General features: G+C 46.0%; 1 protein-coding gene across 1 annotated transcript; it reads right to left on the reverse strand.

Annotated features, from left to right (window-relative positions):
* Positions 1-38,181: 38,181 nt before the first annotated feature.
* LOC8040017 (retinal guanylyl cyclase 1) lies at positions 38,182-102,124 on the reverse strand. The gene is made up of 11 exons (XM_042288182.1): positions 101,968-102,124; positions 100,521-100,670; positions 78,801-78,972; positions 64,601-64,741; positions 63,218-63,410; positions 56,868-57,039; positions 53,799-53,897; positions 53,140-53,231; positions 50,145-50,227; positions 50,003-50,017; positions 38,182-38,773 (listed from the first exon to the last, which is right to left on the reverse strand). Exons 1-11 carry the CDS (start codon positions 102,122-102,124, stop codon positions 38,182-38,184), a joined length of 1,866 nt encoding a protein of 621 aa, XP_042144116.1.
* Between the last annotated feature and the right edge of the window lie 28,734 nt (positions 102,125-130,858).

The following is a 130,858-nucleotide window of genomic DNA, read 5'->3' on the forward strand; positions in this document are numbered from 1 at the left end:
CACTCTTGAATCTGGCAGTCCAAGGAAGCTTCAACAACCAGAAGTTCGGACGCTGTGACGACAACTACACTCGCATTCGCTTGTGATTTTCGTCAGCATTTCTGCGACCAACCGCCAGGATCGCGACATGAAACAGGATGACACTCCGGCTTCTGTGACGTCATTTGTTGCCATTTCAGGGCCACTTTTGCTATATGGGCAGAAGAGGACGCTAAAAACTCCAGTTGAAGACGCGCTCCAGGCACACGAGTTTTACCGAGGGCTTAGAGAGAAACAGGAGACAAGTAACGGGACGACAGCACACGCGCGGCGTGTCGCCGCACTATCTCTTCTCTGCTCCGCAAGCCGCCTCACAGCCTCCGTTCTTCTGGAGAAGCGATGGTCGCTTTCCGCAGCGCAGCCTTGGATTCAACCTGGCCGCCCTGGAGGCACCATAGCGATACTCTGCTCCTCAGGCGGAGCATATCCATGCTACTGTAAGTTACTGTGATGTATCGCGAGTAAGACCCAGTTGCAGCCGTTAGTCGCTCGACTCGTTCGTTTTAATCATGGCTCCCGACTGACCGAGACCCGTGCTCTTTCAAACCGCGCGCTTCCAGCACGCGGGGACCGCGCGCTTCCCAACATGTCCCGCCATCTGCTATAGCATAAGCAGATACATCACATCTTCCCCTCACTTGGCTGTGATCCCGTATCTTGTGGGCGGTCTTTGCTCCCGCGTTCCTGTCCGGATGGGCATAACCACAGGTTCGGACAGTTCGTGGCCTTCTGCACTTATCGCGTCAGCTGGTACCTCTTCGGCCTGAACGTCCAAGCCCCAGGCTGCTGAGGGTGTATCACTCGACCGACGCGCAGCTAATAGCCTTGGTCGTATGTGGTCCATGTGCCGTCGAACTAGTCCGTCTTCTGTCTGGATTATCCATGACCGCGAACCCAAGCGCTCTGTGATGACCCCCGACATCCAAGGTCGTCCACTTGGGAACTTCAGAACCCATACGGATTGTCCCACCATAAACTGGCGTGGATTTTTGGTTGTCGCTTGTACATCGTTCTTGGATACGCGTATCAGTCTCTCGAGTGGAGATGGCAACTCTCGTCCAAACATCATCCACGCTGGTGTCTTGCCTGTCACCGTGTGCACTGTGGTATGTTGCTTGTAGAGGAACTGTGGTAGAAAACACTTCAATTCCTCCCTTTCTCTTTTAGCGAGTGCCTGCTTCAGCTGCTGCACCATCCGTTCCGCTTGACCGTTTGTTGCGGGGTGGTACGGCGCACTTGTGACCGGCAAAACTTCATTTAGGCGGTAAAATGTCTTTATCTCATTGGAAACAAAAGCCGACCCATTATCCGATACCACTTTTCGTGGTACACCAAATGTCGCAAAAACGTTGCGTAACTCGCAGATAACGGATGCTGAGGTCATACTCCAAATAGCACGTACTTCAAGCCATTTAGTGAACGCATCCACAATGACCAGGAACACTTTTCCGTCCACCGGTCCCGCAAAGTCTACATGAAGGGTGTCCCACGGAGTCGACGGTCTTTCCCATGTTGGGCTGCTTCCTTTCGGTATCACCTTCTGGTGTCGCTGACACGTGTCGCACTTGGCCACACAGGACTCAATCTCCTTGTCGATCCCCGGCCACCAGAGGTAACTTCAGGCGCAAGCCTTCATGGCGACCACTCCCCTGTGTCCTGCATTTACCAAGGCTATTAGCTGCGCGATCGTAATTCCCACTTCTCATAGAAGTGGGAATTACGATGCGCGATCCCCAGATTAGGCAACCTCGGTGTATTGATAGTTCCGCGGACTTCATCTTGTAGGCTGTGAAACGCTCGCCAGCTAGCTTCTTGACATCTCCACTCTTGACTGCTTGTAGAACTTCAGAAAGCGTGGGGTCCACAGCAGTCTGGTCTGCAAGGTCTTTAGCTGTCATGGGAGGCTTAGTCAGTGCTTCCAGCATAAGAACGTCCCCTGGCGGTCGCGGTTCATCTTCACTTTCTGTTAATGGTAGTCTGCTCAACGCGTCTGCCTTTTGGTTGTGCTTTCCTGCTCTGTAGACGAGTTCGTAGTCGTATGCAGCTAATTTGACACACCATCGTGTCATGGGCGGTGACAGAACCGCTGGCACTGGAGCTTTCGGACCCATAATCCCAAGCAAGGGCTGTCGGTGGTTACCGTCACGTGACGTCCAGCAAGATATCGGTGGAAACGTTGCATGGCAAACACAATCACCAGTCCTTCTCGATCCAATTGCGAATAGTTCTTTTCCGATCTCCCAAGGTTCTCGAGGTAAACATGATGGGAGCGTCGTTTCCGTCTTTGTCTAGCTGCGCTAAACCCGCTCCAACGCCATACGGTGACGCGTCGCATGATACCACCAAGTCTTTCTGCTCGTCATAATGTGCTAACACCGTTTCCTGGGTAATGGCTTCTTTCAATTGTTGAAAAGCTTCCCGGTGCCTTTTGTCCCACCTCCAGGGAGCGTCTTTTTCGAGGAGAGCGTAGAGCTCCTTTTCAGTGGTTGCCCGATTTTCTACAAATCGGTCATAGAATGCCAACAGGCCGAGAAACGACTGCAAAGTTGTGCAATTCGTTGGCTCAGGCATCTCCTTGATGGCTTTGAGCTTATCGTCGGTAGCATGAATGCCTGCCGCATCAATGATGTGTCCGAGGTACCGCACTCGATCAACTGCGAAACGACACTTTTCCCTTTTGAGACGAAGGCCTGCTTGGGAAAGTCGTGGTAGTACCATATTGAGCCTTTCCAGATGTAGCGATGATGTTGATCCGCTGATAATTACGTCATCTAAGTATATTCCGATTCCAGGAATCCCTGCTAGCACTGTCTCCATAAATGGTTGAAAAATCGCAGGAGCTGCTGAAGTACCGAAAGGCGTCCTCTTGACCCTAAAGAGTCCCTTCGTGGTGTTGATGGTCAACACGTTTGCAGTCTCAGCAGTCAGGCTCAGTTGTTGATAGGCCTGAGTGAGATCCAGTGTTGAAAACACTGATCCGCCCTGGAGATTCGCTAGTATCTCGGAAATCGTAGGCATTGGGTACACTGCTGTCCTTGCTTCTTTATTGACTGTGCTACGGTAATCTCCACACAATCTGATAGTGCCATCTTTTTTCCGTACGACTACGACTGGCGTGGCCCACTCCGAGTGTTGAGTTGGTTCGAGGATGCCCTGATTTTGGAGAATCTGAATTTCAGCCTCCACTGCTGTCCGCATCGCGAACGGCACCGGTCGTGCCTTGAGAAAATGTGGCTTGGCATCTTCTTTTAACTCCAGGGGCACAGGTGGGCCATTGTGTCCGGTGATCTTTGGAGTCGAAAACTTTGTCGTGTGTGCTTAGAACCCTTGCAACGTTGTCGTTGGCACCCACGTTGTGTATTCCGCTCACTCGGAATCTTAGTGCGTTGGACCAGTTCCTTCCTAGCAGGTTGCAGCCCCTTCCTCGCGTCACTAACAGAGGTAGTACGTAGTCCTTGGACTTGTGTCGTACCTGGACATCGGCTGTGCCGAGCACTTCCACTCCTTCACCTGACCAGGTGTGTAGGGTCACATCTTCTTGGTCTAGCCTCGGAGGGTGTTTTGGCCACATCTGACAATATGTTTCTTCGCTGTTGATGGTGCAGGCCGCTCCCGAGTCCACCTCAAAATTCATGACTCGATTTTCAATTTTGAGCTTGATCATGAACTTGGGCGATGCACTTGATGCTCGCACAGCATTAAGCTCGTATATACCTGCCGAAGTTCCAGGGGAATCATCCTCGGTTTCAGATGCATGATCTTCTTTTTCGATGATATCTGTGGAGTGTTTAAGTGTTGTCTTCTCTTTCTGGATTTCGTGAATTTCGGACTTCTCTGCTTTCAAATCCTTTTGATGCTGTGCGGCGCTCTCTGTCCGCAGCGCCATGTCGTGCGCCTTCTGAAAGGTCAGGCTTACTCCTGCAAACAGTCGCTGTTGTAAATGTTCGTCGCGCAGGCCGCACACAAAACGATCCCTCAACATTACCTCGAGAGGCAGCAACGTTGGGTTCAGCTCTGGCTGTCGAGCAGGAGATTGTGCTTCGCCTGCGGAACCTGCGTTGCTGGTGCTAGCTGTGACCGCCGCTGGGGTTGCCGTCAGAACTCCGAAATTGCAGTCGGCAGAAAGCTTCTTTAAAGCTGCGACATAGCTCGATATCGACTCGCCCACCTGCTGGTCTCTTCGCTGAAGCCTCGTCCTGTTGAAAAGCTCCGACGGCCGCGGGTCGTAGTGTTTCTTCAATGTCGCCATGAGCTCGTCGAAGCTGACCTTACCAGGAGTCTTTGGTGCCACGAGCGCTCGTACAACTTCGTAGGTTTTTGCTCCGCAAAGGGTCAGCAGTAAAGCCCTCTTCTTTGTAGGCTCCAGCACTCCGTTTGCTTCGCAGTAGAATCCAAGTCGCTCTGCCCAAGAAGGCCACGCTGTTCCATTAAATTCTTCCAGCTTGCCCTGGGTAGCCATCGTTCACTCGCCCTTGTGGTGCCCATTCACCGACCTCGTCGCCAAAAGTGTGATGTACCGCGAGTAAGACCCAGCTGCAGCCGTTAGTCGCTCGACTCGTTCGTTTTAATCATGGCTCCCGACTGACCGAGACCCGTGCTCTTTCAAACCGCGCGCTTCCCAACACGTCCCGCCATCTGCTATTAGCGGCGAGATGTTTCGGTGGCGCACTCGTTTGGTTACCTTTCGTGACGTCATCACCTTGTGAACAACAAGTACGATGGTGTTTGTAATAGGCATGGTAGAAGCCTGAAATCATTGCGCTCTCAAAGCAACACTGCCAGCACCGTCAAAATTGAAGTTCTTGCATTACCCTTATTTCCGTCGATCAAACATCCGTTCCTGACGTCATAGTCAGCATTCGGCCAATTGTGGTGGGCCGACCACAGCGACGCTTTCGATCGCTCACGTCGCCAATAGCATAAGCAGATACATCACAGTTACCCTAGAAGTGGGTCAGCGCCACCATACGGGCAACCGGGCGGCGCTGCTCCTCGCCCTTTTCCGGCGGCCGCGCGTCCATGAGCTCGTAGCGGCTCCCAGCGAAGCGCGAAAGAAGTGAAAGAAGTGCCCGCGCGATCACGGCCTCTCTCGGCGCTCGAGACAAGACAGACATCTAGCAACAGCAGCACCCACAAGATCGGCTCGTCACGTCTCAGATTTAACATAATGTAATTAGTGTGAATAAGTTAGTTGAAGCTCAGTACGCTTCAAATTTCCAAATAATCGGTGGTACCAGCACCACCTGTTGGTATCATCGCGGTTTGCGCTGGGCCGACGTCCTCGATATGTGTGTGGAGAGGATGGTCGTAAAGGACGGGCACGTAGGTCTCGCAAATTCTTCGCAGAGCTGCGTACTATCAAAGGCACTATCGTTAAATTCTACTTTACAACCCCTCAAAATGGCTGATCCATGGGAAAACCTTTTAAAGGAATTCCCAGTGCTAACGCAGCCATGCAACACCGAGGCACCAGTCAAACACAACATCACACATTGCATCGACACCAAAGGCCAAGCCACGCCGCCTCGCCCCGGACAGGCTAAAAATCGCTAAAAATGAATTCTAACACATGCTGGAACTCGGATTCATTCGTCCATCGTCCAGCGCGTGGTCTAGCGCCCTGCACATGACACAAAAAAAATCTGGTGACTGGCGACCATGCGGGGAATATAGAGCCCTCAACAAAATCACGGTGCCGGATCGATAGCCCATTCCCCACATCCAAGATTTTGCTGGGGCACTACACGGTGCGACGTCCACTATAGCGTCCCTATGACGGACCCTATGCAGTGCTGCAACGAACTGACAAAACATTCACGCTTTCAGTCAACGGCCGAATAGAAGTAATTTCAATTGACCGCATTAAGCCTGCACATCTCGCAAACAATGAGCTACAAGAAATTGATGCAACTTCGTTCACAAGCACATCACACACATCGCTCGTATTACCCACAACCTCGCTAGGGGGGGAACCATGTAGCGGCTCCCAGCGAAGCGCGAAAGAAGTGAAAGAAGTGCCCGCGCGATCACGGCCTCTCTCGGCGCTCGAGACAAGAGAGACATTGAGGAACAACGGCACCCACAAGATCGGCTCGTCACGTCCCAGATTTAACATAATGTAAATAGTGTAAATAAATTAGTTGATGCTCAGTACGCTTCAAGCTCTTTCGTGAAATCCCTATACTTCGTTTCAGCTTCGGTCCGAGCGCGGCCGATGTTGTGAGCCGAAGGGCCAATCGAAGAGCACTAAAAGCGCAACGTCATGGCGTGCTCTCTGCGCTGGATAGGACTAGCCGGCAGAAGAGCGCGCACAGAGAGACGGCGAATACCAGCTGGTCCTATCACCTGCAGAGAGCACGCCATGACGTTGTGCCTCTTTCGCTGTTTGATTGGCCCTTCGGCACATAACATAAACGGCGCTCGGACCGAAGCTGAAACGAAATATAGGGAGTATTCACTGGCGGCCATAGCTGTGTGCGCGAATGCTGAGCGCGTGCTGATGGCGAGCTTCCACAGTTCTTTTGCAACGTGCATTCCGCACCATTAAGAGTGCCGGTTTTAGCAGCCTATTGATGTGAGCTCGTTCTGAGCATGCGCTCTAAGCAGCACCCACAAATATGGCGTCCAGTGAATACCACCTATAGACCGTTTTACTGAAAGAGGGCGAGAGAAAAGGGGAAAGGGCTACCGGCGCTTTCCCCCTTTCTGATTGTGCAGAAAGAGTGAAAGTCCCGGATGAGAGGCTTGGCCGGTGTTGGGTGTCTGCTGTGCCCCAACTTCGTTCGCGCTTTCTTTTCTGTTTTGAACTCGCAAACTTAATTAGAGTAACGGACTTCGATGGCAACAGTTCTCCGGTCATCGGGACACCATTGCTCGGTCATAGGGTGCACAAATAACGACAGAAAGCGTCGAATACTGTCCGAGGACCTATGTAGCTGGCAATGAATCTGGCAAGGCGAGAGCGGCTGCAATGTCTTTGAGCTCCATCGCTTTCCAAATGACCCCGGTCTTGGCGGCAGTGGATTGCGTTCGTAAACCGCAAAGACATTTCTTCAACACCATCTTCTCGACTGTGCTCCGAACAGCTTGTGAATGGAGCGCGCACCGAACGCTGTACCGCCGATGAACATGGGGTACGCTTGCAAGGTGCGTCCCAGTTTTCCCGTGATAATTGCTGTTTAAGCTTGTAAAATTTTGTAACTGAATTTATCTTAATATTGATAATTCGCAGTGGTGACTGACTCGATTTCATCATTTACAATACTTAGTTGAAGGCTCATTTCCGCCGCCGGGTGAGGCTAGAAATTGTTGAAAAGGTACTTCTATCGGTTTTCCTGAATAGCGATCCCCTGTGCGATACCAGAGAGCCGACGAAAGCGCTCCTTGGAGTGCCGCGGGTGGGTTGTTTGGGTTGTTTCCGTTGATTGGGCGCTTTGAAGCACTGGATAGTCGCGCCAGGGTAAGGCTCGTGTGCTGCGATCTGCGTCTTCGAGCCCAGTGTGTACGTTTCTTTGTTGGAGTCATGGCATCCGCCAGTGCGGCAACGGGCGGAACAGCGGCAGCGAACGTGTCAGTGATAGAAATTGAAGGTTAGTACTCAAAATATTGCATCAAAAAGTAAAATAATTCGTGGCTGCTTTGACGCTTTCTGCGGTTCGATATAAGCACATCTAGAACGTCTTCGTCGTTCACCCACAATGAAATATGAGAACACGGACACGCAAGCTAAAAGCAGCGCAGCAAAACGATATGTAGCAGCTTCGAGTGTTTACAAAAGTTAATTGAGGTTCCCGTTTCGTGTATCGCTTGTTCATTACTAAAAACGGCTGCGTTGAGATGGGCCTATTGCAAGCAAAAATTTATGAATGGTTCATTATTTCCAGTCATGCGGAAAGCGGTGGAGCTTCAAAACATTGCAGCCGCACGTTCCTTGCCGAATTCCATGCTAGCTACGAGGTCCTTGGGCGGTGTTCGATGCTTTCTGTCGTTATTCGTGCACCCTATGACCGAGCAATGGTGTCCCGATGACCGGGGGACTGTTGCCATCGAAGCCCGTGGCTCTAATTAAGTTTGCGAGTCTAAAACAGAAAAGAAAGCGCGAAAGAAGTTGGGGCACAGCAGACACCCAACACCGGCCAAGCCTCTCATCCGAGACCTTTACTCTTTCTACACAATCAGAAAGGGGGAAAGCGCCGGTAGTCCTTTCCCCTTTTCTCTCTCGCTCTCAAAATGGCGCTACCCACGATAAAACGGTCTATAGGTTTTCTAGAATAAAGAGGGCCATGCACCGACTTTTTCTTCGAGGTGGGCCCTTCTCGCATAAATAGCTGGCCTTGTTTTCCAAAAAAAAAAAAAAAATGGCAAGCCCCCCCTTGCCCCCCTCCTCGCACGACACACTCGTGTACTCCCCGCGATTACCCTAATTACCGAGATAATTCCTAAAATGCATCCAGAAACCGTAGCGTTATGGGATCACGTGGGGAGCGATGCTTTATTAGGGAGTTTTCGTAGAACGCTTTCCCCAACCCACTACGATACCCGGAACTCAACAGTCAAGGCCATCGGTGCGCAGGCGAAGTAGCGGAGGCCTTAGCGGAGGGGGAAACGCAGTCTACGAAAACTCCCTATTATTCGGTGGGTCAGCTGTGTAAACTTCGAAATTTTGACACAACAAATTTTGACAGCACGAAATTTTTCCACAACGAAATGTGTTTCGCTGAATGACTGCTGCCGTGGTTTGGCGCTATGTGCTAAGATACCCGTTTACCGCTCACTCCCCCTCTCTCTCCTACGTTGGGTGGTTAATCTACAGGCCCCAAGTGTCATGCCTTCTCCGCAAGGAAGTAGTGTGTAAATAGGAAGTTTTCGTCGACCGCGTTTCCCCCTCCGCTAAGCCCTCCGCAACGAGGCAGCCGCTACTGCGCCGGCGCGCCGATGGCATTGACTGCAGAGTCCCGGCTAGCGTAGCCGGTTGCGGAGAGCGTTGCGGGACAACGGAAACGATTTACGAAAACTTCATGATAAAACTCAATTTGTGTCCCCCTCCCCACACACACACACCCATACACACATCCCGCTCACCTGCCGTGGTAGAGCGTCTTGAAGCGGTCGGCGATCTGGTCAAAGTCTGGCCTCATGTCCGCGTACTCCGCCCAGCACTGGCGCATGATATGCAGCGCCTCCGGCGGAGCCGTCTGCTTGGACACCGACGGCCGGATCAGCGGCGGCGGGTGCTTCAGCTTCTCGATGATTTCTGCACAAGCGGCGTGCGCCGTGACCCCCACTTACACAATGATAGATTGGTTCCCGACGCTTCAAGACAGCGTTCAGCTTGAAGAGAAGAAGCGACATTGCCGCGGTCTGCCACAGATGTGTAATGTATTGCAATGCGTGGCAAACTGTAGCGTCCAGCCTATATTGATAAGACCACGTCAATTGCTTGAGCCGAGTTAGAGCCTCTAATATAAGCTTTTACAGGAGGCTCTTGCCGAGTCACATGTCCTTCCCGGGATCAAATAACAAACCTGCAGGTTTGTTATTTGAACCCGGTGGTGTATGGATTAATTCCAAAATAATTCTATAACGTTTGGGGGTATTAGGACTGAATTCTTTAGTGCTTGATGAGCTCAAAAATAAGGCATGCTTTATTTTTGAGCTCATCAAGCACTAAAGAATTCAGTCCCAATACCCCCAAACGTTATAGAATTATTTTGGAATTAATCTACACACCAAATAAAATAAAAAGAATGACACAGGGAGAAGTGGAAGAAATACGCATACACAGCGCTGACTCTCGAATGTCGTTTTCTTTTACAAAAAATTACATGAGCATAAAAAAAGATAAATAAAACATGGAGGGGAAACAAGATAGGGCACCGTTCCGTCAAACAATACCGTGAAACACCGTCAAAGAAATGTGCCATACTGACTAATAGGCGAAAATTTACCGTAGGAAAGAGTTACTGACTCAATACTGATAAAAGCAGTTACAATGCCGAATAATAAAAAATAAAACCTTCGTAAGTTTTTTTAGCGATTCTTTGGTATGTTTGGCCAATATTTAAATATGATTAAATTACGGAGTATAGAGCTACATTTATTGCGGCTGTGCTCGCTTAACTATACATCATGCTATATCCTTAAAAACTAAAGGTATTTCAAATAGGGATGCCGCGAACTTTTTTCGAATCGAAGTTTCGATGATCGAATCGAGCGGTTCGAAAGGTTCGAAAGATTTCGATTTTTCGATTTGTCTAGATCGTAAAATTCGACGGAGGTCGAATTTTCGAACTTGTTAAGCTAAGAAGTTCGACGCTTTTCGAACCGTCGAACTTATTACGCTAAAAAATTCGATCTTTTTCGAACTTTCGAACTTATTGCGCTGCAAGGTTCGATGCTTGTCGAACTTTCGAACTTGACTGACCAAAAAATTCGATAAATTTCGAACTTTCGAACTTATTTATCAAGAAAATTCGAAAAGTTTCGAACTTTCGAATTCTGAAAAGTCAGAAGTTCGACGAACTTCGAACTTTTAGGGTAAAAGTTCGACGTTCGTCGAACTTCGAAAGACCGGCGGACGGTTTCATTTGATTTCAAGTAGTGGGGCCGGTACATTCGTAATTTTTTTTCTGGAACTTTTACACGCGGTGCTGTGTTCCTTACGAAAGACAATGTCATTTATTTCAATGTTCTGGCATGCTTAGGTTTAAAGAAATAAATCCCCGAAGGGGCGAGGACGGACGACGGGTTTTTCACGATTATCGTTTGTGCCAGATTTGAAGCACGGTGCAGCCAGAGCTATTTATGGTAGATATGTTATACTTTTTTTTAAGAATGATCTATGTATAGCGTAGGTAAGTGCCGTCTTAAGATGTGATTATTGTTATTCAACGTGAGTTTCGAAGAAATGTCCAAACATGTATCTGCATGCAATTATGACCTAAACTTGATATTTATTTTCGTCTAAGTTGTTTGAGGTATCGCATTTAAATTAACACCACAGACAGTACATATCATTGCCATCTGCAGAATACAAAATAATATATTTATTGTTTTTTCACGTTAAGGAATAAATTAACTCATGGCAGAAGATTTCTAGTAGTGTTCAAGTTCAGCACGTCATTAAAAGAAAACTTTTTTTTTTTTCGCTTGACGTTCCTGGGACGTATTTCTTTTAGCCTGTACACATTTTGGTAAAAGAAACTTGTTTCGAAGTTCTGAACCTCTGAATATGCAAGAATAGAACACTTCCGACGAATTCTTGATAGTTTTTTTTTTTCTCCTGCTTTTTATTCCCGCATTTATTCTTTTTTTTTTTTTTTTTTTTGTTACTATCGGCACAGGTGTTTAGGTCGAAAAGACAGCTTTGAACTTCCGAACCACTAAGCATGTGACGAGCAGTGCCTTCTGACAACGAGTTTCTAACAATGACCATCTACGCAACCTTTTATGCAGTGAAGAGCGACAGTAGCTATACATATGCATAAATAATTTTAGATTAAAATAAGCTCGACCACGCCCTCTTTACCCGTATTGTTTTCTTTAACAGTCCGAAATACCTGCAAGGGGGAGAAGGAGGCTAAAGCCCCCTCCCCCCCCCCCCCCCCCCCCGCTACCCTCTTTCCCCCCGTTTTTCCTCTTCCGACGCCACTTGTATGGTAGAACGCTCCTCGACCTTGAGTTGTGTCGGCTTTTGTGCTTTTTGCGAGGCGATTCCTCCGTCCCAGAAAATAAACCTCCAGTACAATTATAAACTTCACCGGATCGGATTACTACCAGCGTGCAAGGGGTGGCGAGCTAGTTTGCCAGGTCGCTTCAAGGTTTCTCTGAGCCTCAACCTCCTGCTCGCCCCTGGCCGTTTCGAACTGGATGAGTCTCGTAAAACAGTGTGTTCGTGCAATCACTACTGCGTGATAAAGACCCCCCCCCCCCCCCCCCCGGGGTCTGGCAGTCACAATTCTGCACTGGCAAATATTCTAGCACGTCCGGGACACTCGTCGTCTCATTTAATTGCCTTACCAACTTCGCAGAATCTAAATATCACACCCTAACTTTTCTAAACTTGATTTTGTGAAAACAAGTGAGTCGTGAAAACGTTATTTGAAACTGAAACTGTAGAAAAACTTGAAAATCGGACTTCAAACTTTGAAAACTTGGATTAAAAAAAATTCAAAATCTTCAAAGTTTCTTTTTTTTTTTTTTTTGAATTTAGCGTTAAAAGAGAATCGAAACTTTCGAACTTTTCGAACCTTATGCCAAAAGAAATTCGAAATATTCGAATTGTTCGAACTTCATGTCTATAAAAATTCGAAGCGTTCGAAGTTTTCGAATTTTTTTTACAAAGAATTTCGAAATCTTCGAATTTATCGAACCTGTAGTAAAAAAATATTCGAAATATTCGAATTCGAAATTTTAGAAACCGTGAAAGCTTCGAAATTTTCGATTTCGAAACTCCGCTGTGGACAAAAGTTGCGAATTTTTCGAAATCGAACCTCGGTCGGTACGAAAATATCGAAATTTTTCGAAATCGAACTTCAGTTCGCTTCGCAAATATCGAAACCTTTCGAAATCGAACCTAGGGTGGTTCGCGACATCCCTAATTTCAAACCACTAGATTAAAAAAACAAAAAAAAAACAAAACGTAAATACTTGTAACTCTGCCGACTGAGCTATTTCAAGGCTCCGTTATTTCTAAATCTAACAAACCTAAAAAAAATTCCTCCTATAACAAAAATGTTCCTGGGAATTTATACGTAAATACAACTTCAAAGATCCGTTCACTTTAAACAACGCAGTGTTGTCACTTGGCCCTCCAAGGTATATTTTTATGAATCAAGCTTGTTTCATCGTACTAACCTTCCTTGATATACTGTTGTCCTGGCGTCGAAATAAATACAAAATAATAACTTTTCATCGATTATCGCTATTACCCTAACTTCACACATCTTTCCGAGGAAGTCTGGCACCCCTTTTATTAGGAAGACGCATGCCATACAACCATAAACTGGTATACTTCAATGTGTAAAAAAAGCTATCCAGATATACATAAAAAATAATACACTACGACATTTTACAGTGAAGCTGCTTATGGCAAGGGATCTGTGTATTTTTCGTGTGCGTCGACAAAAACTTAGGTCCTGAATTTGGTTCAAAATTGCTTCATTCTAAGCAAAAGCTTATACATCTCATCACGTGGATATGCATTTTCAGTAGATTAGTTATAGATAGGCTCCATTTTCAAGATGAGTAGTTTCTCAGGTAGATAATAAAGGTTTCTTAAAGATTTGCCGCTGTGCGACCCGTGTCGGCAGCGTATAGGCAAACCATATCCCGTACAGCACCTGGCCACGCCCCCTTGTCACGTGACATGACGTCACTTCCGCCAAGGCAATTTGTCATGTCACGTGACCTGACGTCACTTCCGCTCCAAACCGAAACCAGTTGTTTTATTGGTTAGCGAATTGTCACGTGACATGACGTCACTCGCGCCGCTGTGGCAAGGTAAGCATGGCGCCCGCCGCCGCCTGAAGCACGAATCGTACGCGGTCGATCATCGGTGCAGTCGCGGCTGAAGCCAGAAACGCTTGAGACGGGAAGCCTACGTGATCGACGCAGTCGCGGCTGAGACGCTGTGAACGCGGTGACGCGAGGGACTCAACACTTGGTGACGCAACTACGCGACGCCCGCAGTATGCGACGTCTCGCATCGTGCTTCTGCACAGGAGTGCGTAAAAGGCGCAAGTACTTCTCTTAGCGTTCTCAACTCGTCGCTTGATAAGAGCGAAGCAAGGTTACTACCAACGCCTACCGCTGGTTTCCGAAGTCGAGCCTTCGGTTTCCAACGTCGGGTCTCGATGTCGCCGCTATTCTTGCCGCGCAGGTTCGTCGCCGACGCGGCGGATGTGAACCATGTCATGCATGAACGCTTGCCTTTTTCGATACGAAAATATGCTCTGTCGTCACGAACGCTTACGCCGACCCACAAGCTGAATTTGAAGTATTGTCAGCATTTTTATTTCGCCTGTACGTTGTCATCGCATCACCGTTACTCGCGGCGACGCAGATCTTCGTGCTTGCCTTCTAGCGGTGCCGCGGCTCTCCCGACCCAAAATAAAAAAAGCTGCTCTACGCTCGAACCGCAAATTGGGGAAGTGGTAAAGAAATTAGCTTAGTACCGTCAGAAACACTCGTATGACGATAGGCATGCCCAGTGGAACTATGAAGAGAAAAAACAAGAGTGCATACTTTGAACTCGAAAAGTTTTTATTTCACCACATTAAATATATTGTTGCAATGCAGTGCTGGTTTCAAAGAATGCTATTTCCTCAGTCCCTTGCAAAATGGCAAGTTCACACTGAAAAGCAACAGTTTACGTGTACAAAAAGAAGTTCACAAATGGTAATAATAGTTTCTCTCGAGACCTAGGGTAAAGCAAACGGGCATGTCGCCTCAAACGCACATGAAAGCTGTAACTTTGGAAGCTACTACAGCTTATTCATATAAAAGCAGCTTCACACACTTGCAACAGCTTATGACCAGTGGCTGACCAGTCAGTCACAAGAGGCTTAAATCGGTATGAAGTCATTCCCTTCGTAAGCAGTTTGCAGGTGAGTGAAATAGCCTTAAAGTGTGACACCTTTCGCTGTAAACACCAATTGTAAACAATGAATAAACCTCTTCTGTTCTTACTTAATTTGCACCATGTCGGAATTTTACATCACACTTGTGTGCCTGTGAAATTGTGTGTGCATGTGACAAAATGTGAAATTGAGCCCGAAACTGACACGGCTGCAAAATAATCAGTTTTAAGAACTCGTGTCGGATTCAAAATTGCACTCAAAAATCCTGGACACGGAGCAGACGTTTGATTGTATCTGTTCGGATGAGCAGCTGTGTTTTTCCTTTCATTAATCCAGACAGTTCGAATGGATGTAACCTCTGCTTTTGTACATAACATGTGGATATGAGCCTAAACAACAGGGGAGGCACCCAGCATTAGCATCAGAAGAATGAAAACAGGTTAGAGAGCAGCTGGACTTAATTCTACTTGTTGGCTGATGAGTTCGTGGACGACATGAAGCGTGGAGTCTTCTGCCGCGCATGTCAACCCTCTGTGTACGCCCCTCTTTCAATCTCTTTTTTTTTTTTTGTCTCCGCTTTTGAGGAGATTTGGGGCTAAGGACGTAGGCAATAGGTCACCGGTTCACACTCGACAAGTGCTTCTGGGGAGTCTGTGCCCAACTACATTGCCGTGCTGCGTCGTGTCGCTCAGCACTGCGAGTAGACATAATTTTCGTACAAGTTTTGTGACCGGTTAGTTTGTAGAGTGTGTGAGGAAGCCATTTAGCGACACGTTCTCGCCACACCAGATCTCGCTTTTGCTAGGGCTCAACAACTTGTGATTGCTGTGGAGTGTGCCACAAACGGAAAACCCCACATTTCCGGACTCCAGAGATGGCAGAGGTTCGCCACATGGACAAACACCACCTACACAAGGCATGAAACGGTTCATCAATGCCAAGCCACAGCACTGGCGCACGGAAGACATCTCCGAGTACAGCTAGAAAATGTTGCGCACGGTGCAAGTAGCTATAATTCTGAACACGCCATTTCTGTGGTGGAAAGGGACACATCATACATGCATGCCGTCAGTAGTTGGCCGAATCCCAGCACCAAGCTCCGGAAGTGGAATCCAGTCATCATCTGGATCATTGAACCAAGGCAGAAATCTTCGAAGTTCAAGTAAATGAAATCTTCATCTGCATAGATGGTGAGGCTTGGTCAACAATTGTTCTAAAGAGATAGTGTCGGCTTGGAACGGCAGCATAGACTTAAACCTAAACAGCTCTCCGGACGTATTCACAATGTAAGTTGGTGGTTCTGGGAAATATCAATTTTTCCATGCGGTCTAAGGGAAAGGAGCGTGAGCCATTGTTGCTGACCGTGAAAAGACGTGGAGCAAGCCTGCTTGAAAGAAACCGGTTTGAAGTATTCGAAAAGCTACGTGATGCGTGAGCAACAGACCTTTCCAGAAACATGTGGTACCCCCAGCGTCTACTTTATGCACTGCGACGTCCAGATGTATGGCACGAGGAATTGTCCCAGAAGCGAAGACGGAGTTGATGATTGTTTAACAGTTTGTGATTTCAGAACACGGAGGGGGCAGAGGGAGAGCAAAACAGAGGGTGTGATAACTTTTTTTTACCACTCACTCAATTTTTAGCATTTTCTGAGCTCCTAATGATAAGAAAGACTGAATCGTACTACTTCTACGATATACAAAGTGTTCGAGCCGGCACGAGCGTACATCCGAAGAGCCCCACAATTTCCCCGGTTGCAAGGTCTCTTGGGATTTTCCGGAAAGGTCTATTGCGCATTCAGAAAGGGAGAGAGGGGAGGGGTCCAAGAAGATGACAAATTAAAACACTCTTTGTCGAGGCTTGAGAAAGGATGGTCTTGCTCTTGTCTACCGCCTAACACAACACAAAGCACTACTATTTAAGGTGTCCTTCAATTAGCCGAGCCACTCCCACAGACTCAAGGACTGCCAAAAGAATTTCCAAGGGTCTTCGAGTAAGGACTTGGCGGACCCACATACATTCACACTAAATCTAAACTTCAAACCCAAGTACCACAAGCCTCGACTTGTTCCTTTGGCCCATGAGTCAAAGGAGTAGTACACCATCACGCAACTCGTGCAACAAGGAATTTTGCCTTGGTGCGGAAATCTGCATGGGCTACGCCAGTTGTACCTGTGGGGAAGTCAAACGGCGTGATATGGCTATGTGAATGTTATAAACGCATCATTAATCCAGTCTTGAAACAGAAGTCGTACCCACTGCCAACAGCACAGCAAATGTTGACTCAACTAGTAGCATAGTCCTTTATTACGCTTTTGGTCACAAAACTTCTCTGCAACGCTATAGAAGGGCTTGGTATGCGACTACGTGTGACACTGGGGTTGACAAGGAGCCTGAAAGATGCAAATCTAGCCAGCACCACTGGGAACTGGGCTATTGTAGTTCCGAACCCACTCTGAATGAGCCACCTTTAGATCACGGTGATGCATCAATGCACTGAGAGCATTTCTGACAAGTCTAAGTGTCTTTGGCTCTGTACGCTGAGTCAACTGATCAAACTTTAAAACCTTGATTGCAGGTGCTATTTGTAAACAGTGTGATAGCCGCGTCCCACTAGAGCGACAAACAGCAACAAACGACAGCGACACACGACAACGAACGACAGACTACACCGACAGACAGCCTGTTTGTCGGAGTCCGCCGTCCCACCTGGGTGGACACGACGCAGAACACGGGGGCAAGGAAACTTGTTTCCTAGTGGGACTGGAGTTGTCAACAAAACACTTCAAAATACACAGACAAACAAAGTCTGGTGACGCGGTTTTCGTGTTTTGCTCTTTGGGCATAAAACGCGCCGACAAACACGGTGAAAGGCGCGACGATTACTTTATTTCTTGATTAAATCTTCAGCTTCTCATCGTTTGCTGTTGGCGACTTTCCGTAAACAGTGCTGACAATCGACACCAAACTTTTTCCAAACTAGAAATACCTGAATCGTTCCTTTTGTGGGCCGTTCGAGGCATTCTAGGTGAGCGCCACGGAGTTTCACGCTGATTTTGAGGATGTTTATAACTTTATATTCGAATGATCGAGGGAAAGTGCTCCTTTGTGGACAATACGGCATCCCGATTATCACAGAACGTGATGACAAGTCTCTTGTCTGCCGGAGTGGCTTGCTGCGGAACGTCGTGTCCTACTTCAAGGATAAGCGGTCTTACTTTGGTCGGTCCTCGCACATGGGTGTATCCATCCTGATGCAAGGGCGTAGACTTCGGCGTCTTGAAGCACCACCTTGCACACCAAGTTTTCACGAGCAAAACCAGCCAGAGCAAATTCGCTTTTGCAACACGACCGCCCGGCACCAGCCAGCAAGCCTCGCCCGTGACTACTACATGCAACCGAGGGACCGGAACTGCGGGGCCGGGAACGAGGAGTGGCAGTGGCCACCAAGGGCTTCTCGTTCCGGGAGGAAGGGTAGAAAGGTGGGAAGGGAGAAAACAAAAGGCATAAACGGGCGAGGAGGATAGGTTTGTCTCCGAGAGATGTTCCTCAGTGGGACTGCTTGCTGCACTTCAAGTCCAACGACAGACAAGAACTCGTCCGTCGTCAATCGTTTGTCGGCGATTGTCGGCGACACAGAACTTTGTGGTGTCGTCGGACAAAAACCGGTGTTTGTCGCTCTAGTGGGACGAGGCTATGAATGTTATATTCGGCGGCAACACTTATAAGAACACCGTGCAGAGTCCAAGTAACGTCGCTCTCACGGTCCCCCTCGCTCGGATCAAGTATTGTCAGCGCCAGGAAGCCACGAACATAGATCAGACTCTCTCAACAAACGTCGCAGCATCCTGTTCATTGCACCGTCCTTTTAACAAAAATTCATCAATGAAACGCATTTGATCGCAGTATGCGTTCAATTAACGACGGGGAAGTTTCTGGACCCCCGAGGATGGACGACTCGGCTCATCACGGATGAATTATAAAGCTTTCTCCTGGTAAAAACTGAAGTTAGTAGTTGGAATGCCTCGAATCCTACTTCGAGGCTAAGAACATCACAAGCTCCGCAAAGTAGCAAGCCGTCTTCCTGGCGTTCTGCATGAATAAACCTATGACACCGTACAAGCCCTGCTTGCACCGAAAAAGCTTTCAGATCGAGGTTGAGTTTGAGATCATCAAGCGCCTCAATGAACACCACGACCCCAAGGCAACGTTTCAGCATATCAGGACGTGTTTGGTGTAAACATCATATTTGGTTGATGTAAAACACCGAAGCTTGCCCGCTGAGAACGCATGATTTATTAGAAAACAAGTTACCATATACGATCGAGGCATTATTTTATTCCCCAAGTATATAAATCTGGTAAACTGAAAGAAAAAAAAATACGCTGGCACATCATTCGTGGTATCCGCACATCATTCCTGGTATCACAACTTTTTTGTTTACTCAAAAGCTACGCCCAGTTGAACGTCCGATGCCTTGCCCCCAACAAGCGGCTTCTCTTAGTGTATCGGTGCTCGGTGGCACCCGAAAGAAATGCGACTGACTGCGTGTCATGGCAAACCAAAAAGAATGTTTATTCCCTCGTGCCCCTGCACAAGTCACGGGCCCCACGGCACGCGCGTGCGTGCCTCGCTTATAGAAAGCGGGAAGTTCAAAAGGGACTCACGCCACACTTAGTGCGCAGACAGTCGTACAAAATCCCTTTTTCTAAATTTGTTTCGCTGAATAGAGCCAATTCCAAGTCATGGTCAAAAAGATCGAGCGCCATTGTTGTGGGAAAGCTCGTCTGCTTCTTAGCAGACGAACATTTTAGAACTTCGCTGTGCAGGGGCGACACGCCGTAATACGTCAGGTTTTGTATTACGGAAGCGCATTCATTCCAGTAAAAAAACGAGACGAACTATAAGTAGGTATACTATATTTTTGGTTCTCTATATAATTAGGGTGCGATATTTATTTACTTAAGTTTCTGCGATTTGTACAAACACACGCAAATTTGTCTTTTCTCGATGAGGCAGATGCAGGTTCCGTTGCCAGGGGGCGCGACCTGTACCGATTGTCTGCTATTGTCTGCAAATACGGTTCCCCCAAAGCCGTTTCAGGGCACACGATCGGTCCACACGCCCGATCCAAGGTATCGATCGTTTTTGTTTATCGATCGTATTTTGTTCCGGTTCCCTAAAACTCTCTATTGATACGATGCATGCCCAGAGCTGCCAGTGGAGTATCGGGTTTCGTCATCGGGGTTATCGGAACGATCTAATAAAACTCCTATAACGAAACGTAAGCAAGCGGTACTGTGTAAACATGCCTTTCGTTTCGCTAATATGAATTGCCCCTTGAATAAGTTAACTCTTCCAAATAGGAGCTAGTTTTTATTTAATCGATAAAACACGCAGTCGGAAGTTTAGTGTATGTTTAATAAGATACTGCTGAAAATCCCAGGAAACCCGTTTTAACTTATTCTATGTTTGCCTTGCTGCATGTCAAACCGATAGAAACAACACGATGCCGGTAGTTAAGCAGACGATAAAATAAATTGGCTTCACGGTAGGCGGGCAACTAGAAGAATTAATTATATATTGAAGTAAAAAAAATACAAGTAAAAAAAAAACTTCGACGTAGAGTACGCCTGTATAAATGGAAAAATTTAGGTAAAATTTTACCGTAATATAAGCTATAGGGAAAAGGTTTGTAACTTCAGGCAAGTGCAGAAGGTCGCACGTGCTCTGGTTACTTCAAGGCTGTGCGCGTGTCCGTTTAGCGCAACAATGACTATTCTAAACAATGAAAGGAGGTCTCTGCCGGAGAATGTTAACGGACCTCTTTGGCTCAGGCAGCTGAAGTAATAGTCTGTGAGTTTGAGTGTCCTTGAACGGTTCTCAACTACATATAGAGATTGATAGCCATAATCAAAAATGTATATTGCGCGTTTTATCACATATCCAGCAAAGGCAAAACAAAATGTAATTTTGATCTACTGAAATGAGTGATAAGGCGCAGACGAGCTGGTTTACGTTTATGATTTAAGACAACCCTGAGACTGGAGAAAACAAGAAGGACAAACACGGCGAAATCTTAATTTAAAATTATAATGCGCAGAAATGAACGAGACCGGTTAATCGATTCATTTATCGATTAAATGGCGTCAATTTGTCGAGCTAAGCAATTTAATCGATGCCCGGCCCTACATTCTAAGAAATGCCTGCGCACCTACTTACCCACAAAACACTCAAAAAGCCAATCTCTGTGATCTACAAAATCAGCCCAGCGACGGATGAAGCGGAACATCTGTTTTGACCTAAAAATGAAGTCTGCGCTGTGGCATTACGCAACGAAAAGCGTCATGCTTGCAATGCGTAATTCCACAGCGCAGACTTAATTTCGAGGTCTAAACCGATGTCCCGCCTAATCATTCGCTGGACTGATATCGTACATCTCAGATATTGGCCCTTCGAATGTTTTGCAGGAAAGCAGACGCGCAGACATTTCTTAGAGCGTAGCAGTGGCGCGTGTCAAATTGCTGTAATGACAACAATGGCCGAAACCTAAAGCCGGGGTGACACTGTTTATACACTATACAATAGGCAATATGGAAACACGGTTCACCACGATTTCCGTGCTTCGAATGCCGCATGGCAATGAGTTAAACGATAAAGATTGGCACGCGGCATTCGAACCACGGATTTTGCGGTGAATCGTGTTTGCATACTGTCTTTTATATGATGTGCCAGCAGTGTGACCCCGGGTTACCAATGTCTGGGACTCAGAGCGTGTGCCGTGTCTTGTCCAACTCCAAGCACTTGATAAACACTGGCGGCATATAATTGGCTTGAGATCACGTGACCTCTTGTTCTGGCTGCTTGTTGACAGTGTGAACCTGCTCGTTTTTTTTTTTGAATTTATCTGCGACTACCATTTTGTGAGGAGAAAATCTAATACGGGTTTTGTATGGTATAAACGTCGGGGAAATAATTCAGAGCAATATTTGCGAAAAGTACAAAAATTGTTGCCCCACCCCCTAGGAACAGTTATTGCCTATACTTATATTTTTAAATACCCACAGGGAGGATAGGCATGACTTGGAGCACTTTAAACCTTTTTTTTTATTCTCACTTGTCCAAATTACTCGAAGAAGAAAGGGAGTTAACCCTCTGTGTTCTCTGTTATTCCAATGTCATTGTCCGACAGCGCAATCATGCTTTCAAATGCACACCAACTCGCTCAACCGTCAAGACTTGAACTTGACTTGAAAGAAAACAACTAAAAACGTTGAAGAGAAGGTAATACAGACCACGAGTGCGCCGACGCAGACTCTGCAACAGAAGGGAAGCTTTTCCGGCTCTTTCTTGATGCTCGGACGAAGCTTGCAAGCTTGCTGGCTCGCCACCGACGCTGTCCGCATCGTGTTCCCGAGACCTCTGCGTCGTCCCCCGTTGTGTACACATTCTGACAAGCCCTCGACGCGAGTGCGTGGACCCAGACACTAAGGCCGATGAAGTCGTCAATCTCTCGCTGCTCGTTCGCTTCTCGCTGTACTCCGCTTCGCCTCTCCGTGGAGCCCAGCGGTCGCTACGAGCTACCGGAGCCAATCTAGAGCTCAGGGGTTGTCACATTACCATATGGTTGGGCGGAGCGATTTGCGGAGCGTGATGTTGTCACGTGGCAGGCGCGAAGCTCCTGATTGGCTGAGACGGTTCGTAGCATTCGCTGCGGTCCATCGTGAGACGAAACTGAGTATATACTCTGCTTGACCATAACTTGACAAGGGACGAGAGTCCGGCCCCCCGAAAGCCAATCGAAGCGATGAGTGAGGACCACCTGACGTGACAGCTCACCACGGAAGTAGTGCACTCCATCGGTACGTTGTCACGTTACTTGATTTGACGCGCTGATTGGTTCGCTGGGGATGTAGCTTTTTCCGCAGTATGCTCGAGCGGACTGTAGTAAAATGCACCTGAAAGCGCCCGCTGTCGCGAGGAAGGCACGCAAGGGGTTGGATACACTGTTTGCGCGCGAAGGGCCGCCCTTTCGTGGACATGCCCGGTCACATGACCGACTATCGCTGTCGGAAAAGTACACAGCTTTTCATCATCGTACTTGATGTTGGCGTGTCCGAATCTACGGAGAAAGGTTACGCAGAATTTAGGCTCAGGGTATTTCAGCCTTTGTGATGTTTGTATATGTTTCTAATAATTTTTAACAAAACAATGCTCAATGGTGACAAAGTTCGCCTTTACCATATGATTTCAGAAACCAGCTTTATATAATTATTTCTTTATTCTATGAAAACTAGCCGTGATGCATATGGTCAAGAAACACGCATTGTAATATATTTAGAATTTAGTTTCATGAAATGCTGGCATGGTGTTAGAAGGTATTTTTAGTGACACTGGTGGAACTATCACATAACAAAGAAAACAATAATAGAAGTCGAACTTTCACTATTCTCTGCTCAACTTTAGGCTGAGACTGCAGCCAAAGTTTCGAACGCAAGCTGACCCGCGCCCCTGGCTTTGAGATGTGCAGTTCTAGCTCGGGTGCTCATTCTGCGGAAGAACGCTTCAAAGCAGCGACCTTGAGCTCTCGTGCTCGTGTATTTGGCTGCAGTCTCAGCTTAAGGGTTAACGGAGTATAAACAACATATCAGGTAGCGTTTATGTTCTAAGGTAGTATTATATACACGATTTATATCTTTGATTGTACAGTTCTGAGAAAACAATTTCAAAGGGTTCCTGACAGTCAATAACGGGACAGTATTGCTGCGCGCAGCTAATCTGCAGCAGAGATGGCAAAATTAATTTTTAGAAAGTAATTAGATTACTTTAGAAATTCCTTTTATGAAAACTGTGAAAATATAATGGCATTATATTACACAATGCCACATACTAAGAGTATTTACATTACATTACAAATGATTTTAAAAAGTAATGAAATTACTTTGGTATCACTTTTCAATACATTGAGGCAGTAATTCGTGTTTATCTTATTTACAGTGTATGTTCTAGAACTCAGATCTTTCTGTTTACACCGCAACAGATTAATGCGCCCCAATGCGAACCATACTGAACAGTCGTTCCGCTGGCGCACACGGAAAACGTTTTAAACACGATGAAACACGATGCCACTCAAAGACAGTCGACTCACCAGTTTCGCTCTTAATTCAACGGCGAAGGTCCTTGGCTAAATGGTGATATGATTCCTTCTTTCTGAATTTGGAGAAGTTATCGTCAGCGCCAGTAACTTAAGTCGGGCCATGAAACTCGTTCTTGCAAGAAATCGTAGGAAACGCTTCCCTTCCGACTCGAATGCGCTCTGATCCTTTTCTCCCAAGAGCAGTAGTCGACGAATACTCGAGGAGTTTTGTTCCAAGACACCCGAAGAGCCCCAGTTCTTGCACGTTGTCACACAGTTGGGCTGGATGTTTGTTGGGCAGAAGCGTCACCACTTGAGGAAAGGGATAGCTCGAGCTTCCGAAAAATCTGTACTTCTTCATCAAACGGGCGGTGACATCCTCCTCGTTTCCTTATTCCCGACTAAACTCCCTAAGGAGAGGCAGGGACATACCACGTGCGGCACCAGCTTTGTTCACTTCCCGTGTTTTCCGACCAAAAGCAACTTCACTTGTCAAGGACAAGGCTACGCACGTTACGTTGTGGGTTCTTGACAAGGCATTTGAAATTAACTACACATTCCGGTCGTTTGTTGTTTATAATGGTCGAAACTCACACTTTGACCTTGCTTGACGAAAGAGTAAGAAGGCTGGGGATCCGCGTGTCCTAGCTGTCCTACCAGATTTTAAGTTGTGCTGACCTCACTGGTGATGTGCCCTTCGCATTGTAGCCTATCAGCCGTTTACCACTAGGCTGACAGTGCGGTGAAAGCTAAGCACTCGTTGGCGCAGTCCAGACTTGAGTCTATCGTGAATACTCTACTTAGAATACTGCATGTTAAATTCTTCTGTTAGTATTTACGCATCTTGCAAGTAATGTTCCACTACTGCATTTCCTACTCTATCTTAATTACATTTTTAACTATCATGTACCCAGTATCTCAAATACATTTTTCAACCTTTGAAAATATTCGTCGCCACAACAATCTACGCAACTAGGGATCGGCAGATTCCAGGACAAAAGCTAAACCGATCGCAGAACTGAAGGCAAGCGACCAAACACAGGACAGGAAACAATGCACGAGCAAAAACGCAGTCTCGGAGCGCCAACAAAAGACCAAATGGATAGCCCCAAGTACGCCCGCTTTTATGTGCCCTTTCGGCTTTTTTTTTTTTTAATTATTTTAAATTGTCTTTGAATGGCACGTTACGCTTGGAGTTAGCAACCTGGTGGTGACGTCATCCGGATTTCACACCTTTTCTCTGAAGAGTGGTTCCGTCAGCAGAATACTGTGACGCTAACGCCGAAAATAATCCCAACGAACCATTTTCGGGAATCGCCGCTTCAGGGGGTTCTGATAAAAAAATGCGCGAACACGTTTTCAAGTGAGCGCGAAGACTCTCTCGACCAAGAAATTTATACTCGTTTTTATCTCAGGAAAAAAGAAAAGGAATTATTGAGCACTGTTAATACGCCGCGCGAAGTAGCTCTTACAAGATTTGGTTGTCAGAAAAAGAGGCGATGATTTTGGCGTTTGAAACGTGTACTTCTCGTTAAGATAACAAATATCTAATCTAAAATGCACCCAGATATATCTTATTTCCCTACATAAAGGTGAAGGCTAGGAATGCTCCTTGAAGTGTGTGACTTCTTTTTACTTCGGTTCTTGAGGTGAAAACAAGTATAGATTCTGCTGGCTTTATTGAGCTGCAGTGAGTGACCTAGGTTGGGCTCCCCCGCAGCTCCTTGTGTGCATATTGTGGCTTTACTTTGTCTCCCAAGCTGCTTTAAGGGCGTTTCTTTTATCTGCTTCCGAATGCGCACATTGTTTCATTCTCAGAATCCTCCAACCTACTTTTCCGCCAAGTGGAGCTAGATATTGAAAGCGGTGTCATGCACACTTTCTTGTGCTATACTTATGTTTCTTTCTTGATATTCCTAGTATTCTTTGACAGTTTGAAGGAACAGGCTTTCCTCCTCGCCGTTAGCACGGGAGACAAATTAATCGCTCTTGGTTGTTGATCAGCGACAGGGGCTGCTGTCCTGTAATTGTTGTAACTCCTGAGTGTGCACGTTTGTCATTCGCTCGCGTATTCATCATCGAATCTAGTTGCCTGTTTAACTTCTAGTTCGGCTGTTAAGAATAGGCAATGCCGGACTATGTATAAAGTCCGCCAAATCGCGCCAAGGCGTATTACGAACTTATTGCGGAAGGCGTCATAAACCGAGCCTGCCACCGAACTAAAGCTCATCAGTTGCCATGCCTGCAATGCGTGAGTCCCCCCTGTTCCTAAAATCTTTAAGTACCCTTTATATTGCATGCTCTAAATTATTTCAAATTTCGATTGTAGCAGCTCAGCCGTTTCTTTAACGTCGTAAAGATCACAGAAGGATGTGATTTACAGTGAAGTCATCACAAATGGAGCACCCTTTTTGACGTATTTTTTTTCCTTATATTGCCAGCTTGCAACCTACTTCCCGAGCATCTTCGAATGCAATTAAATTCCTTTTTCAAAGTATTTGTACTCTAATCAAGATAGTTCTTAGTAGAAGTAACTTAAATACTACACCAAATAAATTTCCAAATGGGTCTTTAGTAACTTATCTTAAATACTTTTCATGAGTGTTTTGTTCAACACTCGTTCAGTAATGCGTCTAAAATGTCGCAACGTAACAACGCTCTCGTTTTTACCCACGCATAGACTAGAGGTCAGAAGATAAAAAGAAGGTGGTTGATCGGTTCCGGTGATCATGTAGCTCACACTGTACTGTGTGGGTTTCTCAACCTATCCCAAAGTCCTCATTGAGGTAAATACCCACTCCGTAGTCCGCTCTTTGCCCGGCTATGGCCGGGTCCGTCCATTGACTGGCTTTTTTGGCCACTGGTGGACGAGAGACAACACTAACACAGTGAGTCCGTTCTCGACCTGCTTATTGCTAAAATGTAAATGCGTTTCGCTCTAAGATAGGAAAAGTCTGGGCGTTGGCTCAATTGCCAGTATCACCTGGTCGGTCTCCCGCGCTGCCGCAATCGACAGATTCACGGAAAGTCGGAGGTCCATAAAAAAAAAAAACCGAAAAAAAACAACCGAGCTCCGTAGAGTCAGGGCCTCCGCCGACGAGAGCCTCCGGCCCTAAAATTGGTTTGCTCATTATGTTTATACAGCCTTGATGGAGATGCGCCTCAACGGTAATCGGTCTCTTAGATGTAGATGAGAAATTTAGCCAGTGCAGTACAACCGCTAACCTGGGGTTTTTAACGTGCACCACGCAGTAGTGATCACACGAACGCGTGCCGGTACGAAACTCATCCAGATCGAAACGGGCGGGGGCGGCGGGGATCGAACCCAGGAGGTTCCCAGCGCAAGCTTTCGCTCCACGCTGCGAGCTGACACGCGTTAGCCCACTTGGCCACTTCCTCCCCAAGCCTGCGGCCCTCCTTCGGGGTCGGCTTATGTAGCCTCAGATATATGGATGCGCCCGGGGAGGCCGGTAGCAGTCGCGTCCACTATCACTCTCAAGAGTGCGCCGGCGGCACATTCACCCTACGTGGCCGAGGGAGAGCCGTCCCCTTCGGGAAATACAGCCTCGGTTTCCATAACCGGGTAGCCGCCACCATTGGTGACGACAACTCTCACGGCCTGCTTGAAGCTAGGCCTAAATAGGGAGATAGGGAACCCCATGATTCCCACAACTCTCAGCTCAGGAAAGAACCGTCGTGATGACTTGGTACCGTGAATCTATCCTGTCTGGAGTTCTTGAGCCATGGCCTTCATAGCGATGTCTTCGCAGGCAAGCTTTTCTCCATTTCCTCCTCTAGAGCCCGCCTTTGTGAGTCTAGCGTGTTCCTCGTACGGGGCTTTGCTCTCAAATGACCATCGTTCATTTTCTCTGATGTCCCGTTCACACTTTACGCCGCAAAAGGATTTTTCTACCTTTTTCTTAAAGCTTGCAGACGAACTTTTTTTATTTGGGGAAAAAGTTATTTTAAAAGTAATTAGTAATTTTTACAAATTACTGCCTGAAAGCAATTCATTACATTACTAAATTACCAGCCTAGAACAGTAAAATATTATATTACTCTTTACAACAGAGAGTAATATTATTACTGTAATTTCCTTACAGGAATGTCGTCACTGTCATCTTAGCCCGTTTGCTCGAAGCCGGTTAACTTTAACCGCGGTAAAACGTTAACCGACCTTCTCTGCTAGGTACCTATAAGTAGCTAGCCAAGTTCGACGAGGGCTGGATGAGCGATAGCTCCGTATTTTTTTAAGGGGTGGTAACTGGTGTCCCCTCTTGGTTGTTGCGAATATAAATGGCTTTCGTGGAAAAAGTTCCCGAAAAAATGGGACCCAGAAACTCCCACTACCAGGTTTGGTTTTCGCGACGCAGCGAGGCATACATTTGAACTTAAGGAACACTTTTTCTTAATTGTGGTACCTATTAGTTAGGTTAGGTAAAACTACATTTAACCCTTGTTTAGAACATTTCTAAATGTTTGGCTGTCCAAATTGAAAACAAGCCTTGTTGAAATTTCCTTCCAAGTTTAAAATAGGACGTCAAAGTTCAGTCCTAGGAATGATTAGGAAGAAATGAGCAGCGAAAGTCGGGCAAGACACTGGCAGCGTGCTTGGCCAGTATGTAAGAAGTAAGAACTGTATACAACACCATCATCACTTGAAAATATCATAAAAAAGGGTTACGGTGTTATGAGACACGGACAACTTAACAAACGCAGAGCGTGAGTTATTAGGTTGACGCTTCTTGCTTATTGATTATAGTTCTTCAGGTTTTTTTTTTTCTATCAGTTAGCCCCGCAGTTTAATTCATTTCAGAGCGATAGTAAAAACCCGTTCACACTGTGCCGTTTCTTACGTTAAGTTACGTTACGAACTCTTACGACAACTCTCGTTACGGCCGCTTACAATCTGCGCGTTCACACCCCTGCCGTCCATGAGAAAGGATCAATATGAATCCACTGGCAATGCTTACGGTCAGCCAATAGCGTATCATCCAACATGGCTGCCGTCCGCGGTGCCCGCTGGTACACCACTGGCCCCTCTTTAATAGCAAAAAAAAAAAAAAAATGCAGTTGCGCTTTCGAAGAAGGTCTAACAGGCTCGCAACATGACTGAAAGGGGGCATACTCACGGTTTTTAGCTGCCGCTTGTACATGTGCGATCTTGAAGGCTCGTGAAAAACAAAAATCACAGAAGATATCAAAGCGGTGGCAGACGTCCGAGTACTTCTGTAGTCTTTTCGATGTCCAGAGGTGGAGCCATCAGGTTAAAAAGCGACAACCTCACGGTTTGCTATGATTTTTTATTCTATTTCTCATTTTATGACGTCTTTAGGTTATCATTCGTTCTCACGTGGCCGCGTTTTGACTAAATAACTCCGTCTCTGGACATCAGACACTCTAGAAATATTTTGCCGGCAGGTGAACTTCGTTGGAAAAGTAGAATGCTTCCGTCGTTGTAAATACGGATAGTAGTGGACGTCCCGACGGCTTCACGACGTCGACGATGACGTCGACGTCGTGAAGCTGTCGGGACGTCTTCGTGACGTCGAGTTGCGTCACGTCGGCAACGACGTCAACGAACTGACACCAAGCGTCCTTATGACGTTGCATTGACAAGGACGCCGTCATCTTGACGTCCCGTGACGTTGTCGTCGTCATCATCAACGTCAACGTTGACATCGTCGTCGTTGTCAACGTAATATGAAGTCAGAACATAGTCTTGATGTCGTGTAACACACGTTGTCAACATCAATGAGGGCGTTGATGTCAAGGCGTCGTCTTGATGCCGCATGACGTTGTGACGACAAGTCAGGTAGCGGTGACTTTATGTACATACGTGACGCCTGACGTCTAGGTTGTATAAAAAATACAGTCCGGCGTTCTATCGTTTCTTTGACCTTGGCCAGCGTGCCGGTCAAGCTTGGCGTTAAAAGGAAACGAGTGTTTTTAAAATAAAAAACGGCTAATCCGAATTCCTTCGCTCGTAGCGCCCTCTCGGGCGCTACGAGCGAAGCGGCTTAAATTAGGCGGTTTTTTTTTCACGTGCGGAGGTACCAAAATAACACTCCGGTGGCCCCACTCGTCCTTTCCCGTACACTATAGCTCAGCTGCAACGTGTCGTAATTCACTAAAATTTGCGAGACATGGCCGTGTCAACGATTACTGCGTCCCTCTTGGCTTAGGAACAGTCAGATTCAGAAGACGATGTAAAAAATGAGGTCAGACCACCGCTCAAGCTTCGTGATTTAAGCGAGGTAAGGCAAAGCGAAAGCATGCTGCACCGTTCGTTGCCGCTGAACGTGCCTAATACTGCAGAGCTATGACAAATTTTTTCTCAAGCGAACGATACAGGGCGCCGCCATGTTTGCCGACGCAACCCGAACCCAAGCCGTTAGGTGTCCCACGTTATTTCTCGAATATTGGATAGGGGCGAGCGTCAACCAAAAACGCAAAGTGCGGTTAGGGTTCGAGGCATGCGCAATAGTGAGCCTCTATTTGTTAGGGGTCCGCTGGCTTTGGGGGCCTTATATTCTAAAACTATATTTCAGACATGCAAGGAGTATAGAAGGAAATGCGGTATAACTGAAAGGAGCTATGCAACAATTTTAACGTTGAAAGAATTGGCATCTTCTACTTTTGACATTGTTCACCTTGTCACAAAGGGCAGAAAACACACCTCCTTTCTTCGAAATGTTGCGATTCCGCCGCGTAATCGCGAGGCAAAAATGAGATTATTCATCGACTTGCAGCCGCGATCGGTGGCCATGAGAACCACGCGGCATGACGTCAATGGGGGTCTCGTAGAAAGATAGCAAGTTGTGCGAATACCTGTTCAATAAAAAGTAACTTTTCTATAAATCTTGTCGTTCCGACATAAATATAAATGCGTCGAAAACCTGGTATCACCGACAAAACTTTTATTATACGGAGTTTTAGTGGCGCCATCGATCCTAGGTCCACAAAACCGTCAGCTCTCTCTGCTACCACGAACAGCCGTCAGAAGCCAAAGGGGGAGGGGTACAGGGCCGGACGGGTATGGCCGGACCCGGATGAGACTTTCCTTCTTTCACCATATTGTTCGCGCTGCGCCCGCCAGCACGTGGTCACGCGGTCGCGAGCGAATGAGTTCTCGCTGCTCACGGATGGCTCTCGAAAGAGAGCTTCACCGGAACCCCGCGCCACCCTCATTGACGTCACAGCAGACGTGACTCGAAAGATGATGAACGAGTTGAGAGGTGCCGAAAACCTCATTCTTTCTCCCTTTTCAAGATAAAAACTGGAACATGCAGCCAAAAGCGGTTTTTGTTCTTTATTTCAGAAAGGTCGAGACACCAACTACCAAATAATTTAAGCAAAGCACTGAAACTGTTGCACAGCTCCTCTAAATGCGCCCCGAGATCGCTTTCCAGGCGTTCGTTTTAATTACGTGGTCCCTATAACCATGCGTTTGGGTATACCCAGACATGTACAAATTACTCAAAAAAGGTAGTTAAGTTAAGTTACTGAGTATCGACGCCAAAAGTAATTGGAGTAGAGTAGAAATTACGCATTCGTAATTGTAATTGAGTAAACTACTAACTACTGTAAAAAGTAGCGAGTTACTTTGAAGTTACTTTCGAAGTTACTTTTTTATATATTTGTGGTAGCAAAATGAACAGCAGTTTTGATAAATGAAAAACCCTGCGAGCCTAAAATAAATGCAGTCTATTTATGGCTTGCGTTTTCGCCAAAATAGTTTTCTCGCTCGCAGAAGCAATTGACTTTCAAAGTTCTTGATAAGAGAGTTTTCCCCTTTCCCTTCTAAAGACGTCCCCAGCCCACTTAAATAGACGTTCCACCGACGGGCTGGATGGAACGGCCGCGTTGAATTTGAGAAACAGGCTGTGCAGGGTCGGGTAAGCGAGTGTCGGCATCTTAGGTGTCCATGACGAAACTTGTGAGGTTTGCCTCGGGTAGAGGGTCTTTAATAACAAACTTTCCTCCTTTTTTCTTTCTTCGTCAAGTTGAGATTGTTATGTCTGGCCCCTCTTCATTCCGACGTCGTTCTGAGAGTACGCTGAGCGAGTGCACCAGACCGTCAAGGGTTCAAGTCTCGCGCCACGACGATGAGGTCATCCGGACGACTGCGCGTCCCGTTGTAGTGCTAGTACTACGCTACTGAAAAAACAAAAACATTGTTTTGGTTTAACAGATAAAGAATCGAAGTATACTTCGCCGCTAACGCCGGGTCCAACAAAAGGATCTCCCAAGGGTAACTCGCAATCCTCGCCGGCGACTACAATATTCTGACGCGCCTCAATCATTTTTAACAAAAAGGAGGTCTTCCAGGCATAGATGGTCGGAAGGACGCGAAGGATTACGTGAACAAGCATCGTCGCTCGTATACAGTTGCAGCTGTAAGCGGGAACGTGCTCCCATGAACGGATTATCCATACCAGGGTTTGTGCGCGGGGGAGTCCGGCTCTGCAAAGGCGTATGCGCTGACGACAAGGCGCCCAGCTGCGAGGTCATTCCAGTGGCGCCTCCCGTGGAACCTACCGCTTGAGTCAGAACTCACTAAAGACAGACAGCACGAAAACAACAACTCTCAGAGTGCCCCCCCCCCCCCCCCCCCCCCGTCTTTCACGGTTGCAGCTGGAAACGCGGCGCCTGCGTGCATTACCGGATTAGGTCAATACCCGACCAAGGCTTGTTCAGCATCTCTTCCCGCGTTCTTGCGCGCCGGTGTTATGTTTTGGCTGCTCGCCGCCACCTTGGCCCAAGAACGCCATCCCGAACAAGGGGGCCCCTTGTTCGGGAATGCCACTTCATCTGCCGGCGTCTTATTCATTTCTCCGCTCAAACTTTCGTAATGGGCAAAATTAGCACTATATAATTTCGAAAGTAGTTAGTAATTTGAGTAGAAGTTACCTAAAAAAAGTAGTTAAATTAAACTACTAATTACCCAAATAGAGTTGTAATTGAAAGTTACCAAGTTACTCGAAAAAGTAGTTAAACTACAGTAGTTTGAGTAGAGTAGTTGAACTACGTCCAAGTCTGGGTATACCACGACTAGGGAAACCCTTCTACCTTGAAAATTTGCACTTCTACCGTCGGCGGCGTCGACGGAGCCTTTGGGTCGGTCGCCATTTTGGAGAGCAGCGCCGGGCCGCCGGGCTCCTGAAGGCTCTGTTAAGCGTGATCCAAACCAACGCTTCTTTTTGCGCCTGTAGGTCGTGCGGCTGCGGATGTGACGCATTTTCGTGACGTCGCCCCGCTTCTTCGCTCCTTCCGGACGCGCACAAGAAAGTTGGATAATTTCAACTTCTTCTCAACGCGCACAAAAACGCGCGGTGACGTAGTAGGGCGCTCCTGTGTCCCGGCCAATCGGTGGAGGGCAAGCTAGTTCCGGCTCCGCGTTTCTCGCCGTCTGGTCCCTCTCCTCCCCCCCTTTTATTCTCTTCCAACATGACAACGCGATCTCTCTCTCTCTCTTTCTCTGGCACTTTGCTTGTGCGCTCGTGCCGAAGTTTCGCGCGTCCAAACCAAAGCGCACGGTTCTGACTCAGAAAGCGCTCCCGGAAACAGCAAAAACGCCACGAAATGCGTCACATCCGCAGCCGTACGACCTACAGGCGCAAAAAGAAGCGTTGGTTTGGATCGCGCTTTATACTCCGACGTAGCGCGTGCGCGCGCGCGAGCGCGTCACAACGACGTCACGTCGGCGAAAACCCGACGCTCCCCGGCGTTGTGGCGTAACCGACGCGACCGGCGGCGTTCGACGCAGCCTGACCGCCTCGACGCCAAAACGGAGCATGCCGTATTCCACGCCGGCCGCGCCAGCGACGCCGGACCGGGATGCATGCATTACGCGCTGGCTCCCGGCAGCCCTCACGCGGGAAGCGCGGCGAATACGAGCAATAGCAGACGACAGGAGCAGCACTCCGTGTGGCGTGGCGTCATGCTTGAAGGATCGGACTCGGTCGTCGAGAAGCTCATCGAGGGAATTCGTCCTCAACCTTGTGTCTACGACACGAGGAAGCGAGTACCGTAGACCGGGCTCTTGTAAAAGATCTACCGTATGTACATTGACCGCCTACGCTTGCGGCGCAGGCGGTGCACCAACAGTGCAAGCGCGAGTTTTCGTCAGGCAAGGTACGTCCACGCCATCGCTCGAACTTGGCGCTCAAGAAGCGCGAGAATTTTCGTCTGCTATTCGAAACGAAAAGGAACCGGAAGTGGTGCACTCTCACAGGAAACGTGCCCTCGTAGTCAGATTCTGCGCATGCGCCGCGCCGGCGGCCCACCGACGCAAGCCGCGGGAGCCGCCAGGGCCGCCGGAGTATAAAGGCGCATTCAAACAGCGGAAAGACGCGCGTCGTGGGGGGAATTTTTTGCTTATTTTTGTATTGAAAAAAGTCGCGCGCCGAGGAGGACGACGCAGGGAGACGACGCCTCGGAACCCAATTTCTCCCACGACGCGCGCGCTTGAGCCAATCAGCGAGCGTCCGGACGTGACGTGTTCCCTTTTCCGGTTGGGACATGTTTTCGCTGTTTTTTTTTATTTTCGACTCACAATGAAGGCGAAAAGGCAGAGAGCTCGGGGGATTGTGCGCTCGCCAAACGTGGCTGGAAGTATTCCAGCGTGGAAAGAAGCAAGCCGATTGGAACATCTGACTGTGAGCAGTGTTTTATGTGCGTGTACGACGCTGTGAAGCTACTCTTCATCGTTTGCGCGAAGCTGCCGCAAAAGCTGCCACCGAAGTTCGCGGTGTGTTCCGACCTCCGACTGTGCGGGAGCGATCACTCCCAATGTGTTGTGTAATTTTGTGTACACCCATCACTACGGAATACAACAGCCCTCCATCGAAAACACTCTCGCACAGGCTGCGTGCAGTGTTAAAGGTACGGACGCGAAGGCTCTGGGACGCGCCGGCGTAGCACCGTGCTTTGTTTGCACAAAAACGCGGCAAAAGAGCACCTGAAGCTGCTCGTTCGAGTCCGTGCCTTTCGCCAATGCTGCAAATAACCGGAGTGTAAACGTATATATAATCATCACCGTTGTCCATTCAGTGAAGACGGTTGTCTCCCACCGCATATGCAATCGCGAAGGCAAGGCAACAACAATCGTGCGAAGCAGACGAATACAAAATTCCGTGTTCTCTCGACAAAAGTGAGATTCCCCGAGACGACGCCGCCGTTTGGGTGAACCTGTGTGACTGCTTCGTATTTTACGACGCCGGCGTCGACGTCGACCGCAACGCGCGTTTTTTGCTCAGTGTGAATGCGCCTTAAGAGGGCGAATTTTTGACGCGCGCGGCGTAACTGACGTGACGTAGCCGACTTCGGCCAGCGTTCTCTTGCGCGCGCGTTACGTCGGAGTATAACAGAGCCTTTAAGAATTCGTAACGTAACTTAACGTAAGAAATGGCCCAGTATGAACGGCCTTTACGTTTCGAACTCGGTTCCGCAGTCGTTGTCAACACTTCGACACTTTAAAGGGGCCCTGCAGGAACTTTTTGACTGGTTTTTAATTTGTACCGAACCTGAGCACACTGAACGTAGTAACTTAATGAAACTTTTCGTTTCTCAAATTTCGCTTTATTTTAAAAGTTATAGGTAAATTATAATTACAAAAACAACCAAAAATAACCTCCTTCATGACGTCGTAGGTCCTGGCTTGAGTGGCCGTGAACTAGAGGAGGGGTAGTGAGCTCATCGAGCGTTCACGGTTGCCGCACTCCGGGTCGACGGCTCGAGAGGGCGCCACTAAAGTTGGATAGGCTGTAGGAAGCGGGCGGCCAGGGCGGCTCGCATTGCATTTGCTGCGCGATTAAGCACTTATTCGGCATAACTCTTCACTGAAATTTTGTTACTCTCTTCACTCCCGCGGGCTTGCCCGAACCCCAAGAGATGTGGAAACCGCAAAAAAAAATAGACGCTTCAGTATGATTGCAGGGCCCCTTTATAAAGATAGAAGCCAAATTGACTCCCACCTTTCGCGTGCAAAGTGTCTCATTGAACTCATTGCCACGCGGCATTCGAAGCAGGAACCTCGGCTTTAGAAATTCTTAAGCAGCTTACATTTCATTTGTGCAAAATCAATACGTAAAGTGCTCAACCTTCCTTTTTCAACAGCGCAATTTTTTTTTAATCCCTACAATTTGTTTACAAAATGGGTAACATATTTGTCTTTTAGATCTCATTAATCGCCTGCATTGTTGCGTCTGTTACATAACTTAAAATCTCTAAATTTCTGTTTCGTGCTAACTCTCTTTGAGAGTCGCCAAAATTGCAATTACCTCAACCAAAACGAAAGAAAAACTAAAGCTTGCGCACGGTGTGATGATAGCCCCAAATATTCGCACCTAGCCCTTTAGATTTTGTCGACGGCTAGAGAAAAGAAGGTAATTTTCTTTTTACAGCGGAGCTGTTTATGGTCTGGGGTTTCGTGGAATTTTCGTGTGCGTCAACCAAAACTCAGAGTGCTCGCGCTGCCCTCTCTTTGTCGTGTTTCCAAACCGCTTGCGTGCCTAGTTTCCTATCCTTCCCTTCACGCGTGTCTAGTTTCCTTTGGATCCTCGAAATGTGTGTGCGTACCTTTCGGGACGATGACCACCAATCAAGACAATAAATGTGTTCGCACCATTGTTTAAAATTCTGTGCCACGTCTGCGTCCTGTGTTAAACAGCTTTGCTGGTCATCCACCTTCACAGAGTGGAATGGCTCATGATCTTTTTATTATAAGGACCTTTGTCCGCCTGAGTGAGGTTTCCACTTCGTGGCTTAGGTGGGCGTTCCAGCTTCGTGGCTTAGGGCAATTGAAAGCGATGTTAAAAATGTTTATTCTCACAGTGAGGCTCGCTTTTGTACATTAAGTTGTATAAACAAAAGAAATACATTAAGACAAACATGCACTTTTAACAAAAGCTTCTATAGCTTTCTTTGAGAACACGTATGTGGATTATCTTCTTTTGCTTTTGATGATCAATGAATCTCGATATTGAAACAGTTGCCCTTTTTCGTCTCACCATAATAACTTATCCGCAGCGTTAATGATTGCTCGTAAGAACCCAAAGATATGAACTCACTCGGAAATAGAAAACACAGGGCGCCAACCCTGAGGTGAGGTCGCTTAACCCCAGCATGTCAAGGCAAAACCGCGAAGGTTCAGAATGCATAGAGGTTTCGCGTGCAGTGCCCTGCTTTTCGCTCAGAGCTCTCTCACCACCGATTGCATATGAACCTGGGATTATAAATTTAAGCAGGTCATTCACTCGAAAAGAAATAGATGCATTTGCTGTCCGTTTCAAACGCGAAAATGTGTGTCGCCAAGACATTTAGGTTTCGTTTGTACGCTTACACAAGCTGGGACATATCGCGTCACATACCATTCAAGGAAAACAGTTATCATTGTAACCTATGACACTATCTGTTATTTTCATCCAGAAACAGAGAGTTTGTAACACGCGGAAAAAGAATCTTATTTGGTTGCCGTCGTAGGCCTTATTTAGCTCACGTTTGAACAGTAGAGCTGTCACCTGATCGTAATAGAGGCGTAAATGCTTTACTCTATGCCATTCTATTTTCACTCTTTTTGCGTTTTATCTTCCTTAATGGGCGTAGTCAGATTCGCAGCATCCTTGTTGACACCAAAATGCAAGTTGAAAAAGGAGCACGATGATTATACCAGTCAAACAAAGTGGAATAAAAAACCAAAACATTTGTTATAAATACGAGCCAGCAGCGGCGCCTTAAAGAAATCTCCACAAACGAGAGTACTAAGCGTTACACCTCCGTCTCCGGAACTTGTAGCTGCACCGGTAGCGCTTTTAAACTCTTTCGCGGTTGCGAATGTGAATTGATCAAGCTTTCTGTAGCGTGTGTTCTCGTGGTTTATTAAAACTACCGTGATGTACTTCTTATTTTCTTGGAGAGCTCGCGTGAAAATGTCTTCCAACAAGGATAACTTACAAAACACTCGGCTAGCTATGAACGATGGGTGTCATGAGTGAAGTTCCTACGTGTGGTACGAAAACACAGAATCAGGCACTGCACCTAATACAACACACATAAATGAAATAACGCCCCGCACTCCTCTCAAGAGTTCGAGCGAATCAGAGTTCATCAAGCACACACATTAAAGACGAAGTCTGCGATGCGCACAGATGAGTTGTTACCCAATGCCCGAGCCCCACTAGAGCGACCAACAGAAACAGCCGACAACGACAAGCCTCAAACGCGTGCGGCATGCACGCCAAGCTTTCTTTGGCAGGCTTGCGGTCACTCGTGCTTACTTCACGAGCAAAGAGGTCCTGCAAGCCTACCAAAGGCACCATCGCGTGCATGCTTGACGTGTTTTTCGGTGTCGTTTGCTTCTGTTTTTTGGTCTACTTCGACCCGGGCAAAAAACGACGGTGCAGACTCGGTCTAACAGGGTGCGAGTCAGAGGGCTTCCACGTCACTGGGCGACGAAAGCTGCTTGAGCGAACTGCAACTGTGCTGCAGAGAGAGCGGCGTCGGCGAAGGACTCCTGGTGGCTGGCCACGACCGCAGTTCGCCCAGGTCTGACGATCCTTTGCGGCGTTCAACGTCCGACATCTCGCTCCCTTCTGACCAGGACGGCTGCACAACGGGGGCGGAGTTCTTGTCAGAGACGCGGTTGCTCTTCCGCAGCACCCCTCCCGTCGCAGCGGCCGTCGAAGCGGACGTCACGTCGGTTGATGCCCTCTGGCGGGTCTTGTTTGCCCAGGATTCGCCAGGACAAGACATGCCCCAGGACCGGGACGGACTGACGGGGCTCGGGCACGGACTGAGGTTATCCGGGAGGTAGGGTTCGATCGAAGACGCGATGGACGCTCGGCCAGCCGGGTTGTAGCCGCTGTGGATCTCGGCAGTGGACGTGGACGCCCCTGGGCAGTCCATGCTCTCGTCGCAAAGCTTGTTGGCGTATGGGGACAGCGGGGAGGGCGGAGCGTCCAGGAAATCGTCGGCCTTTTTCCGACCCATGGACTTGAAGATCTCCTCGTCTTTGAAACTGCGATGGAGACCGTCCGCGCTCGATAAACGCAGGGTATAAGCTCGCCATGTTGACAATCCGTGATACTGCAGAGTATCCTTGCTGATAACGAAAATAAGCTTTTTCTGAATTGCCTCACTAAACAGTGGGAAATCTAATAATGACGCCTGATTAAATATCTAAGCAGTGAAACGTTTCAGACTTAGATCATGGGAATTGCATGTGAGCACAGCGAGATGCTGGGTATTCACAACACTTTAACAAAAGACGCCAGGTGGCGCAAAAAACAGCAAAAAACACCAGGGAGAGCAATAGGGTGCTATCGCCTATCTTAGCCCGTAGCGAGAACTAAAGCAACCTAGCAACCGAAATGTGAAAAAAAAAGAAAGAATAGTAGGCAGGCGGTGCTCATGATTTTAGAACCTGGGCTATGATGTTTATTCAGGTACCGACTTATCCATTGTTATGTCTCTCCTCGGAGATAGCAGAGCATTTAAAAGGTGCTTTTTTCAGTTCTTTTGCAATGGATTAATATTTTTTGTGATATCGGTACGTAGAAGAAGATAAAAAGCAGCCACATGTTTGTTGATCCTTCTTGATATATGCTACTAATAATAAATACCTTTTAAACTCAGTAGTTGCCTGAGCGGAGGACAGAGGGCGCAAACGCATTCGCCAATATTAGGCTGCTTCAGTTTGATTGGTTTCGGTTTCAACGTTCACGCGGATGTGTTGCTGTTTTATGTCACTTTCGCTTAATTTCGTTTTACAAATATGCCTTTTGTAGCACAAAACCTCTAAAGCAATGGTACTAATACCCAATTCACACGGCAGCGTAAGGGTACCTTTGGCACAGGTACTGTAGTAAGGGGAGCTGGAGATTGTAATCACACGGCGCATAAAGGTCCCTTTCGCGATGAAAGGTCCTGTGTTAAACAGAGCTTGCCAAGCTCCCTTTACAGCTACAGGGAGTAGCCTCAGACCCACGAACTCAAAATAAAAATCACAGATATGTATATATTTTAATGCATTATAATAAATTGAATATATATATAAGTAGCAAATTATTAATTGATTGTGAACAAAAATGTGATGAAATAATACATTAACGAGGAACGCATACTCCAGCTTGCGGGTTGCAGCGGCGGCACGTGGAAAACAATGTCTGCTACGAACCCGAACGCGATTGACCACTGCGAGCTCTTTTTCGAGGTTGTAGACGAGTCGTCCGACTCTCCCGCCCAGGACTTTTTATCCTCGTCGTCGTCCATCCTTTACGATGTCGTGACTGGTGCAACCGTGAAACGCCGACGTGGTTCGTTTCTGCAGGGCACTATTTAGGTACTTCAGTGAGAACAAGAATGAATCTGCTAAACCGAAAGAGGTCGCCCACCTCGCAATGGAAAGTCGTAAACGCAGATGATTTAGGGCCAGTGTGGCCAGAAGGGTCGGGCGTTTTAAAGCAATCCTCATTTAGGTGCGCCCTTAGACTTAGAAAAAAATAAAGTGCCGCAACAGCGAACACAAATTATATTTAAGTTTAGATGTAATATTTCACACACAATTATCAAAAACTGCGGGTCAAACCGATTTCGAGGAATAATTGTTTATCATGTACCCCTCTTGTGGTTTAGCAGGAATGCAATCGACATCAACTTAAAGTGCTCCATTTATTTATCGTGTGTTTAAGAACGCCGTTTACTACAAGTACCTTCAGCTAACGAACCTAAGCTAAAGGTACCTTTGCGCAGCCGTGTCAATATGGAATAAGCCACCTTAATAATGACAAAGTGGTTTCGAGCTTAAATTACGGTCTTCTTTAAGAACACCTTTGATGTATCTGATTATATTTAGTTACTTTCGGCCAGGTTTGGCGCCAAAACCCCTGAACTGATGCACGAACGCTCAACTTACATGAAAAAAAAAAAAAAAGCAGGTTGAGCGTTCAATATCTGTCTCCTCCACGAGCTTCTCCATATAATCAGAAACAACTGTTTTCAATCTGTTATGAATACACAAGGCTATGCTTTCAGAAAACAACTCTCTTTGTCCCCTTCCTCAACAACCTAAATGCGCGACCGTAAATATACCTTGCGTTTCTTATTGCGAATGTCCCACCACTAATAGTAAGCGAACCCGAGTTAATTTTCATAAGTAACTGACCTTTGGATTCTCGTGCTGTGTTAGAATCATCTGCGTACTCAATGAGTGTAAATGAAAACGATGATTTCTATGCTTCGGATAGTCTCCTCACACGTATCCGGCACGCCGACGGTAAACAAAAAGGCACAACGTGTTACAACTTAATTGCAGAAGTTGTTCCATGTGCACATAATAATGTATTGCAATTAGGCAGTAAACGACGTCAGCACGGGGTAGCAACGAGTCCTGCGTGATGTAGCACGCAAAAACTAACTTTCTCGAAGGTGTGAGTGGAGACACCAGCTTGAGCGTCCCTTTCAATTATTGCTTACCGTGCGACTCATGGCGACAGCAAGACTTGGCAAGGACATCCCTCTTCTTCCCCTCTCTCTCTCCCTTACACTCACACTTTTTTCTTTCTTTTTCTCTCACACAAACACACACACAAAATTACTCATATACACATATACACACACACAAACGCACAAAAGACGCCCTCAAGACATGGTGTTCGGTACGTCACCTTTATTTAGTAACTCTGAAGTCAGCTGTTCGAGATGCAGATTACGTCCTATGAAACTATAGTAAGTCCGCATATCGCATGCAGTCTAAGCTGAACACTTCAGTGGTGATGATGCCCACATTTTTCTGTCACCCTACAGAAGCTGCCCCGAGCAAATGCTAATGACGGCACATGTTACCGGCATACACACAGTAGGTAAAGGGCAGAAAAATTGCTTCGAGAAGTCGGCGTCGCCAACATCCTTATTGCTAGGCTAGCTGCCATGTTGAAAACAGTTCATTTGTAAGATCAAGATAACGAGTGGAAATGATTGTCTGGCGCAGTGATATATGTGTGCAGTTTTGAGAAACATTTGCTACTGATTTTTTTAATTACTTGCAAACTTTAAATGGACGTACAATTTAGTAAATGACATTGTAAAAAATATTAACAACTTGATTGTAAATAAACTCTAAGGGAGAGATTACACCCATGAATCGATACAAGGCATTTTTACACATACCAACACTGGCGAATCCCGGAGACTAGCTGACCAGAGAGAAGCTCGTTAGAAGAGACTTACAGACGTTTTTGCAGGTCCGGAAGAAAGCTGAACAGTATCTAGACCAACCCGGATCAGCGTACATGTACTTTTTATAAAAGCACAATGCAAAAAACATGAACGCCTTGAAACACTTCTTCCAAGCAAGGTGGTCGCTAGAATTTTAAAACGGTAGTAATACCTAGGTAACAGGCGCCTCTGGAGAGAGCAGATGTTACACATTTCGAAGTAAGGCTCTGTGCTGTAGCCATAAAAAAATTGAGGAGTGCGTATACAGCCTAGAAATTAGTCTGTTCCAACGGGCGACTTGTCTCCCAGCTGAAGGTGATAAATTTAGCCAATGCAGTACAAACCGGAAGCCTGGGGTCTTTAACGTGCACTACGCAGTAGTGACACACGACCGGACGCCGTACGATGCTGCAGTCCTCACTTCAATAGTACGCAAGTTTTTGTTTGCTTGTTGTAACTGTTTGCATGTCCAATTTTGACGTAGCCGAATAGAGGCGCTATATGCGATTAATTTAATGGACGATTGGAAGAGGTTAGGATTCAGGACAATTCTTAAATAAGTGATAAAGTATGCAGATGTTGACGCAGATTATGCAATGTTGACTATAATAGGTTACAAGTCAAGAAGGTAGCGGCAATGCCCCTGAAAGTGGATCATATATCCCTCCGCCACCTCCGCATCCAATAGCGCCCCAACGTTTCCGTGTACGTCGCGGCAGACGTGCGAGAAGGGTCTTGCCTTTCTGTACATATTTGCTTTATCTTTCGACTTTGACTTAGCATTGTGGAAGCCACGAGAGAGAGGTTAGAGTTTTTCCCCTCCGATGGAAACAAATACGACTTTCCGGGATTAGGTTAACCACCTCCGATGGATACAAAGGCTGATTTCAAGGGCTCGGTTCTCCCTTCGATGAATACAAAGGTCGCTTTCTTAAAAAGTGGGATCGGAGACAAGTTGGCATCACTCTGTAGCCAATATCTATACATTGAAGCGGAACAAGGAGCGTTTCTTCTTTTGACTGCGGAGGGATTTAAAACCGGCGCATCACGCTTGTGGGAGGAGCTTCGCCTACCTTCTTAACTTGTAACCGACTATAGTGTATTAAGAGGATAATGTGACATGAGGTGTTTTTTAAACTTTTGATCACAGTATGAGCAATGAAAAGATGCGAATAAATAATTGTGCTTGTTTTAGGATTTAGCCAGGCAAAACAAATTGAATCCCAGAGTCAATCGTCTGGAAACATTTGCCTAGGTTTGCGCGAGGACATTCCCAACGGATCACGGAGCTCGCTAGCTCTGAAGAAATTCCATTGAATCGCTTCACAGGTACAAAAGTAAGCTTTTATCTGCCTGTGCGAAAAAGCTGGTGAGCATCTCTCCGAATCCTAGGGTTTTGCGGTCAGCTTTTATTTTTTTCGATGAGCGTATCTCCGGTGAGCAAAATTCCTCGGGCGGGCCGACTGCGTGAGAAACATATATTTCGCACACAAAACAAAATGACTTGAAGGCTCGAGCAGCTTGCTTTTCTTCAGATATTTTGGTTTTCTGAACAGCCATAGTGTCGTATTCTTAGTCAGACTATAATCAAAGCAATTGACACTGTTTTCCTTCAACTTAGGCCCTTGCGTTAAACGTGACGATGAAAAATACTTTCAAGGCATAGTTTTTTTACACTATTATACACCGGCAATTCAACACCGTAAAGCAATACGTTCAAAACGAAGCCTAAACCTTAAGTCTTCATTCAGAGTCTTCTTTCCTCAAGTCGTCGGGAGGGATGCTAAGTGTTTCGGCGTATCTTTTACGCTTGGTGACTTCAAGCAACAGCCAATGTTGTTTAAAGCTACAATCATCACTCCCAAAGTCTCGTCGACTAGGCGCTTGGTTGACTGGCCATGTCCACATGTCTCTCTTCGTCCTTGTTCGAGTTCTTGTTGACGTTAACCCGTAAAATCACTGAAACTCTGGGTCGGTTGCGCCCTCATTTGGAAACTCTTCTGGTTGCTGCACATTCGCAGCTTCCTGCAGCTGATTTGTAGATTAAGCGGCGGTAAAAATGTTAGCATCTTGATCTTTTCCAGTGGAAGCGACGTCCTCAGTTGCTCGCTCTGCCTCTTCGGCATCCATGTTAAAGTTCGCGTCTACCACCACGACGGCTTTAACAGTTCTTGCGTATGTCCTCACGCAGGCTTCACTCTCATGCCCGACCTGGTTGAACTTGGTGCATGTGGTACGCCGACATTGAAGGCACTAGAAGGTTCGTCCAGCAATCTTAATGAGCTGTCTTCAAAGAATCTCAGTTGATGAGGCATGACTTCGATGGTCATACCTTTTTTCTGCGTGTGATGTTGATTACATTGTGGTGGATTCAATGCCCTCAATTGCTTCGGTCATTCAGGTCTCCCTGGAGATACAGGTGACTTTACCGGAGTGTTTTAAGGCCTTCCGGACGTTTTCATCTGGGACGTAAAACGGCACCCAGTGAAGCCGCAGTCGGACTTCGTGAGTTTTCAGATCTAGGTCTTAGATTTTTTACCTTTTTCCGATGTCCAGCATTCACCGTTTTGCCTCGGGCATCTTTAGCGTTAGCATCCACACATGGTTAGGTTAAAAATAACTAAAGGCATGCGACGTTTTTGATCACTTTGTACTTTGTCAATTCGTCCTTGAAATATGTGACGCTACTACGGCCGTCTTTTAAAACCTCAGCGCAAAATACGTAGTGTATTACTTGAATTCTTGTCCAAGACAAGCTTGCCATTATTACCAGCGTCAGAAAACTGATACCGCAGCCAGCGTTGGTCGTTATTGCCACTCCTGGGGTACAACACTTGTCAAACACAAAGTTGGAACGAAAGTTCACGGAGCGCGCCGACTGGACTTCTGTGACTAAAACACTGCGTCATCGTCACGAGATTCAAATAGGATCGCTGTGGCCCGAGCTTTCTAGCGCCCTTTACGAACTCGTGATTCTGCGGACGATACGCTTGAAAGCAGACAGAAAAATCGGGCAATCTGGACAACGTTCTACGTGTGCCGGCTGATGTGCATGCCCCATATGTCCTAATACACATACCACATTATGATTCTTCCCGAAGCACACGTAAAGGCAAATAATATTGTAGCGTGTGGACTACATAAATATTTAATATATACATATATACATCTAAAAAGCGTTAAGCGGCCGAGTGGCGAAGCTGGGACGAACGTCGTTTCCAAAGCTGTCTCGTGCTGCTTGTCCTCTTCCTCTTCTTCTCGCGCCGGCTGATCACTACAATATCCCCCCCCCCCCCCCTAGCTTGGAGGCGCAGTGACCAAGCGTTTTCTTTTTAGCGCTAGGAGCAACCGTGTCACGCATAGTTTTTCTGGGGACGCCTGGTCGAGGTCGGATGAGAAGGAGGTGGGAAAGGCGGTGTTGCGGTTGAGTCCAGGTGGGCGGGTTTGACTCGGTCGATAGCTACGACTTGTTCTTTGTTCTTAACAAGGATCGTGAACGTCTTTGTATCTCTGTGTATAACGGGGAACGGACCTTCATACGGAGGTTGGAGTGGCGTTTTGACGCCTTCGTTTCGAAGAAAAACGTGTTTACACTTTGCGAGGTCTGTGCTGATAAAGGTGCTCCGTGTGGAAGGAACTCGTGAAGGCACAGGCCGCAAGTCCTGCATCAGGAGCCGCAACCGATGAACATAATCTTCCGCGCTGGCAATTGCGGGATTGCTGGCTTTGTGAAAGAACTCTCCCGGGATGCGAAGGGACGTCCCATACACCAACTCCGCTGCGGTGCAGTTCAGATCGCTCTTGAACGCTGTCCGAATGCCGAGCATAACCAAGGGAAGGGTCTCTGTCCACGAAAGTGTTTTATCTTGGGCTTTGATGGCCGCTTTCAATTGCCGGTGGAAACGTTCGACCATTCCGTTGGACATCGGATGGTAGGCGGTAGTGTGTATGTGGTGTGTGCCCAAGAGCTGAGACAGATTCTGAAACAGTAGCGATTCGAATTGTCGTCCGCGATCTGTTGTAATGGTCTCGGGTACGCCAAACCGGCTTATCCACATTTCGACGAGCGTGCGGGCGACAGTCTGTGCTGTTATGTCTTTCATGGGGGCCACTTCTGGCCATCGAGTAAACCTGTCAACGCAGGTCAACAGGTAACGGCAGTCGTGCGATGGGAAAAGCGGGCCGACAATATCGACATGAATGTGGATGAATCGCGCGTCAGGAGGGTTGAAGGCGGTCAGCGGGGTCACAGTATGGCGTTGAACCTTGCTTCGTTGACATTGGATGCATGTTCTTGTCCACTCTCGCACTTCTGTATTCATGCGTGGCCAAACGAACCGAGATCCCACGAGTCGTTGTGTAGCACGAATTCCGGGATGAGACAGTGAGTGGACAGCCTCAAAAACCTTGCGACGGAATTCTAGGGGTACAAACGGGCGGGGACGGCCAGTGTACATTTCGCAGGCCACAGTGACAGAAGAACCATGCATCTGGATGCCCTGAAGGTGAGTGTTTTAGATGATGTTCGTAGGCGTTGGAGTTCTGTGTCTTCTCGTTGGGCTGCCGCAAGTTCCGTGTAGGATATCTCGGGACAGTCGGAGATGCAGAGGTTGACACCTAGCCTGGAAAGTGCATCGGCTGCGGTGTTGTCAGAACCTTTCACGAATCGAATATCAGTAGTAAATTCTGATATATAGAGAAGGTGTCGTACTTCTCGAGGCGTATGTGCCGCGCTGTTTGATGTTAGTGCGTACGTGAGAGGTTTATGATCAGTGAGAACATAAAATTGGCGGCCCTCGATGAAGTGTCGAAAATGTCGTATGGCGAGGTAAATAGCAAGGAGCTCTCGACCAAATGTGCTGTAGCGAGCTTCAGTGGCACTTAAACCCTTCGAAAAAAATGCGAGAGGATGCCAGGTGTTCCCAACCAGTTGTTGGAGGACAGCCCCGACGGCGGTGTCTGAGGCGTCGACGATAAGAGAAATGGGCACGTCACTTCTAGGGTGCATCAACATGGTGACATTTGCGATGGCCTCTCTCACTGCTCTAAAGGCGTCCTCCGCTTTCTGCGTCCATTGCAGCGGTGTTGCCTTCATCTTTGGGTTTTGGAGGAGGTCGTATAGCGGTTGGGACATATGGGCGCAGTGAGGGATAAACCGACGATAAAAGTTGACGAGTCCAAGAAACTCTCGAAGTTTTGTTGCTGTTGGTGGTTGGGGGAAACTGCGAATTACTGCCACCTTGTCAGGAAGCGGTTGGATTACCCGAGAATCTACGTGATGTCTAAGAAAATCTAGCTCCTTGACACCGAACTCGCACTTCGTCGCATTTACAACCAGGCCATATGTTGCCAGTCGTGTGAACAGTTGCCGGAGGTGGCTGGCATGCTCTTCAGACATGGTGCTGAAAATCAGGATGTCGTCCAGATATGCGAAGCAGAAGGACATCCCACGCAGCACTTGGTCTATGAACCGCTGGAAGGTTTGAGCTGCGTTGCGAAGGCCGAAAGGCATTCGCACGAACTCGTACAATCCGAACGGAGTTGTGACTGCAGTCTTTGGAATGTGTTCGGGTTCGATGGGAATCTGGTGGTATGCTTTGACGAGGTCTATTTTACTGAAGATCGTAGCACCCTGAAGTAATCCACCAAAGTCTTGAAGATGGGGTATAGGGTAACGGTCGGGAACCGTAGCTTGGTTGAGGGCCCGATAATCCCCACATGGTCGCCAGTCGCCCCCCTTCTTTGGCACCATGTGTAGAGCTGAAGACCAGGGACTCGAAGATGGACGCACATACCCGAGTTCAAGCATATGCTCAAACTCGTGTTTGGCAATCTGAAGTCGTTCTGGTGGCAGGCGACGTGGGCGTGCAAAGACAGGAGGGCCTGTTGTCTTAATGTGGTGGGTAATATTGTGTTCAACCGACCGTTGAACCGTGTTTGGCCCGAACACAGAGGGAAACTCGTCCGCGATGCTTTTCCACTTTGAGTCGGTCTCCGCACGTGGAAGAAAAGGACTCAGAGGTGGTGTCTTGGATACCAACACTTGGACGCGAAGTTGCGTCTCGGTATCGATGAGTTGATAGTGCCGTAAATCGACGGTGAGACCGAATCGTCTTAAAAAGTCCGCCCCGATGATGGCCTGCCTCACGTCAGCGATCATGAAGATCCAACGAAATGTCCGCTGGAGACCGATGTTCAAAGTCAGTGACTTTTCTCCATAGGCTTTTATTGTGGATCCATTCACCGCTTGAAGCGGGGGAGTTTCTTGTCGATATCGGCGATCCTCTGATGTAGGAGGGACTACACTGACTTCGGCGCCAGTGTCTACTAAATAGCGAACTTTGGTTGAATGATCGGTCACGTAAAACAGGCGGTTTGATGATGTAGGGCTCTCGATGTTTGCCGCCTTCAGCGAGTGCCCATCCCGTTTTCCGAAAAGGAACATGGCTGTCGGCACTGGCGAGCAGCGTTCCCATAACGGAGGTGATACCAGCACTGCTGTTGCTGAGTAGAGGCACTCGACGAGGTGGTGGTTCGGTTGTCGACATTTACTCGACGGTTGGCAGTAGTGACTTCGGTACTGCGCGATGATCTTGAGGGTCGTTGTTGAATGTTTCGAAACTGTCTGCTGAGGTCGTCGATCTTCTGTTCCATGCGCACATAGGCTGCCAGGAGATCCGGGGCTTGTGGCTGGGCGTTGTGATCAGCCACAGATAGGCGTGACGTCGGGTTGATCGTCTGTGAATGGACGGATGATATTCCAGGTGAGTAGACGTCCATCATCTGGTCTGCCATGCGAGCCAGTGTCGTGACGGACTCCGTGGTGGTAGTGGTCAGGACGAGCCTAATTTGCTGCGGCAGACGTTGGAAAAAAAGTTCTCGCAAGATTGACGTGTCCATAGTCCCTGCCTTATCACCGAGAAGTTGCTCCATTCGTCGGAGAAGTTCTGTGGGTTTTCTGTCTCCCAACTCTTCGGCTGTAAGCAGCTGCTGTATCCGTCGAGGCTCAGAATCCGTCGTACGCCGCACGAGTTCCGTACGTAACGTCTCGTAGGGCTGTTCTTCAGGCGGAGAGCGCAAGATGTCACGGACGATGGCTGCGGTTGACTGGGAAAGAGCGGCAACCACGTAGTCAAACTTGGTAAGAGAGGATGTGATGCGATGTTTGCGAAATATCGACTCGGCAGTTAGAAACCATAGTTCTGAATCCGAAGACCAAAATTCTGGAAACTTGATCGGGGCTGCCGTCGCCTGTACCGCGGTGGGCGTATCAGAAGAATCCACGTCGTTGCGAACGTCCATTGTGAAAAAATGAATGTGTTGAGTAGCTCACCAAGAACACAGCTGATTATAGGCAGCTTGCAGGAGGCTGATGTCGTTTAGATCGGGTCACCAATATGTAGCGTGTGGACTACATAAATATTTAATATATACATATATACATCTAAAAAGCGTTAAGCGGCCGAGTGGCGAAGCTGGGACGAACGTCGTTTCCAAAGCTGTCTCGTGCTGCTTGTCCTCTTCCTCTTCTTCTCGCGCCGGCTGATCACTACAATATGTTCTTCAATACCCCGAGCCACTATTTGATGTATTTTAAACAAAGTTAAGGTATACTTCACTAAATAAAAACACTACTTACTGCTGGAGTTTCGCTTGGTTGCCATTTAGTACCACTCCATATAAGCTTACGGAATTGTAGTCATCCTATTTGGCTCAAAACGATAGCCCAAATTAAAGGGTAGTCATCTCAATAATTTATTATTTATTCAATTGGTTTACATGCTTCAAGCATTTCGGTAAACCTTAAACAACTATATTAGAGATATAAGCCAAAAAAAAAAACAGGGACAAGAAGAACAGTACCACACCGGATAGGGCGCCCTATCTTGTGTGCCTCTCACCTTCTTCTCCTCGTGTTTTTGGCGTATATTCCCATTATGAATCAAAACCAACTAGCTAAACTTGCAGTTTTAATACAGTTCAACAACTATGCAACTTGATACGTAAAATCAAATACGAAATAAGGACTTACCCATGATTGTTCCCACTGAGAGCATGAGAGCAAAAAGAAGGCAGCTGAATACCGGTCGCTTTCTGGGAGATAGAACGCGGAAGTGTCACTGTGACAACTTTCAAATTTCGCTCATTTTTGCAAAAAAAGTAGGTTTTCTTACTCGTCGTCGCGAGGAGGAGACGGAAGAGCTTTGTTGAACCCTTGCTTGCCAGTAAGCCAGTAGGTTGGCTGACGACCCCGCCCCTGCGCAAAGCCAACTTGGATTTCACAAAGCGCGTCATGCTAACCATCAAAGGCATAGTTGTGCGCGTTACTTAAGAAATACGCCTCATGTGCATTATCTGCCCGCGGAAATATACGCAGACCCGTAGCGACGATCGGCGATCGTGGCTACTTGTCCTTGATGCGCCTGGGGAACCGCGGATGTATCATAGTGAAAAAGCGGAGAGCTTTCGAAGGAAAGAGGGTACAAAATAGTCCGCTATACTTTCAAATGTTCGTACCGAAAAGCTGGCTTTTGACTTTCTAACCTTTTTCTTTTGGCCAACTGAACGATATGGGATTAGTAAAGTCCCAATTTAAAATCATTTATCCGAGCACAAACTTCGTTTGATGGCCCCTTTAAAGCGCAACTCCGCTTCATTTTTGGTTTTGAAAAAAAACAATGCAGTCCTCTTCAGTATCGCCTAGGAAGACCAAACGTCAAATATTACGACGCAGTTCTGTCTAAATGTTTCTTAAACGGCCCGGCAAACTTTGCAACTCGCCAAGTTGCCGAACTCGGCTGACTCGAGCGGTCGAATTCAGGCGCAACCAAGAGCGCAGTCAAGGCTACGGCATGGGCGGAGCCAACATTGAGCTAAACGTCATCACCATGGCCCCCTTTTGCTTGTTTTTACTTCTCCGATCGAGCGTAGCGCATGACGTCAGCAACGTTTCCTCTCGGCGCTCAGCGGTGTCCACGTGATTGGCGTACGCGCCTGTGCAGCGCGCTTCTTGGGAGCAGACCAACCGCCCGCCGTGGTCCCGCCGTTACCGCCGTCTTCCGCGTCACAACCACCGTCGTCGTCTCACCGTTTGTGATTATTGCTTCTCGGAGTTTCGTCCACACTATGGACACAACGTGCGCGGAGTCGCAGACTTACGCCGCAGTTGTGCAGACGTCGTCGAATGCCGTAGACACCAAAACGCGGCGAACAGTGCGGTGCAGACGACACTCGCGCCTGCCGCACGCCTGCCCTTATCCCGCCCGTCGTTGGGCCAAGGATCACGTGACATCTCGTACCACGTGATGGCCGTGTACTTGGCGGCCCGAGGCCAATGTTGCCGGACGGGGCCGAAGTTTCAGTTTCGATTTCCGCTCGTGTTTAAAATTATATTTAAAAATGTGTATCCCATTTTTCGCGAAGCAAACGACGTAGTGTCTTTTACTAGGGCGTTTTAATTCGAAATCACTCATTATCCCGAAATCTTGGGAATTGAGCGAAGTTGCCCTTTAAACAGAGTATAGTCCGGCAGTGCCAAGGTTACTGTAGTGGCGAGCGTTGCCGCTTAGTGGCGTCAACGCGTGACAATCTCGCCTAGAAGTAATATCCGAGGACTGTACGCCCTATGGCTTTTACATAGCTTGCCCGTAACGACATTCACGGCAATGACGGTATTTCATGTGATACGAGCGTTCGGTTAACCGTGTTAGTTTCATAACGCAGAAGTAGTAGTAGCTCAATGAAACCAGCAAGAAGAAATAACCATTAGTACAGACCAATGGCGACATTTGCAAGTATGTATATAAGGTATTCACGGGTGCCATATTTGAGTGCGTTATTCACAGCGCATCCTAGGGGTAAGGTAGTTTTATGGTTGGCCTTGCAGAGGCCCCTCATATCCAGATCGACTTCGTGCCTATCGCCTGCAAAAAAAAACATTGATGTTGATTCTGTGAACTGCGCGCTCCGGAATCATTGTGGAAGCTTTAATGTATAAGGAGTATTCGCTGGGCGCCATATTTGTGGGTGCTGTCGAGAGCGCGTGCTCAGAACGAGCCCACATTAATAGGCTGCTAAGACCGGCAATCCTGAGGGTGCGGAATGCACGTTGCAAAAGAACTGTGGAAGCTCGCCATCAGCACGCGCTGAGCAGTCGTGCACACAGCTATGGCTGCCAGTGAATACTTCCTATAGGGAGTATTCACTGGGGGCCATAACTGTGTCTACGATTGTTGAGCGCGTGCTGACGGCGAGCTTCCACAGTTCTTTTGGAACGTGCATTCCGCACCATCAAGATTGCCGGTCTTAACAGCCTAATAATGTGAGCTCGTTCTGGGCATGGCGCTCTAAATATTGTCCTCAAACATGGCGCCCAGTAAATTGTCCTCAAATATGGCGCCCAATAAACACGTTAGCGTTCTCCGTCAAGTCACATTGAGGACTAAGTAACTTCTCGAGCGAGCCATATTACCGCGAACTGGCGCTGCTTGCCCGAAACTCATGACATGAAGGCATTTCAACGGAGATTTTTCTGGTGTGCGTGTATTTTCAGTGTGAGTTTACTTTGCGCTATTTCCTACATTATGAATACCCAACTCGCCCAAGCATCCTTTTTAATAAATTCCAACGGAGATTTGCAGACCACCACCAGGCACACTTTTTAAATCTGTTAATTCGTTTTAAGGTTAGTTTTCTTTACCTCTCTGCCGGCGGCCCAGAAACACTAGTCTATAGACTACTCCTTCTGGGTTGCCGGCACATCATCGACCACGTCTAAACAAAGAAATAAGTACAAACATTTTGTTTCCGTACCCCTTTAGAACTACCTGTGTGGTGTAAAGTGCTCATTTGGAAACTAAACTAAAAGGACAAATGGTGCCTGCCAATATCGTTTTGAAGTGAAATACAAGAAAGTGGAAGCGCCAACGATGTGGGGAGACAAAGAATGTGCGTTGTTTAAGCTGAGGAAAATATTTACTTGCGAGCTTCCGCTAGCTCGCGGAACTCCATGTGACGATTGAGGCTTCCGACAAAATATATCTTGGAATTATTTCCGCTAAGTTTTGCAAGGCATGAATGCGCTAAATTTGCGCCACTCTTTTGGGGGATATATTTTTGTTTTTGCAAAACCCTAGTCGTATACATGTTTAGTCTAAATATAACACTCACCTTGAGCACAATCTCGCCCCTGTACTTGACATGGTAGCCGCCAGCCTGCCTCAGCTTTCTCTCTGTGGTTCGGCTGATATGAATCCGGTATGCTGGGAAGGAGACGCCGCTCATCAGCCTTCTTTAGAGCCCCTGAATAACACATCAGCCAATATGAACAAAATGACAAGGCCGGCCCCTTTCCCTTTCATACGTCATGACTAGTGGTTCTGCGCAGCGCCGCCTAGCCTGGCGTCTTGCAGCGTCTCACAAGGAACGCGACGCTAGCACACGGTGACGCCAAGACGGACGCAACTTGCGCTTTTGCGGCGGCTCTCCTTGAGCTTCAGCGCGCCTGCCGCTTTGGGCTGGTCGGGAATTCACTAACGATGACGTCATGTGCAGGCCTTGTCTTCCGACTCCTCGTCGAACGCTGACACAGCCCTTGTGTCCGATACATGCTCAATGTACGCTGCCCATACAATGGCGGACTCGGATGATTGGCCCGGCAGCCGCTAGATGGCGCCCACTATCGAAAATTGAACCCGTTGTACACTAGGTATAAGGAAAAGTCGATGCCCAAAGGACAATCGGCGAGTGTCGATACTCTAAGTGAGGATTACCTTTGTGTCCTCCCATAAATAGTTCTCGCGTGCGGGGCAGCGAGAGTAGGAGGTTACCTCGGCCCGTCGACTCCATCCGAGAGGCGGTGTTCACGGTGTCCCCGAACAGACAGTAGCGAGGCATCGTCAGGCCAACCACTCCAGCCACCACAGGACCTGCCGGTTGCAAAAGTGGCCTGCTTTCAAGAGAATCGGCCTTCAGCGTTGTGCTCTTCGCTGGGAACGAATTCCTAGTTGAGCGACTGCAATTTATAGCATAATATCGAAAATGCCATTCGTATGCTCGAGTCGTGCTGTGTGCATTGGGAGCGACTGAGCAAGACTCAAGGGTTATCTCTTTCCAGTTTAGAGATCACTATATTGACAGTCATGTGTGCCCTGCGGTCAAGCGCGTGTACTCTAAAAATGTAAAAATGGTGTTGCAGAGACTCACACACATGGGTTTACCTTTCCAGTAGTTTTATTCCGAGTAGTAGTACCCATATTTTGCGTGAAAAACAGGTACTGCTTTGAAAAACACCCTTTATTTTGAAGGGTGTAAACGTGGTGTGGAAAAGGGTTCCACGGCCTGGGCGAGAACACCGCACCGTAGAACTGCCCTAAAACACACTTCAAACAGCTTGTTTTAGCGACTAGGTCAGATAATTATGACCTGTATTATTGCGTTCTACTTGTAGATAGATGATTAAACTTATATTTACTATGCTTTACGTGAAATATTTACAAGAGCAAAGAACGTAATGTACTCTTCGTAGTTGCAGAGATGGTTTTCTTCAAATTAGGGTATCTGCACTGTCCAGTATACAGGGCGGTAAAGCAGTCAACGGGGTCGCTATTCCCATGCCATACGTGGTCATTGCGTCTGTGTTTCCTGTTCATCTGCACGTCTATACTGCAGGTGTTGCTTGCTGCTTTTAACATGTTGCTTGTAAAATACCACGCCTTGAATGCTGCTAAGATCGCCAGCATCCTATTTTTAGTGCTCACCAACATCCCAAAAGTATTCCTGTAATATCCTAAGCAGGGGTGAGCAAAATACATGCAGATATATGTATCGAAATACAAATACAAAATACTTCGTCAGAAATGTATTTAAGTACAATTCTAATTATATTTTCCAAAAAAGCATTTAAATACAAGATACAAATACAACCAAATGTATGTGGTGTCCTCCAAATACTTTTCCAAATACATTCCTCAAAATTTTCGTCAGCGATTTCAGGGCACCTGCAACGGGTTTCTTGGTATCTCATTTTACTTTTGCATCGCACACTCGGGAGTTAGTTTGCGGGGCTCTAGTAACGTAATAGAAATATAATCACAAAAAAATGTAATAAGCTTGGACGTAATAGGTGAAAAAAGTACAGAGCTTCAAGCAGATTGTTTTGTCGATTACATTTTAATATAGACCAATAAAGAACCGGGACGACCAAGACGCGCAGCACTAGCTAGAAAATTTTTTAATGTTGCAACTCGCACCAGTTATGAAAATCTGGACGACCCGCGCATTTAGAATGTTCCAGGAAAAATAATGGATGGAAATCAGGCTGGAAAGCATCACGAGTTGTCACAGGCACTTATTTAGCCAGTCTGCCTATGAACGTCGATTTCGTCCCTATTCTTGCTCTGGACCAGCACCGTAATTACAAAGTCACTAAACGCTTGTGCTTGATTGAGAGACACTGCATTCGGTGCAGAACGTAGTTTTCTTCCTGCTGTGGACAGTAACAATAAATTTGAGGAATGTATTTTCGCCCACAAAATTGTATTTAATTACAATTGTATTTGAAATACCCACGTTTTAGTATTTAAATACACAAGTCAAATACATTACCCAATTTGTAATTAAATACAAATTCAAAATACACAAAGTATTTGAAATACGTTTTTCAAATACTTGTATTTGAAATACTGGCCATCCCTGATCCTAAGGATGCTAGCCCTAGGGTAACCTGATTTATAGTCTTAAAGGTGTAAACTGTTTTTGCGTGTGCTCACAGCACGCGTTTCCGAGATTCGTTTGATAAAATCACAAATGTTGTTCATGGTAGACAATACGAATTCGGCAGATACACTTAAGACTGCTTATGTGTGGGAGTGCGAAACCATTACAGTACCTTTGATGAAATGTTTTTATACACTCAAGACCTGGCGCCACCTCTTCCCCATTGGCTGCGCCGTCATGTGCCCAATGACTCACGCACTAGGCACACCTTTAGTAAGCCAGAACCGTGAGCCGCCCTGGCGTCGGGAAAGTGTTTGCGTCTCGCACCCCGAAGACCCGGGTTTGACTCCCACCCACACCGTAATGTACCAAATTTTATTTTTAAAGCCACTATTTAACTCTGTTTACAGGAACCTACCTGAAAAAATTGACGTCATTCCGAGCATTTTTGACGCGTTTTTACTCTTTGCGCCGTCTGTCATTTTTGGTACCTTCACTCGGCCACGCCACAGACGACGCCCGATTTTCGCGCAATGGGGCATATAATGCTTTCGTATTAAAATTGCCTTACTCAAAGCTCGCCGTGATGACTAGCAAACAAATCATCAATGCAAAGGAAGGTCATTAAGAGTTGAACGTCATTTTGGATAATGTTTGAACAAGGTGTTGGCGTGTCAGTTTGGATAACGCACTACGTCGCTGCATAGGTTGCAAACCGTTACCGCGGAATACGGTAACAGTTTGCAAAACTTTCCTATTGAAAGAATTAAGACGGTACTCGTTTTTTCAGTGTGCAGTGCGGCCAGTGCATGTCGGTCTGCACACCAGTTCCGAGGCATCCTTCTTTTGTGGTGCGTAAAGTAAGTTTGAGGAAGGATCGATCTGAAAGAGTAGCTGATCTCTGTGGATCAAAGACTACTACACATATGTTACCATGCGGCGCGAAATGGCATATTTTTGTTGTTGTTGTAATATATAAAAGACAGACGGCTACGCTTTCATCAGCATCAATAAAATGGAGCATATTGTATACGATCCACTTCAGTGACAATGTACTGGCCAAGTGCGCATAAGTTTTCTTTCTTTGCTGCACCAGGGAAAAGCGAAATACGTGCAAACATAAAAGCAGCCTTAAAAAAGAAAAAGATTATTTTAGCGCAAAAATGAGAGAGGGGGCTGACCGGTGTGCAGGCCGATTCTGAGCATGAGGGGCACATTGGCCATGTGCCGGATCTTGAACTTTCCGCACAGGTGCAGCAGGTCCAGTGCCATGGTGGCCACCTGCTCGGCGTGGTCCCGGACACGCTCCGGCAGCCCGCCCACCACCATGTACGCGTCGCCGATCGTCTCCACCTTCGGAGCCAGGGCAGAGGTAGAGGATAATGAAGAGTTCATTCGACACCGTGAAGCAGCAGACCTCTTGCGTGAGACTCTGACTAGAGCAACGATGTAATAAACTCTTCAACGTGACGTCACTCTTGCCACCTTGATATTGAAAATATTTTCTTGCCAGTGGTCTGAAGCCTATTTGAAATCGCGGGCCGCGGTTTTCCGTCGTCTAATAATAGAGAGTTTTAGGGAACCGTTTCTACACATCCGATATAGTACGATGATCCCTCCGGCACAAACTGCGCATGCGCGGCCGCAGAATACTCGCACATGGGCAGTTGGTACTGGAGGGCCCATCGTACCGCATTGGATGCGCGAAACCCGTCCCCTAAACCTCACTAATATTGAAACAGTTCACGGCAGAGCAAAACAATGATCGTCTGAGCTTCCTGGCACCGTAGATAGAGCTTATAAAATCGCATTTGCGAACCGTAACGATCGCCAATGGACCCATTTAAAAAACCCGCCCCAACACCTGTCGGCCATTGCTTGATCACGCACAATGAGCATGTTTTGGACACGAGGGCAGTGTCAGCGTTCGGCGTGAACTCGTATCCAATCACGCGCTTTGTGTTCAACTGATGGATTGATGGATACTAACCAGAGCTGTGTACACAGAAAGTTTGGTCAATGGGAGGCGCGGGCAGAACCAGGGCGTGCACCAGGCGCAGAAAGTCGACTTGGCATGTTCTCTTGGCCAAAAAGAAGCCGAAAAGAATCCCCTAGTGGTGGTAGCGAGAAACAGATTTGGGCGTTTTAATAAGAGCGTAAGAGTTAAATGTAGTAACCCTTCATGGTTGAAAATAGGTTGCACGTGATGTTTCGATCACTATCATGTAGAAAGTTGTAAGAAATGAATGCGCCGCTCAACTCTGTTTTGCTCGCACAGAGTGTGACCGCTCGGAAGTCAGATTCCCGGCCCTCAGCACTTGGCGTACGGACTATGTCGATCGTTCCGCTCGTCACACCCTTCCACCATAGTTTTGGATGACCGTGATTGAAACATCACGTGCACCATATTTTCAGTCATTGAGAGTCACTCCGATGGACATATCAGGTTTGTTTCTCTCGACCACCGCCAGGGTATTATTTCGGACTTCTGGTTGGCCACATTCGAATTTCTCAAGATGCCCTGGAACACGCCCAGCCCGCTTTCGACCAATGGCGCCTCCTCATTTGTCTCCTATACTTCCCAACGAATGGCCAAACACTCTAGATATACGGCTTTGATACTAACGGCTGCTCTCTTTATAATGGGCGGTAGCTTGCGCCACCTTGCCTAAAAAACAACAACAAACACCAGAATTACCTTTGCCGTTTCAGGCCAATGCATTTTTGTATAACTACCACCAGGCCGTGAAGGTGCTTGCCAAGCAAACCTTTGAAGGACCGGACAAAAAAAAAAAAAAAAAAAGAAAAGAAGAAAAAACTAAAAACAATTTTTTGCTTTTTTCCTTGTGGGGGAAACGCCAATTTTCCTCTGGTGGAACCTTGTCGGCGTCAACTAACTGCAGTCCCACTGGAGAACGAAGCTGAGACCTTGAACCAGAGCCACGCGAGAAAGAGACCCAATTTCGCTCTGTCCCCAAGCTGTGTTATAGTTTGCTGTATTTGGTTCAATTTTCCGCATATAATGTCCACCATCACTGCAACATCTTCTTCGCAAGCAAAAAACCGCCGAAAAAATACAGGGACACAGACGAAGGGAAACAGGACAAGGCGCCTTGTCCTGTTTCCCTTCGTCTGTGTCCCTGTATTTTTTCGGCGCTTTTTTGCTTGCAATGAACCAACTGGCCCAAATCCCCACTTTACAACATCTTCTTCGTTTCCTCTTCACTTCTATAACCCACCCTTCCATCTTTTCCAGCAAAATCAAAGGCCACCGGTACGTCTGTCGCCTCCTCGAGAGGGGCAGGACTGACCTTCTTACATTTCAGAACCACATGCTCAGTTGTTTCGGCCTTCTTTCTACATCTTGCGCATTGTATCTGTCTCTTCAAATTTGGCTATAGACGTTTTTGGGTACAGATCCCACTGGCGTCACAGGGATCGGTAACGCCATCTGTCGTTGTGTGACAATGGTAAGTGTCGCAGTCTTTGATCACTTCTTTAATATGCAAATCGGCTGCGTATGAATGTAATTTTGTGGTTTATTTTTGGTAAGGATGTATAGACCGCGTAGATTGAATTATGACCACAAAACGAGGATCTCAGAAAAACACTTTGGTGCCTTTTTAAAGAGACACTGACAGGGATTTTATGCTCGCCAAGGTTTTATTTGTACATGACAAGTGAGAGCCCAAATACCCGTAACACAATTTGCGACACGAAATTCGTTTTTTTTTTTTTTAATAGCAATTGACAATTGGCCGGTTTGAGTCGCGCTCACTTTCTATTCCGTGGTCACATGGCGTTCAGACAAACACACCAAATATAATCAAAGTTGCAAGTAATTTAAAACACACACTCAAAATTAAAAAAAAAATGAAAGCCGTTTACAACTCCCTGTAACGCCGAATTAGAGCGCAGCTCTTGAGGAGGAGTAGAGAAGGGTACTGGGGGGTGGGTCAAGGGACCTTGGGGGAGGGGGGGTCACGTGACTTTGGGGGGTCACGTGGCCTTGTGGGAATCACGTGACCTTGGGGTGTCACGTGACGATGCCGATGACGATGCGGATGCCGGTGACGTCATCAGTGACGTTGCTGATGACGTCATTAGTGATGATGCCGATGACGATCCGGATGCCAGTGATGTCATCAGTGGCGATGACGTCAACGGGGCGTCACGTGACCTCGGCGGGAGGGTATCCCCAGGTCACCTGACCCCGGGAGGGGTCACGTGACCTGGGTAACCATCGTGACCCTCGTGAGGATAACCCCTTGTGAGGGCAACTCTCGTGACCCTCGTGAGGGTAACTCTCGTGACCCTCATGAGAATAACTGTCGTAACCCTCGTGACCCTCGTGAGGGTGTTCTCGTAACCCTCGTGACCCTCGTGAGGGTAACTCTCATAACCCTCGTGACCCTCGTGAGGGTAACTCTCATAACCCTCGTAACCCTCGTAAGGCTTACGAGGGTTAGTAACCCTCGTAACCCTCGTGAGGGTTACGAGGGTTAGTAGCCCTCGAGCTTCTCGTGAGGGTAACACTCGTGAGATTAACCCTCGTAACCCTCGTAACCCTCACGAGGTTACGAGGGTTACTCGCGGTTACGCCGATGGCGACGCCAACGGCGACGCCGACGGCGACGCCGACGCCGCTCAAGCCGGGAATGGGCGCCTAAGAGCTGTGCTCTAAAATTGGAAACTTATTTTCGTGACTTGTAAAAAGCTGTAAATACGTTGGTAAAAAAGGAGTTGCACACCCGACACGCCGCACCACCATGCTGATTCGCGCGAAGACGTCGACAAGTCGTCGCCCCTTCTCCTGGCTGAAGACATCCCTCGTTGTACGAATACCAACTGGTAAGAGCTTGAAAAACGCGCAAACATCATGCAGAAAGAGCTTGGAGTCTACGTTTTTCGTGCGACATGCGACGGGCGAGTTTCAGTCTGCTTCTCACAAAAAAGAAAAAAAAATGGAGGAAAAAAAAAAGCTTTTTGCCTTTCCACTCTGGCGAAGAAGGAAGACCAGAGGAGCTGTACCGCGGAAAGTAACGGCCGACCGCAAGTAGGCAAGCCAGAGAAAGGGGAAAGGCTGCTGCCATCTATGAGCGACGGCGGCAACCAGGTACCAGGTACGTGGTTTGCCGCCGTCGCTCATAGATGGCGGTAGATGTCCAGAGTTCGGGGTCTTCATTTGTTTCCGGGGGACATGATCCTGGGGAAACCAGCCCTTACCAGCTCCAATGTAAAAAAAAATAATAAATAATAAATAAAAAAAAAATAAAAAAAAAACGACACGCGGTCGAGTGTAGCCTGGTGCCTTCCGTCAGGTCTCTCCTCTACATTTCTCCTCCCTCCCTAGTCCAGTTATGGTTTCGTTTTGCAGCAGTTGCATTTCTTTTTAGAGCGCAGCTCTTAGGCGCCCGTTTCCGGCTTGAGCGGCGTCGCCGTCGCCGTCGCCGTCGCCGTCACCGTCGGCGTAACCGCGCGGTGCATTATGGGTAAATTTTCCCGAAGGAACCCGAGGTCCTCCCGAGATCCTCCCGAAGGAACCCGAGGTCCTTCGGGAGGACCTCGGGTTCCTTCGGGAGGACCTCGTAAGGACCTCGGGTTCCTACCTCGGGTTCCTTCGGGAGGATCTCGGGAGGACCTCGGGTTCCTTCGGGAGGGCCTCGGGAGGACCTCGGGCTCCTTCGGGAGGACCTCGGGAGGACCTCGGGTTCCTTCGGGAGGACCTAGGGGGGGTCACGTGACGATGACGTCATCAGTGACAATGACGATGACGATGCGGATGCCGATGACGTCATCAGTGACGTCACTGATGACGTCATCAATGACGATGACGATGGCGATGCGGATGCCAATGACTTCACCGGTATCCGCATCGTCATCGTCATCGTCACTGATGATGTCATCGTCACGTGACCCCCCCAGGACCTCGGGTTCCTTCGGGAGGACTTCGGAAGCACCTCGGGTTTCTTCGGGAGGACCTCGGAAGGACCTCGGGTTCCTTCGGGAGGACCTCGGAAGGACCTCGGGTTCCTTCGGGAGGACCTCGGGAGGACCTCGGGCTCCTTCGGGAGGACCTCGGGAGGACCTCGGGTTCCTTCGGGAGGACCTAGGGGCTGGGGGGGTTACGTGACCTGGGGGGTCACGCGCCGATGACGTCATCAGTGATGATGATGATGACGATGCCGATGACGTCATCAGTGACGTCACTGATGACGTCATCAGTCATGATGACGATGGCGATGCGGATGCCAATGACGTAATCGGCATCCGCATCGTCATCGTCATCACCACTGATGACGTCATCGTCACGTGACCCCCGAGGTCACGTGACCCCTCCCCCCCCGAGGTCAACTGATCCCCCCAGTACTTTTCCCTCCTCCTCCTCAAGAGCTGCGCTCAAATTCGGCGTTACAGGGAGTTGTAAACGGCTTTCATTTTTTTTTTCTTTATGAAAAATACACGCGACGCTGTAGCAAAATATTGATTGGGTATTCGTTTGACAGCGTATTAAATCGCCTGGCAAAAAATAATTTTTTTTTTGGCGGGGGGGGAGGAGGAGGTGTCTCATCTCTGAGGCGGCATTCATCGACGCGTGGACCACTGCCACCTAAGCCTATTTTTTCTATTGTTCTTTAACCAGCAAGATAAAAAACAATTATGCATGTCGTGTTCTCACTATCTGAACCGCTGACTCATTAGTGACTCGAACTGACTGAACTTACATGTGCCATGCAAATAAAATTATTCAGTTTATATGATAAAACTTCTTGTTTTATCGTTTGAAATTTAGTTGAGTGTATTGCTTAGTGTGTTATGAAGACACCCGTTTTAAGATTTGAGGTTTAAAAAAGTGTATTGTCATGTCTGATGTGAAGACACCCAGCTCAGCTTCGGTTCAGCTGAACTATGACACAAGGAGCGCGTCTCAGACTAGTGTTTACTTGGACATCAAATGTGCTCCCTTGATTTCCGGGTGATGACGTCATAAATGTGTAACGCTGCTGCTTGCCGCGATCTTGGTAGTGGCAGAGTAGCGGAGGTGGAGCAGCGGCTAGATGTGTATTGCTGCAGCTTGCTCGCAGCTCGACTGTCAAGGAAGCTTTTGCGACAGCGGGTTGGGACGCAGCGGCAATAGCTGCGACACCTGCTCTCTGTGGTCTTGTTTTGTTGGAACTTCTACGACCGACCGTCAAGGGTCGCGGCATCAGACAACACGACAAGCCGGCTCCTGTGACGCAATTCGTTGTCACCTTTGAAACTCCTTTGCCTAATGAGAGCGGTGTAGGACACTAAAGGTCGGTTCTCACATGCAGCGAAGCGCTGATGTAGCGCTCCTCACGTGCCGTCAGCTACTTATCGTCTGCCATGAGCAACAGTTTTGACGGTGCGATACAAAGCTGGTGAACGCTCCCATCAGCACGCGCTTAGCGCGAGGTAAGCGCTATGCTTGTAGCGCTCCGCTGCATGTGGGAACAGGCCTTAAACACGCCTGTCGAACACGTGTTCCAGGCACGGTAGCTGGGCTCACCTTGTATATGTTGTAATGATTGATGGTGGAGTCAAAGGCCGTGTAGAGATCGTTGAGCAGATCGACGATCTCCATGGGCTCGCTGTAGGCCGAGATGGTGGTGAAGCCCACGATGTCGCTGAAGTAGACCGTCACTTCCTCGAACTTCTCGGGAATCACGGGCAGGCCTGCCTTCAAGGTTTCAGCTACGGAACTGCGCCGCCACTCGGCGGGAAATAAAAGATAATGAGTGCAAAATAAAAGACAGCGTTGGCGACGCACACTTAAGCTGAAGTCCTGCTTCGCCATAAGGAAATTGCCGTATGGTCGATTCAGTTTATAACCGAGTGTATAATATCCCATTCAGTCGGAATGGGAATTATTTTGGTCCTGGAATCGTGCGTATTGAGTCGAAATGCTAAACATCGAGGTAGTTTTAAAGCATAAAATAATTTTTAACGAAACCCCTTAGTGACAAATTAAGGCGCTTTATATCAGTTCCGATTTCGCTGATGACGACAGCCGACACTCTGTTGACGCATTTGCGCTTGCAACGTATTGTTCTCTGTATCTTTACCGGAAGCATCGAAACTATATATTAAAACTCCGTGTTTATGTCAGTCCGTACGTCCGTCTGTCCGTCGATTTACCCGCTACATTTCACGAGGAAATTGAGGTCCGGTGACGCCGGGCCTTAAGTGCGGCACCGCGACTTGACACCGTGATGACGTCACCCTGCCACGTAATGTCAGATAATAAGAAATTAATTTATGCGCTAAATTGGGGGGGGGGGGGGGAATTGAAGCGTCACACAACACCACGTTTTGAAACTGCGACGTCGATTTCCCCTCTAACTTTAGAGAGTTTTAGTAGATCGTTCTGATACCTCCGATAGCCCCGATAACGATACTATGCATGCGCAAGGGAGGCGGTGGAGGAGTATCGGGTATCGTTATCGGAGTCATGGGAATGATCTACTAAAACTCTCTTTTAACGGGGAATTTAAACGAGATTTTTTGTTCACTCCCCCAAAGGGCTTTTTCATGTTTTCTGAAAAAATAAATTTAAAGGGTCGCTTACTAGAGATTGCATTTCATGCGCTATAAAACTTTGAATATAAAGGTCGCTGGTACGTTTTTACATAGAATGTGTTTTATCAACCGATTTCCATTAGACAGCTTTTACGAGCATCTGTCAGGTTAATTTCTCCGATTCATTTAGCGGAGAAATCGATGCCACGTGAACAGGTCACGTTACTTCAAGTCACGTGACGTTAGCTTCTCCGAGGTGGCTCTGCGAGGTAGCACTTCGCACTCAGCACAATATTTGTTTACCGCTCTTTGTCTGTATCAACATGATCGAGCTTCTTTAATTTTTCTTCTTATTTGATTCGTCGATTCCTACCTGGGAAGCATGCGGTTGAGCAGCTGTTCGGTTTTCTTCTTCTCTTCGTCGAGCTGAACAGTGCGTTCCCTGATCAGGTCTTCCAGGTTGTTCGAATACTTCTCGAGCATCTGGAACATCGTTTCCACGATGTTGGACTTCCTGCGTTTCCGATGGGCAAAATGAAATGACACCACTGAACGAAACATACCTTTCGCATAAAACGTCCATCCATAAAATTGGCGCTTCGCGCGTCTTGCAAGTATCCTTGTCGTCGGAAAGCGCTAGACAAGTGTCACGAGCGATCGCTCCGCCGTCATTCGCTTCCAAGGGCCGCTTATTTGAGCCAATCGCCGCCATTTACTTCCAAGGGCTAAACCAGGCATGCGCCTCATGCTGTACTGCACGAGGCGCATTTGACGCTACTTGCAAACAGAAACGCATCAAGGGGTTTCATATTCGCAAAGCGTGCAGCGCCCTCTGCTGCACCGCAAGGAATGCCGGGAGCTGCTTCTATAGAAGAAGGAGGCTAAATTGCCAAACTGTGAGCACTTTTCGCGCGGCGCTTGAGCAGACTCCGATGCAGGTGGCGCGGCAGCAGCAACATGCCTTAGAGTAATCATCATGTACGCAAGAGGTTCGACTAGCGCTAGTGTCTATGGCACATCCGGATCCACATTGAAGCACTCAGCAACCAGACCACTTTTGTGGTTCTCCTGCACATTCCTACGGGAAATCTCCCGTGCATTTTGTCTCATCGCCGGAGAATAACAGAAATGAACTTTCTTGTGCTGTACTGCATAGGAGGAAACTTTATTCACGCTACAAAATTGACACTGCAGTAGTTACAGTGTTTTCTTTATCTCGGCGGGGAAATTAACGTGATGGTTCTTCGTGACAGTTTTTTTTTTCTTTTCATAAAATTCGGCTGATCACTTTTTTTTTCCTGATCATTGACCGATGTTTAAATTTAAAATATTCCGGCTTCAGTCCTATGTTCCACGGCAAGTGTATAAAGACAAGCGGCGAATTTGACTTGAATACGAGTCGAAGATAACGAAGGACGTTTTTAAGGGGAGCCAACGTCTCGGTGACGCTAATATTAATAATCTGCGAGATATACATGCCACTAAAACGACCCCTTTTTCAATCAAGTTCTTCCGTCAGTCAATGAAAATGATCCCCATTTACTAGCGGGAAAAACGCGCTAAACGGTAGGAGTACGCGCACTATAAAAGGTGTTTTTCTTTTTATTATTGTAATACATCTATCGGGCGAGTATAGTTTTCTAGATTTTCCCCATTAAACAAAATGTTCTCGAGCATGCAGATATGAGGTTTGAACACCAGAGCTAACTTACGTTTGTACCCATGGATATATTGAGCAGCAGAGTGAATAAAACGAACGTTATTTATTGCAAACTGCTCTTATTAATCGGCTTAATTTTTATCCTCTACATTCACATGTAGGTACTGACCTAGTGTTATTGCGTAGTTATTTACGTCTCTCTTCTTTTCCAAGGTGCTCTTCATTGCTTTGGCTCGTATTACCTCCTGCTGAAAAGCGCCGTTGCCGTGTTCGCGCTAACAGTGTCGGACAGCTTACATAAACAAATGTACGACGCCATCCATTTTAACACCGTTTTTAATGCCATGCATTTAAAAGAAAAACGCCGCAACAGACCAATTAGTCTGTCTGCGTGACTGGGAAATGTTCCAATCTATTTGTATATACGAATTATTCGTGATATTTGCTCTTATAATCCAGCGCAGGGAGAAAATGCACTCACTTTTCCCCATAGAAATGCATTACCGGAAGTCAGTCTTCGACTGGTTGCTGCCCGCTTCAATTTGCAGCAGCACACTAGCGCCAGTTGAACCTCTAGCGCACAGTATAATAACTCTACGGCTGAAGGCACTGAAGGCTTTTCTTTACGTCACGCATCACAAATTCAAGCAGCAAAAAAAAAAAAAAAAAAAAAGGAAAAAGAAAAAAAGGAGGCGTAAACTTGTTAATCTAAGGCGACTATTCCCTTACATATTTTAGTAGTTGCCTCACCGACGGACAGAGGGCGCTGACGCACTCGGCCCCATTAGGTTGCTTCAATTTGGTTGGTTTCGTTTTCAACGTGAACTCGGCTATGTTGCTCTTTTACGTTGCTTTTGCTTAATTTTGTGATGCGATTATTTTCTTTGTAGCACACAACCAATGAAACAGTGGTATCGAACCACTTTGAGGACTACGAGGTTATTTTATTTAGCCTAAACTGCGGGCTTTTTGACCAACTCCTTTGGTGTATCTGATTATGGTCGGTTGCGAAACGCGTGACTGATGTACACGGAAGATTACCGTCGTCTGCGGCCGTGCCCGATGACCCCAGTTTTTAGAAAAAGAAACTAATGAAGAGACTAACAGGTGAATGTAAAGAAGCATATCGACAGTTTGATTAGCAATGTGCTAAATCAGCCAGAACAGATGAACTCGCGAGTTTACTACCCACTGTTTGGTTTTAGTGGGCACCCAGCCTTTAGTGAACTTCGCAGACTAAAACGTATCGTGTGGTGACGCAGATAATTGATATAACCAATTAGTATCATCTCGGCATTTTTTTAAACTCAGTACTCGACTATGTTTTGACAGGCCGAGTAGAAAATTTCTTAATTATCAACCCTTCAAAAGTACTCATAAGCAGAATTTCACGATATTTGCCTTAGGAAATAAATTATTTTTATATGAACATTTGCTTACTCAAGAATAAGTGACAGTCCCGTCAAATTAAATCTGGCATTTGCCTTCTGTAAAATTGGCCAAATAAAATTACAGGGCACAGGAGGAGAAATACCTCTGAAAGTTTGGCTGAATTCTAGTGCTAGGCACCATTTCACGGACCTGTGTGAACAAATATTTATTTGTTTGAACAGATTCGCTTTGTAAATTTCGGCGTCGCCGGTCACAAAAAGTAAACCTCTATTCGCCATCGACAATCATGGACACAAGTAATTGTTATGCAGACGGCTCTTTCTTTTTATTTGGCGTCAATTATTGCGGGCTCCAGATACAGGCAAAAAATAAAACAGCATACGCAAAAAAAAAAGCGTTGTTGTTATTGCGCATGCGCCGAACCCAAACCGCGTTTTGGATTTGCAAATAGAAACGATGTTATTTCTTTGTGCACGGTAACCTAAAACTCGATACTGCTAAGTGTCTGTGGTAGCTTTTTATGCGGGAAGACTCGACCTTTGTGCTAAGATTAATTAAGTAAATGCCACTTGTTATCTAAACATAACCAATAAATCACTTAAATGACTGTCGAAATGGGAGCGAGCACAGTATACAATTTTTTAAGCTTCATAGGTAAACCGACCAACCGAATGTTTACGTCACAAAAAAAGATTGAGAACCTCAAACACAAGTATGTGTGATATTATGAAAAAACAAATTGCCTGATGTTGACGTACCATTACTTTTAGCCTCAGATAAAATACAAGTTAAACGTTCGTTGTCTATCCCCTCCGCGAGTTTCCTCACATAATAAAAAGAAACTGTTTTCGATAACAGTTTCTTTTGAAAACTGTAATCGAAACTTTCCTTTCAGGAAATACAGTTAGACTCCTTGCGCTGACTATTCTCGACGCCTTCCGGTCCTAAATGTGCGATATAAATATACGCGCTTCTTACCGAGAATGTTACGTCACTATTAGTAAACAAACCTCGATTTCATAAGCACCTTTGAACCCTCGTGATGTCTTAGTCGTCGAGTAGTAGTGTCAGACTACAGTTTCCGAAGTAAGACAAGAAAGCGCGGTGAAACGCGACGAAAAACACGAATACAACGCATTCGCCAAGGCGCGGAGGGGAGAGCGGAGTAGCAAGTTGAATCAACCTAATGGCTGCCGCGTCACGTGATTCCAAGATGGCAGCGCCCATGCGGAGGAGGATGAAAAGGTCTGTACGAGCAAAGCCCAGGGCGCGCCTTGCTGACTTAAAAGAGGACGCCCCCGGACATAGCCTCCTTTGTTGTAGAATGCCTGTCAAATCGCGAAGTAACGTGGCCGCTTTAAAGGGTAAATACGATCTGTAAAGACGGCGCGCGCAGGGGCTCTCTCTGGTAGCGCCAAATAATGCCCTAGCGGTAAGCTCTCCTTTTTTTTTTTTTTTCATGAACGGAGAACATTTTCTGTCGATTTCCCTCCATTCCGCCCTTTCGCTTCTCTACCCGCCAGTAGCCTCCTTCTTGCTTTTTTCTCTTCGGTGTGGTTTGTGGTTGTTTCGCGTAGAGGCCACCACGCTTATTGGTGGCGCTGGCTGAAGGATTACCCTAAACCCCTCTATCTTGGGAGAAGTGGCACCATTCATTGTTGTGGAAATGCTCCAGACAGGTTCCGCGCGCCACTCCTGGGGAGAACATGGCGTCTGAAGCCTAGCTCTGTGCTGCTCTGTGTCGCAATGATCTACCCAAGGGCTGCACGTTGCACGTGCCTCGTGCATCGACGCACCTTGTGCTATTTTTAAGACATGAAAGGGCTTTAGGTTACCCTAGAGTAACTGTATAGGCTCTTCTTGCAGAGCCAGAGTATTGCGTTCTTTTTCCGAGCGCCGCCAACTCCGTATTGTTAGAGAAGCGGCCACGTGCGCCGAGCGGAATCCAATTTCCATCAGGGAAAGCGACATTGCGGGTGGCGAGCTTCGGGCGGACCGTGTTTCTCGCTTTGCGTTTGCAAAATATACATATTGCACTAAATTCGAACAAACTGTAAGGTTTCTTGGCCATTGAACATTATGTGTAGCCGCTGGGTACAGTATAATCGCATTGCTTTATAACCAGAGTGATATTTTAAAACCTCTTTCCAAAGTCTGGGAAACAGACGACACGGAGGAAGATCGCGTTTCTTGAGCCTACGACGCTCGCGGAGTGATACGTGACCGTTCTGCTATGGTCCCTGGAACGCGTCTTCAACTGGTGTGTTTACCGCGTCCAAAAAAGGGGTCCCTGAATTTCCGTCTGATGACGTCATAGACGTGTCACGCTGTCGCCGGTCGTGATCCTTGTGGTGTTCCAGCAGTGGTAGTTGATGTTGCAGTCGTCTGTTCTGCTGCAGGTCACTCTTGAATCTGGCAGTCCAAGGAAGCTTCAACAACCAGAAGTTCGGACGCTGTGACGACAACTACACTCGCATTCGCTTGTGATTTTCGTCAGCATTTCTGCGACCAACCGCCAGGATCGCGACATGAAACAGGATGACACTCCGGCTTCTGTGACGTCATTTGTTGCCATTTCAGGGCCACTTTTGCTATATGGGCAGAAGAGGACGCTAAAAACTCCAGTTGAAGACGCGCTCCAGGCACACGAGTTTTACCGAGGGCTTAGAGAGAAACAGGAGACAAGTAACGGGACGACAGCACACGCGCGGCGTGTCGCCGCACTATCTCTTCTCTGCTCCGCAAGCCGCCTCACAGCCTCCGTTCTTCTGGAGAAGCGATGGTCGCTTTCCGCAGCGCAGCCTTGGATTCAACCTGGCCGCCCTGGAGGCACCATAGCGATACTCTGCTCCTCAGGCGGAGCATATCCATGCTACTGTAAGTTACTGTGATGTATCGCGAGTAAGACCCAGTTGCAGCCGTTAGTCGCTCGACTCGTTCGTTTTAATCATGGCTCCCGACTGACCGAGACCCGTGCTCTTTCAAACCGCGCGCTTCCAGCACGCGGGGACCGCGCGCTTCCCAACATGTCCCGCCATCTGCTATAGCATAAGCAGATACATCACATCTTCCCCTCACTTGGCTGTGATCCCGTATCTTGTGGGCGGTCTTTGCTCCCGCGTTCCTGTCCGGATGGGCATAACCACAGGTTCGGACAGTTCGTGGCCTTCTGCACTTATCGCGTCAGCTGGTACCTCTTCGGCCTGAACGTCCAAGCCCCAGGCTGCTGAGGGTGTATCACTCGACCGACGCGCAGCTAATAGCCTTGGTCGTATGTGGTCCATGTGCCGTCGAACTAGTCCGTCTTCTGTCTGGATTATCCATGACCGCGAACCCAAGCGCTCTGTGATGACCCCCGACATCCAAGGTCGTCCACTTGGGAACTTCAGAACCCATACGGATTGTCCCACCATAAACTGGCGTGGATTTTTGGTTGTCGCTTGTACATCGTTCTTGGATACGCGTATCAGTCTCTCGAGTGGAGATGGCAACTCTCGTCCAAACATCATCCACGCTGGTGTCTTGCCTGTCACCGTGTGCACTGTGGTATGTTGCTTGTAGAGGAACTGTGGTAGAAAACACTTCAATTCCTCCCTTTCTCTTTTAGCGAGTGCCTGCTTCAGCTGCTGCACCATCCGTTCCGCTTGACCGTTTGTTGCGGGGTGGTACGGCGCACTTGTGACCGGCAAAACTTCATTTAGGCGGTAAAATGTCTTTATCTCATTGGAAACAAAAGCCGACCCATTATCCGATACCACTTTTCGTGGTACACCAAATGTCGCAAAAACGTTGCGTAACTCGCAGATAACGGATGCTGAGGTCATACTCCAAATAGCACGTACTTCAAGCCATTTAGTGAACGCATCCACAATGACCAGGAACACTTTTCCGTCCACCGGTCCCGCAAAGTCTACATGAAGGGTGTCCCACGGAGTCGACGGTCTTTCCCATGTTGGGCTGCTTCCTTTCGGTATCACCTTCTGGTGTCGCTGACACGTGTCGCACTTGGCCACACAGGACTCAATCTCCTTGTCGATCCCCGGCCACCAGAGGTAACTTCAGGCGCAAGCCTTCATGGCGACCACTCCCCTGTGTCCTGCATTTACCAAGGCTATTAGCTGCGCGATCGTAATTCCCACTTCTCATAGAAGTGGGAATTACGATGCGCGATCCCCAGATTAGGCAACCTCGGTGTATTGATAGTTCCGCGGACTTCATCTTGTAGGCTGTGAAACGCTCGCCAGCTAGCTTCTTGACATCTCCACTCTTGACTGCTTGTAGAACTTCAGAAAGCGTGGGGTCCACAGCAGTCTGGTCTGCAAGGTCTTTAGCTGTCATGGGAGGCTTAGTCAGTGCTTCCAGCATAAGAACGTCCCCTGGCGGTCGCGGTTCATCTTCACTTTCTGTTAATGGTAGTCTGCTCAACGCGTCTGCCTTTTGGTTGTGCTTTCCTGCTCTGTAGACGAGTTCGTAGTCGTATGCAGCTAATTTGACACACCATCGTGTCATGGGCGGTGACAGAACCGCTGGCACTGGAGCTTTCGGACCCATAATCCCAAGCAAGGGCTGTCGGTGGTTACCGTCACGTGACGTCCAGCAAGATATCGGTGGAAACGTTGCATGGCAAACACAATCACCAGTCCTTCTCGATCCAATTGCGAATAGTTCTTTTCCGATCTCCCAAGGTTCTCGAGGTAAACATGATGGGAGCGTCGTTTCCGTCTTTGTCTAGCTGCGCTAAACCCGCTCCAACGCCATACGGTGACGCGTCGCATGATACCACCAAGTCTTTCTGCTCGTCATAATGTGCTAACACCGTTTCCTGGGTAATGGCTTCTTTCAATTGTTGAAAAGCTTCCCGGTGCCTTTTGTCCCACCTCCAGGGAGCGTCTTTTTCGAGGAGAGCGTAGAGCTCCTTTTCAGTGGTTGCCCGATTTTCTACAAATCGGTCATAGAATGCCAACAGGCCGAGAAACGACTGCAAAGTTGTGCAATTCGTTGGCTCAGGCATCTCCTTGATGGCTTTGAGCTTATCGTCGGTAGCATGAATGCCTGCCGCATCAATGATGTGTCCGAGGTACCGCACTCGATCAACTGCGAAACGACACTTTTCCCTTTTGAGACGAAGGCCTGCTTGGGAAAGTCGTGGTAGTACCATATTGAGCCTTTCCAGATGTAGCGATGATGTTGATCCGCTGATAATTACGTCATCTAAGTATATTCCGATTCCAGGAATCCCTGCTAGCACTGTCTCCATAAATGGTTGAAAAATCGCAGGAGCTGCTGAAGTACCGAAAGGCGTCCTCTTGACCCTAAAGAGTCCCTTCGTGGTGTTGATGGTCAACACGTTTGCAGTCTCAGCAGTCAGGCTCAGTTGTTGATAGGCCTGAGTGAGATCCAGTGTTGAAAACACTGATCCGCCCTGGAGATTCGCTAGTATCTCGGAAATCGTAGGCATTGGGTACACTGCTGTCCTTGCTTCTTTATTGACTGTGCTACGGTAATCTCCACACAATCTGATAGTGCCATCTTTTTTCCGTACGACTACGACTGGCGTGGCCCACTCCGAGTGTTGAGTTGGTTCGAGGATGCCCTGATTTTGGAGAATCTGAATTTCAGCCTCCACTGCTGTCCGCATCGCGAACGGCACCGGTCGTGCCTTGAGAAAATGTGGCTTGGCATCTTCTTTTAACTCCAGGGGCACAGGTGGGCCATTGTGTCCGGTGATCTTTGGAGTCGAAAACTTTGTCGTGTGTGCTTAGAACCCTTGCAACGTTGTCGTTGGCACCCACGTTGTGTATTCCGCTCACTCGGAATCTTAGTGCGTTGGACCAGTTCCTTCCTAGCAGGTTGCAGCCCCTTCCTCGCGTCACTAACAGAGGTAGTACGTAGTCCTTGGACTTGTGTCGTACCTGGACATCGGCTGTGCCGAGCACTTCCACTCCTTCACCTGACCAGGTGTGTAGGGTCACATCTTCTTGGTCTAGCCTCGGAGGGTGTTTTGGCCACATCTGACAATATGTTTCTTCGCTGTTGATGGTGCAGGCCGCTCCCGAGTCCACCTCAAAATTCATGACTCGATTTTCAATTTTGAGCTTGATCATGAACTTGGGCGATGCACTTGATGCTCGCACAGCATTAAGCTCGTATATACCTGCCGAAGTTCCAGGGGAATCATCCTCGGTTTCAGATGCATGATCTTCTTTTTCGATGATATCTGTGGAGTGTTTAAGTGTTGTCTTCTCTTTCTGGATTTCGTGAATTTCGGACTTCTCTGCTTTCAAATCCTTTTGATGCTGTGCGGCGCTCTCTGTCCGCAGCGCCATGTCGTGCGCCTTCTGAAAGGTCAGGCTTACTCCTGCAAACAGTCGCTGTTGTAAATGTTCGTCGCGCAGGCCGCACACAAAACGATCCCTCAACATTACCTCGAGAGGCAGCAACGTTGGGTTCAGCTCTGGCTGTCGAGCAGGAGATTGTGCTTCGCCTGCGGAACCTGCGTTGCTGGTGCTAGCTGTGACCGCCGCTGGGGTTGCCGTCAGAACTCCGAAATTGCAGTCGGCAGAAAGCTTCTTTAAAGCTGCGACATAGCTCGATATCGACTCGCCCACCTGCTGGTCTCTTCGCTGAAGCCTCGTCCTGTTGAAAAGCTCCGACGGCCGCGGGTCGTAGTGTTTCTTCAATGTCGCCATGAGCTCGTCGAAGCTGACCTTACCAGGAGTCTTTGGTGCCACGAGCGCTCGTACAACTTCGTAGGTTTTTGCTCCGCAAAGGGTCAGCAGTAAAGCCCTCTTCTTTGTAGGCTCCAGCACTCCGTTTGCTTCGCAGTAGAATCCAAGTCGCTCTGCCCAAGAAGGCCACGCTGTTCCATTAAATTCTTCCAGCTTGCCCTGGGTAGCCATCGTTCACTCGCCCTTGTGGTGCCCATTCACCGACCTCGTCGCCAAAAGTGTGATGTACCGCGAGTAAGACCCAGCTGCAGCCGTTAGTCGCTCGACTCGTTCGTTTTAATCATGGCTCCCGACTGACCGAGACCCGTGCTCTTTCAAACCGCGCGCTTCCCAACACGTCCCGCCATCTGCTATTAGCGGCGAGATGTTTCGGTGGCGCACTCGTTTGGTTACCTTTCGTGACGTCATCACCTTGTGAACAACAAGTACGATGGTGTTTGTAATAGGCATGGTAGAAGCCTGAAATCATTGCGCTCTCAAAGCAACACTGCCAGCACCGTCAAAATTGAAGTTCTTGCATTACCCTTATTTCCGTCGATCAAACATCCGTTCCTGACGTCATAGTCAGCATTCGGCCAATTGTGGTGGGCCGACCACAGCGACGCTTTCGATCGCTCACGTCGCCAATAGCATAAGCAGATACATCACAGTTACCCTAGAAGTGGGTCAGCGCCACCATACGGGCAACCGGGCGGCGCTGCTCCTCGCCCTTTTCCGGCGGCCGCGCGTCCATGAGCTCGTAGCGGCTCCCAGCGAAGCGCGAAAGAAGTGAAAGAAGTGCCCGCGCGATCACGGCCTCTCTCGGCGCTCGAGACAAGACAGACATCTAGCAACAGCAGCACCCACAAGATCGGCTCGTCACGTCTCAGATTTAACATAATGTAATTAGTGTGAATAAGTTAGTTGAAGCTCAGTACGCTTCAAATTTCCAAATAATCGGTGGTACCAGCACCACCTGTTGGTATCATCGCGGTTTGCGCTGGGCCGACGTCCTCGATATGTGTGTGGAGAGGATGGTCGTAAAGGACGGGCACGTAGGTCTCGCAAATTCTTCGCAGAGCTGCGTACTATCAAAGGCACTATCGTTAAATTCTACTTTACAACCCCTCAAAATGGCTGCTCCATGGGAAAACCTTTTAAAGGAATTCCCAGTGCTAACGCAGCCATGCAACACCGAGGCACCAGTCAAACACAACATCACACATTGCATCGACACCAAAGGCCAAGCCACGCCGCCTCGCCCCGGACAGGCTAAAAATCGCTAAAAATGAATTCTAACACATGCTGGAACTCGGATTCATTCGTCCATCGTCCAGCGCGTGGTCTAGCGCCCTGCACATGACACAAAAAAAATCTGGTGACTGGCGACCATGCGGGGAATATAGAGCCCTCAACAAAATCACGGTGCCGGATCGATAGCCCATTCCCCACATCCAAGATTTTGCTGGGGCACTACACGGTGCGACGTCCACTATAGCGTCCCTATGACGGACCCTATGCAGTGCTGCAACGAACTGACAAAACATTCACGCTTTCAGTCAACGGCCGAATAGAAGTAATTTCAATTGACCGCATTAAGCCTGCACATCTCGCAAACAATGAGCTACAAGAAATTGATGCAACTTCGTTCACAAGCACATCACACACATCGCTCGTATTACCCACAACCTCGCTAGGGGGGGAACCATGTAGCGGCTCCCAGCGAAGCGCGAAAGAAGTGAAAGAAGTGCCCGCGCGATCACGGCCTCTCTCGGCGCTCGAGACAAGAGAGACATTGAGGAACAACGGCACCCACAAGATCGGCTCGTCACGTCCCAGATTTAACATAATGTAAATAGTGTAAATAAATTAGTTGATGCTCAGTACGCTTCAAGCTCTTTCGTGAAATCCCTATACTTCGTTTCAGCTTCGGTCCGAGCGCGGCCGATGTTGTGAGCCGAAGGGCCAATCGAAGAGCACTAAAAGCGCAACGTCATGGCGTGCTCTCTGCGCTGGATAGGACTAGCCGGCAGAAGAGCGCGCACAGAGAGACGGCGAATACCAGCTGGTCCTATCACCTGCAGAGAGCACGCCATGACGTTGTGCCTCTTTCGCTGTTTGATTGGCCCTTCGGCACATAACATAAACGGCGCTCGGACCGAAGCTGAAACGAAATATAGGGAGTATTCACTGGCGGCCATAGCTGTGTGCGCGAATGCTGAGCGCGTGCTGATGGCGAGCTTCCACAGTTCTTTTGCAACGTGCATTCCGCACCATTAAGAGTGCCGGTTTTAGCAGCCTATTGATGTGAGCTCGTTCTGAGCATGCGCTCTAAGCAGCACCCACAAATATGGCGTCCAGTGAATACCACCTATAGACCGTTTTACTGAAAGAGGGCGAGAGAAAAGGGGAAAGGGCTACCGGCGCTTTCCCCCTTTCTGATTGTGCAGAAAGAGTGAAAGTCCCGGATGAGAGGCTTGGCCGGTGTTGGGTGTCTGCTGTGCCCCAACTTCGTTCGCGCTTTCTTTTCTGTTTTGAACTCGCAAACTTAATTAGAGTAACGGACTTCGATGGCAACAGTTCTCCGGTCATCGGGACACCATTGCTCGGTCATAGGGTGCACAAATAACGACAGAAAGCGTCGAATACTGTCCGAGGACCTATGTAGCTGGCAATGAATCTGGCAAGGCGAGAGCGGCTGCAATGTCTTTGAGCTCCATCGCTTTCCAAATGACCCCGGTCTTGGCGGCAGTGGATTGCGTTCGTAAACCGCAAAGACATTTCTTCAACACCATCTTCTCGACTGTGCTCCGAACAGCTTGTGAATGGAGCGCGCACCGAACGCTGTACCGCCGATGAACATGGGGTACGCTTGCAAGGTGCGTCCCAGTTTTCCCGTGATAATTGCTGTTTAAGCTTGTAAAATTTTGTAACTGAATTTATCTTAATATTGATAATTCGCAGTGGTGACTGACTCGATTTCATCATTTACAATACTTAGTTGAAGGCTCATTTCCGCCGCCGGGTGAGGCTAGAAATTGTTGAAAAGGTACTTCTATCGGTTTTCCTGAATAGCGATCCCCTGTGCGATACCAGAGAGCCGACGAAAGCGCTCCTTGGAGTGCCGCGGGTGGGTTGTTTGGGTTGTTTCCGTTGATTGGGCGCTTTGAAGCACTGGATAGTCGCGCCAGGGTAAGGCTCGTGTGCTGCGATCTGCGTCTTCGAGCCCAGTGTGTACGTTTCTTTGTTGGAGTCATGGCATCCGCCAGTGCGGCAACGGGCGGAACAGCGGCAGCGAACGTGTCAGTGATAGAAATTGAAGGTTAGTACTCAAAATATTGCATCAAAAAGTAAAATAATTCGTGGCTGCTTTGACGCTTTCTGCGGTTCGATATAAGCACATCTAGAACGTCTTCGTCGTTCACCCACAATGAAATATGAGAACACGGACACGCAAGCTAAAAGCAGCGCAGCAAAACGATATGTAGCAGCTCCGAGTGTTTACAAAAGTTAATTGAGGTTCCCGTTTCGTGTATCGCTTGTTCATTACTAAAAACGGCTGCGTTGAGATGGGCCTATTGCAAGCAAAAATTTATGAATGGTTCATTATTTCCAGTCATGCGGAAAGCGGTGGAGCTTCAAAACATTGCAGCCGCACGTTCCTTGCCGAATTCCATGCTAGCTACGAGGTCCTTGGGCGGTGTTCGATGCTTTCTGTCGTTATTCGTGCACCCTATGACCGAGCAATGGTGTCCCGATGACCGGGGGACTGTTGCCATCGAAGCCCGTGGCTCTAATTAAGTTTGCGAGTCTAAAACAGAAAAGAAAGCGCGAAAGAAGTTGGGGCACAGCAGACACCCAACACCGGCCAAGCCTCTCATCCGAGACCTTTACTCTTTCTACACAATCAGAAAGGGGGAAAGCGCCGGTAGTCCTTTCCCCTTTTCTCTCTCGCTCTCAAAATGGCGCTACCCACGATAAAACGGTCTATAGGTTTTCTAGAATAAAGAGGGCCATGCACCGACTTTTTCTTCGAGGTGGGCCCTTCTCGCATAAATAGCTGGCCTTGTTTTCCAAAAAAAAAAAAAAAATGGCAAGCCCCCCCTTGCCCCCCTCCTCGCACGACACACTCGTGTACTCCCCGCGATTACCCTAATTACCGAGATAATTCCTAAAATGCATCCAGAAACCGTAGCGTTATGGGATCACGTGGGGAGCGATGCTTTATTAGGGAGTTTTCGTAGAACGCTTTCCCCAACCCACTACGATACCCGGAACTCAACAGTCAAGGCCATCGGTGCGCAGGCGAAGTAGCGGAGGCCTTAGCGGAGGGGGAAACGCAGTCTACGAAAACTCCCTATTATTCGGTGGGTCAGCTGTGTAAACTTCGAAATTTTGACACAACAAATTTTGACAGCACGAAATTTTTCCACAACGAAATGTGTTTCGCTGAATGACTGCTGCCGTGGTTTGGCGCTATGTGCTAAGATACCCGTTTACCGCTCACTCCCCCTCTCTCTCCTACGTTGGGTGGTTAATCTACAGGCCCCAAGTGTCATGCCTTCTCCGCAAGGAAGTAGTGTGTAAATAGGAAGTTTTCGTCGACCGCGTTTCCCCCTCCGCTAAGCCCTCCGCAACGAGGCAGCCGCTACTGCGCCGGCGCGCCGATGGCATTGACTGCAGAGTCCCGGCTAGCGTAGCCGGTTGCGGAGAGCGTTGCGGGACAACGGAAACGATTTACGAAAACTTCATGATAAAACTCAATTTGTGTCCCCCTCCCCACACACACACACCCATACACACATCCCGCTCACCTGCCGTGGTAGAGCGTCTTGAAGCGGTCGGCGATCTGGTCAAAGTCTGGCCTCATGTCCGCGTACTCCGCCCAGCACTGGCGCATGATATGCAGCGCCTCCGGCGGAGCCGTCTGCTTGGACACCGACGGCCGGATCAGCGGCGGCGGGTGCTTCAGCTTCTCGATGATTTCTGCACAAGCGGCGTGCGCCGTGACCCCCACTTACACAATGATAGATTGGTTCCCGACGCTTCAAGACAGCGTTCAGCTTGAAGAGAAGAAGCGACATTGCCGCGGTCTGCCACAGATGTGTAATGTATTGCAATGCGTGGCAAACTGTAGCGTCCAGCCTATATTGATAAGACCACGTCAATTGCTTGAGCCGAGTTAGAGCCTCTAATATAAGCTTTTACAGGAGGCTCTTGCCGAGTCACATGTCCTTCCCGGGATCAAATAACAAACCTGCAGGTTTGTTATTTGAACCCGGTGGTGTATGGATTAATTCCAAAATAATTCTATAACGTTTGGGGGTATTAGGACTGAATTCTTTAGTGCTTGATGAGCTCAAAAATAAGGCATGCTTTATTTTTGAGCTCATCAAGCACTAAAGAATTCAGTCCCAATACCCCCAAACGTTATAGAATTATTTTGGAATTAATCTACACACCAAATAAAATAAAAAGAATGACACAGGGAGAAGTGGAAGAAATACGCATACACAGCGCTGACTCTCGAATGTCGTTTTCTTTTACAAAAAATTACATGAGCATAAAAAAAGATAAATAAAACATGGAGGGGAAACAAGATAGGGCACCGTTCCGTCAAACAATACCGTGAAACACCGTCAAAGAAATGTGCCATACTGACTAATAGGCGAAAATTTACCGTAGGAAAGAGTTACTGACTCAATACTGATAAAAGCAGTTACAATGCCGAATAATAAAAAATAAAACCTTCGTAAGTTTTTTTAGCGATTCTTTGGTATGTTTGGCCAATATTTAAATATGATTAAATTACGGAGTATAGAGCTACATTTATTGCGGCTGTGCTCGCTTAACTATACATCATGCTATATCCTTAAAAACTAAAGGTATTTCAAATAGGGATGCCGCGAACTTTTTTCGAATCGAAGTTTCGATGATCGAATCGAGCGGTTCGAAAGGTTCGAAAGATTTCGATTTTTCGATTTGTCTAGATCGTAAAATTCGACGGAGGTCGAATTTTCGAACTTGTTAAGCTAAGAAGTTCGACGCTTTTCGAACCGTCGAACTTATTACGCTAAAAAATTCGATCTTTTTCGAACTTTCGAACTTATTGCGCTGCAAGGTTCGATGCTTGTCGAACTTTCGAACTTGACTGACCAAAAAATTCGATAAATTTCGAACTTTCGAACTTATTTATCAAGAAAATTCGAAAAGTTTCGAACTTTCGAATTCTGAAAAGTCAGAAGTTCGACGAACTTCGAACTTTTAGGGTAAAAGTTCGACGTTCGTCGAACTTCGAAAGACCGGCGGACGGTTTCATTTGATTTCAAGTAGTGGGGCCGGTACATTCGTAATTTTTTTTCTGGAACTTTTACACGCGGTGCTGTGTTCCTTACGAAAGACAATGTCATTTATTTCAATGTTCTGGCATGCTTAGGTTTAAAGAAATAAATCCCCGAAGGGGCGAGGACGGACGACGGGTTTTTCACGATTATCGTTTGTGCCAGATTTGAAGCACGCTGCAGCCAGAGCTATTTATGGTAGATATGTTATACTTTTTTTTAAGAATGATCTATGTATAGCGTAGGTAAGTGCCGTCTTAAGATGTGATTATTGTTATTCAACGTGAGTTTCGAAGAAATGTCCAAACATGTATCTGCATGCAATTATGACCTAAACTTGATATTTATTTTCGTCTAAGTTGTTTGAGGTATCGCATTTAAATTAACACCACAGACAGTACATATCATTGCCATCTGCAGAATACAAAATAATATATTTATTGTTTTTTCACGTTAAGGAATAAATTAACTCATGGCAGAAGATTTCTAGTAGTGTTCAAGTTCAGCACGTCATTAAAAGAAAACTTTTTTTTTTTTTCGCTTGACGTTCCTGGGACGTGTTTCTTTTAGCCTGTACACATTTTGGTAAAAGAAACTTGTTTCGAAGTTCTGAACCTCTGAATATGCAAGAATAGAACACTTCCGACGAATTCTTGATAGTTTTTTTTTTTTCTCCTGCTTTTTATTCCCGCATTTATTCTTTTTTTTTTTTTTTTTTTTGTTACTATCGGCACAGGTGTTTAGGTCGAAAAGACAGCTTTGAACTTCCGAACCACTAAGCATGTGACGAGCAGTGCCTTCTGACAACGAGTTTCTAACAATGACCATCTACGCAACCTTTTATGCAGTGAAGAGCGACAGTAGCTATACATATGCATAAATAATTTTAGATTAAAATAAGCTCGACCACGCCCTCTTTACCCGTATTGTTTTCTTTAACAGTCCGAAATACCTGCAAGGGGGAGAAGGAGGCTAAAGCCCCCTCCCCCCCCCCCCCCCCCCCGCTACCCTCTTTCCCCCCGTTTTTCCTCTTCCGACGCCACTTGTATGGTAGAACGCTCCTCGACCTCGAGTTGTGTCGGCTTTTGTGCTTTTTGCGAGGCGATTCCTCCGTCCCAGAAAATAAACCTCCAGTACAATTATAAACTTCACCGGATCGGATTACTACCAGCGTGCAAGGGGTGGCGAGCTAGTTTGCCAGGTCGCTTCAAGGTTTCTCTGAGCCTCAACCTCCTGCTCGCCCCTGGCCGTTTCGAACTGGATGAGTCTCGTAAAACAGTGTGTTCGTGCAATCACTACTGCGTGATAAAGACCCCCCCCCCCCCCCCCCCGGGGTCTGGCAGTCACAATTCTGCACTGGCAAATATTCTAGCACGTCCGGGACACTCGTCGTCTCATTTAATTGCCTTACCAACTTCGCAGAATCTAAATATCACACCCTAACTTTTCTAAACTTGATTTTGTGAAAACAAGTGAGTCGTGAAAACGTTATTTGAAACTGAAACTGTAGAAAAACTTGAAAATCGGACTTCAAACTTTGAAAACTTGGATTAAAAAAAATTCAAAATCTTCAAAGTTTCTTTTTTTTTTTTTTTGAATTTAGCGTTAAAAGAGAATCGAAACTTTCGAACTTTTCGAACCTTATGCCAAAAGAAATTCGAAATATTCGAATTGTTCGAACTTCATGTCTATAAAAATTCGAAGCGTTCGAAGTTTTCGATTTTTTTTACAAAGAATTTCGAAATCTTCGAATTTATCGAACCTGTAGTAAAAAAATATTCGAAATATTCGAATTCGAAATTTTAGAAACCGTGAAAGCTTCGAAATTTTCGATTTCGAAACTCCGCTGTGGACAAAAGTTGCGAATTTTTCGAAATCGAACCTCGGTCGGTACGAAAATATCGAAATTTTTCGAAATCGAACTTCAGTTCGCTTCGCAAATATCGAAACCTTTCGAAATCGAACCTAGGGTGGTTCGCGACATCCCTAATTTCAAACCACTAGATTAAAAAAAAAAAAAAAAAAAAAAAAACGTAAATACTTGTAACTCTGCCGACTGAGCTATTTCAAGGCTCCGTTATTTCTAAATCTAACAAACCTAAAAAAAATTCCTCCTATAACAAAAATGTTCCTGGGAATTTATACGTAAATACAACTTCAAAGATCCGTTCACTTTAAACAACGCAGTGTTGTCACTTGGCCCTCCAAGGTATATTTTTATGAATCAAGCTTGTTTCATCGTACTAACCTTCCTTGATATACTGTTGTCCTGGCGTCGAAATAAATACAAAATAATAACTTTTCATCGATTATCGCTATTACCCTAACTTCACACATCTTTCCGAGGAAGTCTGGCACCCCTTTTATTAGGAAGACGCATGCCATACAACCATAAACTGGTATACTTCAATGTGTAAAAAAAGCTATCCAGATATACATAAAAAATAATACACTACGACATTTTACAGTGAAGCTGCTTATGGCAAGGGATCTGTGTATTTTTCGTGTGCGTCGACAAAAACTTAGGTCCTGAATTTGGTTCAAAATTGCTTCATTCTAAGCAAAAGCTTATACATCTCATCACGTGGATATGCATTTTCAGTAGATTAGTTATAGATAGGCTCCATTTTCAAGATGAGTAGTTTCTCAGGTAGATAATAAAGGTTTCTTAAAGATTTGCCGCTGTGCGACCCGTGTCGGCAGCGTATAGGCAAACCATATCCCGTACAGCACCTGGCCACGCCCCCTTGTCACGTGACATGACGTCACTTCCGCCAAGGCAATTTGTCATGTCACGTGACCTGACGTCACTTCCGCTCCAAACCGAAACCAGTTGTTTTATTGGTTAGCGAATTGTCACGTGACATGACGTCACTCGCGCCGCTGTGGCAAGGTAAGCATGGCGCCCGCCGCCGCCTGAAGCACGAATCGTACGCGGTCGATCATCGGTGCAGTCGCGGCTGAAGCCAGAAACGCTTGAGACGGGAAGCCTACGTGATCGACGCAGTCGCGGCTGAGACGCTGTGAACGCGGTGACGCGAGGGACTCAACACTTGGTGACGCAACTACGCGACGCCCGCAGTATGCGACGTCTCGCATCGTGCTTCTGCACAGGAGTGCGTAAAAGGCGCAAGTACTTCTCTTAGCGTTCTCAACTCGTCGCTTGATAAGAGCGAAGCAAGGTTACTACCAACGCCTACCGCTGGTTTCCGAAGTCGAGCCTTCGGTTTCCAACGTCGGGTCTCGATGTCGCCGCTATTCTTGCCGCGCAGGTTCGTCGCCGACGCGGCGGATGTGAACCATGTCATGCATGAACGCTTGCCTTTTTCGATACGAAAATATGCTCTGTCGTCACGAACGCTTACGCCGACCCACAAGCTGAATTTGAAGTATTGTCAGCATTTTTATTTCGCCTGTACGTTGTCATCGCATCACCGTTACTCGCGGCGACGCAGATCTTCGTGCTTGCCTTCTAGCGGTGCCGCGGCTCTCCCGACCCAAAATAAAAAAAGCTGCTCTACGCTCGAACCGCAAATTGGGGAAGTGGTAAAGAAATTAGCTTAGTACCGTCAGAAACACTCGTATGACGATAGGCATGCCCAGTGGAACTATGAAGAGAAAAAACAAGAGTGCATACTTTGAACTCGAAAAGTTTTTATTTCACCACATTAAATATATTGTTGCAATGCAGTGCTGGTTTCAAAGAATGCTATTTCCTCAGTCCCTTGCAAAATGGCAAGTTCACACTGAAAAGCAACAGTTTACGTGTACAAAAAGAAGTTCACAAATGGTAATAATAGTTTCTCTCGAGACCTAGGGTAAAGCAAACGGGCATGTCGCCTCAAACGCACATGAAAGCTGTAACTTTGGAAGCTACTACAGCTTATTCATATAAAAGCAGCTTCACACACTTGCAACAGCTTATGACCAGTGGCTGACCAGTCAGTCACAAGAGGCTTAAATCGGTATGAAGTCATTCCCTTCGTAAGCAGTTTGCAGGTGAGTGAAATAGCCTTAAAGTGTGACACCTTTCGCTGTAAACACCAATTGTAAACAATGAATAAACCTCTTCTGTTCTTACTTAATTTGCACCATGTCGGAATTTTACATCACACTTGTGTGCCTGTGAAATTGTGTGTGCATGTGACAAAATGTGAAATTGAGCCCGAAACTGACACGGCTGCAAAATAATCAGTTTTAAGAACTCGTGTCGGATTCAAAATTGCACTCAAAAATCCTGGACACGGAGCAGACGTTTGATTGTATCTGTTCGGATGAGCAGCTGTGTTTTTCCTTTCATTAATCCAGACAGTTCGAATGGATGTAACCTCTGCTTTTGTACATAACATGTGGATATGAGCCTAAACAACAGGGGAGGCACCCAGCATTAGCATCAGAAGAATGAAAACAGGTTAGAGAGCAGCTGGACTTAATTCTACTTGTTGGCTGATGAGTTCGTGGACGACATGAAGCGTGGAGTCTTCTGCCGCGCATGTCAACCCTCTGTGTACGCCCCTCTTTCAATCTCTTTTTTTTTTTTTGTCTCCGCTTTTGAGGAGATTTGGGGCTAAGGACGTAGGCAATAGGTCACCGGTTCACACTCGACAAGTGCTTCTGGGGAGTCTGTGCCCAACTACATTGCCGTGCTGCGTCGTGTCGCTCAGCACTGCGAGTAGACATAATTTTCGTACAAGTTTTGTGACCGGTTAGTTTGTAGGGTGTGTGAGGAAGCCATTTAGCGACACCTTCTCGCCACACCAGATCTCGCTTTTGCTAGGGCTCAACAACTTGTGATTGCTGTGGAGTGTGCCACAAACGGAAAACCCCACATTTCCGGACTCCAGAGATGGCAGAGGTTCGCCACATGGACAAACACCACCTACACAAGGCATGAAACGGTTCATCAATGCCAAGCCACAGCACTGGCGCACGGAAGACATCTCCGAGTACAGCTAGAAAATGTTGCGCACGGTGCAAGTAGCTATAATTCTGAACACGCCATTTCTGTGGTGGAAAGGGACACATCATACATGCATGCCGTCAGTAGTTGGCCGAATCCCAGCACCAAGCTCCGGAAGTGGAATCCAGTCATCATCTGGATCATTGAACCAAGGCAGAAATCTTCGAAGTTCAAGTAAATGAAATCTTCATCTGCATAGATGGTGAGGCTTGGTCAACAATTGTTCTAAAGAGATAGTGTCGGCTTGGAACGGCAGCATAGACTTAAACCTAAACAGCTCTCCGGACGTATTCACAATGTAAGTTGGTGGTTCTGGGAAATATCAATTTTTCCATGCGGTCTAAGGGAAAGGAGCGTGAGCCATTGTTGCTGACCGTGAAAAGACGTGGAGCAAGCCTGCTTGAAAGAAACCGGTTTGAAGTATTCGAAAAGCTACGTGATGCGTGAGCAACAGACCTTTCCAGAAACATGTGGTACCCCCAGCGTCTACTTTATGCACTGCGACGTCCAGATGTATGGCACGAGGAATTGTCCCAGAAGCGAAGACGGAGTTGATGATTGTTTAACAGTTTGTGATTTCAGAACACGGAGGGGGCAGAGGGAGAGCAAAACAGAGGGTGTGATAACTTTTTTTTACCACTCACTCAATTTTTAGCATTTTCTGAGCTCCTAATGATAAGAAAGACTGAATCGTACTACTTCTACGATATACAAAGTGTTCGAGCCGGCACGAGCGTACATCCGAAGAGCCCCACAATTTCCCCGGTTGCAAGGTCTCTTGGGATTTTCCGGAAAGGTCTATTGCGCATTCAGAAAGGGAGAGAGGGGAGGGGTCCAAGAAGATGACAAATTAAAACACTCTTTGTCGAGGCTTGAGAAAGGATGGTCTTGCTCTTGTCTACCGCCTAACACAACACAAAGCACTACTATTTAAGGTGTCCTTCAATTAGCCGAGCCACTCCCACAGACTCAAGGACTGCCAAAAGAATTTCCAAGGGTCTTCGAGTAAGGACTTGGCGGACCCACATACATTCACACTAAATCTAAACTTCAAACCCAAGTACCACAAGCCTCGACTTGTTCCTTTGGCCCATGAGTCAAAGGAGTAGTACACCATCACGCAACTCGTGCAACAAGGAATTTTGCCTTGGTGCGGAAATCTGCATGGGCTACGCCAGTTGTACCTGTGGGGAAGTCAAACGGCGTGATATGGCTATGTGAATGTTATAAACGCATCATTAATCCAGTCTTGAAACAGAAGTCGTACCCACTGCCAACAGCACAGCAAATGTTGACTCAACTAGTAGCATAGTCCTTTATTACGCTTTTGGTCACAAAACTTCTCTGCAACGCTATAGAAGGGCTTGGTATGCGACTACGTGTGACACTGGGGTTGACAAGGAGCCTGAAAGATGCAAATCTAGCCAGCACCACTGGGAACTGGGCTATTGTAGTTCCGAACCCACTCTGAATGAGCCACCTTTAGATCACGGTGATGCATCAATGCACTGAGAGCATTTCTGACAAGTCTAAGTGTCTTTGGCTCTGTACGCTGAGTCAACTGATCAAACTTTAAAACCTTGATTGCAGGTGCTATTTGTAAACAGTGTGATAGCCGCGTCCCACTAGAGCGACAAACAGCAACAAACGACAGCGACACACGACAACGAACGACAGACTACACCGACAGACAGCCTGTTTGTCGGAGTCCGCCGTCCCACCTGGGTGGACACGACGCAGAACACGGGGGCAAGGAAACTTGTTTCCTAGTGGGACTGGAGTTGTCAACAAAACACTTCAAAATACACAGACAAACAAAGTCTGGTGACGCGGTTTTCGTGTTTTGCTCTTTGGGCATAAAACGCGCCGACAAACACGGTGAAAGGCGCGACGATTACTTTATTTCTTGATTAAATCTTCAGCTTCTCATCGTTTGCTGTTGGCGACTTTCCGTAAACAGTGCTGACAATCGACACCAAACTTTTTCCAAACTAGAAATACCTGAATCGTTCCTTTTGTGGGCCGTTCGAGGCATTCTAGGTGAGCGCCACGGAGTTTCACGCTGATTTTGAGGATGTTTATAACTTTATATTCGAATGATCGAGGGAAAGTGCTCCTTTGTGGACAATACGGCATCCCGATTATCACAGAACGTGATGACAAGTCTCTTGTCTGCCGGAGTGGCTTGCTGCGGAACGTCGTGTCCTACTTCAAGGATAAGCGGTCTTACTTTGGTCGGTCCTCGCACATGGGTGTATCCATCCTGATGCAAGGGCGTAGACTTCGGCGTCTTGAAGCACCACCTTGCACACCAAGTTTTCACGAGCAAAACCAGCCAGAGCAAATTCGCTTTTGCAACACGACCGCCCGGCACCAGCCAGCAAGCCTCGCCCGTGACTACTACATGCAACCGAGGGACCGGAACTGCGGGGCCGGGAACGAGGAGTGGCAGTGGCCACCAAGGGCTTCTCGTTCCGGGAGGAAGGGTAGAAAGGTGGGAAGGGAGAAAACAAAAGGCATAAACGGGCGAGGAGGATAGGTTTGTCTCCGAGAGATGTTCCTCAGTGGGACTGCTTGCTGCACTTCAAGTCCAACGACAGACAAGAACTCGTCCGTCGTCAATCGTTTGTCGGCGATTGTCGGCGACACAGAACTTTGTGGTGTCGTCGGACAAAAACCGGTGTTTGTCGCTCTAGTGGGACGAGGCTATGAATGTTATATTCGGCGGCAACACTTATAAGAACACCGTGCAGAGTCCAAGTAACGTCGCTCTCACGGTCCCCCTCGCTCGGATCAAGTATTGTCAGCGCCAGGAAGCCACGAACATAGATCAGACTCTCTCAACAAACGTCGCAGCATCCTGTTCATTGCACCGTCCTTTTAACAAAAATTCATCAATGAAACGCATTTGATCGCAGTATGCGTTCAATTAACGACGGGGAAGTTTCTGGACCCCCGAGGATGGACGACTCGGCTCATCACGGATGAATTATAAAGCTTTCTCCTGGTAAAAACTGAAGTTAGTAGTTGGAATGCCTCGAATCCTACTTCGAGGCTAAGAACATCACAAGCTCCGCAAAGTAGCAAGCCGTCTTCCTGGCGTTCTGCATGAATAAACCTATGACACCGTACAAGCCCTGCTTGCACCGAAAAAGCTTTCAGATCGAGGTTGAGTTTGAGATCATCAAGCGCCTCAATGAACACCACGACCCCAAGCCAGCGAAAGTGCAGAGTTGGTTCAAATTCCATCAACGGAACAAATCAAACTACGACGGGCTCCGTTCTCGAGTACGTGGCCGCACTTCCTCCGCGATTATCAACTTTTCAAGGATTAGCATCATCAAAGGTCGCGGCGAGCTGTCGACACAAAAGACGATTTGCCACGGTGCTGACGGCTAGTGTAACAGTGGAGGGGGACAGGTTTTGTTCACTTCCGCATATCACACATCAGTTCCGTTAGCCACCACGGCAACTGCAGATTGGCAAATATTTTCTTTTCTTTGCGACTACGCACCGGAATAGCGGTTTTTCGAGGCAAAGTGACACGTTTTTGGTCACTTGAGCTTGGGTAAAAAATATAAAAAATACAAACTGCCAATTCTTTCAACACTAAAATCGTTGCACCACCCCTTTGACGTGCATCACGCAGTAGTGATACATGACTGCGTGCCACTATGATGTTCATCCACATTGAAGCAAGGAGGGACGGCGATTGAACCTCGAATTCCTGGATTCTGCAGTCCAAGCTTCCTGCTTCATGTGCTCCGAGCTGTGGTGCACTAACACGCTCGGCCACCGATCCCCTCAGCAGTGCCATCGAAGGGTTATGCGCCTCGGTCCAGCCCCACGAGCTGACCGCTCGACCAATGTCAGCGACCTTAGTGTAGCTGCATCAGTGTTGGCAACCATTCTTCGTAAAGCAGTCCTTGTTAAGGAGATTAACAGCTTCACTCTGGTTAGTCTAAAACGTTGAAACGTGCCACCTGTGAGAAGAGTGTGGGTTTCCACGGTAAGGTTTTCCTAGTGTGCCACTGCGAAAAGCCCTTTTTGTGTCGCGACTTGGCTCAGGTTGCCTTTCCGGTTGAACCTTTTTGGTGTATGTTACTTGTACCCTAAGATTTCTTAGCTGACGCGGGAGTCTGCTAGCCTCCCATGCATTATGCACTTATTATAAAGTCGCATTCACTTAAGACCTGACTGCTTCTTCCAACACATTTCAAATCAGAGACTTGGCTTGCCAAAGGCATGGTAGCGCTTTTTTGGACGAGGACAAAAGAAAGAAAGACGAGACAGACACGAGCGCTGACTGCAACTATTTAATCAACATGGAAATGAGGCATATATACATGCTCCGATCCTATCGATCAACCAACCCCAGGCCTAGCCGCCACTTGCATGAACTGCACCTCCTTATCGAAAAGGTCGATAGATGCAACGCTGACACACCCCAGCCCTGCCCTTTTTATTTTGTCTGCTTCGATAATCTCCCTAACAGTTATATTTTTATGTTTAGCGAGTATGGAGCATGAGTCAAACAAAGGTTTGCACCCGCAGTCATGGCAATGCATTGAAAGGTGGCCATCCCGATAGTTTTTGATGTTTAGACTATGTTCTCGGAGCCTATCGTTCAGGCATCTCCCAGTCTGACCTACATATTTCTTACCGCATGTTAAGGGAATCTGATATACCACACCCTCAACACAAACGACAAACGACAAATCCGTTTGTCGTTTGTGTTGAGGGTGTGGTATATCAGATTTCCTTAACATGCGGTAAGAAATATGTAGGTCGGACTGGGAGATGCCTGAACGATAGGCTCCGAGAAGATAGTCTAAACATCAAAAACTATCGGGATGGCCACCTTTCAATGCATTGCCATGACTGCGAGTGCAAACCTTTGTTTGACTCATGCTCCGTACTCGCTAAACATAAAAATAGAACTGTTAGGGGGATTATCGAAGCAGACGAAATAAAAAGGGCAGGGCTGGGGTGTGTCAGCGTTGCATCTATCGACCTTTTCGATAAGGAGGTGCAGTTCATGCAAGTGGCGGCTAGGCCTGGGGTTGGTTGATCGATAGGATCGAAGCATGTATATATGCCTCATTTCCATGTTGATTAAATAGTTGCAGTCAGCGCTCGTGTCTGTCTTGTCTTTCTTTCTTTTGTCCTCATCCAAAAAAGCGCTACCATGCCTTTGGGAACCCAAGACCAATACCAACTAGCGCAACATACAGCTTTGACAAATCAGAGACATGTGAAAGAGGGTTGTCCACTTACGCATACTAAGGTTAAATGAGTTTTATTAATGAGTTTCGCTTGAAAAGACGGTGAAGCGAACTGGAATCTGCGACGTTCGTTGAGAAAGTCTGATCTATTTCCAAAGGTCATCCATCCACCAGGAGCGTGACTATAATCCACGACGGGTCCCCTTCACCGACGCTGCTCATTGCAGAGGTCTCCATGCGTCTCGCCTTTACCGTCAACCGACGGGTACGACTTGACGAGCATTCCTTTGACTTTTCGTTGAACTCTTTGCTTGAAACACGCTCTTCCAAGTGTCCCTTGTGGAAAAATTTGCATGCATCTTTAGCGAGCTTGCATTTATCAGGTGAACGCATACCTGCTCAAAGGATACAGGATTTCTTTGATGATCTCGCCCCCTTACTTGTGGTTGCAGTGGAACTGGGCACATTACCTTGTTTCCGCATCTGGAATTGCTGGCTGGCGGCCGACTCTGTTTTCAATGCGAGAGTGTTGGCGCAGTCTAAAGTGATGTTCCGTTCCACTAGCAAACGTTGAAGGTGGGAATCCTTGATGCCACAAATTAATCGGTCCCTCATCATCACTTCGAGCGGTAGCACAGCGGAGAATTCTCTCGCTGGGGCTTGCGGGACCTGTCGAGTCTTTTGTGGTGAACTGGCATTTGACACAAGCATGGCTGTGGTGGCCGTTGCCAGAGAGGGTGTGGTCGTTGTGGCCGTCACTGTACCGAAGTTGCAGTCGGCAGTGATTTTTTGCAGTGCGACCACATCCTCGGAGACGGAGCCCATCGTAGTTTGATTCGTACCGTTGATGGAATTTGAACCGACTGAGCACTTTCGCTGGCTTGGGGTCGTGGTGCTCATTGAGGCGCTTGATGATCTCAAGCTCGACCTCCGAAGCTTTTTGTGCGTGGGCAGGGCTCGTACGGTGTCGTAGGATTATTCATGCAGAACGCCAGGAAGACGGCTTGCATCTTTGCGGAGCTTGTGATGTTCTTAGCCTTGAAGTAGGATTCGAGGCATTCCAACTACAAACTTCAGTTTTCACCAGGAGAAAGCTTTATAATTCATCCGTGATGAGCGGAGCCGTCCATCCTCAGGGGTCCAGAAACTTCCTCGTCGTTAATTGAACGCAAACTGGGGTTAAATGCGTTTCATTGATGAATTTTGGTTAAAAGGACGGTACTATCAGAGCATTGATGCATCACTGTGATCTAAAGGTGGCTCATTCAGAGTGGGTTCGGAACTACAATAGCACGTCCTGGATGCCCAGTTCCCAGTGGTGCTGGCTAGATTGACAGCTTTCAGGCTCCTTGTCAATTCCAGTGCCATACGTAGTCGCACACCAAGCCCTCCTATAGCGTTACGGAGAAGTTTTGTGACCAGAAGCGTAATAAAGGACTACGCTACAAGTTAACATTTGCTGTGCTGTTGGCAGTCGGTACGACTTCTGTTTCAAGACTGGATTAATGATGCGTTTATGACATGGACATAGCCATATCACGCCGTGTGACTTCCCCACGGGTACAACCGGAGTAGTCCATGTAGATTTCCGCACCGGGGGCAAAATTCCTTGTTGCACGAGTTGCGTGATAGTGTACTACACCTTTGGCTCATGGGCCAAAGGAACAAGTCGACGCTTGTGGTACTTGGGTTTAAGTTTAGATTTAGTGTGAAAGTATGTGGGTCCGCCAAGTCCTTACTCGAAGACCCTTGGAAATTCTTTTGGCAGTCCTTGAGTCTGTGGGAGTGGCTCGGCTAATTGAAGGACACCTTAAATAGTAGTGCTTTGTGTTGTGTTAGGCGGTAGACAAGAGCAAGACCGTCCTTTCTCAAGCCTCGACAAAGAGTGTTTCAATTTGTCATCTTCTTGGACCCCTCCCCTCTCTCCCTTTCTGAATGCGCAATAGACCTTTCCGGAAAATCCCAAGAGACCTTGCAACCGGGGAAATTGTGGGGCTCTTCGGATGTACGCTCGTGCCGGCTCGAACACTTTGTATATCGTAGAAGTAGCACAATTCAGTCTTTCTTATCATTAGGAGCTCAGAAAATGCTAAAAATTGAGTGAGTGGTAAAAAAAAAGTTATCACACCCTCTGTTTTGCTCTCCCTCTGCCCCCTCCGTGTTCTGAAATCACAAACTGTTAAACAAACATCAACTCCGTCTTCGCTTCTGGGACAATTCCTCGTGCCAGACATCTGGACGTCGCAGTGCATAAAGTAGACGCTGGGGGTACCACATGTTTCTGGAAAGGTCTGTTGCTCACGCATCACGTAGCTTATCGAATACTTCAAACCGGTTTCTTTCAAGCAGGCTTGCTCCACGTCTTTTCACGGTCAGCAACAATGGCTCACGCTCCTTTCCCTTGAACCGCATGGAAAAATTGATATTTCCCAGAACCACCAACTTACATTGTGAATACGTCCGGAGAGCTGTTTAGGTTTAAGTCTATGCTGCCGTTCCAAGCCGACACTATCTCTTTAGAACAATTGTTGACCAAGCCTCACCATCTATGCAGATGAAGATTTCATTTACTTGAACTTCGAAGATTTCTGCCTTGGTTCAATGATCCAGATGATGACTGGATTAAACTTCCGGAGCTTGGTGCTGGGATTCGGCCAACTACTGACGGCATGCATGTATGATGTGTCCCTTTCCACCACAGAAATGGCGTGTTCAGAATTATAGCTACTTGCACCGTGCGCAACATTTTCTAGCTGTACTCGGAGATGTCTTCCGTGCGCCAGTGCTGTGGCTTGGCATTGATGAACCGTTTCATGCCTTGTGTAGGTGGTGTTTGTCTATGTGGCGAACCTCTGCCATCTCTGGAGTCCGGAAATGTGGGGTTTTCCGTTTGTGGCACACTCCACAGCAATCACAAGTTGTTGAGCCCTAGCAAAAGCGAGATCTGGTGTGGCGAGAAGGTGTCGCTAAATGGCTTCCTCACACACCCTACAAACTAACCGGTCACAAAACTTGTATGAAAATTATGTCTACTCGCAGTGCTGAGCGACACGACGCAGCACGGCAATGTAGTTGGGCACAGACTCCCCGGAAGCACTTGTCGAGTGTGAACCGGTGACCTATTGCCTACGTCCTTAGCCCCCAAATCTCCTCAAAAGCGGAGACAAAAAAAAAAAAAAAAAGAGATTGAAAGAGGGGCGTACACAGAGGGTTGACATGCGCGGCAGAAGACTCCACGCTTCATGTCGTCCACGAACTCATCAGCCAACAAGTAGAATTAAGTCCAGCTGCTCTCTAACCTGTTTTCATTCTTCTGATGCTAATGCTGGGTGCCTCCCCTGTTGTTTATGCTCATATCCACATGTTATGTACAAAAGCAGAGGTTACATCCATTCGAACTGTCTGGATTAATGAAAGGAAAAACACAGCTGCTCATCCGAACAGATACAATCAAACGTCTGCTCCGTGTCCAGGATTTTTGAGTGCAATTTTGAATCCGACACGAGTTCTTAAAACTGATTATTTTGCAGCCGTGTCAGTTTCGGGCTCAATTTCACATTTTGTCACATGCACACACAATTTCACAGGCACACAAGTGTGATGTAAAATTCCGACATGGTGCAAATTAAGTAAGAACAGAAGAGGTTTATTCATTGTTTACAATTGGTGTTTACAGCGAAAGGTGTCACACTTTAAGGCTATTTCACTCACCTGCAAACTGCTTACGAAGGGAATGACTTCATACCGATTTAAGCATCTTGTGACTGACTGGTCAGCCACTGGTCATAAGCTGTTGCAAGTGTGTGAAGCTGCTTTTATATGAATAAGCTGTAGTAGCTTCCAAAGTTACAGCTTTCATGTGCGTTTGAGGCGACATGCCCGTTTGCTTTACCCTAGGTCTCGAGAGAAACTATTATTACCATTTGTGAACTTCTTTTTGTACACGTAAACTGTTGCTTTTCAGTGTGAACTTGCCATTTTGCAAGGGACTGAGGAAATAGCATTCTTTGAAACCAGCACTGCATTGCAACAATATATTTAACGTGGTGAAATAAAAACTTTTCGAGTTCAAAGTATGCACTCTTGTTTTTTCTCTTCATAGTTCCACTGGGCATGCCTATCGTCATACGAGTGTTTCTGACGGTACTAAGCTAATTTCTTTACCACTTCCCCAATTTGCGGTTCGAGCGTAGAGCAGCTTTTTTTATTTTGGGTCGGGAGAGCCGCGGCACCGCTAGAAGGCAAGCACGAAGATCTGCGTCGCCGCGAGTAACGGTGATGCGATGACAGCGTACAGGCGAAATAAAAATGCTGACAATACTTCAAATTCAGCTTGTGGGTCGGCGTAAGCGTTCGTGACGACAGAGCATATTTTCGTATCGAAAAAGGCAAGCGTTCATGCATGACATGGTTCACATCCGCCGCGTCGGCGACGAACCTGCGCGGCAAGAATAGCGGCGACATCGAGACCCGACGTTGGAAACCGAAGGCTCGACTTCGGAAACCAGCGGTAGGCGTTGGTAGTAACCTTGCTTCGCTCTTATCAAGCGACGAGTTGAGAACGCTAAGAGAAGTACTTGCGCCTTTTACGCACTCCTGTGCAGAAGCACGATGCGAGACGTCGCATACTGCGGGCGTCGCGTAGTTGCGTCACCAAGTGTTGAGTCCCTCGCGTCACCGCGTTCACAGCGTCTCAGCCGCGACTGCGTCGATCACGTAGGCTTCCCGCCTCAAGCGTTTCTGGCTTCAGCCGCGACTGCACCGATGATCGACCGCGTACGATTCGTGCTTCAGGCGGCGGCGGGCGCCATGTTTACCTTGCCACAGCGGCGCGAGTGACGTGATGTCACGTGACAATTCGCTAACCAATAAAACAACTGGTTTCGGTTTGGAGCGGAAGTGACGTCAGGTCACGTGACATGACAAATTGCCTTGGCGGAAGTGACGTCATGTCACGTGACAAGGGGGCGTGGCCAGGTGCTGTACGGGATATGGTTTGCTTATACGCGTGTCGGCACTGTCTACGCTCACACCGCCCTCTCTTGGTCGTTGTTCCAAGCGTTTGCGTGCCTAGTTTCCTTTCCTTCCGCGGGGTGGCGGTTCCGTAGCGCGTGTCTAGTTTCCTCCGGGTGGCGGTCCCGTCGCGCGTGTCTAGTTTCCTCCGGCTCCTCGGGGCGAGTGTGCGTTGTGTGCTAAACAGCTTCGCTGGTCGTCCACCTTCATATAGTGCAATGGCTCATGATTTTTGAACAAATCTCATATTCTGAACAAATGGGCAGAAAAATATATTTCTAATATTTTACTTGTTGACGTTTATAAATAACTGCTTTGAGTTAGCGAGTAAATGCTCAAATTGTCTGGGCGCAAATCTCAGATGCTATCGCACACATTTTGTATTTTTATATGAGGCCCGCCGAGTCGGTGGTGATACCTGTCGGTATCTTGATCCGCACTGATGTTGAGGCGTGGACATTTTGGAAAAAATCTGTCTTGCTTGATGTCTCTAAAGCAGGGTTGGACCGAGATACTTCGAAAAGTATTCCGGAATAAAAATACTGAGATACAGGTATTTCCAGGCCAAAGTACAGATATTGAGAAAGCGTCGTCTTTTATGAAACCAGATATCCCTGGTAATAATTCTGCAAAAATGGATAAAAATATTTCGGAATAAAGATATATGCAATAATATGTATCTTTTCATAAACGGAGGGTGTAGTTTATGGCAAATACAAAGGGTGATGATTGTGTTCCTCTCTTCGTGTCAGTTTAGGCACGTCCCCTTACCTCAAACTCTTTTTCCGTTCAAAACCATCATCCTAACCGCGGTCAAAAATCATTATTAACCTCTGTGACCCACTCAGCTACTGTACGCTGTTACAAGTTAAGAAAAGCACGACAAGCTTCTCCTACGAATCCCTGCACTCTTTCCACTTTGTAAGAGCGAAAAATGGAGATGCAGCGGGTCTCTCCTCGCCTCCATTCCAGCGTTCACTCTTATAAAGTGAAACAAGTTGAGGGCTTTTAAAGGAAGAGCTTGCTCTGCTTTTCTTCACCAGCAACAGGTTATAGACCTTTCCAAAAAGAGCTCTCTGGCTGCCACCATTTTGCGACTCTCGTTACACCTATCAGTCTGACATTTCTGTCACCCTCCTGGTCTGTGAAAACCCTTTCAGCGCTACCTGCGTAGTGCATTCGGAGTTCGCCGGTATTTCTTGAATGTTTTTACTCTATTTACCTGTTCAGGATGCTTTCCCTTTTTTTGTCATTTTACATTGTGAGAACCAGGGTATACTAGGGCTTGTAGTCTGCTCGGCCTTGGCGGGAAACGAACTAAAAAAGCAACCGTCGAACAACCCGCGAAACGGGCAATTCGACGTTTTTAGGGGATTTTTTTACGCTGAGATATTCTCAGGAAGGCTTTCCCAGCTATATTCTCGGTCTTCAATAAAATTAGCTAACTTGGTGCGGGGTAAAGTACAGAAAGAACACGCCCATTCCTTTGCTTCAGTGCTGTGCAAAACAAAACAAAAACTTTTTTAAAACTTGTTTTAAAAGAAGTCAGGGTTCCGTCCGATCGTCTTAAAGGGACTGTTGTCGACATGGTAGATGGCATATGCAGTGTTGTTTGAGATATTCATCAAATAAACCGAATTCGAATATCGCGGCGCCGTGGGTACATACAATATGTTTATCAATTAATGAAACTTGTTGAATTTCATGTTGTGAGCGGGAAATACCCATGCCTTTCGCCTATCTTGTGAGGTCAAATATTTGCGGCACTCAAGACTTTTGCAGATCATATGGCGGAGGCTATGGTAATCTGAAAAGGTTGCGTAAAAGGAAACAAACATTCAAGTTGCATTCACCCTGTCGCGCACGGTCTCAACAAAATAGCTTTGATTCGTTTGAATAGTATATTTTAAAACGGTACAATGCTTTCTTAAAGGACCTCATGCATTCTATAATCCATGAAGTACGAAAAATAAAAATAAAAGGAGCAATTTATTTCCCACCAGTGTCCGGAATTGCGCCTACGCAGGTTGCCGCAGCCCACTGAGAAGAAAACCCACTGACGTACACTCTCAAGACTAGGGACGCGCTCTCTATATTGCGCTGTTCGAGACTGCGCAGGAAAGGAGCATTCACTGGACGCTATATTTGAGGGCGATGTTTAAAACGCATGCCGGGAACAAGCTCACATTAAAAGGCTGCTAAGACCGGCAATCTTGATGGTGCGGAATGCACGTCGCAAAGCTCTGCGTCAGCACATGCTCAGCAAACACGCACACAGCTATGGAAAATACGACCTACAGAGGCTGACAACTGCCTATCATGCTTGATAAAAAGTTCTGCCCGAAATGAACTTTGTCCTGCTATGAGTGCGCGTCTCGAACTGTCTACTGAATGCTTCTGAGTCACCCAGGATGGCGAGGTTGGACAACAGAGCCGAACCTTTCTGCGCTAAGCCATTTTAGTTTGCACGGAACCTGATGCAACATAAGTGAAAAATAAGCTCTCACAAGTCCTTTAGTGTTCATGATTGATGTTTTTCTCCTCTCCACTCGCCTCCTTTCAAGCCTTAGTTAAACTAAAATGGAAAGATTAGAGGGTTTTCTGGGAGGAATGCATTCTACTATTCTTGCAAGTAACCTTTCTCCGCACCAATTTTATTTGCAGGGTTCTTTCTTCTCTAAGGGAGCTACTCGGCGGGCTTATCAAAATGATTTTGAAGTTATCGTAAAAACCGAACTGTTATTTTTCTACCGAAGATGAAACTTGATACTCAATCCTGGCAATGTATTGCCATCTAATCGAAGTATTGTAAATGCATTTTACTACTGAGATACGGATACATTTTTTCTTTTAAGCGTATCTCAATACAAAAATACAGATGGTAAAAGGTATTTCTAAGATGCTATTCTAACAGAGTTGCATCGCGATACAGCTCGGCCATCGTCTAGATAGAGGCTGTGGCCGCAATGCTTGCCATATTTGTGCAAGCCTAAAAAAATTTAATGTGCGTCGTTTTTTATCCCGGCGTGGGGGAAAATCTGTATTTGTTTCTTTGGTTTTTATTTGTATGTAGTGTTTTCTACTGCTTATGGGTTTTCATGTTTGATTTGTCCTGATCAAGTAGTTTTTCGTCATCTGTCAGGCATTCAGTTTGTCTGGGCATGCTGGATGGTTTGGCCGTAAAGAAGGGGTGCGGGGGGGGGGGGGGGGGAGGGGGGAGGGGGGGCTGTTGCCTTGTCAGACATTGTGAATACCTTTTGTGATGGCCCCCCAGACAGTTATATTCCTCAGTGGCTATCTCAATAAACTTTGAACTTGAACTTGGTTAGAGGAAATTCTTACTTAATTTCCGAGAAACCGGTGTCGAGAGCCTCTGGTGGTGAAGATTTAGATTACATCATGCGCGTAAACCTTTTCTTATGGTTTACTAAAACTCAAGTCTGAAGAAATGATAGTTCTCATTTGTTATGACTGATTATGTTGCATCTAATTAGATGTAAGTCAACTTTTTGACGCATACCCCTTTGGAATTAGGTTTTATTTAAGTCGATAGTAAATGTTCCGCTACCCTGGAAGCACGAGGGCTTGACGGGCGGGAAAAGTCAAAGCACAGTGAAACTGCCAGAAGGACTGCATTTATGAAATAGGCCGAACGCATCGGTTGAAGCATAACTGAAATGGAGATAGACCCTATTGGTATGACATTTGGGATGGAATAACGTTCAGGGTACTTTAATTATTGAAATTATAAAAAAATAATCATCTATATATTTATGCCAGATTGTAAATTGTAGCGTTTATGAAAACCTCGGTTTCGCCAAGGTCGATTCTTAGAAGTTTAGAAAGAACATATTTTTCGTTTGTGTTGCATGATGTTTTGTGCACATTATTCGGGATAGACCCGCTTAGAAAAAAGTAACGTTTCAGTAGATTTTGAATTAAAATCAATGCTTAAGTTCGTTGTTCATGTGCAAAAAATAACACGTCTAAAAATGTGTTTTGGAACCCTCACAACAAAAATTTGAATATACTAGGCGCACCATATAAAAAAAAAGCTTTGTGAACAAAATCATTGCGCATATATCATTAATATATGTGACCTCCATTTTGTCAAAGTGTCGTTCATATTATGCGACTGTTCATAATATTGAGACAAAAATGCATATATTTACCCGGGTCGTCCTCAAAATTAATGTCTTTAGTGTAGGGTATCTATAATAAGTAGTCAATTTTAGCGAAACATGACTGTATATTTGAACCAAGCATACATATATTTAAAGAAAAAAACACTTAAAAGAAAGCTTCATTGATAGCAACCTTTTGCGGCTTATTGTAATGAAAACATTTTATGATCGCCATTCTGGTCAGTCATTGTTTAAAAACTATGCAGCACCAGTTGCTCTTCTGAAAATTTCCGGATCGATCGTTTCGAAAACAGTTTCCCCTCATCGCCACTGACACAGATAGACCAAACGATTGAGGTTAACGTCGTATTAGTGAGCACTGTGAACACTAGAATTTAACCAGTATGCAATTTCATTAGCACTGTATCCTAATAGCACGTATATAACTCTTTCTAAACTTGCATCATTACCGACGAACTTACTAACAAGTACACCCAGTAAAGTTTGCACATTTCAGAGGGAACACGGGACTTGTATTTCTCTTTGGTGCAGTAAGTTGGAAGGCAATTAGCATCGGCCATAATCCCCGCGCAATAAGAACCCTCGGATCCTAAAACCCGAGGGGGCGCATGCAGTATTGTTAGGACGAATTATATTCCGTTCATCCGAAGCTGAAAGTGCGGGGGAGATAAACCGTCTCCCTTTCATCACCGGACCGCGCGCTCTCATCTCGTGGGTGCGGTGGGAGATGCGACTACGGGGCAAAGGACAGACGTAAGACTGTTTGAATGAGTGCAAAGATTCCGTCGCACTTTCAGCTTGGGGCGAACGGCGTATGGGTCAGTGGGCCGATATGGAGGGATCTCCATACCTTCGGCGGTGAGCGGCAGCATGCAGTAGGGGTCTCCCCTCAGCAAGACTTCTTGCATGACGATGGCGAAGCTGTACACGTCCCCAGCCTGGGTGCCCCTGCGAAGCAGGCCACAGTCCCGCAGCAGCTCGGGAGCAGTCCACAGGAGGTCTGCGAGAGGGCGACAGAGGAATGCTCATCTTTTGTTTTTGTCACAATAGTGAGGTTCTGTAACGATCTAAATACGATTGAGGCTTAGAAGCGGCAACTGCTGCCGCAGCTTGCTAGGTGGCGCAAGCTACCACACGTTACAAAGGGCATGGCCAATATCATTTATCCATCCAGAAAAGAGGAGCAAGGGTCGCGCCTGCAGCACGAGGGCGCTGGGCCGAGCCAACACCACCTAGCATAATCAAAGTCTGTACACTAGAATCTGTATTGTCATCATAGTGAGATCGAGCGAAGACACGGATTGGATACGAGTGCTGCGTCAGTGGTCGGCTGACTCTCGCGTCCAACCGACGCGTCAAAGGCAGCTTGGCGCCGGGCTCGGGTCTAATTGCGGAGTAGACGCCATCCGACTGCGATGACATTTCATGGAGGAAGAGGACGATGTTCGCGGGCCTTCATTATTCCAGGTGGTATTGGCACAGCAGAGACAGGAAGCCGGACGCCACCGTACTGCAACCTACCGGCAGTTCAAGGGCCAGTTGACGAAGCAATTCGTTCGTCGCGGTCTGTAACGTGTCCGACAGACTGTTATTTGGGGCGGACGTGAGCAGAGGGGTTCTAAATAACACGCATTTAAAATCTATCTTTGGGAAGTGCCGAAGAGACAGGTTAGTTTTCAGTGGGGCCGGAACCTCCTGCGTTCCTGCCCTAGCCAACGTAAACGGGTGCGTAGTTCAACTCTTCGCCAAAGGTCGCGTAGCCATCGTATTTTTGGGACAACTATACTCCGTTCCACTTTAAGTATACGTCTGCAGCCAACGCTGCGATCCGATAGACTCAATCAAGCACTGCCAGATGTGTATCCTCATGACGCTCGCCATTGTTGTGAGCTAGCAATTAGAGGCTAAACCAATCACGCACAGAAAAAAAGCGCTATATTGGGGCGGATTTAATGTGCGTGATTGTTTAAGGCGGTGATAGTAATCCAACAAAAGCGACGAGCGCCATGATGATGCACGTTTTGTGCTGCTTGATTGGCATCATCCGATCGTAGGTTTGGGGACCGTCGGAGTATAATGCGAAACAGAGTATAGCTAACGTAATTTCATGCAAAATCTAACACCTTGCAGTGTCTCTGTCACAGACGAAAGTCGGAGGGATGCATGCTCAGCGCCAGCTTATTGGAAGGCAAGGTTCGGGGCCGAAGTGCGCGACGTCGTCACCACAGAGAAGCCTGTGGACTTGGCTGTTGCCCGAGGGTAGGCGCACGGGCTCTCTTTCGCATGGTTGCACGTACCCTTGGCGGACCGTACGAGGGTGGCGATAGACTGCAGATCTTGAAAGGCTGGGAGGCCGTAGTCCGTGACCTTGAGCACCCAACGAGAATCGATGACGCAGTTCCGGGAAGTCAGGTGGCCGTGGTGACGGATGGGCGAGTTGTGGATGTAGCGCATACCCTGTGTGCAACGAAATGTGACACCCGTATATACGTATACACTTCGGAAACTAAATGTATTGCATGCTTAGAGGGCAAGAAGACTGTGCTTGAAACTTTGACTGTCATTTGTTTAGAAAATTATTTTAAATAGCGCGCCCCACATGCTCAACTGTGGACAGGCATGGTCATAACTCATATGAAACACCATGGATGGACTTTAAGCGTGGTACCCTCGTCGCCGTCTTCCATCAAGCCCCCCCCCCCCTTTCCCCCGCTCTTTACGTATGACTCTCTCGCTACCCACACCTGTTGCAGGTTAAAAGCGCTGTGCAACGATATTGGGTAGGAATGTTCCTCACTTTACTCAAGCGTACTGACACTAGCAGTACCCATATACCCGCAAGCAACGCCACTGAACAAATGATTTTTTTCTAGCCCTGTAACTTGAAGGATAAACGTGAACGTTTTCTTTTTGTCTTTCCATCGCAAAACGTCATGACGAATGTTGGGGGGTAGCATGGTTGTACTTGTCAACACTGCGATCTTCAGGATTTAGTCATCAATCTTTGCGAACCTCGTGATAACAATGATAGAGTGATAATGTACGCTGGAGATTGAACTGGCGCTAGTGTCTGCGCGACTTCCAGGAGGCAAATTGAAGCAGACAGCGACCAGTCTTCTTTTGCGGTGCTTCTGTGCATTCCATGAAAAAACGTGCGTGCATTTCCCTTTTCACCGGAAAAAAACAAAAAAACAAAACATGCATCACTTTTGTTATTTGGGGTTGTAACGAATAGTATCTGCCTTTATTATCACTGTAAAAGTGCAATTGCTCTGGTTATAGTATTTGTTTCACCAGAGAACGATGTTAAACCTCGCTATATTTAAGCCCCAAACCTTTGTTGCATAGAAGGTGTGTAAAAACGAGCCACGATTGAAAGCAAAATAACAATCGAAAGAGATATAAGGTGTGTTCAATGCTCACCAGCATTTCGGCGGCGCTTATATCTATATTGCTAATATGCCAGTCTTGTTATTATATAAAATTGACCCCGTCGTGCATTTTTACGAGCGGCTAAACACATTCAAAGTGTAAAAAATAATGTCCGTGGGCTATGAAAGTTCTTTTTTACTGTTATTAATATGCCCGGCAACTGTTATCGGGCATCTGATCTTTGGCGTCCTATTTTCAAAGATTTCGAGCGTGCGTGTGATGTTTGGAACGCAGAACATGTCTGCACAAATGCATGAGGAGAATTAATATTGCAGTACTTTTTTATTGCAAATCGGACTATTTTACTTGGCCTTCACTTTATTTTGATTATCTAAATGCAAAGGGAGTAACGGATCCAGTGTTGGTTTTCCAAATGTCCTTTGTTCGTTTCGCAAGTAAATCCCCCACGCTGAAAAGCTCTGACGTCATGTTCGAGCTAAGTGTCCGACAGTACACATATTTGCATGCATAAAGCTGTGTGAACACTGTGCGTAATGTCATGAATTTGGAAAAACACACACAAAAAAAAAACCACTGTAACTGACCAATAATTTCTATTACGTGATTGAGAAATGTTCGAAGTTATTTACTACGTTATAGTTATGCGTGACGTTTGCTTCTGAAACCAAGCACACACAAAAATGCACCGGCTTTTCCCCGTAAAAATGCATTACCGAAAATCAATTTTTGAGTGTTTGCCGTTTGCTTCATTTTGCAACAGCACATTACCATCAGGTGAACCTCTAGCGTACGTTATAATTACTTTATGATGACACTATTTAAATGCGGCTCATGGAGTGGACGCTAGTACTGCGTAAGCGTTCGATTTAAGCTCGCGACAATCAATGCCTCGATGTGCATTCGGCTGGTGGCCCGTGTCCAATCGATGCAATGATAAAAATAGCCAAACATTAACAATGCGTGGAGCTTAGCGCGTACTCGGTGAAGAGGAGGCAAGGCCAATCGCTTCCCCTCCAACATTCGCTTTGCTACAGGGGAAAGGGTGGAGGGAACTGCTGGAGGAACCTGTCCTGCTTCTTCTAACATGCAACAGGATATAGGGACGAATGCCTACTTCCTTTGTTGGCAAGAGGATCCAGCCATTGGAGGCCGCTTTATGAAGCTTTGCCAATATCCCTGCACTGCATTCTTTCCATCATCTTACTCTGTCGAGCTCGCGGTCAGAAATTTAACACGAGGTCTACGTCAGCCTTTGTCCAGACCTTGGGTTCAACCGGGGCTTCACTAACTGAACACGGGCTATAATCGAACTCTGATGCAGCATTAGGCTAGGTGATCTGGACGCTGCGTCAAAAAAAGTAATTTATTATTGTTAAGTTGTGATCTGTAAAATAACTAATAGTTACTAGGCATTTTTAGTCCCTGCGCCATCCGCACGAATGGCGACATGTAATTTTCTGGTTTTGTGCCGGGCGATCCCAGTGAACTGCGAAAATACCATGATGTACGCAGTTTAAAACACTATCATTACCCTTGAAGCGGTCATGAACAAAATTATTTTATGATTCGTGCACATCTGGGGATGTAGCAAAACCAGTAAGGCTCACAGGTAGAAGGCTCATAAACAATAATAGTAACCTAATGTTAATAAAGATGCGAAATGAGTTCCAAAAAACACGGAGATGAAAATGGGTCCAGACGTCTGTGATTTTGAGGACCATAGTCCAATGGAAACGACATCTCAAACTTTATCTGCTCATAAACGATACAATTCCGAAATCAAATATTTCGCAAAAAAAGAAAGAAGAAAAAGCATGAGTACAGCAAACGCGGACCACGTACATAGGTACCCTAGTGAAAAATTTGTACGTATAAAAATGTTTTGATCAAATGAACGCATAAAATCAAATATTACCTCAAACTCAAACTCTTTATTTTTCTCCATTTGAAGGGGGGGGGGGGGGGGGGGCAGAGAAAAAAGCAACTCAGTCGCTGCTTGACCGAGCCTCTGCCTCCCCACAGCAGCGGAAAAGGACAGCATATACATATACATAATGTTTTTCACCATCGAATTTATAGCACAAAAATAAACAACATTAGATGGGGAAAAAGGGGGGGGGGGGGGAAGGCATCGATTTAGCCAAGTTTACAAATTCCAAGGGCACTCTCTCACAAACACGGAACATACATTTTTTTGTGGTTTCACTCAAAACTTCTACATTCAATACAATCGGGCGATTTAAAAGCGAGGTACTATATATTTCAACATCTGATTACCGTAGTTCGTTCTGGAGTCCGGAACTAACCATCTACAGACCGAGTTTTATAGGCAACCTCTTGCTCTCATCCTAAGGTTAGAGATGACATGAATAAATTTTCTTTTTGGCAAAAAGATATTTTTAATACAACGAAAAGTTTAAAATAATACTGATTGGGAATCTGTACAATATTTAATTTACTAAATAATGGACTAGTATGACTAATATACTCAGTTTACATATAATGTGAACCGCTTTTTTTTGTAGAGTAAGTGTCAGTTTTATGTTTGTAGCGGTCGTATTTCCCCATACCGAGAAGCAATAGTTATAGTTTAAGTAAACGAGGGAATTACATATAAGAAGCATAACCGAAATTGGGATGATGTGGCAATATTTGTAAATAATACCTGACACTCTTGATAATTTTTGGCATGTCTGTTGTAGAGTCTCGTCCCATGACATGTATTGATTTAATATGATTCCGAGAACCTTTACGCTTTCAACTATGTCTATACAGTGAGTTCCAAAAGAAAGAATGGACGTATAGAAACGGTTTGTATTTCGTGATCTAAATAATACGGCTTTCGTCTTACTGCCATTTATTTTCAATGAATTTTAATTTGTCCAGGCATTTAACTTCCCCAAAAAATTATTTGCAGTACTTATAATCTGATCAGTATCATTACCTGAAAAGAATATACTGGTATCATCAACGTAAATAATGAGGCTTACATTGTTATCAATATTTACGATGTCATTGATGTATAGACTAAAAAGAAGTGGTCCCAAAATGATTACTTACAATACGCCGGCGGTCTGTTTCCGAAGATCCGATTGTTTTTTTTTTTTTTAATTTATTTGATCACAGTGGTATCGATAACGAAGATAACTTCTAATCATATTTAGAATAACGTCACGAATGCCATAAATATGGAGCTTTTGAAGTAATGTGTCATGATTGATCTGGTCAAATGCCTTTGAAAAATCTATGAGCGTTAATAACATTTATAAATATTGTTTAAAATAAATCCATTTTGTTGTTATTTCATACGAACATATAAAAACCATTCAAGAGTATATAAAAAGCTTTAAGAAACTAATAAAAAGTTTTTTACAGCTTCTTATGTAATATTATATTGTTTTTATATGTCCTTATAAGGCTCTTGTATGCTCGTATATGATCTTATTTTATCATATGCGTTCGTTGGACCAAATATTTTCTGATACATATACGTTTTGTTACTAGGGGTGCTGTAGCAAGCCATTTTTAGAAAGTTAAATACGTTATCAGTTCTAGAAGCAAAATATTACGATGCTTTAAAACATACACGAGACAAATATGAAACGAAAATTAGTGTTCGTAAGTGCGTTATAACTTACAAATATGTGTTTAAGTCATCGAAGCAAAAAGTAGTCAGAATTGTCTTAATAATACAAAAATTGTTGTTTATAAAAACAATTGCGAAAAGAAGCAGATTTTTTTATTATGCTAGAGCAAGCTATTCCAAGATCGTGTCAACTATTGCAACCTTTTTACAAGACTTTCAGGGATCCTTAGGTCTTAGAGCAGTAGAAGGGAAAAGTTTCATCAAAGGCAAACTTTTAGAAACTCTGAATCTTTTTGTGCTAGCCATAAGACAACACCCAACAATCAAGAGACTTGGTTTATTAGGTATTTAAAAACATTCTTAATAGTAAGTAAACTATTTTATTCCAAAGCGAAAATTTGAAACACTACCGATTTACGAGAAAATTGTTGAGTCATTCCAAACTGTGTAAACAGTTATGGAAACGCAAAACAGTGATTATTTGGTGGTACGCTTATGAGCAATTGAGCTCTAATATTAAAAATATTTAAAAAGTCAGCCCTCAAAAAAAAAAAAAAAAAAGAAGCACGCTCTACGTGGCCTCTATAATAATCATGGAAATCCTTTGTCTGACCTTGAAAGTGCAATTGCTTTTAATTAACTCTTTTGTTAGTTTTCTTAACGCAGATTTATTTCCACTGCCTGTATACGGTGATAGTTATAACAGAGTATTTCTATGTCAAATAAGCGTCGACCGCCATTCTTTGAGTCCGGGAAGTGACAATATTACATCCAAACTACTGAAGCTAACCTTGCCATGGTACTGGACTATAGATTACTACCCAGAGACTGGACACACGCAAAGGTTATTCCTCCTTTTAGGTCTGGAGACATTATGGCCTCAAATATTTGTCGCCCAATTTTCCTGATTAGCATGCCTCGCATACTCGTTGAACATGTTTTTCCTGAGTGTCTGTTAACCTTGTACTGTGCGCTTGTTCGATCGCGTCTTGAGTTCGCGTCCTTAATATGAAACTCCATTGCAATGTCACAAAGCAATTTAATTGAAAAATGTTCAGCGTAGATTTATATGAATTTTATATGATAGTCATATTGACCGGCGCCGCTTTTACGGCTACAACTTTCTTTTGGTGGACCTCAATCTTTTAAATCTGCATGATAGAAAAATCGCTAGAGATTTTCACTTTTTACATCAGGTTTTGCATGGTGCTATATTGTCTGTTCAGAGTTGTTTATGGACTTAAGATTCCGTGTGCCCTCTGTGCGGTCATCCAGCTGCCGAGACATATCTTATCCTAACATGCGAACGATGTGTCCGATGACATGACTACAACAAACCTATAATGCCTTCTTTTTAGACGATTTTTGTTTGACCTTATTACTTGAGAAACATGCATTAATTTTCTGTATTCACTCATTTGACAGTGCGCTTCCGCCCAGGCAACTCTGCTGTTGGCAGGCACCTAATAAAATTATCTATCAATCTAGTTTGTTATTTACAGCCACGTCGCTAATCACCTTTCAGAGATAAGCTTTGTATTCACTAATAAGCACGTTTTTTTTTGCAAGAAAAGACCATGCGGGACTTAGATGTCTGACTTTTTTACTGATGTACACGAGAACATCCATTCTCGGTTGGGAACTGACGATATTTTTGGCGACATTTCGTAGGCGTTTAACAGAGTCATGCACCAACGCTTATTGAAACAAAATTAAAGCTTTTAACATTTATTGATATTCTTTTGTTTCCATTAAGGCTTTTTTCCGACAGAATTTCATCCGACTCAGTTCAAAATGACTCATCAGAAAATTCTTGTATAATCAGAAATTTTCCAGGGACCTGTCCTTGGCCAGCTTCTTTTAATTTACGTAAACGACCTCCCCCAATGTATCTGTGACAAAATCAGACTTTTCGCAGATGACTGCGTAATTTATAGGCGCATAGCTACCAAAGATGAAGCTTGATCCTGCAGCTTGACATAATTTGTTTTATCATGGTGTGAGTATTAGCAGATGAACATCAACATTTGAAATACAAAACTTCTTACATTGTATTATGGACGAAATGACAATTACCCGTGACTATGAAATGAACTTTAGAATTTTAAAATATATGTATAAATACACTGATGTCATAATAACAAACAATCTGAATTTGAACCTGCTTATTTATCACATTGTTAACGAAGCAAATTGTGCTTTAGGTTATTTTAGAAAGAAATATTGCATTCGGCTCCTTATGAGGCTCGCTTGCTTGATTACAAGTCCTTCATTCGTTCGACGGTAGAATACATTTCCATAATTTAAAGTCCCTGGCAAGATTCCTTTACTGAAAACGCCGAAGCTGTCCAAAACAGAGTCGTTCATTTTATTTTTAAATACTTTTTTTTTACGCCAAGTGAAACAGCTCTTAACGCCAAAACTGGCCTTGCATCTTGATGCAACAGGCGCAAAATATAGCGATTGACTGTTCTTCACCGAGTACACTACCATAATCCGCATGTTAATGGAAAATTTTACTTCCACCTTACTGAAATGTTTTCAGGCACGGTCATCAGCACAACACTGGGCTGCCCTCACGTCTCACAAAGCAGCACTTGTAGTCTCCTTTAAATTTGTATATTAAGGAATGCAATGACCTGCCCCGAGAGTGTATCAAACCTTTCCAATTGTAGTGAATTGAAGAGTGCTAGCGTATATACTCCGTTTCACCTTATGTTGTACCGCAGAGAAGGCTAGAAGCGGAAGTTTCACACGAGAGCTTGTGCCGCCAAGATGTGCCCTAGAGCAAGGAGCTCGCGCTTGTATCATTTCCTGCGGTACATCATAACGTGAAACAAGGTATAGTTATTCCATTATTTTTAACTCTATGTACTACATTGGTATGTAGCTAGGTATTGTTTCCTTTACGTTTATTTTTATAAAATAGTTTTTAAAACAACCACGGGAAAGAGTTGAGCACGTTGGTAAAACAGATTTAGGAGAAACCAGCTGAACAAATTAACCATACAAATGAGAGACGAACGAGAGAGGCGCATTCAATTGCTCGACTACCAACTGCGGTTTAATGTTACACGTCACCTTGATCGACAGGCTAAGATCGATCAAAACATAACTTGCTTCACTTCTTCCTTTTTTTCCTCATTTTTAAACTCGGGCATCCTGCTGGTTTGTCTGCTTGTGGGCAGAACTTCCACCTCGCCAGAACATCCTCTCTTCTCTGGTTAAGGTCGCAGACGCTGCAATGTAGGGCTTAGTGACCTGCTGCCGTCAAGTTCTTTAAACCATTGGCATGTTCCCGTGTCCTGTCGTTTAAACACCGCCCGGTCTGTCCGATGTAACAGTAATCAAAAATTTAAAAAAATATAAAGCTTCAGATTTGTTGTTTTTGTATTCAAACTGTATTAATTTTTTTGTTCCTACCTGATGTAATTCTTTCGGACGCTTTGAGATTAAAGGATATAAAAATAAACTTTCCGAGCTTTCGAAATTCCAAGTTCAGTTACGGTATGCGAAGGATAAAGAAAAAAAACTTTTCAGCATTCATATTTTCTACAAATTAGAGTGAAAAAAAAAACTATTTTTGCGTAGTTGACACCGTAAATCTGCTGTGACCTGGCCAAATTAGGAGAGGTGTCTTAAAACTTTTGGAAGCGGACTGATTTCAGATAGCTTATTAAACATGTTTCTGCGTTTAACAAAGGAAAACCAGAGTAAGCTCTTTAATGCATTTTCTTTATGGGATCTGTGAGCTTTTAAGCACTGAAGGGAGACAGTGAGCCGGTACGAGAAAATGATCACATATTCTGAACGCTGTACAGAGTCAGACAAGAAGTATGCCGAAACGAAGAATAGTTAGTGATATATCGGCATTCCTAACCATGGTACAGGGCTAATAAGATTCATATAAAAATATAATATCTGTAGTATAATGCGAAATAATTTTGGCTTGCACGCATTTGCCTTTATTTTTTCTTCTTTTTTGCACAGCGTCGTCAGAATCGCCACAAAACTCTTCGACGTTGATTTCGTGCATCCCCAGTATTGACTACAATGCCATTTGTAAATCAGTGTTTGGTAGACTCGTTTATTGAGTCAAAGTTGATTAAATGCTTATTTTTAGAGATCTTTTTGAATATCGTACGCAAAAACGTTGCATACGCATTGAAATAGCGTCGTGGTCCCGCGCCAATCAAAATCGCTGATTCGGTTCGGCGCATGGGCAGTGGTGACGAGGATATATTTTCTGCATACGCAAAGCTTTTGCAAAAGTAACGTCCTCGCCGTTACATGTGTCTTAGTAGCCAACCACAGACGATGTTTAAGAGTGGCTGATACGACACGTGTTGTACAGTGCAAAACACTTAGCAGATTTTGTAGGAAACGCCATAGCAGATTCGTCGCAAGTTCTAAATGATGGAGAGTTTTAGTATTGCGCGTGCGATTAAACTCAAGCGCGCTGTACGCTTGCTTTATCGTTGGGTATTTTACGTTGCACACGCACGTCGTAGCCATGCGCCAATCCAGGACCGCGGTTTAGGCTCCGCGTACGCCCAGTGTGAAACACGTAACGCTTACGCAAATCCTGAGTGCACTCGCATACGGAAGTACGAAAACTAACTATTTTCTTTTGAGACTAGATTTTCTTTCGGTAGCGATTTTTTCACGTCCAGACAGACGTGACTATAGAGTTCTTCCCTTACTTGGGCTTATCGGAAACAAGCTCGAACGGCACCCGTGTAATTTTCAGACGAGCTGCCAAGAGCCATGAACCGTATCCTTAGAAAACATCGGTGCATAAGGTTTCGGCGTTTCCTCCGTCGCTTGTTACTTGCCTTCCTCGTATGCGTGCCGATACGTCTGATCGCTGTGGTACAATGCAAGATTTAACATTAACTATTAGAGTCGCTGCTAACTTCAGAAAGGCAGGGAGTCGCGAGCATTTCATTTCTGACCCGCAGCCAATGAAATTGCGACATTAGAGGATAGAAATGCGGAAGAACCAATCACGAGGCAAGAAGCCAGAATTAACATAATAAACCATTCCCTAGGGTTTTGAGCAATCAGTGACTGTCAAGGTTATATTTATTCCATATGCCATCAACGTCTCTCTCGGGCGCTCTATGCCCTTTCGCTACCCTTTTTTTGCCGGTGGTAAGGTGAAGCTTGCGAAACTGGCCCGAATCAGTTTTATAAGCGTAGACAGGTCGGCCGCTGCCGTACCGTCTGCACTTATGCTGTGTGTGTGTGTGCAAGCGATATTTCCCGCTAAAGTTATATTATATACAGTTGTCACTATACACTCGAAAAAAGCCCATGCGTCTACTTTCCTGCACAGCACTCGGAGAGCCAATCACGGCAGCTTGTGAGGCAGCTCACCGAATGACGAGACCGAAACATATGTTTAAACAAAAAAAAAAAGAATAAAAAAAAAACGCAGTCTGAGTTGTGACATTAAGCAATGCAAGCGTGATGTTTTGCATAGCTTAACGTCACAACACAGACTGCGTTTTTTGGTCTAAACATATGCTTCGGCATCGTCATTCGCTAAGCTGCCTCCGTAAGTGGCGGTGATTGACGCTCCGAGTGTTGTGCGGGAACGTGGGCGCACGGGCTTTTTTTAGAGTGTATCGCAGTTCACTGAAGGCTTCTACAAGAACCACCACCGTAACTGCGAGGCACTTAATGTTTTATAAGGGTTGGTGAAATCAACTTAATATTTGCGGCTGATTTTCGTCCGCTGAGTTTATTATATCCGGTGAACCTTACTCAAGGATTTAAGGCGACTTTGGACCACAGCAGTCTTTTTTTTCTTGAACAATGGACGTGTTATCTGGCTGGTATCTAGCAGTTTTCAGCTTCGCACTCCAGTGACGAAAGGCGTCACACGAGGGCTGCGTTCTGCTTGAAGCCCTCACGGTTTCAACACGAGTCCCAGCAGAGACGTAACAGTGGTATCCAAGCTGTGTCAAGTTTTGATACTTTTCGTGCTTAAGGTCCTTCTGCGTTTCACCTCCGGTGGTGTTTGCCTTGCCAAGGGGCGTCTCGTCCGTGCAGAAAAAGTGAAGAGATGAACAGAAAAGAAACGCTAACTTTATAGCTTTACTCTTTACCTGACACCTGTAAACAAGAACAACCTCCTGTTCCAGACATTATGAACGTGGTATTTATCTTAGAGGCCGACCTACAGAATTGTCTTCTGACGGGCAGAAAATTGGTTCCCAGTTTGCTCCTCTCCGTCCCTTCTCGCCCTCTTATTTCGTCCTCTCCGCCAGGAGCGAATCTCTAAGCTACTCTCCGCAGAAACGAGGAGGATCTCGCTCTTTCTCGAATGGAGAGAAGGAATGGAGGGAGAGTTTTCTCTTTACTTGCTGCTCGTTGGCCTTTAAGGGCAAGTTACACCAAGGTTAAACTTCGCTTCATGGTATCTCTAGAAATGAACTGAAAAATGGTCAAATACAAAACAGGTTCCTCCTTTGTAGAACTTTCCAGCGAGGGGAGGAGTTACTTATGTCGGAGTCGCGTTTTTTATTGAAGGAGCAACGCTGTTTTCTCATGTAGGTCATTTCTGCACGTTCGCAGTTCATCGATCTTCTCAGTGAGGATTCCTTTGAGCCGAGGGGTAGTAATCTTGTTTCCCCTCTTTCCCATTCCATTAGATTCCGGTTCATTTGGAGCATGGCCACGGCCGCTTTGACCGAGTTCCAACACCGGGGCCGTTTGGGGTACCTCGCTCATTCCCTTTTCTTTTTTTCCCCCCAAGAGACCGTTTTATCCTTCGACAGAAAAAAAAAGAGAGGGAGAGAAAAATGGCTTCGGTGGTGGCAGCAGCGGCAGTGCAAAAGACTCTCGATGATGTTCTCTTCCTTCTTTTTGCATTATTGGTCGCAAACTAGGAAGTAGGAACAAATGGTAAAAGAGCGCGGCCGTCACATTTGCTTCTCGAAAGCGAGCGTTCAAGGGGCCTCCGGGATTCCTCGGATATCGAGAGAAATGACGATGACTCTGTACCGAAGGACGCCCGGGAGTAAGCCAAACACTCGACGTGTCGAGAGCAGCGAGCAAAGAGCAGAAAGAACGCGATGGGACGGTATATATTTATTCTAGCGTGACCCTGTTGACAACGCACCAGCAGCAGACGTCGCGAGTTCCGTTTTGGGCGTGAGAGTTCGTCTGCTCTTTGCGCACCTCGTACGTTCGTTTACCCGCCAGATGCATTCACGTGCTTTTGTTTTTTCCCCTTCGGACTCAGCCAATGGCGGCTCGCTTTTGGCTGCCTCGTCATTGCGCGTCCCCTGGGCGTTCTCTATGTTGTTCTTATATTCGAGGGTTCCCTCTTCACGTTCCGACGCGCCAAACACTTCTTCTGGAACACTCAATCGCCTTATAGAGCCAATGGCGGATTATGAAAAGCAGTGCGTTGTTCATTTTGTGCACGGACCTAGCTCCGCGCTTCGTTATTGAACTTTCTTATCGTATGGATCCTTTCGCTGTATACAAACATGAACTGCCACTTGCGTCCCAAGCGACTTTCGGTCGCACCGTCTTTGCAAGCTTGTCGAGCTTGCTTGCGTCACCGGTGAAGCATAAATGCTACACGGGCAACAAAGTTGGAGATTTAACGAGGGCCTTCGGCTGTAGAATATTAGATCTTGGAGGAGACAAGGCGGTTTACATGAATACTGGAAACATTTTAACGGATCTCGCAATCCATCGTTCTTTTTGCGTTCACCCGGAGAATTGGTGGTTAAACGTTTTATCTACATTTCAAGCAGCGCTGTTAAGGTGGCCTTTGTTTAATATTTTTATAAACCGGAAGTTCCCTGGGACTTCAAAGCACCACCTGGCAGTGTTTATCATAAAAAGGGTCTATGATGCTGCAACCTGATTGATTTCCGAGCCGTGCGTTTCTCCAGATGTCAGTGGCTACTTCAGCAACGGTCACGTTGCCCGTGTCTTGTTCTTTTACGGTCTTCAATTGCGTCGCGGTTGCCATTGGCAGACCGAGCATCAACTGACTGACGAGCGCTCTTGTGGAATCTCTTTGTTACAAGATTGGGGTTCTCAAAACCGAGGCCATGATTGCCTCCGGGCACCTGAAGCTTTTTTTCCGGACTAGCGGTTGGAGCACGTGCGTCTTTGGACAGGAAGAAAAACGTCACCTTGGTAAAACTAGAGTCACTAGAACGCTATGCTCAGAGCATCGACCTTCTTTTTCCTCGTTAGGAAGTTTTAGCAGATTGTTTTGATGCCTTCGATAACGATATTTGATAATAAAATGTTTGAGCACATTGTTCACATAACTTCGATAACGATACGATGCGTGCGTAAAGAGTGCGGTGGAATATCGAGTATCGTTGTCGGAGAAATCGGAACGATCTAATAAAACTCCAGAATCATACGGTGCATGCACACAGGGGTCGGCGGAGTATGAAATATTGTTAAGAAGTTAATCGAACAATCCACTAAAACTCCGTGTTGTCCAACGCCGCCACGACCGTTATTCGCCCGTTCGCGTCACGTGATGTTTTTAACGGCGACTCCAGGGCGCAGTCTGCGATTATGATGGTCCATGAAGCGCGACTTGTTAGCGCTCTGTGGGGTCTTAGGAAATCGTCGCTGTATCGCATTGCTTTGTATTGAGTCCAGCGAACAGCATAATCGAAGAGACGTCTCGCATTTTTCGTCAGGCACATCAGCGGAAATGTTGTGACAGCTGGCCACATTGATTCTACGCAACAATATGGCTGAAGTGTCATTACCTTTAAGCGTTGCACGGGACCATGATGCAACGCGCCATCTGTCTCGAAACCTCCGCCGCAGTTAATGTCGGTGACATCCGTCTGCTTTCGTCCCATGTTCGCCATGACGGTCAATGCAAGGGGGCAGTGTTTTTTTAGATCACTCGAGTTCTTTCGCATCGTGATTGACTGCGCCTGCCAAAGTGGCCGGGAACATAAAGGGACATCGACTGGCACTCGAATTTTATAATACCGGTATTTAATCGGACTTGAGAGAATCGGGCGTTTGAGAAGTCAACTTGTCGGCAGGCAAAATAGCTCGGCAGGCGCTGCTGGGGGCTCCGAAGAGGCAACATAGTAATCTTCAGATTAAGGGTCTAAAATTCGTCCCAGTACAAGCAGGGAGCAGTCTTGGGTAGTAACGCGTTACTACTAACGCGTTACTGTAACTTTGTTACTTTTTTGGTAAATTGTAACTGTAACGAGTTACTTTAAAAATGTAACTGTAACTTTAGTTCTATACGACAGCTACACAACGGTGGGGCCCCGACGGTGAACCAAGCCGTCAGCTGGAACGGCTAAACCAAGTAAAATGTCCGCTGTCCCTTGAAAGAATCGTCGTTTGGCACTTTTTGTATCTAGGCTAGATCCGAATACGAGCGTGGACGATGTTCTTGCACTTATCGAACCTCTTGTAGCGGGGAGGTAGGTCCCGTGTTCAAAAATGTTTACACGATTTGACACATACTCTTCGTTACACATCTCGGGTGACGAGTAAGTTTTCGACGCAATTAACAAATCCGAGGTGTGGCCTGAAGGTAGCATTTTCCATCAGTTCTTTGGTCGACCGGACAAGTCTCGTGTTCATACTGATGACGGAGTAGAAACCGTTCATGGCGCAGAAACGTAGCGTGTTTTACCAAAATGTACGAGGCCTGAGGACTAAGGCCGACGAGTTTCTGTACAATTCAACTAATTTAAGTCATGATATTATATGTATTTTCGAGACCTGTCTTTGTGATGGTATATCAGCCTCTAATTACTTCAACCCCAGCTACACGGTCTATTGAAGGGATAGCGACTATTTGTGTACGGGGCAAACGATGGGAGGGGGCGTGTTAATTGCAACTAAAGTTTCCATGGCATCGCATAAGCGGTTTGATCTCGAAACTTATTCAAAATGTGTTTGGATCGAGATTAAGGCAAGTGACAGATTTAATTACCTGATAGGAACGTACTATTTTCCCCGTTATCTGATGAAACCACTTTTATTGAACATTTTGAATCTTTCGGTAAGCAGATCGATTTTGACAAGTTTCGTGTTCAGATATACGGAGATTTTAATCTTCCGAGTGTAGAGTTGTCATTGCAAGCTTTAAACAATAATATGTTAACAGCTAGAAAGGCCTTTTCTTTGTTGTCTTTTATTAACTTGAGTGGTCTAGAACAACTAAATTCAATACCGAATTGCGCAGGTAATATCTTAGATCTCGTTCTTTCAAATGTCCACATTCTAGGCTTACGTCTGGCTTCCGATCCTTTGGTACAAGTTGATAAGTTTCATCCACCTTTAATAGTCCAGTTATCTCTTCCGTGGAAGTCGCGGATATCGTCAAAGCCATTAGCTTACAGTTTTTAAAAAGAAAATTACCTTGGCTTGTATAAATATATTGAAACTTTCGACTGGTCTAACGTTCTAGCCATGTCTGAAGTCGATCGTGCTTCTGAAACTCTAACAACAATTGTAAAAGTTGCCATCGACACTTTTGTACCGAATCGTTCAACAAAGCCATCCAAATATCCTGAATGGTTTTCCAGGGATTTAAAACGTTATTTGGTCAAGAAAGAACACTTACACCGTCTTTATAAAAAATGCGGCTTTTCACTTATGTGTTTATATCGGGCCTTGGCGAAGGAACTGTTCAAGCGCGATAAACGCATGCATCTTGACAGTGTAGAAAATAGCTTGTTTCGCAGCCCGAAGACTTTCTGGAAGTTCACGAAGCAACATACACGTGATGTTAGTCCTATCATCTGCTTGCGTGCCTGTTCAGGTAACGCCCCGGGTTATGTTTCATCACCTCATGAAGTTGCAGATGTTTTCGTTGAATATTTTGCCAAATTTTTCTCTGACAATCAGCAATCAGTTCAACCGGAGGATAAGGAGCTGATTTGTCAATATTTTGTTAGTTCCATAAGAGTGGACTCTCTTGATATTGCCGAGACGATACGAAAGTTAAAACCCAAATTTTCTTCTGGCGTGGATGGTGTACCAGGCTTTGTTATCAAAGGTTGCCGTCTGCTGCTCATTCCTATTTTGAAACACATTTTTAATATGTCACTCAGTTCAGGCGCTTTCCCTTCGCTCTGGAAAAAAGCAGTTGTTGTTCCTACCTTAAAAGGCGGTGACGCATCTATAGTTGCGAACAACCGTCCAGTTTCCCTGCTATGTGGTTTTTCCAAGGTTTTTGAGATTGTTGTGCATAGCAGGATGACTTTTTATTTCCGTCAAAAATTAACGCCCTTGCAGCACGGTTTTTTAAAAGGTAGGTCTGTGGAAACAAATTTGTGTACCTTTTCACATTACTATGTGCCGTTTGTTTTAAATAGAGAACAACTAGATGCAATATACTTTGATTTGTCAAAAGCCTTCGATAAAGTGAGTCACGTGTTGCTTTTTTCCAAGTTACATCTGTATGGTGTCTGTCCAGAACTCTGTAGCTGGTTTAAGAGTTATTTGTCTTTTTGATCAAATAGTGTTCGGGTCCCTGACAGTTATTCCAAAGAGTTTTTTTCAATATCAGGCGTACCCCAGGGATCAATTTTGGGTCCTCTACTGTTTTCAATTTTTATAAATGATATAGCGTCATGTGTAAAGAAGGTTGAACTGCTTTTATTTGCCGACGACATCAAGTTGTTCAAGAGTGTTCACTGTCCTTTAGATTCTGATCTGATACAACATGATATGTCTAATATAGCACAGTGGTATATTATACGAGTATACTCCCCACTCCCGACTTGCTCCCAAGAGAACGGATTCGACAAATTGGCCGTCGACGAGATGACCTTCGAGGAATTGGCCTAGACCCTCCATCCCTTTACAGTGCCTACTTTGAGACATGCATTTTTTAACTCCATCGCTATATTTAGGGTTCAGCGTTTTCGGCTTAAACCGATAAAACCGGTAAAAGTACGACGAAATATTTTTTTTTTAGAATTCGGTTTTAACTAAAAAGGTCCGTATTTTTGAGGGCGTTTGGAGGGGTGAGTGGGGGAATGTACTTCATTACTGACCGTATGCCCACTTCCTTCCGCAGTTTTTAGCCTGTCTCCGAGATCATTTAAACTTTCAACAAAAGTTGAACCGACGCAATGGTCTTCTGGACGGAATGTGGGTTTTTCACCTGATAGGGATTTCTGTGTCGAATTCTTTGTTCAAAGAAGAGAGTTTAATCGTGAACTGAACAATAAAATTAAAGGGCATCCGTAAATTCTGCACATTTTTAACACCCACAGCTTCCGTCTGCTAGAGGAGGGCATAAATGCGATTGATTTATTTTCGTTTCTTGGACTGCGCGAATGAACCACCTCTCGCAGTCGTGAAAATGGGGAAAAGACGCTCTTAGTACAATGCTTGCAATTTTTTGGATTTTGGTATTTGCCGCTCCGACCGAAGTAGTAGTAAAGCTCATGTTCGTCCTGTGTACAAATACGAGCCCACGACGCTAATGTCAGATCACGATAGGGCCCCAGTGCGTCTTGCACAACAGGTCGCGTCGGCTGCCACAGACAGCAACAAATAAGAAATTCAGTACCTGGTTCACTCACTATTCATTTTAAACAAACGCCTTTAAATATTGCATTTTCGTCTGTATACTGGTTTTCGTCAATAAACCGAAAAAAACTGAAAAGTTTATGAGTCTACAAATATACTCAGCAATAAACCGAAAACTTCTGCTTGAAATAAAAACCGAAAAATCTACGCCGAATTTCAAAATAATAACCGAAAACGCCAAACCCGAGCTCTATTCTCAATGTCCAGTTTTGACGTTGTGCTGTTCTGACGCTGTGCTGTTTTGACGCCGCGCTGTTTCGGCACGTGCTCTCCTGTCGCTGTGCCATTTTGACGCTGTGCTGTTTTGTCGTCGTGCTGTTTTGACGCTGTGCTTTTTTGACGCGTGCAGTTTTGACCGTGCTGTTTTGTCGCGTGTTGTTTTGTCGTGTGCTGTTGTGTCATGATGCCGTTATGTTCCTAATCAAGTTATCAATATAGCTAGGTATTGGTTCGGTGAGGGTTCCTGATCCAGATATAATGGGACGGCCTGGGTTCCCTTCCTTATAAATTTTTGGTAGCATGTAAAATCTACCTGGCACGGCGTTTTTAGCAGTTAAAGGAGCGATGCAACAATTTTTGTACTGTGCACAAATACCGCTTAAAACGGATCCCTAACGTTAATGACCTATGAAACACGCGTTCGTTTTTCACCCCACGCAATAGAAGTCCCAGAAAAAAAATTTAAGAAAAACGAGCAGCGTTCATCCCCTCAACTCGCAGCCAGAACAAGCGGCCACGTGATCTGGAGCCGGTTATATGCCGCCAGTATTGATCATAGCCACGCGCTGGGGTTGGCAAAGCGCAGGACACGCGCTGAGTTCCAGACATTGTTATGGCTCGGCTGTTGTCGTCGTTGCAGCGATTGGACACGGGTCACAACTCGAATGCTTCTCGAGCTAGCAATTGTCACGAGCCCAAGTCGAGTGCCCACGCAATGCTCGGGTCCAATCTATGAACCGCATCCAAATATCGTCACTTGGGTGTACTGCGATCCCCGAGTTACGTCATCAAATTTTGCGAAGGAGAGATTGAATGAAAATTATCGCTTTTGTCCTTGGAATTACACCGCAACAAAGGAATTCCTTGGCCAATGGCGTTGCGTGTGAGTATCCTTGTGCCAGTAAGCTCGTGTAAAGAGAAAAACATTCCAATTGAATATCGTTGCACAGCTCCTTTAACGCCTTTGCCGTATTTTCGGTAATTTCCCCCTGTTTTACTAGCTGGCCCAGCTGCCCCCGTATGGTGTCGGCATGTTGCCTGGTCGGATCGTTTTTGAGATGACAATAGAATTTTGCATCGTTAAGTTGTCTATTGCCTTCCTGTAAGTAATCACTGGTGTTAAGAATGACTATGGCGCCCCCCTTGTCGGCAGGTTTTATCACGATGTCGTCTCTCGCGCTAAGGGACCTGAGTGCCCTCTGCTCTGGAGAGGAAAGGTTGTAGTGGTTAGGCTGCTGTTTTCTAAATGCCGCTACGATGTCTTTCTGAACAGCTTTAATAAAAATGTCTAAATGCTCGTCTCTGCCAGTTTTGGGAGTCCAACCAGTCGATGTGGATGGAAGAGCAGACGCGCCTTCGCGGGGCCTGTCGAAAAAGAACTCCTGAAGTCGAAGGTTGCGGGCAAGATTGTCTGGGTCTTGAAGCAAAGAAAGTTCATCATATCGGCCTGTTGTGGGGCAGAAGTTGAGTCCCCGCGAGAGGAGCGACGACTCGTGGGTGGACAGTTCTATGTTTGATAAGTTAACTATGTTAGTGGATTCGGGATTACAATTCTGCGTTTCTCGTTCGCAGGGTGGATCCCGAGTGGGTATAGTTCTACGTCTGATGAGCCAACTGCGGTATGGGATTCGGCCCTGCAGCTCCGCACGTTGCGTTCAAACACACCTGCCGGAGGAGGTCCAACATTGTCCCTAGTCAACTTGTTTTCCTTTACCTCACTCAGCATCCCCCGTTTTCTCTCTTCAAACACTTTTAAAGCCACGGTTTCATGCTGTGCTAATTCACGATCGCGGAGTAAATTACGTTCGGCTTGTTGAACCGCGGTTGAAGCTGTTTCGCAATATATATATATATATATATATATATATATATATATATATATATATATATATATATATATATATATATATATATATATGTATATATATATATATATATATATATATATAGGGTGTTTTTTTTTATTCTTACACATTTCTTAAAAAAAATATCATTAAAGCTACACTAATGCGGTTTGCGCAGGTGGGTTATACGGCCAGGCGGACATTAGGTGGGTGGCTAGTTTTTGCGATAAGTCGGCTAATTGATTAAAATTAGTTACTTAAAGTTTTAATAAGTGGAAATAGACATATGGTTTCAATTAGAAACTTGCAGAGCATCGTCGAAAACCATTAAGTCAACTATTTTTGGAAGGATATAACGCCGGGAAAGCATTTTACAGCATTCTGTAAAAGCGTTCCCATTTGGACGCAATTCTAGATTTCGGTTTCTTATCGGAGCGCATCACCGCGCCCGCGGTCCTGCTCCCCAGTGGCTGAGACGCGAAACACACGTGCGCCGTACTTCCCTCCATTCTACGAGGGAGCCGAGCAGGTGGCTTTGCGCCGCGACCACCGGGGAGCAGGATCGCGGGCGCGTAGATGCGCTCCAATAAGAAACTGAAATCTAGAAACGCGTCCAAATGGAGCGTTTTTACAGAACGCCGTAAAATGCTGCCCCGGCGTTATATCTTGATAAAAATAGTTGATTTAGGGGTTTTAGATCATGCTCAGCAAGTTTCTAACTGAAACCATGTGTTTATTTTCAATAATTAAAAAGTTAATTAACGTATTTTAGTTAATTAGCCGACTTATCGTAAAAATTAGCCACCCAGATAATGTCCACTTGGCCGTATAACCCACCTTCACAAACCGTATTCGTGTAGCTTTCACGGTATTTTTTAAACAAATGTGTAAGAATAAAAAAAAAACACTCTATATATGTATTGTTTGCTTAGATTTTTATGTAGACGTGCCGTATTTGCTCATGTAATAGCCGCGCTTTCTTTGAACCAAACCTGTAGGTTCGCTTTCCCGCGGAAAACAGGGATAACCACCCACCGCGATCGGGAGAAAAATGGCAGCGAAAATGCTATCTGCTTAGAGTTGATTTTTATAAAGATTCGCATTCCCAATCCTGCTATTCGCTACTTTTTTTTTTTTTTCAAATGCAGAACAGGATGATTAGCTGTATATGTGTTCTGCAGAAAAGTAGACGTACAGTACGTGCCTTCTTTATAAAAAATGAGACCATTGCTTTAGCAAATATGGTATATATCCAAACCGGAGTAAATATGTGGAGCTTGACATCAATGATTCTATGGACAAAAGACCTCTTTTTATATACGAATTTTGATGTGTCAAATATGATTTCAAAAGGTATGAAAGGGTTGTGGTTTGTTACGTTTATCAAGCAAAAGCAAAAATAAATGCACACCAGGAGATAACAGAGAGACTCTTTCCCGCCCCCCCCCCCCTTCTTTTTTGCTTGGTGATTATTAATGAAAGGAGAAGAGGAAGGGTGCACATGATGGGGTTTACATCGTCTCTACCCTTTCTTTTCGCCATGCCCGGTAGGAAACGGGTTAATTCCACTCCGTAGCAGATTCGCTTGACAAATCGCTACCAACCAGTCGTTACTACGGTGCTGTGCGTAAATTACTGCAATTTAAAATAATATCCTCTAAAGTAATATGGCGCGACACCAAAGAATATCTGCTCATTCTATATTCCACTACTTTCACCTATTTTTTGTTTTCCAGGTTAATTATTTACTTTTGTTTTGCTGTCCTCTCGTAGGCGTTTCTTGTTTTGGTGATTGCTGTTCAAGCTTGGAGCATAAGAAACATAACCACCGCAGTAGAAAGAGAAGAAAAGAAGAAGAACATCATACTAACCTTTTTTTTTCTTCCTTTGTCTCGGCGCTTTCGCGCACGAATAAAAAAACAATATTTTGAGATCAATCAAGGCAGGTTTTTTGTTTCCCCCAAATTATTCTTTTTTTATGTTCGCGAGAGCCATAAATCTCGTTATCGATCCTGGGTAACGCTGCGAATAGTTTGCCCTTTTATGTTTGAAAATGAACTCGTTTCCTTTTTCACCTTTCAGATAAGTGGGAAGACAAGGGAACATAGCCAGAGATGCAGGGAAACTGGCGTGTCTAAACCGTTGTTTAGTCATTTATATTCACATCGAAACCACTGTTTGTAAGTAAAATAGGGATAATTTTTCAAGCGATTTCATTTCCCCTTTCAGGCTCACCACCAGCTGTTCCGCCGGGAAAACATTGTGGCCTTCGTTTTCATCATCTTGGTACAACCGTCTTCTATTTCAACGAGGAAACGGTGGTTCGCTCAAAATCTCGATCGAGCTTAAAAATTAAAGGCCAAAATTAAGAAGAAAAAATATAAGCGAATATGTTTTAACATTTTGATTTCTAAGGGTGGTAATATTTGCCTTTTTTCTTCGCCTCAAATATCAACTGATTGGAATCGCCTTCCCGCCGCCATAGTCGCAATTACGGACACCAAAATTTAAATTAGTTATTTATTTCCGAATATATGTTTTGTTGTAAGTTAGTATCTGTGCCTTTATGTTGTTTGTTTTTCTAATTTTTTTTTTTATGCATTGTGCAGCGCACCAGTCATTTGTAATGATTTCGGGCTCTGAGTGGAAAATAAACTAAATTAAATAGCCTGTTTTTTCCCTAGGTTCATGATTTGAGGGCCGAGTTTTTAATCGAGAACATCATACCGTTAGCACTCTAATTGCAGGCCTCGCGGTAAAAAGTTCAGGACCCGCTTCTTTTTTCTTTAATGTTTTTTTTTTATTGCTAATCTTTCTCTTGAGATCTCAACAGAAGGGGATAACATAAACACACATATTCTGGGATCACTCACGACGAGAGCATTTTAAAAATTCCGAATATAATTTTGTTTTTATTGAGTTACTTTTGTTAATGATGCGGAGCTAACGGAGAGGAGGAAATAAGAATGTGCGGCGAGGTCAGAGTGCCGGGTTCTGATTGGAAGGATAGCGGGTAAACGGAAAGGCTTGCGGCCCTCAGCTCTGTCCACTCTCTCCTTCCAATTAGTGCGAAGAAAAGCGACGTCTGCTCCTGTCCTAGTGAAAATTCCTATTTGCATCAGAAGTGTCTTGGTCCAATGAGCGCATATGATCAAAGAAGATCATATAAGAACATACGAAAACCTTATAAGAGCATATAAGAAGATGAAGAAACATAAATATTTGTCTAACTTCTTATATGTTCTTAAACGGATCTTGTATGTTGTTGTATGATCTTACTTGATGATGCGCGTTTATTGAACCAATACATTTCTCATACAAATAAGATGTTCCACAAGGGTGGCGCAAGGTCGGGCGTTCGGCGTTCGAAGGCCACACACTAACCAAGAAAGAAACAACGCTCATGTTCGTTTTTTGTTTTGTTTTTTAGTTTGAAATAAAATATTTATGTTAAAAGTTGTTTATGAGGTACCCAAAGTAAACACTTTTTCGGATTGCCCAGGATTTAACGTTAGCGGCTTGATATTTATAATGTCTTAGTTCAAAATTGGTTTTGTGAAAAAAAAGAGGCAAATGAGGGTAATTTTAAAACAAATATTCGAATTTTTTCGCGCTTCTCAGGGGGGTGACGTCCCATGATAGCAAAACTTGCTGCTCGACCAAGAGGCAGACCAGAAACACGTCCCGTCACATCTTGTTTTTTTATTTATTTTTTGTGCTGAAGTGACCTCCTCCTGCATTTATTTAGCACCGGAAATCTTTTCGTGACCCTTCGAGAACAACCTGTGCTCTCCTCGAAATTATAAATTCTGACATACCGAACGTTTCCGAAATGCTTCTAAGTGTAAAAAAAAGATGGTGTAATTAAAGGGTTGACCATTCTGATGTTAGCCTGAGACTGAGGCAGGAAAAGAGGAAGTTTCAAAGTAGAAGAAAAAGGAACAGTCGAGGATACGTCTCTTTTTCCTTTTTCTTCTACTTTGAAACTTCCTCTTTTCCTGCCTCAGTCTCAGGCTAACATCAGAATGGTTAATTTCCTTTTTCTTCTACTTTGAAACTTCCTCTTTTCCTGCCTCAGTCTCAGGCTAACATCAGAATGGTTAATTTCCACCAGCTCGCCTGCGCACTCACTACAATATTAAAGGGTTGGTCCAATTTTTAGGCAAATCATGGGCAATCGAAATATCGCTGGTATAATAATTTGGGCAATATATGTATTCCCTTAAATAATAAATATAACAAAATAAACGCAAACAATTAAAGAAAAAAAAGGTTTTTGCGTAATCAAACAAAAAAAGGCACAAAGGGACTTGCAAGAAAGGTGTTTCGTGTTCATTTATTTATTCATTAATATCTCCGGACACCTACAAGGCGTCCAAGGCAAGGGCAAGCTTGGCACACCGTGTATACATTGTGCGATGCGAACAAACAAAGAATAACATAACATAAATGAGCATAGTCGACGAGAATACCCGGAGTGGCAAGTACGTATTAATACTTGAGATAAAACTAAAGCGAAATTCAAAAACACTAGTTACTTGATATATAAAACAAACAAAAAATACAAGAATATCCACATGTGGATTCTTAGAAAATGCGTCAGCATAAACCTTGGGAAACGCCAGACACGTGCCCTTTTGGGAATCGTTACCGCTGACGCCTTCACTTTTCTGTTTTGGCTTTCTGTTTTGCTGCATCTTCTTGGCCCCGTTACGGGGTCAGTGTTACACCGCATTCACACTGGAGGCTCAACCGCATCCGCAAAGCGGTTCCGAACGCGCTTGCTTAAAGGGTTACTGCAAAGAAAAAAAAAGTGTATTTTAAACAGCCTAATTGGGACAAGCATGTCACAAAACAATTTTTCCAACAAAAACAAAATTTTTTTGTAGCACTATTTATCGCGCGGGACTGATTTTTGTTTGCGGTTATTTCGTCCGCTTTAAATCGCGCGCAACAAAGTTGGTATGATACGTCACGGAGTGGCTGCTCTACGTCACGGAGTGACGTATTCCAGCCACTCCGCGCGCGTCGAAAGAGCGGGAGTTTCAAATGTTGAGAGGTTGCGACTGCGACTAAATTACGTCCTGTGGCGTAAATATTGCACAAAAAAAATGTTTTTTCGCGGGAGATTTGTTTTGTGACATGTTTGTCCCAAGTAGGCTGTTTAAAAAAACGTTTTTTTCTTTGCAGCTACTCTTTAAAGATGCAATACAAATTTACGCGCAGTTGATTATGAAGGCGAGTGGATTCGCTTCGCGGTTGCGATTCAAACGCCAGTGGGAATGCACCCATAGTGTGTCTGAAAGGGGAACCCTAAGGCTGCATTTATGGGGTGTATTGCATTTCCTCAGAATCATGCTAACGCATTCCCTAACAATCTACCAGTGTATTGTAGTGTAAATTTGTTTCACCCCTTTTCTGTACTCTGCTTGTCAAAGTACGTCGACACTCATGGACACGGTCATCCATATCGCTCGTGGAAAGAACCACATCCATAGAATTTGACGAAGAAACCGAATTCACATTACTCAGGGAGGAAACGACATTCATCGTTTTAGCTACACACATATACCAGAGCCCACTCGCCGCTACTACGGAAACCCAAAGCGAAGAGCAACCGGCGACGGCAGTGCGGCAACTGAGCACGCCAGCATTCCACCGCGTCGCGACGCTTCCTCCTCTCTGGCTGCGCTCCAGCTGTGAGTGTGACTGACAAAAACCCGGCGACGTCTGTCAGTTTGTCAGCGCAGGGAGGAAAGGGAAAGGTTGACGCGTGCTGACGTCAGCCTTCGGACCAATTGGGGCTTCACACGCGACACCCTCTCTCGGCTCCTCCCTTTCTCCTCGGTGCTTACAAACGAGAGACACCGCTGGGTTTTCGTCAAAACGAGCGTTCTAATGCTAACGTTTTAAAAGTAAACAAACCTTGAGACACAGTAAAGCAAGATAATTCTGACTTAAATAATTTTTAAGTGCCGCGACAAAGCAAGAAGTTGTGGACTGATTGATAATTCTGAGAGGTAAATTATTCCATTGATGAACAGTGCGCTCTCTCTATGAAGGAATATTTAAAATGATATATATATATATATATATATATATATATATATATATATATATATATATATATATATATATATATATATATATAAGAAAACCACTACAGTTCTTCAAATTAAAAAAAAAATATATATATAAATATATATATATATATATATTTCTTTTTTTTTTTAATTTGAGGAACTGTAGTGGTTTTCTTATGCTTGCTAGGTGTCTGTAGTGATGTATTGTACTGCATGCATTTTTCAAATGGGAGCTTAACGTTGCCACTATGTTATAAAGAAACTTGAGGCGACGAATGTTTTTGTGTTATTTTATGCTCAGGTATGTTTGAAAGCTTACACAGTTGAGAGAGTGAAGCTACTCTCAGAGAAAAGTGCGTGTCTTCGAAATATATTCAAAAAGTATTTATTATACCTATTTTTTCGAACTTTCAAATTATAACTTTTTTTTAAGTTGTATGAAACTCTGTGCTGGTATGGGATCACCTGTGGCCTCTTCCTTTGTCTCTCCCTTCTGTATTAAAGGCTTCCCTGAATCCTTTAGCAACATTTTTGCCACTGCCAGCAAGACTTACGAAGAAAACCCCGACGCTGCAAGCCGCTCCATTTGCTGTCCAAAGCACTCCTTCATAGAATGGTGGCACGACTTGTCTAAGGCAGCCCGTAGGTGAGAAGACGCTATGCTTGTTCTCACAATCTTGGAGTGTGAAGAACTAAAAGGTCCCTTCTTCGTACGAGGACGGTAGGTCCAACATACGTGGCTTCCTTTGAATATTTTCAGTGAACACAAAAGACAATTCTAGTCTGCCCCGCTTTATTCATAACCGTTGCAAATTCATTTAAAGCAATAAATAGCTGTGTCACTGTTGACAGGCAACGGCAAAAGACATGATGTTCTTCACGCAAAACAACAACAACAAAAATTGTCGAACTGCGCAAAGTGTTATTTGAATAAACAATGTTCCAGTGCCTTCCCGCCTGCACAAAGTATAGAGATATTGAGCGATAGTTGGTCACATTTAATTTGTTTCCCACTTTGTAAACTGGAACAAATTTTGGGGTCTTCCATTCTTGTAGAACTCTACTCTGGTTCAAGCTGCAGTCGTGTATAATTAGTAACGATTTCGCGCACCTCTCTGCATAAGGATATAAAAATATATGTGGGATATTGTCTGGCACACACACCTTTCGGGCTTTTAACAATACATGTGCTTCAAATATGTCTGCCTCTGACAAGGCAACATCATGAATGTCCAACGGATTAATGCTGCGACACTGCTGCCCTGTTTTGTAAATACCGAACTAAAATAATCATTGAACGTCTTCGGGATAGTCTAATTACCAAATATTTACCGCTCGTTTATAATTATTTTGTTTACGAAACGTTTTGCCAGAAATAGAGGGCGCCAAAGCTTCTGAAGGTCTTTCGTTGAAAGTTGTGCATCGTCACGCCAAACAAAAAAAAAAAAATCGATATCTGGCAGTTTAAATAATTAACCCCAGCTGAAGTCTAACCGATAATAAGAGACCTTTTGTTCTATAGTTTTTTTTTTCACTTTTTGTACACGCAGGCTTGACTCGGCGCTTTGACTGAAATATGTCTCAACTTATTCACGGCTTCTGCCTGCGTGTCGCCTTTTTGCGGAAAATATTTATGGATGCACGTTTATACTAATTAAGAACAAAATCCCACATATAGTTTATATTGACGTCACTGTCGCTACTCATGTTAACAAATTTATTGTACTATTGGTCTAATAAACCCAAAATGCACACGTTCCGCTGCGCTCTGTTAAAGTCGTGGAGCTCTCTTACAGAGGCTTGTACGTTTGAATGTGAAATAGGCGAACACTTTAACGAAACCATATGATGGTCCGATATTCCCGGTACGATCTCGTGACGACTGTCAGGCAAACATTTTCTTGGATACAAAACTAAGATCAAGAATTGAACTAACCTCTTGGGTAACTCGGGTAAGACCGCGTACTATTTGTGCGAGATTACACGAGAACGCTGTATCAAGGAGCGCCTCAGAATAAAAGCTTCCGGTTGTAGAACACTGTATCCCATTCGATGTTTGGTAGGTTAAAATCTCCGCCGAGAATCATGTTTGAAATTTGTTTATGTTTCTCGCAGAACATGCTATAAAGTGCAGACACATGATCGATACTTGCATTCGTTTGCCGATACATGGCACCTACTAACAGCTTAGGAGAACCAAAACAAAGCTTAATTCAGATCATTTACTGCGTCGCTTGAGTCTTCCATCACTTAAATTTCTGTATTTTTTTTCATCACAACGACTATCCACCTATTTTTGAATCCTCCGGATATGTACAAAGAGGCGCCCACCCTTTTTAACACGATAGATGCAGTACGCTCTTGAGAGGGGGCAGCGGAGTCCGAATCTCTGGGAATGCGGAGCGCAAGTCCGTCTGCTTCTTCTCAAGGGGTTGTGGTGAGGTGAAAAGGCGGAGCTTTGATTGGTTCTGAATCAAGGACAGTGGGTAAACCACAAGGCAGCTTGCTTCGAGGTCTACCCACTGTCCTTCAATCAGAGCCAATCAGAGCCCCGCGTATTTTTGACGTCACCGCCACTCCTGCGCAAAAAGCAGACGGACTTGCACTCCGCATTAGTTTCTCGAGAAGTCCAACAACAACAAAAAATGTTTCTTATGCGCTGTCGTAATAAAATTTTGCAAATATTCAAGCAAGAAAAAAAATGGTAGCAACATTCTTTTTTTCAAAAAAACTGAAACGCATCAAATGAATTAAGGATCGATCGTTTAAACTTATTTAGAAAACATTAAAGGGTAGATTAGAGAAACGAAGTAGAACATTTTTGTTAATTCATGGCACTCACCTCACCAGCATCGTCATGCACTAGGCAGAATACTGAGATGTGCTAACTGTAGTAGAAGGCTCAAGGCATACACCTTGTGCAAGCAGACAGACGTCCAGCTCGCGCAGAACGCCCACGGTGAGGTTCCGGGTCGAAGTCCAAGTGTAGAATCGGGATATATTGGTTTAATTCTCAGTAAGTGCTCCTGTACAGTTTTGTTGTTGTTGCTTACGTTACCATGGTAATCTAAGTGGTCGTGCTGATATCGATTGCCATCTACGTACAGTGGAAGGTATGCGAAAAAGGACGGGCGGTACAATTTATGGAAGTAGGGGGTTCCCCTATAAAGCATTTGATGCATTACTAACAAGGTAGACCGAGTGAACGGAAGCGTCAATACTAAAATATTCTGCAGACTCGTAAAGGTGCATTGAGTCTATGGCGGAGCCTCGATCCAAGTTCGCAAGAACGACAAAGAATCCACGAAAACGAGAAATGAGTGGCAAACACCACAGGGAGGAACACCCATTTGGCCTGTCAACGTTAAGCATAATCTTTTTAAACACACTGTGCCAAACTGTGAGCACCCGAAGCAACAAAGCGAAAATAGCCTAAATCGTGTTGATTTAAGCTATTTTCGCTGTGTTGCTTCGAGTGACTACTAGT

Source organism: Ixodes scapularis, unplaced genomic scaffold, assembly GCF_016920785.2.
Source record: "Ixodes scapularis isolate PalLabHiFi unplaced genomic scaffold, ASM1692078v2 ptg001212l_1___fragment_4___debris__unscaffolded, whole genome shotgun sequence".
Taxonomy (NCBI): Eukaryota; Metazoa; Arthropoda; class Arachnida; order Ixodida; family Ixodidae; genus Ixodes; species Ixodes scapularis.

Excerpts from the sequence above, each read along its gene's own strand:
- LOC8040017 (XM_042288182.1), bottom strand. The coding sequence starts at position 102,124 with ATGCGCTACATCCACAACTCGCCCATCCGTCACCACGGCCACCTGACT. Across the intron at positions 57,040-63,217 it reads ATCATTACAACATATACAAG|GTGGAGACGATCGGCGACGC; the intron begins GTGAGCCCAGCT and ends CTGGCTCCGAAG. Across the intron at positions 53,898-56,867 it reads CAGAATCGGCCTGCACACCG|GTCCTGTGGTGGCTGGAGTG; the intron begins GTCAGCCCCCTC and ends TGCAACCGGCAG.